General features: G+C 42.1%; 2 protein-coding genes across 4 annotated transcripts; one reads left to right on the top strand and one right to left on the bottom strand.

The window, feature by feature from the left end:
• Positions 1417-25275, top strand: NT5DC3 (5'-nucleotidase domain containing 3). The gene is made up of 14 exons (XM_021387332.1): positions 1417-1615; positions 5032-5216; positions 9034-9108; positions 9599-9654; positions 14222-14312; positions 15642-15779; positions 17217-17277; positions 17515-17617; positions 17755-17856; positions 18841-18922; positions 19278-19364; positions 21071-21211; positions 21555-21619; positions 22321-25275. The coding sequence occupies exons 1-14, from the start codon at positions 1420-1422 to the stop codon at positions 22580-22582; spliced, it is 1644 nt and encodes a 547-aa protein (XP_021243007.1). The 5' UTR covers positions 1417-1419; the 3' UTR covers positions 22583-25275.
• Positions 26504-105981, bottom strand: STAB2 (stabilin 2). Of its 3 annotated transcripts, XM_021387346.1 has the most exons (69): positions 105605-105981; positions 101406-101539; positions 100519-100634; positions 96287-96372; positions 95028-95097; positions 92274-92369; positions 91878-92003; positions 89743-89939; positions 88571-88704; positions 84155-84288; positions 82160-82242; positions 81519-81668; positions 80115-80258; positions 79302-79364; positions 79089-79208; positions 78376-78429; positions 77047-77127; positions 75918-76070; positions 73209-73271; positions 72454-72537; positions 71765-71851; positions 71248-71359; positions 69092-69272; positions 68018-68111; positions 67058-67216; positions 66598-66693; positions 65837-65932; positions 64782-64829; positions 62246-62382; positions 61762-61876; positions 60783-60860; positions 60508-60600; positions 60295-60402; positions 58537-58668; positions 57374-57499; positions 56480-56536; positions 55164-55259; positions 54411-54606; positions 53744-53839; positions 52741-52786; positions 52069-52142; positions 50452-50577; positions 49834-49907; positions 48749-48820; positions 46895-47014; positions 46326-46373; positions 45584-45667; positions 45359-45505; positions 44818-44949; positions 44410-44469; positions 43798-43974; positions 43625-43714; positions 42679-42825; positions 41441-41497; positions 40929-41052; positions 39183-39332; positions 37266-37370; positions 36761-36868; positions 36131-36324; positions 34986-35127; positions 34503-34636; positions 33539-33704; positions 33300-33406; positions 32879-32998; positions 31978-32136; positions 30765-30872; positions 29293-29421; positions 28122-28241; positions 26504-27244 (listed from the first exon to the last, which is right to left on the bottom strand). In XM_021387346.1, exons 1-69 carry the CDS (start codon positions 105686-105688, stop codon positions 27194-27196), a joined length of 7650 nt encoding a protein of 2549 aa, XP_021243021.1. In that variant the 5' UTR covers positions 105689-105981; the 3' UTR covers positions 26504-27193. The 3 variants fall into 3 exon arrangements, with proteins under 3 accessions (XP_021243021.1, XP_021243028.1, XP_021243035.1); XM_021387353.1 differs by lacking the exons at positions 89743-89939; positions 101406-101539; positions 105605-105981 and having other exon boundaries at positions 100519-100633; XM_021387360.1 differs by lacking the exons at positions 89743-89939; positions 91878-92003; positions 92274-92369; ... (3 more) ...; positions 101406-101539; positions 105605-105981 and adding an exon at positions 89084-89405.

The raw sequence follows: 144179 nt of genomic DNA on the forward strand, positions 1-144179 counted from the left end.
AAAGACCCCTGGGGAGTGCACCTCCTCCCCTCCCCCTCAGAGGGCCACACCAAAAAAGGCAGTTTACAGTAACCGGGGAATTAACCCTTTAACTGCCTGTACCTTACATGATGTAATGATGTGGAATACCGACAACAAAAAAATCACAAAACCATAACATTCCATCACCATCAGCATTATGCCAATGCAAGACAGTATCCGCGTCCTATGTTCATTGAACTACTAGCATTTGGGAAGGCTTAACTAAGCAAATGTTCTGTATAAGGAGTAGCATAAAGCCAAGTCAACGACTTCTGTGCGTCTTCAGAACAACTCTATGTCCTTCTTGTGCTGGGGGCTCCAGAAGTGGATGCGGTACTCCAGGTGGGGTCTCATGAGAGCAGAGTAGAGAGGCAGAATCAGCTCCCTCGACCTGCTGGTCACGCTTCTCCCGATGCAACCCAGGATGCGATTGGCCTTCTGGGCTGGAAGCACACACTGGTGGCTCACGTTGAATGTCTCATCAATCGACACTCTCAAATCCTTGTCCTCAGGGTTGCTCTCAACCCATTTTCCACCCAGCTTGTACCTGGGCTTGGGATTGCCCTGAAACAGGTGCAGGACCTTGCACTCGGCATTGCTGAAACTCACGAGGTTGGCGTGAGCCCACCTCTCAAACCTGTCCAGGTCCCTCTGGATAGCATCCCTTCCCTCTAGCGTGTCAACTGCAAGCCCTTTAAAGTTGCGTTGGACTGCTGCTTGGGAGAGGCATAGAGAGAAATGGCTGAGCAACTTTCAGTTGGCACTGGCAACGGACTTAATGGGCACGGAGGTGATGGTTTGACGGTTGGACTAGATGGTCTTTTCCAGAAGACTGGAGGTCTTTTCCAACTTGAATGATTCTACAATCCTGTGCGGATGTCTGTGGTAATACAGCAGCCTGCTTACGTACTGTATGGGGAAAAGGATTTATTTTATTGTTTAGGAACTTTGTGTGAAGCTGTACCCTTTCCTCTGTGGAAGAGGTCTGCTCTTTGTTCTTTATCCACGCATTACCTATTGTTTTCCTTTAGAGGTGTTAACACAGGTGATTAGAGCTGCCAGGTTATACAGCTGTCAGTGGCTGCCTCCAAGCAGCGCTGGGAGCCCGAAGGGTTTCTATGGCGTTATTCACATTACGTTCATGAAGTGCAACACATTCACGTTGCACTTCAGCACCGCTGACAGAACGGCTGCGGCGGCCGCAGAGCCACTCGCTCCCGCCACCCCGGAGCTTCTCCGCGAGGCGGTGGCGGCGACTGCCGCCCTGTGACCCGTGCAGGCGGCGTGGCCACTGCTACCTGCCGCCGACTCGGGCCCGCCTCCCGCCTTAGCACGGCCCCGGGGCGGAGCCCGAGGAAGTGACTTCAGCCGGCGGCGGCGGAGTGGCGGGTGCGGAGCATGGCAGTGGTGGCGCGGTTCTTGTTGGCGGTTGGGCGGCGGGGCCGGGGCCGGGGCCGGGCCTTGCGTTTGCCCGCGGCGGCGGCCGCTCCGTACTGCACCGTAGCCCCGCAGCGGGAGCGGCGGCAGCCGCCGCCTGCCGACATGAGGAGCTACCTGTGGTCGCGCTACAAGGAGGCCAAGCGGGTCACCAAGGGTGAGCGGGGCGCTGGGCGGGGAGCGCTTCGAGCAGAAGCTTCCGAAACCTGGAGGTTGGACAGGCTGGGAGCCGGCACCTGTCGTGCTGGGGTGTGTTCCGGGTCGGGCTGCTGCTGGCCGGGCTGTTGTGTGCAGGAAAGAGGCTGTAGAGAGCGAGTCCGGCAGCGTGAGGTGCCTGCTGCGGTGGGCTTGTTTCACAGGAAAGTTGAAACGCTGCGATGTTTTAGCTGAGTTTTCTTCCTCTGGCATTCAGCTCCGTTAAAGCACCGTGGAGTAAAATGCTAATACTGTACAGTCCGTGATGGCAGGCGGCTGTTTTGAATGTGGGGACGCGGTAAGGAAGCCCTGCCCAGCCGGGCTGAAAGCTAGGGCTGTGCAGATGCCTCACTTCCACGCAAATCCATGGAGTTCTGTGCGTGTGTGTTACTGCCCTGCCCTAGAACTCACTGTTGGGTTACTGTCTGTCAGGCTGCAGAAGTCACCATACAAAGGCAAAACTGGGTGGTGAGGCACTGCCCAGAGAAGCTGTGGTGCCCCATCCCCGGAGGTTCAAGGCCAGGTTGAATGGGGCCCTGGGCAGCCTGAGCTGGTGGGTGGCAGCTCTGCCCATGGCAGGCGTTGGAGCTGGGTGGGCTTTAAGGTTCCTTCCAACCCAAACCATTCTATGATTCTCTGAAATATAGTTTGCTCCCATCCTTGTTCTGATGCTCAGCATTACTGAGCTGCTTGGGTATTACCAGCAGAAAGAGGTAGATTGTGTTTCACTGCTGTCAAGCAGGGAAATGTGTCCTATAGTGGCAGCGCTCATCTGAATATTGCTGTAATCTTGCTTGTTCTTCCCTTTACAAAAGGGAAACAATCGAAATTTGTAACCTAAGACAACCTCAGAGTCCTGTGCCATGAGCTGGTGATGTCTTTGGTCTGGGTGCAAACAAAATGGGCAGTGTTGGACCAGTGAAATAAGATCAGTGCTACAGACAGGTGCTGTAGGTTTGGGACAGTGAAATAAGGGAAAAGAAGAGGAGACAATGCCTTTTATTTTGAGTCTTTCTTTTTTTCCTTTCCTGCTTTTGGAATTACCTTTATTCCCCAGCCCACCCCCTACAATACTTCAGAGCTGAGGTCAGAGTGTAGGGCACCATTAAGGGAAAAGGGAGACGGTGGATGTGGGTCAGTGGTGGGTGAGGCGAGCGCTTTTAGAGTCAGTCAGAGTACTTTATTACTGCCTGAATTGCCAGATGGCTTCAAGTATCTGACATTTTGTTTCATTGGGATGCTAAGATGACAAACCTGTTTTGATTTTTATTTTTTTGATCCAAGTTTTGTAGGTTCTGTCTGCAACCCAGAATTTCCAATAGCTGTTCATGATGTCTGTTTTCAGGTAGCTGCTAGTTAAGGCTTTTTTGTGTGTGTGTGAAATATCTGCTTGAAACATGTTGTCTCACCAGGGTCCACAACTGGTGTTTGAAAAAGGTACACCACCTATTCCTACATTATAGTTTAAGTAACATCACTTTAGAAGTTCACTTAAAACTCAGGTTACGACTTCAAGTAATTAAATGATCCATAACCTCTTTTGTAGAATAAGGGTGTTTGTCTTAATAGTAGTATGTCAAATTGCACCTGATTTTTTTTTTTCTCACCTCAACTGAGCGTGACAATTATCCACTGTATATTCATGAGTGATGACTGGAAGCAGGAGGAGGTCATGTTTTGCTCGAGGCTTATTTTGTTAAATCCCCCCAGTGACTGTTTATGAAGGATATAGCTTTTCATGTCAGCTTCAGCATGGCAAATTCCTGCTATCTTACTCAGGGAAAGAGATGCTGCACTTCATACGAAACTTGGAAGGAAACCTGGTGAAACTGCTGTTCTGTCTCAATGAATAGCAGTTGTGTGTGTCTGAAGCTGAATGGTTTCAAATTACTGAAATATTGACCATCTCTAAATTCCTTATAGTATCTCACTGTCAGCTGTGCAGTGAACTATCACATTGCTTTTATGAAAGAAATGCTGTTTCCCTTCCTGTGAATTGGTCAGAGTTTTCAAAATGGAGCATTATCTTTCTAAAAGATCTGCAGTACCCATGCCTACCTGTCTAATTGCTTTGGTTTCCCTTCATGGTGGAACATGTAGTCTGTGTGTCCTCAGAGCTGGAGATGTTAAATCCCTCCTTCTATGCCTATACATAGAAAATAACGCGTGTTTCCTTGCGTGTCGGCATGTTTCCTTCAAAGTCACCTTTCCAAGTGCAGCTTTATGATGAAAGCTCCCGTTTTTTCCACTAGTGGCAAAGGCTGGATTATAAAGTTAGTATACAGGAAGGAAAGGAAGGGGAGCTTGCTTTTAATAAAGTAACAACCTCCTGAAGCTGTTCTTCCAAGTTTTCTAAACAAGAAATAAATCAAGAAATACAAACATCCTTAATGATGACTTTGATGTTGGCCTTACAGTTATGGCTCAGTGTAGAGGATCTTCATTTCTCAGTATACTTTTCAAATAAACATCAAGAGAAATGTACCCTTAAAAGCTGAAGCAATTTACACACATCAGGTATGTTCAAAGAGAATAAGCAGAGTATTTTCAGTTTCTGACTTGCTGGAAGGTAAGCACGTATTGCTACGCTTATTAAGCTGTTTTTAGAAAGCATGGCAGTCACTTAAACTATACATACACAGAATCATAGAATCATTAAGGTTGGAAGATACCTCTAAGATCACCTAGTCCAACCACCATCCCATCCCCACCATGACCACTGACCATGTCTCCCAGTGCCACATCCACATGGTTCTTGAACACCTCCAGGGACAGTGACTCCACCACCTCCCTGGGCAGCCTGTGCCAGTGCAGCACCGCTCTTTCTGAGAAGAAACTGTTCCTAATATCCAACCTATATATCCGTATGGATAGAAGTTGAGTAACATGGTACCCCTGATATGGTCAAACAAAAATTTTAACAACATCAGGTTAAAACAATGGTTGTTCTGCTTTTGGGGATGAACCTGGACCAAATAATGAGAGAAGACAAAGCTCTCAGATTAACAGTGATAACAACTCTCCACTCCTCGAACTCCAACGTGAATTTTCAAAGGAATTATTAAATAAAAATGAATTAATGGAGTTACTAAAAACAATGTATGTTGATTCTGGGGTTCTGTGTTAAGCATGATCCAGAAACACATCTTCTGTTGTAATTGAACTGTATTAGGAAAGTCTTCAAATTAAAACTGTGAGTTGATGACAAAGTAGGGATAGCATTTTCAATAACATCATTTTGTGGAGGGTTAGATGATATATTAGTGTGAATCAGTTTAATAGATTCCATCTCCATTTATCTATATTTAGACATTGCTAATGGTTTTCTTACATAAACTATGAGGCTGGTATAACTTTTTTCCTCTCCTCTGTTCCCAGAATTAGTTCCTTCAATTATGAGTAACATGCTGAACCCGGATGCTATTTTTTCAAACAATGAAATGAGCCTGTCAGACATTGAAATCTATGGCTTTGATTATGACTACACATTGGTCTTTTATTCTAAACATCTGCACACACTGATCTTCAATGCTGCGCGAGATCTTCTTATTAATGAGCATAGGGTAAGTAAAATTACTGGAATTACAATAATTTTATGATTGAAGAGTATAATGGGTCATTTCTAGTTGAGGGAGATATAACTCATCTTTTCATGGCTCAGCCCTGGCTTGGCTCCTTTGTACCACATTTTGTACAACAGCTAACGTATGAACCACAGAAGTCCTGATTTATTCTCAGCTGCAGTTTTGAGCAGAGTACAATCTGGCATCAGTCAAGGAACATTTTGTTTTCTTCTTTGATTTTTTTTTTTTATTTTTCACTTGGTGGTAGCAGTAGGGTTCTTTTTTGTTTTTATCTGATTGTCAGTTATTGGAGTCACCCCAGAATGTAAGAAACTTCTAAGTTATTCTCACTGTTTTATGCCCTCCTGTGATGAATTTCCACATGGAGTATTTTCAGCCTCTCTTCTTACGAGGACTGTGATTGTGCAGTGTGCCTCTCTATGCTTTCAGCATTTCAGCCCAGTTACCTAAAGGGGCAGTGTGTGCAGTGACACTGTAATCAGAGGCTGGATACAAGAGACCCAAATAAGTGCTCAGCTCAGCATTCCCCTAAGAGGGACCATGTGTCTGCTGCCGGGCCAAGCAGTGTGTTTCTATCAGTCACCCGTCAACATCCAGGCAGCTTGGAGCTGGTTTTGGGATGGGAGATGTTACTGTATGTCAGGAAACAAGGAAGAGAGCTTGCACGGAAAAGGTCTGAAGCAAATGTGGACTCGAGGAAGCACAAATAACTGCAGCATAGGAATTACAGGAAAATAAAAGGCAGACATCTACAGACTTAACTTAATAAAACTGCTTGTATGTTTTATACAAACTAAACTTGAAAGTAGAATAACACCTCCCATTCACGTTTCAATCCAAAGGTTAGGAGCTATGTATAAACATCTATAAATATCCCTGGGAGAACAAACAAAACTTCACGGGCACTACAGGCGTACACAATTTGATCCCTCTAAAATTTTGGCATGCCTTGGTAGCAATTTCTGTAGAATGCGTATACTAAAGTGACTTGGTTCTTGAAAGGACCCTTAGAGTAGCAGTAGGAAGACAATAAAACATTACGCAGTTTTTATTATTTGAATGAATTCAGATAGTGAAGTTATTACTATTTGTTGTTTCGATAAGAATCTCTTGTGCTGTAGTGAATAAAGCTCCAGTTACCTTTTGAGACAGCTCATTGAAGTATATAATTTTTCAGAGTTTGAGGGACAACAGTTTTGGTTAATACCATCTGCTTAATGATTTTCTTGACATTATCTAGAAGTTTTTTCTAACATTAGCGTTGTCATAGCATGGAAGATGACCAATTTTGGTCATGGCAGTGTAAGGCAATTACTCAAAAATTGCAAAATACATTGTAGGAAATGAGGAATTTTGAAGTGCGCCCAAAAGAATAAACATGAATTTAATGCTCATCTCACAGTTGGCAGCAAGTGTGGAATGTAAGCTCTTGTTCTTGGGCCTGTGTCTTCCCTAATGTATGGGCCTTGTGCCACCTTATTCAGACTGCTGTTTTAGTCCATATAATATATATTACCACCACCAAAAGTGGTGGTGGAGGGAAAGCAAACACTGCTATTTTTATCATTATTTTGTTTGGCTTGTAAGGAAGCTTTGATTTGTGTGCCAGGTTAGGCTTAGTCTTTTGCTTGCATGTACTGGCACACGTGCGAAAGACAGCCTTCTGTCAGAATAAATTGATGTAGCAAAGTCAAGCATGCAGAAACTTGAAAAAGTCAAATTTCCTTGCTTATTCTTGATGTGGCCACTTTAGGCACGTGCAGTATGTTGTAGTCTCTAATTAACCACAGCCCATATCCTCAGCTGTGTTTTTTCCCCTTGTCTTGTTTTGCTTCATTTTTCCTGGCCAGTTCTGCACATCTTCACAAACAGTCTTTAGGCTTTCAGTTCTTCGTTGAAATCAGTAGCCTGCCCCATGTTCTCTGGAACCAACAGTAGGGGTGACAGTTGAGAAGCTAAGAGAAAGGCACCCGTAACTAAAGAAAACAGTCCTGTGCTTGGTATGAACACAATCTATCTGCAGCAGTTGCAGGGCAAGTGCTCTTCTGCAAAGATTAAAAACTTGTCGGAAAAATTGGGATTTTATTGCTTTTAAAAAATAGCTAGAGCCTCTATTGAGGCTGCACAGCCTGTGTTTTTTCCCCTCAGGCTTGTGAGCCAGCCATGCTATGTATGGAGGCTTTGTAGAGAAGTGGAGGATGTGCCTGAGGTGCATCAAGTTCTAAGAGCATTGTAGTGTGTGGAAAGGAAATGAACTCACCTTTGAGGTGGTTAATCAAAGAAATGAGTTTTCTTGAGCATTGGCAGAAACGACTGAAGCATTTCACCTTTTAAAAACAAAAGGACGTAACCCCTAGCCTAAGGCACTTACGTGCCTTGTAATTTTTTCATACTTATTCTACATTTAAAATATGATAAAACCATAGTCAGCTGAAAAAGGGCCAGTCTGATAGGTGGAGTGTTCTGCCTATGCTCTTTATAAACTACCTGAGGAAAGAATACATGACACAGAACCTAACTCTTTTGCATTAAGAAAATGAGTGTGTGTGAAAGTGCCCCCTCCAGGCTACTGATAATTGTTTTCCCATCTATGCTATAGATAAGGAAGAGATGAGGAATCTTACTAAAAACAGATGAGTACTGCTTATTTTTTTTATCAGTTCATAATTTTCTGGAAAAGCAAGGTTGTATCTACAGTGAAGCAATCCCCAGGAGTAGTATAGTTGGGTCACTGTGATGCTCTTCTAAAGTGACTCACTTGGATGGTGTTCAACACTCAACTTGCTTTGGGATCTGATCTGTGATGTACCCTGGGAAGTACTGGCTCCACAGATGCAGGTCTGATGTTACGCTGTAAATGTTCAGGTGTATCTGTTTTAAGGTGTAGCATGGTGAATGCTTGGAGAAGGTGATTTTAAGCCTTTGTTGAATTGCGCTGTTCTAATAAACCACTGACTGGGTGCAAAGTCTTTTTGTGCCCGGCATGTCCTGCTGATCAGCAGCCGTGTCTGGCAGTACCATACGCTGTGAGAAATTCCTGGGGTCTGCACTCTTACCAGCTTTGCTTTTTTGAAGTCCCCTGCAAGTGAAAAGGCATAACTAATTGTAGCTGTACTTTTAAAGCCTCATAGTCTTAAGAGCCAGCAGACGCTTTAGGAAGTCTGACATTATTGTACACTCCAGTCTCGTGCCTGGGAAGAATAGTGCCATAATTTGAATCACTGATCTCAAATGTCTTCAGAACTATTCATTAGGATGAGATTATGCATCTTGAATTCGTAGACTGAGCTGCCTTCAGTTTGTCCTGTCAGAGTTCCAGTAGTGCCTGGACAATGCTCTCGGACATATGGTCTGATTTTTGAGGAGTCCTGTGTGGAGCGAGGGGTTGGACTCAGTGATGCTTATGGGTCCCTTCCAACTCGAGGTATTCTATGATTCTAACCACATTTCTTGGGAAAAATTCAGAGTACGAGATAACTCAGCAATTTAAATTTTAATTTAGTTTATTTTCGTGGGTGCATATATTAACGTCTCCTCTTGATCAGGAGACTAATGTTCACAGTTAATTAAAACATGGATGTTCAAGTACTGTGCTTGACTTGGGTTTAAAATATTGGTTTGTCTCACACTGTGCATGTGTTCCTGTGAATCTCATCAACTTATATCAAAGCACCTCTAATGGCCAGCAAGAATGAGAAGCACATAAGCCATAGGCTTTTCAAATTGTACGGCAACTTCTGTTTTAGATTTTCTTTTAAAAATAATTTAAAATCAATTTTCTGTTCTCTTCTCTTAGTATCCTGCAGAAATAAGGAAGTATGATTATGATCCGAATTTTGCAATAAGAGGGCTTCATTATGATGTGCACCGGGTATGTATCTTTGTTACGAATTACATAGTGCTGAAAGCCTAGCCAAAGAAAATGAATGAGTCTTCGGAGTCTTCCGATCTCTCATTCTGTGATGTGTAAGGATTTTGTTAAGTGTTTTTCTTTCATTGTGAGCTTGATTTTTTTGTTGGGTTTTTTTTTGATCTTATGTAAGAAGTGTTCTGGGTGTTTTGTGGGAAGAAGGGGCAAGTTAGAGTGCAACAGGATGAACCTAATGTAGGCTGCTGTTATTAGAAAAAGATGCTTCTTCATGACTAAGCTCAGGTCATTGGACATTTGGTGATTTTTGCAGGCCCTAGGTTGAAATCATTGATAAAGTATTTTGGAATCTATAACGGCAGTTGAATGGAAGGTGCTCAGTTGGTCTGGAACCAGAACGGGTTATAGATAAAATTGCTCTGCTTCTTTTTTTTTAAGGGTTCAGTTTAAGATAGTTGACATGCAATTAAAGTTGCCTTTTTTTTCTTGCAAGGCGTTATTAATGAAGATCGATGCTTTTCATTATATTCAGCTAGGAACAGTTTACAGGTAGGTAAAATTATTGCCTTTATTAATAAAAAACCAAGTATAGTCTTGTTTTTTAAATCTCCTAGTTGCTTTTATTAGTGCATGTCTTGGCACATATCAGGAGCAGTGTACTGAAAAAGCACAGGCACGAATGAATACTGCAGTCTTACTGGAGGGGGCTTCTTTGCACCTCTGTGTATACACACAGATGCTAGCACACATTTACTAACTCGTACAGTACAGCTGATTTTCCCAGTCCAGAGGTGGAGAAGCTGGCAAGCTGGTTGGTCACATAGTGCTGAGTCACTTTGTTTCCGGCTGTTAAATTGTGCTGAAAGACATCTAAAAATACACTGGCTTCTCCACTGATGCTTTCTGTGTAAACAATTGCTGCAGAGTGCCCGTTAGTGTGTCTTTAGTGTGGTTGCAGATACACTTGAAAGGTCTTGCTGTATTTGCACAGAGCTTTCAAGTTTGGACACATCATTCTGCAAGCGTGATGCAGTCAAAGCACAATTACCTTTTGTCCACACAGTGTGACACTCATTGAGTGTACTAAGTTCAAGTCAGATTGGCAGTCTCTGCTGTGCTTTCTTACATGGCACAGTCTTAGTGTAGGTCATCTTTTGATAAGAGAGTCTTTAGTATGGCTGAGCTTGTGGTGATGAAGCAGGGCATGCTTGATTAATGTGAAGGCCACACTTAATGCCATACTTTAAATTATTAAACAACAAGCCTGAGTACACTTCTTAATTTCACTAGACAAAAAGTTTTCCACTGGGACAAAAAGACAAAGCAACCATGAGGTGATTTACTGTGGGAGCTAATGTGTATGGTAGCGTGAAATGATGGTGTGTTCATTACTTTGTTTTGCCAGCTGGGAAGGTACGTACACAATTCTTTCATAAAAAGAAAACAAGATGTCATGATCCAGCATTAGGCTGATATTGTCAATGTAGTGGCTATCTAAAGCTGCCAAACAGCATGTGTTCTGTATGCATCATCATCGAACTTGTAGTGCAGCTTCACACCATTTGCTTGTGTCCTATTGGTGCTGTATATTTCGATGGTCAACACCTGTTGCTGTGTCTTTTTTTCTAAGCCCTACATTAGCAGTATCAGCCTAAAGCCTGCACATAAGGATGCTGAAGAAGATTCCAAAGAGACGCTGAAATTTCCTGAAGAGTTAGTGTCTTGCCTTTCACACCCAAAGCAATTCTGGACAGACTGCTTAGCCACACATCTTGGTACCTGAGTCTGTGTGAGAGTGAGTGAAAACTATCATTTCACTCATATACTTTCTTAGTTTTAGGTAATCTTGTTTTAAGATTACCTTTCTCTTATGTACTACCATAAATAGACAGCAAACGACAGCAAAGCTCTGTAGTTCTTGAGATTTAACCTTGTATGTGCTCTGTGTATTTGTAGGCTAATTATACTGCTGAAAGTAGTAGGGCTTGCCCAAGCGTAAGACCTCACTTGCGCTGAGAGATTTTGAGCAATTCTGGTACCGATTTAACAATGCACATTTCCAAGAGCAGCAGTGGAAGCACTACTTTAGATGAAGTATGATGCTTTTAGTACTATGTTTTGAGTGGAATAAAATAAACTTAGTAGTTATGCAGCTGGACTGTGAACTTTGTCAGGACTGTGGGTCTTTTAGTAAAACTGATGTACAGCTTTACCTACAGTCTTCTCTCCTCTCTGGATTTCACAAGTGTTTATTGTCTTCTCTCTTGATTTGCACTTAAACAGTTCCTTATTCAAAATAGTGTTTTCCTTAGCAGTATTCAAGTACTATTTGGCATAGCTGCCTGCACAGTAGAACCTGAGTCAATCCTTGATTCTGGTATTATTGTTTGGTGTACATTTAACATTTTTGTTGCATTTCTTTCTGTTTCTTGATGTGGAGTAGATGACACTGAATAACTTTTCTTTTTAATATATTTTGTAATGTTAACTGCTTTACTCTTGTACAGTACTAACTTGAATGCTATAGTCTTACCAGCAGTAGCATGGAGCTATATGCAAGTCAATGTCACACTGAAAAGTGCAGTACAGGAGCTAGTTGATACAGACCTCTACTACCACAGCAGCTTATATGTCATGCCCTTCTGCAAGCCTGATATCAACTCTAATAATGGAAAGCACTAGGCTTATTCACTTGTTTAAAGCTCCTTGGGGTAAGACTACACTACACTTGATATGTACACTTGATATTCCACTTATGTACACGAAGTGGAAGCAGGTTTGTGTAGCCTGGGAGGAATATAGGGCTGTTGTCTGCATGTGTAGAGATAAGATCAGGAAAGCCAAGGCACAGATAGAGCTGAACTTGGCTAGGAATGTGAAAAATAACAAGAAGGGGTTCTACAGGTACGTAGATGGGAGGAGACAGGCCAAGGAGAGTGTTCCCCCTCTGATAAATGAGGATGGAGAAGTGGCTTCCTCAGACATTATTTAAAAAAAAAAAAAAAAAAAAAAAAGCTGAGGTGCTCAGTAAGCGCTTTGCCTCGTTCTTCACTGGTGGTTAGGCTCCCCATGTCTGCCAGGACCCTGAACCTCGAGGTGTAGGTGAGAGAAGCGGATTCTGTCCCACTGTAACAGCGGAACAAATCCAAGACCTCCTCATGAAACTGAATGTATGGAAGTCCACGGGGCCGGATGACATCCATCCTACAGTTCCGAGAGAGATGGCTGATGTGGTTTCCGAGCTGCTCTCCATCATATTTGAAAAATCATGGCTGTCCAGTGAAGTCCCCGGTGACTGGAAAAAGGGAAACATTACTCCATTTTTAAGAAAGGGAGAAAGGAAGACCTGAGGAACTACGGGCCGGTGAGCCTCACCTCTGTGCCTGGGCAGTCGATACATTAGAGGGAAAGGAAGCCATCCAGAGGGACCTGGGCAGGCTGGACAAGTGGGCCCACGTGAACCTAATGAGGTTCAACAAGGCCAAATGCAACGTGCTGCACTTGGGCTGGGGCAATCCCAGGTATTTATACAAACTGGGGGAAGAACTCCTTGAGAGCAGCCCTGCGGAGAAGGACTTGAGGTTCTGGTGGATGAGAAGCTGGACATGAGCCAGCAGTGTGCGCTGGCAGCCCGGAAGGCCAACTATGTTCTGGGCTGCATTAAAAGAGAAGTAGCCAGCAGGGAGAGGGAGGGGATTGTCCCCCTCTACTCAGCTCTTGTGAGGCCCCATCTGGAGTACTGTGTCCAGGCCTGGGGCCCCCAGCACAGGGAAGATGCAGAGCTCTTGGAATGAGTCCAGAGGAAGGCGACTAAGATGATCAGAGGGCTGGAGCACCTCTCCTATGAGGAAAGGTTGAGGGAGCTAGGCTTGTTTAGCTTGGAGAAGACAAAGGTCTGGGGAGACCTCATTGTGGCTTTCCAGTACTTAAAAGGAGCATATAAACAGGAAGGGGTACAACTTTTTTGCATGGGTGGATAGTGATAGGGCAAGGGGGAATGGTTTTAAACTGAGATTGGAGGTTTAGGTTAGATATTAGGAGGAAGTTTTTAATGCAGAGGGTGGTGACGCACTGGAACAGGTTGCCCAAGGCAGTTGTGGATGCCCCGTCCCTGGAGGTGTTCAAGGCCAGGCTGGACGTGGCCCTGGGCAGCCTGGTCTAGTGGTTGGCAACCCTGCACACAGCGGGGGGGTTGAAACTAGATGATCTTTGAGGTTCTTTTCAACCCAGGCCATTCTATGATTCTATGAAGACCAAGAAAGGGAGTCACTGAAAAAAACTGTCTTGTGTACAAGGCTGAAAAAAAAACACCACACAAACATAAACAGGCTTGGAGAAAAGGACCAAATGATCTGACTTCTGTGTTCTTCAGTCTTAAGCAAAGCCTCCCTGTTCCTCCCCCTCCACCTATGCCTCTTCTGGTGAGGATTATTGTATGTATGCAGTGTTTAAAGTGCTTCAACACAAGATTTTTGATACTATAAATAATTAAAAACAACAACAAATGAACGACCCGATCTCAAAATTTGGAGCCATTAATATTTTAGTAGTTGATAAGGGAACTCTGGTGATTTGTCTTTTTTCTCTATTTGCTGTGATTGTTTTGTATTTTAATTACTTGTCACCAATCCTTCAACTAATCTTGAATTTTGGGAAACTAAACTGTTGATACTGCTTAAACTCTTACTTAAAGGTTGTGTATGTTCTTCTTTCCTTTAAATCTTCAAGGTCATAATGCAGAATAGTCTGGTTTACATAGTATCACATCATCAGTGCTTTAAGAAACAAAAATAGAGTGTGGAATTACCTTAAGTAACTGAAAGCTCTAACTACTTTTTACAAACCCTTGAGGCAGTGTTTCAATGGAGACTAATTAGTCCTTTTTCCTCTTAAGAAAGTAAAAGACTTAAATTTGGAATGCATTTGGCATGTGTCAGCCTGTTAAATTGTTACTTGTTGTGTAATGAGAGATGCTGTTTTAACTTAGACTAATATGTTCCTATGACTTTGCTAGTATTTCAGTAAGCTCCAGATTTAAGTGCTAATCTGCTAGATTTTTATTCAGTAATTACCTCAAAATTTTAGAGTGACTTTTGAACCTTTTGTTGTTCTCCAGAGGCCTCAGTGTTGTCCCAGATGAAGAAGTCATTGCAATGTATGATGGTTCCCATGTTCCCTTGGAACAAATGAGCGACTTTTATGGAAAGGTAAAAATACTAACTGCTGTTTACAAATGGAATTATCTTTGTGGTTTCTTTTTTTTAGGGAAGTGGGTAGAGTCTGCATTTTGTTCTTGTTCCTACTGTTGTATTTTCTTCAATAACTGGTTAACTTACGGTGTTAGATGAGAAGCTTTCTCTCTGACGTGACAAATACCCTTTTTCTCCCACTTGCTGCAATTTCTTTTTACTATTCCCTTGCCCAGTCATACATGCAGAAGTAGAATATCGAAAAGTCAAGTGACTTGCTCGGTTGCGCAGCAAATCTGATAAAGGCTGGGAAGTGGACCATATCTTATGCCTTACCTTCATACTGAACTTAAAATTACCGTATAATTCTCACATGTGGTCTCTGGAGCAGCTGCAACAGTTCCGAATATCAGCCTGGAACTCCTTATGGGGTACCTTGGTCTTCAGAGCTATTCTTCTGTTGATCTTGAAAAGGAAGGTGGCAGGACAAACTTAGACACAAGTAGTTCCCTTTGAACATCAGGAAACACTTTTTCAGATGTGGGGCTTACCAAGCACTGATACAGGTTGCCCAGAGAGATAGAGTACTTTCCTTGGAGATCTTTCAGAGCCTCTTGGACGTGATCTTGGGCAACCTGCTGTAGCTGTCCCTGCTTGAGCAGAGGGTTGGACCAGGTGGCCTCCAGAGATCCATTCTAGCCTCAACTATTCTGTGGTCTTGACCAGTGTACTGTTGTGGAAAAAAAAAAAACGATACCTGGTTGTTTTAGCCTCTTAAAGTATTTAATCCTGTACAGTGAGATCCTCTACTCAAATGAAAGTTAGCTATAGTTACAACCTTTGTGGAGTGGATGTCTGTTCTTACATGAATTGTTGTAGATACAGCATTCTGTCTCCCTCCAAGAGGGCAAATTGTTTTGCAGTCCTAGTTAGCATTTAATTAAAAAAAAAAACAAAAAACAAAAAAACAACATTAACATTCCCTTCTCCCCTGCCTCATATCAGTACTACTTGCTTGTAGAACTGTAGGCATCCAACAAAGAGGTCTCTAAATGCTTCTTTTGATTTAGCTGAACACTTTCTTTTATGTATTCATGAGATAAAATGTTGCTCTTAAAGCAGTGGTTCTTCATGATAAATTTTCAGAATAAAACCAATGCTTTCATTAGAGTTACTTTCTTGAAAGTCTGTTAATTCAAAAAGAATCCTAATGCAGTGAGAAGAGTGGGAGTAAAGACTGAGTATTTGCAATTAATCTGAAATTTTTCTGCTAAGTGAATGGAAGCGTTCCAATTTGAGAATCAATGTCTGACCCTTTTTCTTTTCTTTTTTTTTTTTTATTTGTAGAGCTCACAAGGAAATACAATGAAGCAATTCATGGATATATTTTCCTTGCCAGAGATGACACTCCTTTCCTGTGTGAATGAATATTTTCTGAAAAACAACATAGACTATGAGCCTGTTCATCTGTACAAAGATGTCAAGGTACTAGCTTTGAAGATTTAGGTAAACCTATACATTTGTGCATCTTGTCTGTGAGCACCTCACAAAACGAATCCTTCTGCATTAATTCCAGTGAAATACCTCAACTTTAGGTTTTGTATAGAGTAGTTATTGCTATAAAACCATAAAAACTTAAGTAAAATGATAGTAGACCTTGGAAAAGAAGCAATAATTTCACAATTTGTTTTAAAAATCATGTTCTATGGCAGTTATTGTTTCTATAGGTTTGGGGGGGCAGGAGGAAAGTAAAGAAGCTTTCATGTCACTAAAGCTTCTTTTGCTTATTATTGAAGATACACTTTTCTTGCTAGCAGGAATTGTAAGTGGCTATGGGGAATTCCATGGAGCTTTCATCTGTGTTGCCTCTGTATCTTTCTTAGCATGTGATCATTTTTGTCTCTTGCTTTGGGAATCTCTCTTCTTGTCTGTTTACCTCTTTTCATTCTCCAAAAGTATAGTAATAATGACTAGAGTAATTTGGCTCTCTTGATTCCTTAAGGTGTATCCTACAGAGAAGCTAAAGTTGTGTTCTGGATACTTAAGAATAGAAAAGGCCACTCGCAATTTGATAATATTTGACTATGTGATCTTTCCATCCAAACCCTTCTTGTAGCCTCTTCTTGAGGCCTTTTCTGTGTAGTTAAGTGTATATGATAGGCCTGAATGTTGAACTTGTCACTTCTCCAATGGAGAAGTTCCTCCCATCTCCTCCTATTTTTTTCCTTCTGCCTGCAGTTACATAGTCAGAAAGCTAGTTTTTGTGGCTTCTGCTGAAATGTTTGTAGAAACTTCCATACATTTAACTGCTCAGTGTTACCAGTTTTTTTTGAAGCTGCATAAGTGACTTCTTGAAGAATTTATGGGCTATATGTAGTGTAAGTGCCAATATGGCAGTATCACTGTCCTAAACAAGGCATTCTGGTGCAGAGCCAGCTCGGAAGAGATGCCAAATGCCCTCAGAGCTCCTTATGGGTCCTTTGGTTAACAGTTTAGCTTCTTTTGTCAGTTCAGTTTTCTTAAAATAATCAAGGCATTAGGGAGTGATGATAATTTAAAATCTGGTTTACAGCTTCCCCTTGCCCAAGGAAAGGAATGTATTTTGCTCCAAAGGACATCAGAAACCTGTGATGACTTGGCTTCTGCATAGGGCTTTCACCCCCGTCCCTTTACCCTTCTGAGCTCTCTGTCACAGTTGTTACAAGCCCATTTCATGCTTCCCAAACATATGAAGGAGTGTTCTTGAAGAACAAGCCTACTTTGTCTAGTGATGGTGTGTGCACAATGAATAACCACGTGGCATTTCTGTAAAGTTGAAAATGTAATTCAGAGAATGCAATTGTTATAACTTATTACTATGCGTTTTTTTTTATACTTGAAAAGATCTTTCAGTTCTTTGGTGCTCTGTTGATTTCCTGACAGGATTCAATCAGGGATGTGCACATCAAAGGAATAATGTATAGAGCAATTGAAGCAGATATTGGTAAGTACTAATGACATCATCTGTCAAGGCTTTTTTTCCCCCCGATAAGGAAGCCAGAATGATCAATACATTATTTAAGATTGCAATGTCTAAATTTTAAACCTTGAAAGGCATGTTACCTTTTATGTAAAGTGCCTCTGTTGAGTATAGCCTCATGCTCGGATCCCTTGGTTGAACACAGGAAACTGTTCTCTTGGGAAACATGAGAATGACATTTCTTTTCCCTAATCCTCACAGAGAAATACATCTGTTACGCTGAACAAACTCGTGCAGTGTTAGCTAAGCTGGCTGATCATGGCAAGAAGATGTTTCTTATCACGAACAGTCCCAGCAGCTTCGTGTAAGTGAAGTCATTTTCTGTTCGACTCTCAATTTATAAAGAGTGGGGAGGATGAGATGGAGTGTAATTCATTACACTGCACTAATAACAGCTGCGCTTCTGTTATACTTGGCTGTTAATAATTCTGCCTTTTTTAGGGACAAAGGCATGAGGTTCATAGTTGGCAAGGACTGGAGGGATCTCTTTGATGTGGTCATTGTACAGGCTGATAAGCCAAACTTCTTCAATGATAAACGAAGGTGGGTATTTAGTAAAGACAAGTTCAAGCAGCTTATTCAATATAAGGCTATAAAGCATGTTATGAAGTATTTTGACTTGGGTATGATGTAAAATGAAATTGTATTTCATGAAGTCCTGTTCTAAGGTCATTACAAAATACACAAACACCCCTTTTTGAAGTCCAGATATTACCATGTCTTACCTGAGAAAGTTCTAGTAGCTAATAGTGGTCTAATCTCCTGGACTGAGTTAGTCACAGAGGCTGTTTTTTAACACCTTAGCGTGTAGTTTAGTTAGATGTTCCTCTAAACCTGGGAGTTGTTGGTACATTTCAGAAGTTACACTTCATCTGGAAATGTTTTTATTGCTTGTGGTTTTGTTTAGTCACATGTAATACTTAAAGGGTGGACTGGCTGACAGGCTGTAATATTTGGACTGCTTGTTCAGTTAAGTAAACACATTTGTAATGTGTAAGCACTTCTGACAGTTGAAAAAGGTTTATTCCTTTATATGTACTTGGAAAATGAGATAGAAGTGGGATTTTTTTCTCCTTTGCTCTATTTTCCATTTAATTTCAAATCCATTATTTCTGTCCTTCCAGCCCTCAGTTCAGTGCTGCCTTCCTCAGTCATTCAGTTGCACAAAATGAGATATTGGGCAAGATTTTAAATATTTTCATTCTTTTATGCTTTCTTTCCTTAATGATAGATTACTGACATTTTCCCCCCTCTGTGTGGGGAGGCTGATTCCGTGCCTTAGTTCAACAGTTGCTCTTAAACTCTGCTATAGATGTGATCAGTATATTACATAAAAATATTGCATTTACCTGGCTAAAGCTGAAGTTTTAGAACTTTGCTTTTTCTCTCACAAAATATTCAGTTGCTATAAAGCACATTTTCTTTTTGAAAGATGAGCGTTTTTCATACCAAAATACGTGTAGAAATCTTGTAGAAATCCTATCACACTTTACAGCAGTGTAACAGTTGTGTATAATTCTATTCTAGACCTTTTCGGAAGGTGAATGAAAGGGGAGTGTTGCTTTGGGACAAAATCCACAAACTGCAGAAAGGCCAGATCTACAAACAGGTACAGTTTCAGTAGCTTCCAGCACTTTCAGTTCAGATTTAATACCAATTTCCTAGAGTCCTAAACTGCTTCAGCTACCATAAAGACTTGGAAATGGTTTTTAAGGTTATTTTAATAATTTAAGTAGTTCAAGTTGATTGTTGGTATTGTATCCCTGCTGTTTACTCGCCTCTTAAAGTGCGTATTAAAAGTAATAGTATTACTGAAATGGCTTGTGAAACTTGGGATTCATAATACATAAACTGAGGGCAAGACTCTTGATATAGAAATACTTTAAAATGTGTACTAAATTCCTTTCTCATGCCTGTGGTAGTGCAAGTTGCATGCTGTCACAACTTATGTGTTGTTTCTGCAGGGCAACTTGTACGAATTTCTGAAGCTGACTGGTTGGAGGGGCTCTAAGGTGCTCTACTTCGGTGATCACATCTACAGTGACTTGGCAGTAAGTAGCTTACTCTCATGAAACAGGATGAAAACGGAATCTCTTTGTGCCCCTCTCCCGCAATTATTCAGTAGAACACTCTTCAGTGAGAAGTTTCTGAATACAACAAAATCTGAGTTGGTAGTAAGCCATGTTGGTTTTCTTGCATTAAAGCAAAGTGGTGCCACGGAAGGCTGGTCGTATTTTCCACCTGACTTCATAGGAATCATAGGATTGTTCAGGCTGGAAAAGATCTTCAAGATCATCAAGTCCAACCTCAACCTAACCATACTACCCTAATTCTAACAACCCACCCCCTAAATCATGTCCCTGAGCACCACATCCAAATGGATTTTAAACATGTTCAGGGATGGTGACTCAACCACTCCCCTGGGGAGCCTGTTCCAGTGCTTAACAATCCTTTCTGTAAAGAAGTTTTTCCTGATATCCAACTTAAGCCTACCCTGGTGCAACTTGAGGCCATTTCCCCTTGTCCTGTCACCTGTCACCAGTGAAAAGAGACCAACCTTGCTCTCACTGCAGTCACCTTTCAGGTATTTGAAGAGAGCAATAAGGTCTCCCCTCAGCCTCCTCTTCCCCAGACTAAACAGCCCCAGTTCCTTTAGTCTCTCCTCATAGGCCATATTCTCCAGGCCCTTCACCAGCCTTGTTGCCCTTCTTCGGACCTGCTCCAGCACTTCAATGACTCGTATCATTTAACTCGCTTACAGCCTGAGCCCACGGATTCATAGAATCATAGAATGGCTTGGATTGGAAGGGACCCCAAGGTTCATCGAGTTCCAACCCCCTTGCCACAGGCAGGGCCACCAACCTCCATATCTAATTCTAGACCAGGTTGCCCAGGGCACCATCCAACCAAGTCTTCAGCACCTCCAGGGATGGGGCATCCACAGCCTCTCTGGGCAGCCTGTTCCAGCACCTCACTGCACTCTCTGTGAAGAACTCCCTCTGACATCTGATCTAAACTTTTCCTCCTTGAGCTTAAAACCATTCCTCCTTGTCGTATCGCTAAGGGGATGGGAGTTTGTACTCCTGATCCAGATACTGATTGTGTCAGATGTAGCAGAAAGTAAACATAGATATCTCAGTGTACAGAATGTAGCTGATTTGGATTATGTTTGCTACCAAGTGTAGTAAGAACAGAATGAACATCTGTTTTCAATGACAGGTGGCTGTTTCAGCAGCAGATGTTAATATTTTTGCCCCAGTCTGCTTTTAAAAAGAAAAGTAAGCCTGGGTATTTTCAGAGGGCTGAGACTCAAAGGAAGGAGAAGACTGCTCTGCTCTTTGTGCTCATTCTTCCATTGTGCCAGGCAGCAGGAGAAACTTGAGTAGCTGGAAACACAGTTTCCCCAGCTTCCCCTAGGTGCTTCTGACAGCAGCATAGATCTCATCAGCAAGAGGAATTTCCTACTGTCTCCTTTAAACCTAATGAATTAGTGTTTATATGCAGCTACTCATGTGTTCTTTCTCTCTGAAAATGTAGGATTTGGAACATACTCTAAAATTAAAACCTATTGCATATTGGCACTATTAGGTCCTGCAGTTTAATGTCTGCTTATGCAGAAGAAGCAATTAATTTAATTTAATACCCTCTGGAATAAAGAATGCTCAAATTCTTCAGTTTTTAAGTAGGTGTGAGTGTTTGTTTCCTTCTCTTTTTTTTTATTTTACTAATTGCATTTTTAATTCTTCTTGGTAAATAGGATTTGACCCTGAAGCACGGTTGGCGCACTGGTGCGATTATCCCAGAGTTACGATCAGAGATTAAAATCATGAACACAGAGAAGTACATTCAAACCATGACCTGGCTACAAACTCTAACGGGATTACTGGAACACATGCAGGTTTGTTCTGTGTGTGGGTAATCAGCTCTGCGTAGCTGAAGGGATCCAGCCAAGTTTCTAAATGCTGGATGTTGATGTTACAAGTGGTTTCTGTCTCACTGAAGTTCCCCAGTTCAACTGCAAATAAATGCAGTTATTTGCAATTATAAGAGTTTTCTCAAAATCTTGACACCTTTCTCCACTGGTTGCTCTGGATTGATTCCTGCTTTCAGTTGATTAAAACATGTTAACTTCTGTATAGTGATCTTGGAAGCGTTGCTCTTGTCCTGTTAGCTGATAAGGGTGCATTAATGGAAAGGTTCGTTGATGAGGGTATCCTTTGTTACCTGTCATTACATTCCAGGTTCACCGTGATCCTGATTCACAAATGATTTTAGAAGAGTGGAAGAAGGAAAGAAAGGAGATGAGGTAAGAAATGGGAGTTAAACTATTTGCAGTACTCTTCACGGTAGCAAGGAGTTTGATGTGATGTTTCCCACAGGTTTCTCTAGAATTTGAAAGTAAACAAAATAGGAGTAAAGCTTGGTGGAGACTAATAAACTCATCTTCAAATTAACCCCTGTTAAGTTTTTTGTGTATGTTAAGCTAAACTTTATTTAGTCTTTTATCTCTGGGACAAATAGATGCCATTAGGATTTAGATAAAGGCTGAAGTCTTATTTCACAGCCTCTGGAAGTGAAAGCTTGATGTGGCATCTTTCTGAAGTAACAAGCCACTTCCCACTGCTGTTAGTGGGAAAAATATGAATCATAGAACATCCTGAGTTGGGAGGTGCCCACAAGGATAGAGTCCAATTCCTGGCTCCACACAGAACCGCCCAAAAATCAGACCATGTGTCTGAGAGCACTGTCTAAACGCTTCTTGAACTCCAGCAAGCGTGGTGCAAGAGCTTTTCTATTCACTGATGACTGTGATGACTACTTCTGGGCCATGTATATGCAAGAGATGCAAACGCTTCGCATTTAAATGTCTCGAAGCAAAATGGCAAGAGAATAACATAGAGGACAGATTATAGGAGCTGCTTGCTTCATGGTCTGGAAACTAGCTGGGGTAAAGAGATGTGTGCAGGTGTGTTCCCTTCATTCTTTGTTTTCTCTTTTGGGGATCAGGGAAATGAACAGGAATTTCTTCAACGCACAATTTGGAAGCTTATTCAGAACGGATGAGAATCCCACTTACTTCCTCAGACGTCTCTCTAGATTTGCAGATATCTACATGGCATCCCTGAGTTGTCTCTTGAACTATGAGCCCGATTACACGTTTTATCCAAGAAGGACTCCTTTGCAGCATGAACTTCCTGGCTGGTCAGACCAGCTGTGCACCGGTACATTCAGAATACCCTTCCTGCAAGAAACAGTTCAGGTCAAATAAGCACTTGCCTTGTTCTCTCTAAAATGAGCTAATTTGTCTTTTTTTTTTTTTTGGAATATAGATGCATTTTAAGTCGCTTAAATCAATTACCTTGATTTAGATGTAATTCATACTTGTTCTCATAAGCGTAGTACTTATTTTCTCCCCTCCTGCTCAGAGATGTGAAACCTGTTCTTACACACAGAGGATATGCTGGACTGCTGAAATAGTTGTGGGTTGGGAGGGAGGAAAGGCTGACATTCAAGGGCGGTTGCCTGTGTTTATTGATCTGAAACTTGGATTTACAGCCACGTGATTCACAGAGAGAGCTGTGCTGTCCCTTCAGAACTCTAGCTGCAGCCTGCAATAGCTCTTGGCACTCAGAAGCTTGAAGCCAGTATTAGTGATGCAGTGATATGCAGCCGGTTTACGGTGACATTTAGAGAGATGGTGTAAGCTTTTTAACTTTGTGTTGCAGTAGCTGGCATGTTATCTGTACTGAAGTAACTGGTATAGTATGTGTGTGCGTCTCTGCTGCATTGTGATGGCTGCCATACAGGCGTGCTCAGGCAGATAAGCTCTTTTCCTGCCTGTATGTCTGTGCTTGGCTGTATGTGGACCTGAGCCTAAACCTGACAGTGACAGGAAGCTTGGGCTGCTTCAGCTTCCTTCTGTTTGCTTTTAGACATGTTTCTTAGTTTTTAAACAAACGAAATATCCACTCTCTGATAATAAAGCCATTTCAGGAGGTCTCGCAGAGTGCATTTCAAAGTGAAAGCGGAATTCCATCAGACTTCAGATCGATCCTAAATGCTGCTTTTTACATTTCTAAGTGTCTTACAGTGGCATGCAATGCAGTTTTGGAGCTCCCTTGGAGAGAATGTATTTCATGTAGCCTTCGTAACGGGCTTCTGCATTCAGAGTACATACGCACAATGGGCAAATGAGCTGGGGGGGTGGGGAAGTTTATAAAGAAAGAAAATGAAAACCAGAGTTAACTGATGACTTTTTTTTAGCTGAAACCCCCAGAGCTGAACTGGGGGAGTGATGGACAATTTGTATCAAGCAAAACAATTTTGACTGTGCAGGTGAGAAGTTTTAGTGAATTACAACAATTGCAAGTAAGGCATGAACACAAACTTTGGGTGGCATATATGTTCCAAAGATTTGAGCTGAAAATCTCTATTTTGCACAAGGAAAACATCTGTTGATGTGTTTCCTCAAACAGGCACTTTATAGAACTGCTATATGGTTGGTTTTAAACTGAGATGCTTTCTTTTCTCTGCATCCGAAGGAAAGCTTTCTTTTTTTTGTGTTTTGTTTTCTTAAGTGGTGCTTCCTGCTCCAGCCATCTTAGAGGGCATATAAATGATTGAATGGCTTTCAAATTTTAGTTAAGGGTTCTTTTGTTAAAAGCATAGCAATTAACAAAATACATGTAGAGTTCGGTATCTTTCATTTTAGGACATCACTTGGTTCCTGCCATGATTGTCAGGTAGACAAGCTTTTGGTGACCAAAAGTTTTCCTGTTTGTTTTTAACCTGTCTTATTTGTACGGCTCTGTACTGAATTCAAGGTGCAGAATCTTTAATGTTTTTAAAAGCATATTTGCAAAGCAATGAATGTATTTTAATCTAGCCTGCACAATTTCATATGCAGTTTTCCTGTATGCTTGAAATCAGTCTGAAAGCCCGGTGATGTGCTTATGGATTTTCTGTTCATGGTTTTCTTGTGCCCCTGTTTCAAACCTGACACGCAACACTCCTAAAGTGCACGTTTAAACAGATGAGCGTACCTGCAATGAGTGAGCAAGCTGTTCTGTAAGCTGAGCTTTGGGGATGGAAGTATCTCCAGTTTGCCTTGGATTCCTCATCATCGCGCTCATCTAGAACTGAACTCGGTGTTACTGTATATGACACCTTTCTTGTTCTAGAGATCTCAATGCACTGTTTAAAATAAAACAAAAAACGTATGTTCTTCATCTTACTACCAGCAATTAGTGGTACTGTTACTCAGTTCTGCATTACTGAATTTAACAATGCTTTGCTTATAGCTCTGATGTCAATTCCTTGAAATCTGGCTGGGAGTCGGTTTGTTTGCCGTGTGTTCCCATGATACCCAGGAATGGTCGGATGATGTTAGCCACGCACTGCCCATCTTGTTTCAAGATAATTGTCTCCTCTTACCTTAGAAATCCATCCAATGTCTGCACAAAGCTACCTGACAACAGCTAGCTGAAATAAACCTTGTTTATATTGCATGACTTCTTGAAATAAACAGCACTGCATGACAAAAATTAATTATGGGAGTTATGTTCTTTTAAAACTATATACAATATGAGTTTAAGTGGGGCTTTTAAAGTGTAGTATTTATTTTTCAGTGCTAGAATGTTAGTCTTTTAAAAATGTCTTGCATTTTTATAATGATTTCAAAGAACTGGAGCTGTATACCTCTGTGTTCTCTGCATTATTTATTTGAACCCTTTGTTACTGACTTCAGAGATTTTTGAGTGCATTGAAAGGCCGATGTCTGTTTCTATTCATTTTGGCAGTATAGTTCATTTGAACACTGAAGTAAGAATATTTTTTTTTGTGTTCTATCAAAAACTCAGAAGAGAATCAATAGTCTGGTTTAAAAAAAAAAAGTTTAATGAACTGCAGAAACATTTTGTGATAAAAATAATGATTATTACAAAAATAAATGCTTGGACTTTATCTTCTGGTCCGTGTGAGTGTTAATTTTTTTGGTAACTTGGGAAAAGGAAGGAACAGGAAGTGTATTGTTGCAAATCTGGCTAAGGAGTATTCCCTTAAATGTGTATATGTATGGGTTTCTTCTAAGTTTTTTTTTTTAAGTATTTCCAGGGAAAATCAAGAAGGCATGTCTATAGGAGCAAGAGGAAGTCCTAGGGAAATCAGTCTGTGGCCTTCATTCAGTCATGTGTTTACACATGAGGTTCCCTTGGCTGTCCTTGATAGTTGTCATCAGCCCTGGGTTTGCCTTATTCCGACAGGAGGGGGCATGTTCTCAGAAGGAATGAATGTGTCCCTGCAGTGCTGTCTTTCCTCTTGTCCCCCCCACGCGTAGGAAGTATGCTGCAGGTGAGCACTGCTGCTGAGCAATAGCATCCTTCTTTCCTTGTTGTGTTGTGGTTTCTGCCAATCAAACTTGGGGTTGATTCACTTTTAATAGTAAGGTGAAAATGGCAGCGTTGGCTGAAAGGCAGCATTAATGTGCTTGGCACAGATACTGCGTGTGAAGAAGCAGATGGCTTCTGTCAGACCTGAAGATCTGAATGTGGTTCCGGAGTAGGAAGGTAGAATCATAGAATCATAGAATGGCCTGGGTTGAAAAGGACCTCAAAGATCATCAAGTCTCAACCCCCCTGCCAAGTGCAGGGTCGCCAACCACTAGACCAGGCTGCCCAGAGCCACGTCCAGTCTGGCCTTGAACACCTCCAGGGATGGGGCGTCCACAACCTCCCTGGGCAACCTGTTCCAGTGCGTCACCACCCTCTGAGTGAAAAACTTCCTCCTAACATCTAACCTAAATCTCCCCTGTCTCAGCTTAAAACCATTCCCCCTTGTCTTATCGCTATCTACCCTCACAAACAATCGATCCCCCTCCTGTTTATACGCTCCCTTCAAGTACTGGAAGGCCACAATGAGGTCTCCCCGGAGCCTTCTCTTCTCCAAACTAAACAAGCCCAGTTCCCTCTACCTTTCCTCATAAGAGAGGTGCTCCAGCCCTCTGATCATCTTAGTCGCCCTCCTCTGAACTCTTTCCAAGAGCTCCACATCTTTCTTGTGCTGGGGGCCCCAGGCCTGGACACAGTACTCCAGATGGGGCCTCACAAGAGCCGAGTAGAGGGGGACAACCACCTCCCTCTCCAAGGTACATCCATCTTCATTGTCTGCTTTATCACAAAAATGGCTCAAGTGAAAATGTGTTACTATTTTAATACTCTTACATAGCAACTTTACCAAGAAGTATGACTGTGCTTAATATTGCCCTTCGTAGAGTGATATGAGATACAAACGAAACTCAGGAAAGCTGGAAATGCTGGAGCAGGCAACGGGGGCAGGATGCTGCAGTCCTTACAGGAGAGGACACTGGCACAAAATAATCCAACCCAAAACTATGGTTTTTGGTTTAAAACTATGGATTTAACACATATTGTTTCACTGCAGCTGGTTGTAGTTGCAGCTGAGCCAAAACAAAGGCACAGCTGGAGTAGTAGCGATTGTAGGATATTTGCCAAGTTATCAGCTCTATGTGGTGTTTGAGGTAATTCAAAATCCTGTATGGAAGAATAAAAGCAGTGAGATAGGAGGCCAGCGAAAGTCCCGTGCTTTTCATAGCCTCTTTCCTCCTGCACAGGTGAAGAGTTGAGCCTCGCTTCGGCATTTAGCACTCAGACTTGATATTTCTCAGGCAACGCTGCTGAGGGTGGGTAACTTTGCAAACCCTACAGACTGCATGTTCAACAAGGCTATACTCCTTTGCTTTGGTTTTTAATTTATAATGAGATTTTATTCCCTGACAGTTGTAGGTGCTATGTTTTTTCTTTTTCCCCCACAGTAAATGTAAATAGAAGTGTATTTTATAACTGACTGATGCCAAACTGAGTCTTTAATTCTGATCGTAAGGACCACTCATCACAAGCTGCTGGTCATCTGAATCCTATAAAACAGAAGGAAAAACAAATCAGACTAACATCGTGCATGTGAAATTCACATTTTTTGGCAAATTTATCCAGAGATGGAAGTTTGCACCTGCCATTTTTGCACTGAATAAGTCTTTTTTTTTTACTGCATGCAAAAGGATTACTCTGCTCTTTAGTTGCTGTGTGTACATGAGAGTTGTTAAATCGGAGCACTGAGGCTATCCAGATGCTTCAGTCTTATCCAGATTTTCCTTCTCTTGTTTCCTAACCCCCTCCCACTGCATTTCAGACACTGTACAGAGTACTAGCATGACACTCAGCTGCAAAGAGAAGGAAAGACAAAACTGAAAGGCTTTTAAGTTTGTGCAGACATGTCATAGCAGCATTTGAAGTCCAGCTTCATTTGGCTCTCTTTGAAAGCAGCTGCAGCCTCACTAGACATTACTTAGAATTGTAGAATCACCAGGGTTGGAAAAGACCTTCAAGATCATTTTGACTCAACCCCACCATGCCCACTGACCACATCCCTCAGTGCCACATGCACACGGTTCTGGAACACCTCCAGGGAGGGTGACTCCACCACCTCCCTGGGCAGCCTGTGCCAGTGCAGCACCGCTCTTTCGGAGAAGAAATGTTTCCTAATAGCCAACCTGAACCTCCTCTCAAGCAGCTTGAGGCTATTACCTCTTGTCCTCCTTGAGACAGAGCTATAGACCATAGCCTCATTTTAGCTCCAAGTGAGGCTACCCCATTCCTAACATGGCTAAGATAGAAAAGCCAGGAATTTGAATGATGTTTTTCCAAATACTTTTCTCAAGTGGATATTTTTCCTTTACAAGGTCACACCCTCTTACTGTGATCTTAGTTGTGTCCCAAATAAAATTTAACACTTACTGAGAAAAGATCGTAAGTAGGTTCTGATGGAGGCAGTGCAGAAGAACTTTCATAGGAGGGGTTGGTGATGTTTGAAGGCTGGGGCTTGTCCAGTGATGTTATGTCAGTGTCATCTTTTGACTACATAAAATAACACAAATGTTCTTAAAATCCATCCTCCTCCTACAGTGCATTAAGTGGGTCGCTTAACCTTCCCTACTGTCTAGTGCAGTGCTGTGAATGATCTGGCTTTATCGTCTAAGTCTGTGTCTCCGGGCATGAACTCTGCTCTGGGTGTTGTATTATATTAGGTTACTTAACAGAAACATTCTGTTCTCCCTTCTTATTTTTAAGCCACAGCAATGAATGGGAGAGGAAGTACTGTACTGGCATTGTGCCTAGCATGAAAAGTACGTGCTTGTTCTTAAGTGTGTTCACTGCTGTGATATAAAAATACAAGCATTTCCCTTGGTTCATGGCTCCTTTTTATTTCTAGAAGACTATACGCATACAGAAGATAGAATAGGAGGGAGTTTCTGGTTGCTTCTAGGTAGACTTTCTTTGAGATTGATTTTGTAATGCTTTTTTGTCACACTTCCTTGTCTCTGGGTAGCTTGGCTGCTGCTGGCTGGTTTTGCATCATCGTGACTCTCAGTGAGGCTAACAAAGTTAGAGAAAGCAAGCATGAGAGCGCATCAGTGTAAGAATTTATACTTCTCAATCTGCTCCAATTTGCTTGTCTTTTAATCCAGCCTTTTGTCCCTATCAAACGTCTCGACCTCCAGAGCTGTAAAACTATTAGCAGTGCCATGGAAGGGAGGGGAAGAAAGTTCACTGGTAAGTGATTCAATTTATCTGTTTCCCTGAAGCTGAAGTTTCTGGTGGGACAAAGCCTTGTGCATTGGTGCAGTTCAGCTGTAAGCTTTTGGCCAGGCCTTGCTGGTGGAAGTGTCAGCGAGAGCGGGAGCCCTGGTAGTGCCCCCCAGCGCGGTGCAGCAGGCAAAGTAACTGAGGGCCCAAGCCAAATGTGGGAGCCTTCGTCATGTGTCAGTGTGAGCAGTTCAAGCGTAAAGTGATCTGGAATGTTTCTAGCTTAGTAAAATGTAAGGATAAATTGGAGCCTATGAGATCTGGAAAGCACAGCGGGTCTGGGAAGTGCCGGCCGCTTGATTTGCACTCCTCTGCCTCTTACCTTGAAGTGCTGGAAGCCTGTGCTTTTCTTCCTGAATCGGAGGTACGAGTATCCGATGAAGGCCACCACTCCAATAACCAGGCAGATGCCAAAGAATATCCCTGTCCCTGTACCGGTGTGGAGATGAGCCTGGAAGCATGGACAGGGTGAGCTACGGGGTGCACGCTGATGGCCTGCCAGCACCCTAGCAGCGTGATGTCTCCCTCAGCTCTGCCTGAACTCCTCAGCTGCTTCTGTGCTGGAGTTCCCTGCTATGTGATCCCCAGAGACCTTTGAATACGACCTTCTGATAATCATTGCAGACTAGAACTTGGGTACGGCACGCTGGACAATGGTTGCGGTGCAACTTCAGCTTTTTTGTATTTTGAAATATCCAGAATAGACCATGTTATGCATATGCATAACTTCTTAATAAATTCATAGGCAAAGAGCTGAAAGAAATTTACACGTAGCCTGGATTTAATCTATATGGGAAGAATGTTCCCAAACTGGGTTTTTGGTTTGCCTTCTGCAGCCCTGTGGCCTGATACAGACTGCAGTCCTGAAGGGAACTGCCAGTTCTGTGGTGGTGATAATTTTGACTTGAGGGATCTAGGGTGCTCAGGATGTAGTTTCCCATGCACTGCGCTCTTTGCTGGTAAGCCTGGGAGTGAAGAGGGGCCTCCAATGGGGAAGAGTCCTATGCAGTTACTCTTGCTTTTCCATATGATGCCTCTGTGGTCTCCTGCTTTGAAAAAGGGTTCCTACATGTACCCTGGCAAAAGTAATCCCTTTATTGTCCTGACTAATACACACTGTTTTTTAGAAAATGAAGTATAGTGCAGTTGTGTAGCAAAATATTAGAAAACCTTTAGTTGCCCTCCAGTATGTGAGTTATGAAGAAAATAATATGTACAGTATTAACATCACAGTGCTATAGACTGACCAAAATGGTGTATTATTTTGAATTGGGTGAAAGGGCCCAAAGGAACTAAGAGCAGCCCTTTCTGCACTGTGCTACTTTGCCATGCACTGTTGGGTTTGGCTTGGCTGGTCTTCCCAATGAATGGGATAACTGCAACCATGGCAGGAATTTATGTATGCAATAATAATAATAATAATAATAATAATAATAATATTAATCTGAGTTTTCAAAACACCTTGTTTTGGAAAGGAATGAGTGCAAAACCCGACAATCAAAAGTTTTCCTTAGAAGCTTGAAAGATATTTTTCGAAAAATTCAAAGGGATGTTTATAAAAGCTTAGATGAGTGCAAAACAGCTGAAGAGATTGAATTGAATTGAAAAAAAAAATATGGGAAGAACAACCTTCACTAACACTTTGTTCTCACCCTCTGAATTTCTTTCAATATAACCTTTTAAACTGAAACTGTATATATGGGAGGGAAACTGGGAATATATCAATGTCAGCGATTAATTTGGGATATAAGCCACAGCCACCTCCCTCTATCCCAGAAGTGCCTATGTACTTACAGGTGCTGGCGGAGCCTTCAGAGGTTCTGAAATGACGTGGATTATCCCATTGGAAGCGACTATATCCCACTCAACAATAGCACTTCCATCCACATATCTGGTCTCAGTCTACCAGGAGAGAGAACAATGAGATCTGAGCTGTGACCCTCCTGCCTTTGGAGCTTATTGCCCCAGCTACTGTGTCAGATACTGACACACTGAAATAAATCACTGGTGGGCTTACACCACTGCCCCACTGGACATGTGCTTAGGATGGTCCCAGCCTTGTCATGGCTCTTCCGCGGGTGGAGTAGCCATCATCCTTACCTTTATACTGCGTGCAGGCTTTTCTTTCTTTCTTTTTTTTCTCCTCCATCTACTGGATAGTTACCAGCAAACTTTACAAATGGCAATGTCTTTCTTTACTGATAAGCTGCAATTCTTATCTCTCCTGCCCTCACTCCATTCTCTCCTGTAACCCTGCCTGCCTTGAGAGAAGGGTTGACCCAAGGCTGTATCCCCATGCTGCTATTCCTTCAGGCTGCCTGAGCTGCACCCTTTGAGGTGTGCATGTTGGAGTGTGGCTGCTTGCAGATGTCTACATTCGCAGTTTGCCAGCTGCCATCATAATCATGGAATAATACAATCATTAAGATTGGAAAAGATCCCTAAGATCACCTAGTCCAACCGCCAGCCAATCCTCACCATGCCCACTGACCACATCCCTCAGTGCCACATCCACACGGTTCTGGAACACCTCCAGGGTCGGTGACTCCACCACCTCCCTGGGCAGCCTGTGCCAGTGCAGCACTGCTCTTTCAGAGAAGAAATGTTTCCTAATATCCAACCTGAACCTCCCCTGGAGCAACTTGAGGGCATTACCTCTTGTCCTATCAGTGTTACTTGGGAGAAGAGGCCAACCTCCACCTTGCTAGAACCTCCTTTCAGGTCCTTGTATGGAGCTGACTCCCCGAGCCTCCTCTTCTCCAAACTGAACTACCCCAGTTCCCTCATCTGCTTCCCATCAGACTTGTGCTCCAGATTCTTCACAACTCTGTTGCCCTTCCTTGGACATGCTCAGTTCCAGCTCTGCGTACCCCAGGAGCAAGAGGCTTCTCAGTTCAGCCTCTTATTTCTACTGGCTGCAACCAGTGTTGCTCTCCAGATAAGTACATCAACTGATTAGAGGGTACAGAATGAGAGGGAAAATATTGGGGATTTATTACAAAGGTACCTGTTCAGTGGTAGGAGCTTGGTATTCTTTTCCTCTGTTGTCTGTAATTAGGAGTTTTTCCCCAAGGCGAGTCAGGAGAGTGGTTCCATTGGTCAAGTCTTCATAAAACATGATACTGGCATTAGATAAATGATACTCAATGTCTCGACCGGAAAGTGTCTAAAAATCAGAAAGAGATACGAGGAATGTTAATCCATCTCTTTAATCCACTGGATTTACTCCCTGCCTTTGGCTGCTGCAGGCTACATCTTGGCTATGTTGGCACAAAGGGTCACTCTCTTGTGACCTGAAGTGATGAGCCTCAGAGATACTCAAAATAGCTTGATGCAAGGCAGAGTGTAAACTCATAGGAATTGAAATCTCTTGTGCGCTGCTTTTAATAAGTGCACAGCCTTCTACCTGACTGGCTTGTCACTCTGGGACAGGTGGAGAAGTCCTGACCTCATCTCTGTGGCTGGGGTTGCACCTCTGCTGTTGGAGGCAACATTTTATTGAAGGAAGGAAAAAAGGATGGGTGTGGAAATGAAGCTGGGAACAGCCTTCTTTAAAGTATTTGGAAGAAATATCAAAAGTACTGCTTTCTTCAAATAACCAAGCATAATGAAGCTGAGGGAGATTTCATGTCAGACAGACACCTTTACAGCTGGGTGACTAAAATGATGGAAAATTCTCTGGGATGACTCAGACTTTCAGTAACTTGGTATTCCTGACTGTGGAAGGAAAGCAGAGAGTGTGAATTCATCTCTTCCAGAAGCACAGTTCAAACTGTAAGGGATTACAAGGAAATTGTGTCATACAAAGACTTTTTTAAAATTGAGATTGCATCTAGATACAGAAACCCATGAGGGGCTGTTTAGAAAGTGTTATTAAAATGAAGAAAGAAAAAGGAAAGCGCCCTTGCCTGATTTTCCCTTAGTCCGCTATCATTTGGAGCAAAGAGTGTGGCATGCACCGACAGGTCCGTGAGGTACCGCAGGAACGCTCTCCCTTTCCGAGAACTGTTGGAATAAGCCATGATTTTCTGGGCAGAAACAAAATTCAGCTTTAGTAGAAGTCAGTTGTGAGCAGACAGATGAAAAGAAGTCACATGAGTAACAGCAAAGAGGCTTCTCTTTCTGTCCCCTGCACTGGCTGTGCACAACAGCCAGTACTAAGGTCTTAGGACATGGTTCAGTGGGGAAATATTGGTGGTAGGTGGACAGCTGGACTGGATGATCTTGGAGGTTGTTTTCAACCTTGGTGATTCCATGATTCTATGAAGCTGTGACAGTGTTTGAATGCTGGGACAGCCCAGTTACCCCTGTGCCCGCGGTAGGCCATACCTCCAGGAAGTTTGTGAGCGTGGGGAAGGACATCAGCACTTGCAGCAGGTTCCCGCTGCAGGAGGAGCCGTCCCCCACGTAGCCTGGCCTGCAGGTGCAGTTCACCTCTGGAAGGCACAAACACAGACAGCTGTGTGGGCCAGCACCCTTTTCTAGGCGGTTTTGCGTCGCCTTGTGCTTGACTGCCAAAACAGGGCTGCTGCTCCCCTTTGCAGAGAGGCTGAGATGTCCACTCTCACCTTTTTCCCTGTAGCAGAAGACATCCCATGTTTCACTCAGGTTGACCCTTCTCCCGTAGTCCACGATGCCGACGTACCCGGCGCCGCAGTTTGGCGAGGAGAAGGCAGTAGGATAGCCCACCCTTTGGCCATCCAGCCAGCCGGCCGCACACAGGTGGTACCGTGCCTGCAAGGCCGTGAGGGAGAGAACATGGGGAGAGCTGAGTGGCGGGGCCAGAGCTGCTGATGGACAGGGACAGCATCCGACACCCCCCAGCCCACTTTTTGGGAATCTGAATGAGCTCCCTGCCCTGCAGCCTGCCCTGCTTTTGCTGCTCCCTGCCCTTCCAGCTTTCTGTTGCTGCTGAAGGAGGCTGGCTGTGGTCCAGCTTCATATTCTCTGAAAAATCTCCCAAAACCTCGAGCATCTTCCTTCCTTCCTTCCTTCCTTCTGCAGATGGGAAGGAGCCAGAATGGCACAGTCTATCTGTCTCACCCTACTGAAAACAAGTTTTACAAACCCGAAGTGTGATGATGCTCATCCCGCTGACATCAACGATGTGTTGTCTACAGGACACTCAAGGAAAAGAACATGGAAATGGCTCTGCTAAATTAACAGTAATCCCAGAACATTACATTAATAAAAATAATAGAATCCAAGCGTAGATCTAACTTGTACATTTCTTATAGAAGATCTAATGATTAAAATTATCGTGAAAACACTTAGTAAGTCTGACTTTATCATCTGGAAAACTGGAAACAAGAATTTGGTAATCAAATTGTTTTTGGTGCTGCATCAGCAGGCATGAGCTTCATAACCAGTCTGAAAACTGTTCTCACCCAGACAATACCCTGGGGTGGCAGAGGGGAAGAAAGGTGAGAACGCAAAGTTTATTAGTACTGAGCAGCCCCTTGCTCCTCCCTCTCCATTTACACCGTGGTGATATCCACACCAGGGACTCCTCCTGCAGCAAGCCTACGTCACCTTCTGTGCATACAGCAGCTGGTTGTATGTGGCAACGGTAGCTGACTCGTTGGCACAGGCCTCCTTTGCTTTCTCGTAAGTCATTTTGTACTGCCCGTGGGGGGACCGTAAGTGGAAAACTCCAACTGTTGTGTCTGCAAAGAGAGACAGGAATCAGCTCTTCCTGATCTGGCTTCCATTTCTGGATTAAAAATCAGCTGTGCAATAGGGGATATCTGTGACTTTTATGAAATATAGTTAGGACAGATATGGAATCATGGGTAATATTTCTACCTGGAATGCCTTCATCTGTTGCTTCATAAATCCAGTATTGCAAAGTATTTAATGTTCTAAGCTGAGTTGTACTTACATCTCATTGTTTCCAGTGGACATAGGTACAGGACTGAGGATCTTACAGACACAAGGATCCCGGCCAGACCTACTGACATCCGTGCAGTGGCACAGGGACAAAGACTTTCCTGTTCCATGGTGTGCCATCCTCACCTTGAAAGTGGAGATCGGTGCAGTCCGCATCAGGGTGGCACTGCCCGTTGTCCTGCAAGCAGCGGTCGAGAGGAAGCTGCATCACCGAGCAGTTCAGCCCATCACCAATGTAGTTGTTTTTGCAGTTACACTTGCGTTTGTCCTGGTTTGGGGGAAAATCAAAAAGGCCAAGCCAAGTATTTCACTGACATAAAAGTGGTATTTCACACAACGCACTGAACTGTTGGAAAAATGTCACTTGATATAGCCAGGAATGGGCAAACAGAAAAGTTGCCACTAACAACCGTGATTCAACAGACTGCAAACGGTCACACTGATGTTTCTTCTTTTAGGCAAAACATTTATGCACGTACTTTGGTGTTTTGCTAAATGAATACCAAGGCATAATTCCATCCACAAAGCTAATAACATGCATTGGAGAATTATATGACATGTAATTAAGACAAATGGATGACACACTAATCAAAATTATATTTAAATGACATTATAGAAGCATGAAAGGAATTTAGCAGTCCACTGATCGTAATAAATTGAGAACTATAAACCAAGTAAGTTGACACAATCAGGGATTGTGATGGTTAGCAGCTGGAACGGATTAGCAGCAAGCCTTTTCTAGATAGTTCCTGGAAGGCCCATCAAGCAAACCACCAAAATGGAACAGACAGATGATCCCAAAAGCACCATGACAAATGCTGGATCAGATCACTGCCACAAGTCTTCCTCAATCGTGTTGACCTTTCATGCCAAGAATCATGTGGCTGTAGGAGCTATCCAAGGGTCCGATCAACTAAGAAGTGATGTTATTCTCGCAGCTGTCCCTAGGTTTAGCCACCAATATATATACAGTTTCATGCTGCTAAACTTCTATTGCAAACAGGGATAGCCTACAAAGGAGAGCCTAAAAAGAGGACGGGAAAACTGGACATGCAAAACATTCTATCTGCTGTAGCACCCCTTTCCTAAGCCCTCATCTGAAAGGATGCCAAAGGGACATGGAAAGTAGGCTGGAGTCAGATAATGATTGTTATGGAAAACAGGGGGCTCTGAGAGGCACAAAGCGTGATCCAGCTGGGAAGAAGACTTCTGTTGGCACCAGGAAGAAGTGTCTTGGACTTCCCTATAAAGACCCAAATCATTCAACTTACAGGCCCTATGACAGTGCAAATAGCATGTTCATGGCAGCCTCCATTGAACCCATCGGCACAAGGGTTTACAGGAAGGCATGTGAAGCCATCTCCTTTGTATCCCTTCTGACAGTTGCAGAAGATCTTCACCCCGAGCTGTGTGCAGTTGGCTGCCTTGTGGCACCCGCCATTGTTTTGTTTGCAAAGGTCTGCAGCTGTACAAGGAAAAGAAAATGCATGAGTAAAATTTGCTTTTAAAGGGTTTGTTCCTCTCAAAGGCAAACCACCTCCAGTTTTTTTTTTTTTTAAAGCACATTAAAATACTAGAACATCTCTTTGGGTAAAAACACTATTTGAGTTTCCTGAGGCATTCCTGCAGTTGCACAACGGCTATCCCTTAGGGCTCTGAAGCCCTTGGCAGATGTCCTTGCTTTAAGAGACATAGCACCAACACCCAGAGATTCTGCTTTGCCCCTTGGCAGCCCAGGAGAGCTGCCTTTTAGGGACTCTGCTCCATCCAAGGTGAATTTGGAGGATGTGAGAAACCTGGCTTGAAAGTGACTGTTACTGCAGCAGTGCTACTGGGGAGCTCCCTTGCCTAAAGCCAGTGAAGGTGATCCTACAAATGCAATACTGTGAGAGGGAGCTCACCTGTGCACGTGATCCCATCCCCGTTGTAAAGTGGCTTGCACTGGCATGTGTTGTTCTCCATGCAGACAGCATTGGCAGAGCAGCTTGGAGAACACACTGGCGGCAAGGCTGTGGGGAAGGCAAAACAGCTGGGATGTAGATGGTTTTTGCGTTGCAATACTCTTGATTCATATAGATAGGAACACCCTCATACAAGTCTTGCTAACCAGGAAACTGGTAAAATTTTTTTATGACTGATTACTCTTGGGTAGTACCTTCCAGGGAGGCAAGCACTCGTATTCCCATCTCATGGAGGGGAGACAGGGAGGTGATGGGATTTGTTCAGTCTGGAGCAGCGTTAGGGATGCCGCACCTATCTCCAAATCTGTGCTCTTGGGACTCCCTTAGTCTCCAGTGAGAGCTTCTGACATTATCAGCACTTTTTCTCTCTCATCTATGCAGCCCCTCTGTTGAACTGCGAATGCTGTCAACCCCTATCTCCAAGTAAGGGAGCAGAGGCAGATACCTAGCTTGTTTTCACACAGCCGGCCAGTCCATCCTGTTGCACAGAAACATCGTCCTGTTCCTGAATATCCTTCCTCACACTGCCCATTGTTCTTGCATTCGCAGGCTGCGAAAGAAATGCACAAAGATCATTTACAGAGTTGCCACTGGGAAGGCAGAAGATGTTTCCCTAGAGAAGCCTTCCTTAGACTCTCAGTTTAGACGCAGTATTACCTAGAAATAATTTAGCTAAGTCTGACCTCACAGTTTTTCACCATGAGTTGAGTCAAGCAGAGGACCTGGCTGCCCAGGGTGGTTGGACAGCCTCCATGCTCAGAGATTCTCAAGCCCTTTCAATTCCACTCTGAACTTCATGATCTGAGCTCAGAACTGACCCTGCTTTGGGCACAGGTTGGACTGCAGACCTCTTGACATCCCTTGCAACATGAATTATCCCGTGGTCTTATGGCTGTAGATCTGGCATTAGTTCAACATGCCTCTGAAAATGAAAATGAGTATTGACCTGCGTAGTGATAGGAGTAGGAAACTTCCCAAAGAACTGCAGCAGGAAGGAGCTAATGGCTGAGGTGAAGACTCAGCCTGATCCTGTCCTAATACACAACAGCTGCAAGTTGTAGGGAAGCCCTCAGCCAGAGAGGACTGTAGCCTGGGAAAGAGAGAGTTTGGTTGCTGCACAGGAGAACGGTGGTCTGATTAAGGAAGTCAAGTATGAGGTTAGTAAGCTTTGCTGTAAAATAGAGGTAAGTTACATGTAATGTGTTCTTTAGGTTTTATGTATTTTTGCTTTTGGTTTCCTTTTATTTATGGGGTGTTACCCCTTGTGCCCTAGAGGTTCCTTTAATCTATAGGTGATGTTTTTCTCCACTCTTTTGGTGCTATAATTACTTATATACCGGGTCCCTCTTAAAAAAGTTATTGACAGCTCTCTGTTTTATAACATAACAAAGAACCATCCTTTCTTGCCCCATCTTTTTGCCTCAAATATTTTTATTTAAAGAGGATAATGACGTGAGATTTTTTCAAACTTTGTTTCTATGAAAACCTGTTCCTGCTGTAAAGGAGTTTTGCTCTCTGGCTTTCTTGCATTTAGTTTGGTTACCTGCTTCTTGGCTAACATAAATAAGTACTGAAAGGAAGAGGCTATAAGACATTTTTTTCCTGTTTGATACCACAGTCTGAGTTTCAGAAAAGCAGTTCTCATAGAGTTTGTGCTACAATGTGCTGTAAGATGGATAAGCTGGTGATACGAGTATTCCTGAGCACTAGTATACAAGCAAGCTGTTGCTTTAATCCTAAAGATATCCAGCTTCTAACTTCCCATCCTACATGTCTTGTGAGTGCTACAGGTGTACACAGAGTGGAAGAGTTAACACTGAATCTTCTAATCTGAAGGCTTTATGATGGGAAAATATTTAAGTTTAAAGGATGGTGCTTTCACCTAAGTTACATTTAAAACCACAGCCAAGCAGATACATGAGCAGTTTCTTGGCTGCCATCCCTCTTCATAGACTGATTTCAACCCAGTGTCCTTTTTCTTCTCTTTTGCAAAAGCAGTGCATGGCCTTGGCCTCCTGTGATTCTTGAGGAACCTTTTTGCTGACTAAAATACTGACCTGTCCTGTATGAGGATGAGTGGGAAAGCAGTGCTGGAGTTGAAGGCTCTGGCTCCGTTCCATGTTACTTATATACCATGCAAAAATAGGAGGAGCTCTGCATGGAAAGCTAAAATCACCTCTGACCCCACTGCCTTTTCCTCCCTTTTGAGACCTTGTGTCATCCCTCTGTATGAGGACATGCTCAAGAGAAATGCTAGTGTTGAAAGGAGGAAGCATTTTTTTTGTTTACTCAAAACCACATCATAGACAAAATGGTTTAGGCTTGAGGTAGGCAGTAGTATGGAAAGGAAACATAGACATACGCCTGCAGCTGGAGCCATATCTGCCTGGCAAGCACAGCTCACATGAAGTCCCGTTGAAGCCACTATAGCAGTGGCACTCTCCTGTCCCAGTGTAGCCATCATCACAGTAGCCATGGCTATTGCACGGTGTCTCTGGACCCCCTGGGCAAGCTGAAAGTTTAAAAAAGAGGAGTGAGAGAATAATAAAAAAAAAAAAAGTGGATGTTGAGGTCAAGTGCATGTTCATTCATTACAACTGTTCATTATTAATTGTTCTGTAAAACCATGAACAAAAATAATGCTTATAAATGCATCTCTGCTAGGGTTTGTAAAAGCAGCTATGATAGCTCTGACAGCAAGCTTCATGCTCAAGCACCCCGAGGTGCTTTTACAAATCCTGTCAGAAAGGCGTTGTGCACCCTTCCAGCCCCAGATGCTGTTAGCTACAGCCTGCTCATTCAGGATATGCTTGTGCCAGCAGTGAGCAGCACTTCCCAGCCCTTGCCCAAGTCCAGGCTGATCCTGTGGGCACTGGTGGGAGCCTTTGTACTGCTTCCCCATGGTGCTCGCATGTGAAAGAGCACACAGATCATTAGTGTTGTCATGGGTTTATGATTTTCGGTTATTGGTACTCCAATATAATGTTACTCCACATCATATCATCATGTAATGAATGTACCTAGTTCTCAGAGGAGAAGGACTACTACAGTCCCCACGGTACTTTGCTCCTCTGTTACCATTTTCCAGCCGGAGGGAAAAGATAAAAGCTCGCAGTATAAAAACTTGCAGATCACGAGACCTCGTCCCTTTTTCCGCCGTCTCTCGTCTTGGCAGCACCTCGCTCTCCAGCCGTCTTATCGTCGGTAGTAGAGTAAGGCCTACCTTGATTTTGGTACATTCTCTCTCTCTGTATTGGATTTATCAGCTTAAATTGTAATTATTGTGTGTTGTACTATAGTGTGTTGTTTTGCATTCTACTATCTTATTTAGTAAATTAGTTTGTTTCTCCTCAGATTGCTGCCACTGTTCTTTGCTCTCAGGGCCATCTCCCTACCCTTTTCCCCTTTTCCCGGGAAATGGGCCCTTGGGTCCCCCATCCCCTTTGTCACGGAATCGGGCCTAACGCCCGTAAACCGTTGACAAGTGTATGCTAACAAAGAGCAGGAGGACAACATCTCCCCTGTGAGGACAGGCTGAGAGAGCTGGGGCTGCTCAGCCTGGAGAAGGGAAGGCTCCGAGGAGACCTGAGAGAGGCCTTTCAGTATCTAAAGGGGGACTGCAAGAAGGAAGGGGACGTGCTCTTTATCAGTCTGTTGGGATAAGACAAGGGGAAACTGTTTCAAACTTAAAGAGGGAAGATTTAGGCTGCATATAAAGAAGAAGTTTTTTACGATAAGGGTAGTGAGGCACTGGCACAGGTTGCCCAGAGAGGTGCTGGATGCTCTGTCCTTGGAGACATCCAAGCTCAGGCTGGAGGGGCTCTAAGCACCCTGAGCTAGCTGTGGGTTTGCCTGTTCACTGCAGGGGAGCTGGGCTACATGGCCTTTAAGGGTCTCTTCCAACTCAAACAATCCTATGATCTTAACTCACTCAGTTCACATTTCTATAGCTGTTAAGCCACAGGTGCCCATTCCTCCAGAGCACAGCATGTTCCTCATGGAAAACACTGCAGCTACTGCTACAGGGATGCTTTTGTTCCCTTCTCCTTCCAAATGTTCCCCAGAGAAGCACTGGCCTTCCCGTCCTTCTCACTGGGTGCTGCCCTACCTTGGCAGTCAGGCCCGAAGTACCCCTTGCAGCACTTGGCAGTGTGGATGACCATGGAGCAGTTCCTGCGGCAGCCAGCCCTCTGTAGCCCATAGGAATCATACGTGCACCGGTAGATCCCTTCCTGGACATCATGCATGGCAGTGCAGAGAGGTAGAAAACATAGGAAGATGAGTGCCATGTGGAGGTTTGGTTGTTATTTAATCACTGTTTCTGATATGCATTGAATTAAAATGGGATGTAAGAAGCCACCATTTTTCCCACACAGCTTGTTAAGCTCTGCCAATGAGGTCAGGGACTGCTCTGAAGCACTCGCTACAAGAGAAGCCGTGTGAGACCAACAACCATCCCATGCCCAGCATGCCTTGGGACAGCTTTATGTTATCACTTAGGAGTATGGCTTCACTGTTGAGTTTTCCCGCTTTTTGCCAAGCAACTTATTCTAGTTTGTGTATGTGAAGTACAGAAGTGAGGAAGTTAGGCTGCTTAGATGCAAGATTTTAATGTGTTACCTTTGGTTTTGTCCCTGGAGGGCATTTGGCACCGCTGAAACAGCTAGCACAGTAACCCTGTTGTACAAAATAGAAAGAAAAATAAGCATATGGCAACAAAAGGCTATTTTGAGTGAACAGAAAGTGTCTGTTTTGTGTGAGCAGTAAATATGAGCAGAAAAGAATGTGGGTTTATCATGCTTGAAATAGAATGTAGCTTTGGAGAATGGAGAGGAGAATGACAACAAAATACTTGCACTGATTTATTGCCATGAAATGCAAAAAATGAATGTTTGTACCAGAAGAAATTTACTCCCGATCTAAACAAGTAAGAAAATGAGACGATGGATGTTCTTCAAATGAATATTCATACGAGGTGCATCAGATCTGAGTATCTAATTTAAAGTACTGGTAACCGGTTACTTCTTGGGAAGCACTGACCTGGTCTAGGGGAATTATATTCATTTGAATTAACAGAATAATGAAACAAGAGGTAACTGAAGCAGATGGACTATGCAAAGTTGTTGGTTTCATGACTGAAATATGAATTCCAAGAAGATATTTTTAGAATGATTATATGAAGGTTTATTTACTTCTAAGTGATTTTTAAATATGTTTTGAATTAAGCTAAAGTAAATTTGGTCTTTAAACTGTATGAACATGTTTTGGTTTGGAAATAATGAAATTAACAGGAGTTTCAGAAACAAAACCACAATCTGGGGAGCAAAGGTGGATGCAAAGGTGCCCAAGCCTAACAGGAAATCCCTGTTTTATCACAATCACTTTGTCTTCTTCTAGCACCAAATGCCCACCCTCTGAAAATGCCATCAGTAGGGTATTTTAGGCCAGTGATGAATCTCATAGAACTTCCTTCTCCACCTGGAAGCTAACGTGGCCCTTTCTGGCAGTGCAAGTGTGCTCTGTGTGTGCTGGGAACATCTGAAGATTTGTGGGTTTCAAAACTTCCTGATTCTAGGACGCGTTGAAGTTCATGGAAGAAATCTCCTCTGTGCTACCCTGCCTGTTTAGGTGTGTTGTGTGTTATTTCTGTGAAAACAAGAAATGTGAGAGATCAAGAGCCCGTCTCCAACAAGTGTGGTGGAAACAAAGCACAGATGAAGGTGACCTGAAGTGATGGGGCCTAACCTTGCTAGAGCCAAAGCTGCTGTGAGCAGCACAGCAGTCCTTCTGCAGACAGGGTTTGGCCCATGGGCTGTGTCTTTGGTGAGTGAGAGTATGACAGAAAGAGATGGACTGACCATGATATCCACGGTGAAGAAGCTGTCGCAGCGGCCCCCCAGGCTGGGGTCCATCAGCAGGCAGTCTATGCCATAGGCAATGCCCCCGTCAAACTCCAGCTGCCGCTGCACAATCTTGCACTGTCTGTCATTCAGGAAAAGAGTGCCCTGAGAGAGGAGATGGGGAGAGGGTGTGACAAATGGTGAGGCAGTTTTCTGTGGGGCCAGACTGGATCCAGATCCCGAATGGGAATGGGGGACAATCCTCCCCCTGTAGGAATGCTCCTGATGTGCAGTGGTGTGTCAAGCTATCCTGTAGCTAATGCTGATGGCTGCAGGATCATGAAACCAATTTAGGGATTTCTTTTCCTACGGTTCACAGTGCTAAAACCTCACTGATGGGAAGATCCTTTTCCTTTCCTCTAGCGGACAGGCCTACCTCAAGTGCATTTTGGCTTGGCCACATTTTCAGAGGCAGATGCTTGTCAGAGAACATGTGGGTATGATCTGATATGTTTGCAGAGAAAGAATGCTGCTATTTTGATTGGATGGGTTGCATACGTACCTACAATCTTAGCCTGTAAGTGATTACAAACCAGAGTTTGCATTCAGGTGCTGTACTTATGAGGCTTCTGCCAAAGTTCATCCTAATAGTTTGTATTTCATTTTAGGAGAAGCCCATGCTCTAGTATTTATCTTCTCAGGTAACTGAAAGCTGTTTTGAAGAAATAGCATCTTACAGGAGAGAAAATGACAGCTTCAAAAACTCTTGCAAACCATCTAGCCTACAGAAAAGGGAAGGGTGGATGCCCCAGTTTTGTGGCTGTTGACATGGACTGACAAGAAACAATTGGGTTTTGGTGTCACCGATTCTTTCTAGGGAGCGTACACAGGCACAGCAGAGTCTGTATGAGCTGATCTTATGGCAGAGGTGAGGGGTGAAGGTGCTGGCATGGAAAATACTTACAATCTCTTTGTTATCCCCACAGCTAATGCTGAGGTTGGAGCCTTGCAGAGTCTTCAGCAAGGTGGAGTGGGGAAGTTGGTAGGCTAATACCTGGGAAGGAAGCAAAGAGATGTGTGTGTTCAGGCTCACTTGTCTCAACCTTGGCAATGCTCGTAAAAAAGCATAGGTCTCACCTCAGCATTGCGGACAATGTGGAATTTGAGATACTGCACCAGTTTGTCCGTGTTGGACTTCTTGAAGAGGAAGTCCTGCTGCTCCTGCGGCAGCCCGCGGATAGCTGTGTCCGTGGGCCAGAAGAGTGTGACAGGTTTGTGAATGGGATCGTTGATCAGCCCAAGCAATTTGTTTTTCTGCAACATGCAAAATACTTCTCTGTGTGCGTGTAATTAATGTTCTCTCTAAAATGACATTGACCCTATAAGGTGAATACTGGTATAACTGGAATGCAATGGTTACCAGCTTGCAAATGTCATGACTTTGAAATCCACTGTTGAGTTGTTCAAGTTGAGTTACATGGCCCAAATTCTGAAGTGTTTCAGCTTTCCACCAAAAGTCAGGCTGTGGGCCCAGCTTTGGGCGCAAAGGCATATTTGGTTCCAACACTGGTCAAATTATTTAAATTATTGTAGGACAGAGCTGAGCTGGGAGGTGAAAGCTGGCTGCAAGTTTTTGGCTTCATTGAGCACCATCCTGTCAGTGATGTTGTGTGCCATGTCTGTGCCTTTTTTTTTTTTTTAAATCATTTTCAACATGTGTATAATGGCTACTGACTCTTGTGCGCTTACCTCTAGCAAATTGCTGAACAGGACATATCCATGTTTGGCTGCAACCATTTCAAGGCTTTCCTACAAAGAAAGGAATAGCCAGTACATTAATCTAATAAATACGTTATGTATGTATTTAAAACACAGATAATGTCTTGATTTCCCCTTTAAGTATTATTGTTGGTTTTTTTTTGTTATGAGATCCATTGTAGAAGCCTTGTGCAAAAGCCCTCTGACACTATTCTTAGCATTAATGTACTTCTTGAATGAATTTTAAATATAGCATTTAACTTCTTTGGTAGTGTCAAACTATTTTTATACAAGGTCTTCTTAGCATCACTACTTTAGGTAAGACTTGCATAGTAGCAAAAGTTACTGTTAGATAATATAAAAGTCCCGTAGTTGAGAATGACCATGAGCTGCACTTACCCTCTTAGAGCCTGGGGGAAAATCCTGAATATGTGATGGGACCAGGATTTGGTTTATGACATGAATCACGCCATTCGTGCCAATGGTGTCACTGGATATAATTTCAGCTTTATTGTTCAAATACAGAGAGTTCTGAAAAGGCAATCAAAAATGTTTTCTGTGGACTCTAGCTGGATGGTGAGGCTGCTGCCAAGTTTCTTTGATATGGTGACCCATCTTTATGTGCAACAAGTAGTGGCTTCAGTTTTAATAAATTACTCCTTGACACTGTAAGCATGATAAGCATGGAAGACAATGGAACCAAACCCCAGAGTTGGAAGGTAAAGGAACTCTCAAAGCAAGGTTGGTACAACTCCAGTCTTAGCATGGCTGGTAAGTACTGCACATTTTGGTTAAATGGACAATTTTTTTAATTATTATTTTTTTTAATACTATATTTATTTTTATGCATCAGAGGAGGAAGGGAAACGTTCAATTTTTGAAAAAGGCTAAATGAGTCTTTCAGGCTGTTCAGACCCCTACCTCTTCTTTGCTGTGTTACCTGAGCATAGCTGATCTGTATGGGGTCCCCGTGCAGAGAGGTGACGTTTGCGACTGTTGTCAGGTCACTGTGCAGCAGGCTGGCACAGCCCACCATGTGGTACCTGAGGATTTGAGCCATCACCCCTTTGTCAATCCACCCCCTCACCTGCAACAGAAAGCAGAGGAATTGAGAAGCAGCTGAGCAAGGTGCCTCCGTCTGAAAACTCACAGCCTTCTTACTTACTCGCTGGTCACTGTTTAATACATTTGTGTGAGGTATGAACACGGTGAAAGGGCCCGGGCCAGCAAGATCTCTGACGGACAAGGCCTGCCAGATTGGATGGGATAAAAGCAGTACAGAGTCATTAGTTTGCAGTGATCACTGGTAATCTAAAATAAGCAGAGAGCTCTGCTAAAGTGGGATGAATTCACCCATCTACCATGGCAGAGGAACTGAAGCTAGAATATAAGTCTTTGGCTAGTAAGCCAATATACATAGAACTGTGCTTTCCTGTGCGCGTGGGTAAAAAATTGCTCCTGCCATTTGCTGAAAAGCAGTGACAACTGGTAATGCACATCAGCAACACACATCAGCATCCTATGATGTTTCAGACATTTGGAGATGGTGTAGCAAAAATGAAAACGCACCAGTGGTGGTAAAAGATTGATATTCACTCACACCAGAATTTGTGAGAAAAGTGCTAGAAAGTCTTACACTGAACTGATGGAAGTTTCAGATTTATGCCTAGTTAGGAGGCCTTACATTTCCCTGGCATCCTAGGAATTCATAATTCTTTTGAGGTTTTTAATAGCAGTTCATCTTTTAAATCAAAGCATCTCTGATATTAATGGCTTGTGGTCCAAACCCAGTACCAATTATACCCAGGGATTTTGGCCAAGGATTTTGGTACGTACCAGATCCCTGCCTGTTCCCCCTGCACACCCCAAGGTAAAACAAACAGAAAAAAAGCTAGGATTTTTCTTACCTCTAAGTGAAAATAAAACGTAGATGTGTTGGAATTCCTGAGAAGTTCCTGCAATGAAGAACACAACTTCGTAATCTGGAGCAACATATGTGGAGTGCAACTGATTGCAGCACTTGAAAAAGAGGGAACTTACCATTGCCCCTCTTCTATTCTTGCCTTGATCTATAAAATAACAGGCTTCTTTGAAACTTAAAAGTATCAGTAGTAATGTGCTAGTGCTGCACTCGTAACAATCATCCATCAGTGTAGTGGTTTTCTCTTGAAGCTCTGTTATCATCAAAGAGATCCCATAGGACAAACTTCTTACTGCCTTGTCAGTACTGGAAGGCTGCACTGCTGTGAATGTACTATCTATTATACCCATTTTTTTTCTTTGTTGTTGTTATCTAGCAAAAATCAGTTCCTATTCCTGGATTCTTAGATTAGGTTAATTGCAAATTCTGGGCTAGGGTTGCCAACTTATGAAAAAAAAAATGAAAATAATAAAGGCATGTTTTTAAGAGATAAATTTTGTATTCAGTAACTATATGAAGAGCAAGAAGGGACAGCAAACATATGCAATACTTTACCCGGTGAATGTTGCCTCGGCATTTAAATCCATCTCCAATGTAGTTTGGTTTGCAGGTGCAGGTCCGTTCTGTTAGCTCAGTATCTTTACAGATGGCAAATTCACTGCAGCCTCCATTATTCTTGTAAGATCAAAATTTTAAATATTCCTTTGTTTCCAGGTGTTACAAAACAATTCTAGTTCATCATTTTTATTCCCGTGCATGTAGGTTAGGAGAATTTAACCCAAAGCAGCTTTTTGAAATCAGATCTTACTGACACTTAGAACTGTATACATTTGTTCTTGCTTCTTCAGGAGCTCCCAATGGGGGCTGGCCATAAGAAGTGAGTTTAGACAAGCTCGCTCTTTTTATTTTGCTAGCTGTAGGTAGGCTGTTGGCAATCTTGGGTTTGTCATAGCTTCTCATGAAGCTTTGCTGCACAGAGGTTTGGCCATATTGGAGCCAGGTTAGTCTCTGGTCTGACAGTAACACATCTCAAGGCTATTTTTTTTTTTTAAACGGCGTGATTAGCAATGTGGAAATTGCTAGAACATGGTGTAGAAAAAAGCATAGGACACAATGACTCATAATTTTAAGCTGTCCTTCCTGTAGCTTCTGTCTTTGCCCTTGTTCTTTCATCTCAGCAACCCTTCAAGGTTAGAGAAAGCCTGCTGACATGCCAGGCAGGGAGCATAAGAATTATTGTCGCTGTGCTCAGAGCACAAAGAATTAATGTGTATAGGAGAGTGGGTATGTCCTTGCTGCAGACTGCCAAGAGGCAGTGCAATGCAGCTGGTGCAGAGCACCGTGTTGCTTGCAAATACATGGCTTGCAGTGGCTGCGTGAAATAAAAGTGGTGAATTCACAGGTGAAGGACGGGGGGGGAATGCTGGGGGAAGGCCTGGGTTGCATGTTGTGTGAGCTAGGAAGGAAAGTAGTTTGCCCTGAGAATACGTTTTCCTTTATTTTTATTTAGTTTTATTTTTAAGCCTGTGGGACCCTGGTCTTTGCTCTGTGGGAGTTTTACCCCGGCTGAGCATGTAGGCTGGGACCTTCACTGGGAAGTTCTACTCCAGTCAGCTCTCCAAGCAACTGTTTGCCCCAACATGGATTTCACTGGTAATGACCCAGCAATGGTGAGGACTTAACACTGATTTGGCTATAGAAACTTCAGCCTGAGAAGGGTATGTGTTTGTTGTCATTTGATTGTTCCTCTCAATTAGGCTGCCCAGGTGTGGTCCCATATAACACCAGAGGGTTTAGTGACTGGAGAGTATTGAAAATAAATGGTGGTTTTGACCTACCATAGGTTCCTTTTGCTCCTCAAACACCAGGCTCCTGGAACAGCTATAACCTACCCCCTGAGCATCTCCATTATATATATATATATATTTTCATTCTAGGTAACTTCTAATAGTTCACAATGTGTTTTTCCTCATAATCGATAAAATGTTGGTTAGACCTTTGGGACATGAACTCAAATTTAGGTCATGGCTTTTTATAGGAATTCCATCAGTGGCAAAAAATCTGCTAAGAAGACATGATTTACACATTACCAGTATAGTCTAGGATCTCTGTCTCTAGATCTGATTTGAAGTTGTTTTTAAGACTTAGTGATGAGTCCAGGCACTTGTATTGTGTCCAGGCTGTGGTCCAGGAAAAACCTTTACTGCATACTTAGTTTCCGAAATAGTGACAGTATGAAAGCAAGTAGTGAAGTGAGCACGTTTAAAAATTAAATAAGTTAATGTAAGTGGTTTGTAGGACTGAAAGGGCTGGTTTACCTATCTGACTTAGTTCTGACTGCATAGCAAACCTCAAAGCATAATGCTTATAGCAAGATCTTAAATACTCTCTCCTTCAAGTGTTACTTACTTGTGAACATAGGTTGATATATGTGCATCTTTTACCATCTCCAGAGTATCCCTTCAAGCAATTGCAGACTGCCTACAGAGTTAAAATAGGAAACACACGTACTTGGGAATGTGTTTAATTTTTTTTCAGCATGTTTACATTTCTTTCCTTTTTTTTTTTTTTGTTTGCCATGTTAACATTTACGCTAAATGGGAATAACTCAGAATCTCATTTCCTAGTGAGGTGGTTTACAACTCAAAGTACTTCACCTCTCCTGCAGCAGTTCCTTAGGCAGTCTGACCAGCCACAGACTGAGGTTGAGGAAAAGCAATTTCTGACAGGATCTCTCTATGTATCCGAATGGCTGAAACTCCTGCAAAAGCATTTCTGCTCCTGAAGAAATCTTGCTGTGACTGCCTGCTGCAGGATTACAGTCCTGCCAATACCCAATATGAAACAATAGAGGGATGACAAGAAGTGCTGCAGTCAGAGAGTTTAGCTTCTCCTGGATCTGGTATAAAAATAGAAATGCTAATCTGTGCCACTTGATTGCCTGGGCAATTTGTTCCTCATTTTTTCCCTTAGCCCTTTCACACTTCTTTCTTTGCAGAGCATGCTGTACTTCTGCATGGGAGTCACAGAACACCCATGGGAGGAGATGCTGCTATTCTGTAACTGTTGTATGAGAATTATGATTCTGCCTCTTCTGTTTCTTTGTCAATATACTGGAGCTGGGAGAAGACCTAGTCTGAAACAGAATTTTTCCATAGGTAGTTTTTATAACAGTAACAAAAGTAGTCGGTCAATACTTTGAAAATAACAGGTTTTCACAGGAAAAACTCCCAAGAGAGAAAACCAACTATTCAAAACAACAAAATATTGCTTTCCTCTGCAGTTCTGGATTTCTTTCAGTGAAATCCAAGTTTTCATGTTTGTGCAGACTCCCCTTCAAATGTATTTTTGAAGGAAGCATACTCTTTTCAGAGTCTTTGTTATGAAACTCAGTTTTCCATTTAAAAACAAAATTGAGATGGGGAAATCTTTTTTTTTCCCCAACTGTAAAGTGTTGGCAGACAGCTACTTATCGTCACTGACAAAGTACTCACTTGATTGGGTCCCGTCTGAGTGCATTCTGCATTTTTATCACATCCACCATTGTTCTCCAGACAAGGGTTGATTTCTTTATAAAACAAACAGAAGCAGTTAGGAGTCAATGAAACTCATTTGATTAGTTGTTTGATATCTCAGTCTGGGTCTTACAGTTGCCTTGGTAAAAGCTAAAACACTGCCATCAGCATTTTGAAAACCATACCTGGGGGACAGTATGGCACACTCTCTTCAAGTCTTTAAGTCTGCTATGGTCAGAGGAACAGGAGTGTATCAACTATTCAATGTCAGGCTGAAGGGGCTCTGAGCACCCTAATCTAGTTGTAGGTCTCCCTGTTCATTGCAGAGGAGTTGGACTAGGTGGCTTTTAGGGGTTCTTTCCAACACAAACCATTCTATGATTCTAACCTGCTAATGCTTGGGCTATCTATTTGTCTAGTAGTACCAACCACATGGTGCTGCAGACAAGCCTGTTGAGATGCCTTTGGCACCACGGTCTCTAGTGCCAGGAAACTGCACTTCTGGATCATCGCAGAAGACAGATCTTCCTCCATGTACAGGAAAGCTCACTCCTGTAATTTTCCTGCTGTGATACATGAGACATTTGGAATGCTTACCCAAGCAGACAACACCATCTCCAGTGTACCCAGCTTTGCAGACGCACACTCTGTTTCCGGGTGTTGTTTTTCTGCAGTCTGCATTGGCAGAACAGCCTCCATTGCTGGTCTCGCAAGCGTCAATAGCTGAACAGTGATGACAACCCAGATTAAACCAATATGCTTACATGACTCTTGTCTTGTCAGATGAAGTGGTCTTAAACTTCTAAAGGGATTTGTTGACATCTTCTTAATGTTTCTCATTTAAGAGGTTATAGATGTTATTAGTACCAAATATTAGCTCTTTTTTATTCCTTTTTATTACCTCTAACTATAAGAGGGAAAGCTGAGGAGATGTGTCTAGTCTACAGGATAAGAATTCATCCAGATTTGGCGTTTGGTAAATTTCCAATTTCTGATTCTGCACATTCTAACCAACCAATGAAAAAAGGGCCCTCTGTACTCTTCTCCAGATTAAACAGAGTCTGAAGGTTTTCCTTAGGTTGCCCTTTTCTGCACACAGGTCAAATGGCCATCTCTTGTGGGCTCTAATACCACCCAGCCCTCCTGTGACAAAAAGTACTGATTGTTACTCAGATTGGTGCTTGTGCTGTTCCTGCGGCTCTGGATGGGTTGGAGGTCACAAATTGACCCTTCTTGGGCTACCCAGAATGCAAGGAAGGGGACTTTTTCTGAACTCCAGTGTGGATCAAATCAGCTCAAACACTGCTTTAGCATCATCTGCCTCAGATGACCTCAAATTGCTGTTTCAGGAGCTCTAACAGCCAGACTGAGGAGATTATTTTCCTGTAGTTGTTTTTACCCAGGAATCCTGTGCAGGTGCGTAAGGGTGAGCTCAGAGCAACTATGGGTGACCTGCATCCCCCAGCTCTTCCCGCACTTGGGAATTTCCTACCAGGAGATTAAAATGGTTTTTGGTTGATTTGGTTTTGGGCTAGCAGCAGTTAAGAGTGCTAAGATATCGGATTAAGGTCTTGCCAGCCATTGTCAGTAGACAGATATGTTTCTGTTCCCAAGAACATTAGTATCTTAATCAGCTAGGGATTAGGTAAAGAAACTGTAAAATTACAGTAACTGCAGCCGGAAACAGTCTATCCCATAAATCTGGATCTCCAGGCTCTTTTAGGCGCACACAGGATAAGCTGCTATTGCCCTTTTCTGAGGGTCTCTCAGGTCTGTATGCCATAAATAAGTTGATTTTACCACCCCAGATATCTGTACAAGTTCAGAAGGCTGAGGAAATGGCAGGTCTATACAGCTCCCAACAGCTGAAAGTGCTATTGTGCCCTGAGTTGATCTCTGTTTGCTGAGCTTTGTCGGATAAGGAGTAAAAGTTATAATCCAGGTTTCATTGCCCTGCAAACAATGGGGCCTGGATTGTGCACAGGATGTTCCCTCTCCTCTGGTCTCCCTTAGCACAATGTCCCACAACTTGCAGGCTTTGAGCCCTTTGCTACAGATCTGCACCTGTTGCACTTTCACTCATTTCCAGCAAACTGGCAGCAATTCCTGTTTTTAACTGGAGCACAGGGGAGTGCTCCTTTCTCAGCAGCTCCTCTGTGACCACAGAGCATTTCAGGCACTCTTTTTAACAGGGAGGAGATGAGGTTCACTTGCCTGTGCAGAATGTCCCATTCCCTGTGAATCCAGCCGCACACTTGCAATAGGCGGTGTCATTCGATAGAAGGCAGCTAGAGATGTGAAAGGAGATAGATGACATTAAAATAAATAAATAAATAAAACATCCAGCTCTTTCATACAACCCCTATTGCGTAGAAAGAAATGCTTAACCATACATTTTGATGTAGTTGCAACCATAAAAACAAACTCAGACAGACCAAGCTTTCAGAATGTATTTTAGATGTGTCATTTTAAGTATTAAAATTGAGTGCTTTGGCCATCAGATGTCCTGTCTTCTCATGCAGAACTCCAGAAATTCGTGCCTGCCCACACAAAAGCTGTGCACAAATTTTTGTTTGTGAGCGTACGGTATCACCTTCTGTATGCAAGTGTGGGTTTAAATTTCTTGTCTGTTACATGAAGACGTGTCTCACCTCCCCCTCTTCCCAAATCCCATTTCCTTCCCCTTTTAACCTGTGCATTCTGAAAATTTCAGTCTCGTCACTGAATTTATTATTAACACTGTCCTTTAGCTCTGGAGTAGAAAACTTGGGTGTTATCTGTACTGTTGAGAAACCTTCAAATAGAGCAAGATAGGCCATGCTTTTTGCTTTGCAAGAGATCCCCATTTTCTCCTCCCTCTTCCAAAAAAGTAGATTTCGTACATACTTGGCACTGGTATGGCATGTGTTGTTACACGCATCATCTTTGATTTCTGCAAGGGAAAAAAGTGAAGCAGGGATCAGAGCCTTTCAGGTCGATAACCTTCCAGTTTCCCACTTTTATGTGACCCTCATGCAGAGCTGGAGTCTCTGGCTCCTGCGCCAGACAACCAGCTGCTCACAGGGAATCCAGCCTTCCCTTTGGCTCAGTGACTCTGTACGGATCAGTGAGTACCACTTGAATTCAGCTGTGAAGAAACTGCTTGTTAGTATATTGCAGCGAAAATGCTTTGCCTGCTGTCATTTATCTTTATTCTGGCAAGTTTTGCACATGATTAGTTTAGTTATGTAAGTTTTCCGAAGGAAATGTGAGTTGCCCAAATTTCATGGAAATCCTGTTAACATTAGCTATTAAGTTTCTCTCGTTACTGCTTTCCCCTGAAATTTAAAATAGATATTGAATGCTATTATTAATGTATTTACACAAATCTTTATTTTATGCTATTATGCAGAGTTCTGAAATAGTTATTTAATACATTCCTATTATGTCTGACTAAATATAATTTAATTTGATAGAGGAGCTGTATTAAATCAAGGCAAACTGATTTATTTGCTAGTCAATTTTTATTGCATTAGTGAGACCATAATTTAATATCCAGTGTTGTATAGCTGAATCAACTTATTGAAACCCCTGAGAGTAGTATCTAAGGACCAAAATGTGCTTGCTAACCTTGCTTTGCAAAATATACAGCCTTAACAAACAGGATGTTCTTCTAGGACAGATATAGGGTGAGAAGACTAGAGAATTAGCTAAGTATGGCATTTAAGTCTCATGAGCAGCTGAGTCTCTATTAGTACAGTGATTAAATCCCTGAGCACAGGCACAGTGGGAAGCTGCTGGATATCTGGTAGTGCACTTGGATGCCTGACACTAGTCTCTTTTCACTTCTGCAATTCTGACCTTTCCTAAAATGCTAACTTCTTTCCCAGAAAACAAGGAGGGCACTCACCGCTCTCACATGTCACTCCCCTCCAGCCGATGTCGCATTCACAGGATCCATCCCCACTGATCCCACTGCTGCATTTCCCATGGACACATGCACATGCTGTGGGGAGAGATGGGAGGAAACCAGCGTGTACAATAAATCCAAACTCAAACCTTGCTCTGATCTTGCTCAAATCTTCCCTCTGATCCCAATTACAAGATTTGAAACTGTATTTAATGGGAAATGTTGGTGAAAAATCAGTGTTCAGGATGACTATTTGTGGTGGATGCTGCTTGAAGCCCACAGAACTCCAGAGTAGGGGTAGCGTCTCTATGTAGGGGCTTCTCTGAAGAAGGAGATAGTGAGAAAATTCAATTACAGGGAAAGATAAAGTTATGAAAGAAAAGGCTGGGAGGGCTGGCCAATTAATCCATAAGCAATGTAGCTTTCAAGAGCATAGAATGGACGCAGATAGAACTAAGGAGATATTACCTTTCCCTTGGAGACATAACATGAGACTTCCCTCAATCAGCTAGAAACCTCATGGAAAACACCCTACTTTTAAAACCAGTTATGTAGTTTGTTAATCACAGTGACTTTGCGTCATGCAATCCTTGAAATTTTCCTTCCATCCTCCACCCCTGCATCCCCTGACAAGGCCATTAAAGGTGCAGCTCAGGCCACTCAGTACCTTGATCGCAGTTGCGGCCGTACTTGCCCTCGACACAGCTCTCACAGGCCGTGCCGGCAAACCCAGTTCCGCACTGGCAGATGCCGCTGCCATTGATGCCATCCAGGCAGATGCCGTTGCCGAAGCAGGCATTGCCCGCCTTGCCAGGGCAGGGCTGGCACTGCTGTCCAAAGAAGCCGGCACAACACTCCCTGGTCTGCAGAGTGAGAAACTGGATCAGGATCAGAGCAGCGGGGACCCTCAAGCATGGCAGCAAGGAGGATGCCACTGGGGATTGTCTCTTGGGTCTTATGCTGGGTGGAGGGAGCTAGAGGCCTGAAGTTTAGCAGTGCTTTAGCTCTGCTGTTGCTCCTTACTGTGCTCCCCCAAGTCCCTGCTGGGACATAGAACCATAGTACCCTAGAATCATTAAGGCTGGAAAAGACCTTTAATATCACCAAGTCTAAACGTCAACCCATCCCCACTGTGCCCACTCATAGAGTCAACATAGGTCACCATGGGAAAGGTGGAAGGACAAGCACATTGTGACCCTTTCCAAAGTGCTACTGCATCCCACCCCTTCCTCTGTTCAAGCCATCGGCAGCCTTTATCCCATCTCTGCTGCATCTAGACCCTAGATGGATACAAGATACAAGAAGGAATGCTGTCAGAGACCGCACAGACATGCTCTGTGTGTTTAGTGACAATTACAAGGAAGGTGAAGAACATGGATGGGGGTTCCTGGCTTCCCTGTGACAGGAATGGTGTACTCACAATGATGGTTTTTGCACACTTTGGCTGGCACCCAATCTGGATGGTGTATAATCTCATGTTGTTTTCTGAGAAGACGCAGTATTTCTTCTCCCCTGCCTGAGAGAACGTTGGAGAAACAGCTGCACTTCTGAGCAGTATTGATCAGCTGCTTTCCAATGTTTTTTAAAAAATAGGCATTAACTTTCTATGTGCTGTGCACTGACTCACACATTTGTAACGAAAGCTAAGGAAATATTTATAACAATAACAATGTATTAGATAAAATGACTTTTGCTAAAGAATATGCAGCCAAAGTAATTCAGCTCCCTGTTGCATTTAAAAAATGTATCTAATATTGTCTCTGCTCAGAACTGAAGAAAAACTTTTTCTGAGGCTTGACAAGATTTTTTCTTTCTGCAACATTTTGCGTTCTTTCTAATTCTTCTTGGAAAACCAAGCATCAAAGTATGGCAAAAACAGCCATTGGTACATTATCTCCCAGGTCTGGACATAGTTGGGAAAGTTTGCTTTCAGGAGTAAAAAGGCCAGTCTTGTACACTAGTTAGGAGGCTGAGATAAGCATTCAGCTGCTTGTTGTAAATGAAATGTTAATGGTTTTGAGTTTTAACCATGAGTGTTTTAGTTGGGCTTTGCCGACCAATTATTTTAATGGAGTGGATGGGACTTGATCTCTTTTGGATCCTATTAGTGACACAATTAGTCTAATTAAAAATGAAAATTCTCAAGGAAAAAATAATTATATGATGCCAACAGAGGGTCTTTCCCAGAAAAATTCAGACATCAAGAGACTTTAGATCTCCTTACGGTTGATAGGGTTCTCCTAAATATCCGCAGTTCCCATATATGGGAACCAGGCACCCACAGTCTTTACAGTCTCAAAGTCTGTGTGACCGTAACTCACAGCACAGAGCCAGGCTGATTTTGCCCTCCTGTTCTTTGACCTGACAGGTGAGAAAGCTGCTTGGGTAGCAAATGTACTCTGGATTGTTCTCAACTCCTTCATAGTAGGGAGTTTTGCTTGGTAGAGGTAACTATTGCAGTTGGAGGATTCTTCGTGTGACAAAGTGCTAACTAAAAACTGATCTTTCAAGACAAAGCTATCTTTAAAATGCTCTTGATTCTGCTCCCTTGCTCCCAGAGTGGCTTAGATCAAGAGTGGATTTATGCTATTGGCTGTGAGAAATGAATGTAGCATACTAAAGTAACTATGATGACTTTTGTTAAAATTGAGGCTATTATATATGTGAAAGGGGATTGAATGTGTCTATGCTAAGTTTTGATATATATATTTTAAGTATGTACAATAAAAGACTTACGATTTCTTTTGTTCCAGGGGGGCAACTTGTTGGTTGAGAGCAAATTCTGCACTTTTCCTTAAGCAAAATGAAAGGAGAAGGAAAACACATTTAGATACTTTGCAGTACTCTTGTAAAGTGATGCTTCCCGAACACCTCCCCACTCAAGCACAATATGAAGCAAACCCTGACCTTGGGTACAGTTTGCTTGTGCCACAAAGATAATTAGGCTACAAAAATTCATGCCTGTTCGATTTGCTTTGGCCAAAGCACCAGTTTCACTTTGTCTGCCTTGTCTAGCTGGTTGCGGGCTCCATCAGAAGGGAAGTAAACTGCTGGTTTGCTGTCCTATGTCCATCACTCAGGAGAAAAGCCAAAGGAACTTTTCTCTGCCAGTCTGAGGAAGCTACATCTCTTCTTTAGAGGGATGTAGAACCATTTGGATTTCATGTACAAAAAGAACAGAAGGGGTAGAGTGCTTTACTTGGAGGGCACAAGGAGTTCATGTGCAAAGGCAGAGGCAATCTGTTTATGGAATGAAAAGAAATCTTTTTTCTTACTAAAAGTATTTTGTTTTCCTCTTTCTCCCCACTTCCTGCTTTACTTGACAAACATGTCATCTGGTAGAACAGATGTATTAAAATAGTGCATAATTATTTTCCGAAAATTAAAGCTTAGAAACTAGCTTACTCCTGGGGTATTCTAATATTGTCTTATCCAGGTTGCCAGTACACTGATTGCAGGATCAAATCAAACTTAATTGATACAAAAAACTTTGGTGGGAATATCCTTTTGTAGATAATGCGGGCATTCTGTACTGGAATGTAGTGTCATGCATCCTGTATGTTTTAGCCATGTTTTGCTACGGATATCTCTGATGGGCCTTTAGGAATCTGTATGAAGAGAGCCACTTACAGTGATAACAGTATGATTAATATCACATCTGTTCTTCTGGATTTCCAGGACTTTTCCCAATCCATGAATAATTCCTTTGTCGGTAGCAACATTTGCATAGCTTATAGGTGCGTCATTTACAAATAGCTGCAAAAGAAATGCAATTAGTCAAAAAGCAGCAGCAGAGCTCTTAACTCATTGGTAACTGAAGAGTAGTGAGTGAAGGAAGGAGTGATGCACATGGCTCGCTTCTGGAAAACTGAAGGGTGCAGTCGATTTGAAGCACTTTCTTGCATTTCAGTTGATGCTTTTAAGAGCTTTACTGAACTGGAGGGCATGGGATGGATGCAGCTTGTTGAAGTTACTTAGCAACAGGATCTGTCAGAGCTGCTTTTTCTACCATGGGATGCAAAATGTAAATGCTTTGAAGAAGAAGCCTGAAGCAAGCCAAGGGCTGTGTTTGCTGCCTTGTTGGGGGGCAAGGGTGTTTCAGGGAAGAGCTCCTCGCAGCTGGTCCTTCAAGGAGGGCTTTCAGCATCACACTGCTACCCCATGCTCCCTTCACGCCCCCCTCCACCACAAAAGCAGTTGTTTTTCGAAGAGTCTGCATGACAAGAAGCAGGGCTGAAACTGTTTTGGTGAGGAGCTTTCTGTCCTCCCTTGCTTATGCCCAGAGGGAGCTCTGGGGTAGAGAAGAACAAGGGCTAAATTCCCTTCTTGTCTGTGCCACAGAATGGGGTGGGTTCCTTAATCTTTCTGTGGTTGACTTTCTCACGGGTGCTGTTGAAAACCAATTGATATACGTTGCCAAGTTCTTAAAGCTCTTAGGTCTGAAAGGGGAATAAATCTGCAGAAAATAGAATTGATGTGTTATAATTGAAGGTAGGTTTTAATAGCTCTTTGGAGGTCAGATTAATGACTGTTTTACAATGCAAGCTTGTGACTGCTAGAGACGCACATCTACCACAGTGGTTTTTAAAATGCAGTGCTGAATGTAAAAAGTATAATTGAAATCAAATCCAATTGAAGATCCCTTTAAGGGTGACTTTGAATTTTAGATCTGAGAGCAGCATTCCATCTGAGTGGCATATTTTGTGCTGTTAAGCCCAGAAGTTATCGTGGGCTGCACAGCTCTTTTTGGCTGCTTGTAAGGCATGAAATTGAAGAACTGTGGACAGCAGTACCTGGCTGTTATGGAGGAAGAATCCAACATGGTAGGAGTACCCAAGCATGGTCTCCCTGTGCATGCCATTGTGCAGGTCATTCTTCAGGAGCTTTTCATCTATCAAAATGTGATAACGGATTTGGTCCTCATCCTGCAAACACACAATTAAATTCAGTTATGTAACAAAGCACGAAAAGTTATTTGGGATAGCTTTTCTCAGAGTGTAAACAAGACTTATGGGAAATCCCATTGCCTATTGTCCCTGTGTTCTGAACATTCACACTGTTCTTTGTTCTTCTGCTCCTTCGAAAGTGTGTGAAAACATGATGTAACCCCAGGCTGCAAGATCTGCGATGTCTCCTGGCTTTGCCCACAGGGTGAAGTACTGGTCTTTATGTCTCATGTCTTAGTCAACAGAAGCATGAGAAGTCACTCTTAACAAAACCTCGCTACCTGAGAGGCCATGAAATGGGATCTCTTCATTGTGCTGATCTCTTCCCTCTGAGACAAAGTTCTCTGGAGGTGTTTGGTAAAGAGTATAAGACTTAGGCAGAATTCACCTTACAGCTTTCTTTGTCAAATCACCATGCCAGACAGATTTGGGAGTATGGAAAGAAGATGGAAGAAGCATACTGGTGAACAGTGAAAATGAAGAGGACTTCTGCTTGTGTGTAACACGAATCTAATAGGATTGATGTTTTAAAGCTACATACGTGTTTCTCAGAGATTTATTATAGATGCTTCTTATAATGATGTGGAAATGATGACATTGAAACTAACTAAAATAGTATTCAAAAGTCATTTGAGAAGATTTATGTTGATAATGCATGGTTTCTTCTGGTGAGATAGCAATCAGGACTTCTGTTATGGGACAACTGGTCAGTGGTTAATGTCTTGGGATGAGTCATTCGAATGTTGCGCCGCTCAGCTTCCAGGCCGTAAATGGAGACTATAGAAGTAGAGACAGAATGTGGCAGGGTAAGTATGTTTCAGTTAAAGCATGATGCTGGCATAAGAATAAAGGGATATGAGCTGGCCAGAAGTATGCTGTCAAAATAGTGTAAACTGGCTCTGGGAGTAAGGCCTGAAGCTGGCAGAGGAGGTGGGATGACCACATCCACACTGGTGTGAGGAGCCGGTGGCTGTGTTGGGCCTGGGCCTGGGCCTAGCACGGGGCTGCTCTGGGAGGGCAGTGGCAATGGGGTTTGCTAGAGGAAATTTTTCTAGCCAGGAAACCTTCAGGTATTTTTCTGAACTGTGGGACTGGCCAGAGGTGCTTGAATGCTGATGCTAGGAACAGTTTGCAGGAAGTGGTGTGGGATGGTGTTCCAGCAGGAGTGATGGGGACAATGTCTGGATAGTTATAAGAAAGATTTACAATATTTTGTGGTGCTATTAATGATGAGGTTGCTAGTGATGACAGGGGATTGTACTTGTTCACCTAGGAAATTCATTTCAGTGTTATCCCTGGTCATTCCTGTACTGATCTCCTTTTGGGGGATGTAAGAGGGGAAAGCCTAGTCCAATGCCTTGAATATTCTTAGAGTTGTTTTAATCCAGAGAAGGCCAAAACCCAGAACAAGTAGCCATGTTCTTCTAACAAGTCAGGAAAATACATGGATCCACCCCTCCTCATCTCTGCTGGTGGTAATAACGAACTTAGTAGTTTCTTGGAAAATGAAAACCTCTTCCTATTTCTGTATCCTTTCAAATCCATCCACTTCAAACTGAAATGAGATGCTCAGTTGTTAAGACATATCTTGTGAGTAATACGTACCAGAGTAACAACCTTTTTATCCCTCAGGTAATTTTCTATGGCATCATTATTTGGGGCAAACACTGTGTATGTGTTTGCAGCTTCTATTTCATTTGCCAGGCCGTATTGCTGTTGCAAAACACATTAAAAAAAAAAAACAAAACAGAATGATCACTGATATTCTGATACCAGTTCAAATTCAAGCTTCTATCCTTAAAAGATGTGAAAGCTTACAATAATATAGCCTCTGAAAATGGAGTAATCGGGCATTTGCTCCAGGCGGGCCAGCAGACTTGGCATGATGGTGCTTCTCAGAGGGGTCAGAACCTGGAAAGAGAACAGTTGCATCCCACATCAATACAAATGTGTATCCCGCCTGTACAAATGCTATGGTTGCAGATGGAGGAGAAAATGTTCTTCTGCACAGATAATCTGTTTGCAAGAGCTACTGACTATGTTCCATTGCACTGTGGCGCAGAGGAACAAACCCTCTCTGCTTGGCCATATACCTTATCAATAACGTGTATGATCCCATTTGTGGATGCGATGTCACCAGTCACGATGTGAGCACCCTCGACAGTGAGGTTCTGAAAGGACAAGAAGAGAGAAGGAAGGGTTTGGCACCATGGTGGCCATGGTTTCCTGGTGGCTTGTGCTGTGGGTTTTCACAGCTTCATAGACTCTGGCCTGAGGTTCTGCCATGGCTCTGCTTTGCACCAGTCTGGCGCAGATGTTAGGTTCTCTTCTGGAAACCATAACCTGGGGGCTGTGTGCTGTACCCACCTGCAGACCAGCAAAGCCACATGGTTACACTGGGTTGGTTGTTTGGGGCAGGTGGGCTCACCCCATCTGAGTCAGGGTGAGCTCCTTTCTGTACCTCCACTGTCACATGCTGCTGTGTCTTTGTGTCCTTCAGGGACCACATGCTTTTTTCCTCAATGGAGAGAATTCTTCCCTCCTGTAACAGGACTGATGTGCTTAAATGTGCCACAGGTATGTCTAGAAAATCCTCCTCCTCCTCAGAACATAGAGTACTATATAAAAAGACTGAGGATGAAGGGCTGCCAGTGGTAGCTATTTACCTTTAAAAATACCTTTGTGTGGTTTGAGACTCTTGAGTTGCACATGCAGATATTTGCATGTTATCACTTCTTCCTCCTATCTTTCCAGTTTCCTAAGATAAGTTATTGGGTTTCCCTGGTGTGTTTTGTCTTAGATTAGTTCACAGACTGTTCTGGGCCTGGGTTGCACTTCTGTTTTACTACAAGACATTAGGAATAAATCATATTGCTGATGAATTGAGGAAAATCAAGTTAATCTTTTCCCAAGAGGGCCCCATATAATTGATCTATTCCTTTAATTTTATGGCATAGTCTTTCTAAAAATACAGATGCATAATATCTATATGGTTTTGTAACAGGAGCATGCTGTCAGCAGTGATGTCAGGGTCTTACGTACTGTACCACAGTGGTTTACAGGTCATCTCACCCCATTTTCTTTAGATAAGTGTAGGAAGTTGCTCTGTAGAGATGTTGGCAGCATATCAGAAGATGATAAATTCTGGAAATCAGCAAAGCTGTAAGCTCCTGTCAATAGATGATACCTAAAGGAAATTAACTGGATTTTAAGGTTTTGTATTTTCTCAGTTTTTTTTGTTTCCTGTTCCCCCCCCCCCCAATGAATACATTTATCACGTCTAAAACTGTGGTTTAAAACAGCAGAGGTTTGTACAATGCCCAGTTCACTATGTTCTGATCTTAGCTTGGCCTTTAAACATTTCTGGCGTGACACAAATAATGTCTTTGTTTTCAGAGCAGCTGCTACAGAGATTTATAGCACTGTAACTAGAAGTAAAGTACTATATCCCTTCCTTAAAAATATCAGAGCTGTCTTGCTGTGGGGGCTTCATATCAAAGGCTTGTTTGGAATGAAAAGCAATTCATTGAAAAAACAAACAAAACCATTAACATACTTCAGTAGAGTTGGGATATTACTCTTCGACATCCAAAAATCTTTCTCATCTTCATCCATGTTTTCAATTGCTTGAAGAGAAGGCACGAGGACAGTTAGATTTGATGTGGTGGACAACACTGAGTTTAACTCAGCATCCTGCACAATAATAAGGAAAGTAAAATAATTAATCCTAATTATGACCTATAAATAGAAGCCATTGACTTACTAGCAAGGTGGGGTATGTGACGTGCTTTGTGACTAGCCTGAAGAGGAAAAACTATTATACTGAGCAATGACTTGAACAGAAATACTTAGAGCTGTACAAAAATGGAAAATGAGTATCTATATTTCACAGAATAGATTGCCAGCGTTTAAAGGGCAATAGGAATGTTTAGGTCAGAATTGATTTTTTTTATCATGAAACATGTGAGGGAAGTCACCTCCCACCAAAGCTACCCCATCTCCTGGATTCTATTTTATGTTCCTAAATGTTAAAGAAGAAAATCAGTGGGCTAAGTTCTGCTAGTCACCAATAACTTCAGTAACCTGCATTTGCAGAACACTCCTCCCTACTTAATAGATGGGAAGATTATGATCCATAAAACAAGAAATCCATGTAACACAACGTTCATATTTGGAGCAAGACTATTTGACATGGCTGGGATTTTTCAAGATGTATACCAGTGCCCACCAGCACTTCCATGGGTTTTGCTGCTCTGACAGCCATGATTTTAGCTGGGAGATGTAGGCTTTGTAGTATGCATCATCTCCCATATGTCCATGTCTACCTCAAAGATAAAGAGAATCTTCACTGGTGAGGATTTTCCCACTTGTGTGGACTGATTCATTGGTTGGTTGGTTGGTTGGTTGATTGATTTTTGTGGGGTAGAAAAAGGAGAGCTGAAGACTTGAATGGAATGTGATCTTGCTGAATATGTGGTTCTCCAAACTTTTCACTGGCTTCAGAACTTGCCATTTTTGATACTGCAAAACTTGAGGGAGCCATATGAACTTGTATTCTACACTTCTGTGGCTGGTATGCTGCCTGGCTTATCTTGGATAGTCCTTCAATATCCATACCAGTTTTTAAGTCAAGAAGGGACTCAGTTCCTTAAGGCAACTTTAAAATAGCTGGGAATTTTGTCTCTGCTAAGATAATCTCTCTTTCTAGCCATCACCACTGTCCCCTTCCAAATATTTAAGTATAAAAATAGCAACAGGCTTCCTTTTCTCATCCTTCCTGATCAGCAAGAGAGATCTTTGGTTATGAAATGTGGTAAACATCACATTCCTGTTCAAGTATGAAGTTAAAAACCACACAGATGGATGTACCTCCCTATCTTGGTCATGTTTTTAGCTACTGTTATTTAAGGAATGCTGTCTCTTTGAAGTGTAGCAGAAATTTCCACAGTTCTGTTTCAGTAAAAAATACAGAATCTTCTCCCAAGAAAGAAATTCATTTTTTTTTTCCTGCTTCATTATCTAAAGAGCACATTAGCAGGTGAGCAGCCTTTCCTATCATGCTCATTTCTTTAATTTCATTAGTTTCACTCTCTTTAGAGCTGCTGGTGCTGCAGTCTGAGCCCAGGGCGAGACAGATAACAGATTTAAGTCAGCCACACCGACGTTGCTTTCAAGTAGCTCCCTGAGCTTCCTTTTGCAATTGCACATTTTAATGGTCCCCAAACTGTCGAACTTTGAAAAGCATGAAAGCAGCTAATGTGCCGTGTCTGATGCCTCTTGTGCCATTCATTAACACATCACTGCTCCTTTCATGTGTCCATATACTTGCTGCACACTTCTTACATTTATGTTTTAAACTCTGTAGAAGAACTGTTTTTGATCTTATTCATACCAATGCCCATCTCAGTGGGGTGGGATCTCTAATATTACTGTTGCTCTAGTAATAGGCAATACACATCAAAATAAGAAGTTGTCAGTGTTAATCAGACTATCTAGGACTTCTTTTTAATAAAATCTAAGTTGGTGTTCCTTCCCTGATCTAAAGCCAAACAAGTTAATCCACTTCATTTCCTGCACCGAAGTCAAGCCTGGATGGAGAATTTGTTTATCCTAATTGCTTGATGTAGCAGCAATACAATGATCAGCCATATAGTCGTTTTCCTGGCACTGGGCTCAGTGAGAATGGGAGCAGTAAGGCATTGCGTGTACTCTCTACCTGCTTGTAGTTTAAGTGATGAGAGGATCTGCTTGGGGCATACTCAGGCTCTGCTTGTACCCTGCTGCTACAGAGAGAGTCATGGCCTAGGTAGACCCTGCTTTAGAAAGCAGGCTTGTAGCTAACTCTTCTACATGTGGAACTTTCTTGCCCACTTGAATTTGGATCCAGGAACTGGTTTTCAGGGAGAAACCAAGAATCAGATGATCAGTATGGCTGGTGACTAGTGGGAGCGATACTCCAATTTCTGTCCAGAGCTTAGGTCTCTGCAGTGTGACAGAATATTGTCTTGGGGTTCTCATTTCTAAAGGTTGAAAGACTTATGGTTTTCTGTAGACTTGAACATACTAAAGTATCAACCATAAAGTGTACTTACATTAACCCACTGGTTAAATGCTGTTGCCTCTGATAGAGTAGATAACTCCTGATTGGAAACAGAAAGAGAGAACAATGACTATGTAAGCTCTAACAAGCTGTACTAAATACTCTTGCTGTAGCCTGTGGTGTAACCCACTGTGCGTGGCCTGGCTGATGTGACATGAGGGGCAGGTTTTCAGTATGCATGGAAAGGGAGAGCCTTCATATTTTTCCAGTGCTAGTACTTTCTGGGAATGGGAATGGTGAGTTAACAATGCTTTTTGATAACTGAACCATCCATTGCTTTGGTGTAATTAGATGCACCTGACCTCAGGGCATAACATGTACTGAGCTCAGGCTGAGGATTTATTTTCTGGGAACATAAACCTAAGTCTTTTCTTAACTTAATGCAAAATTAATTGAAGGAAGATATTTGTTTTGATTGCTATTTTTACAACATCTCGCATGCAATTCTGTTTTTATTCTGCCACAGTTCTTGGAACAGAGATAGATGATGGTATAAGCAATGATGGCAGATAGTGCCAAGAGGCATGTAAGATTATTGCCAACGGCTCGGACAGCTGACACTTTCATTTTTCCTACACTGTTAAATGCATATTTATTTCCCCAATTTACTTGTTTGGATTTTATTTGTCTGTCAGTCTGCATGGTTTGAGTAACGTGATAAATTGACCATCTCAAATGAGATAGCACAAGGCAGAATTTTGATAGAGCTGAGAGCTTGCCAATCCCAGCTGGGACATGAGTGCCTAGCATATATGAAATTAGGACTTCTTAGAATATATGAAGTTAGGATTCTGAAGCTGGCGCTTTATAATTTGTCTTAAAGAAATACACTTATATCCGTTAGGCCTCTTTCCAAGATAAGTTTTTGAATACAACAGATAATTTCTGTATCAGACGTGAATCTCCAGTGGAAACACTGTCTGCAGACAGCACTGTTGGGCATCATATTTTTCTAACTGTTTATAATGACTTTGTTATCTGGTTAAGATCCCGTATAAGAAATGTGCACTAGGTCCCGCGCTTGGAGATGATGAACATCTTACTCACATCTGCAGCATTTCCATAACATATTCTGCCGTCTCCTTCATAGCCCTTTGGGCACACGCACTCCCAGCCATGAGAAGGCTCAAGCTGACAATTTGCCTTTGAACCAGAAAGAGAGAGAGAGAGAAAGACTGTCAAATACTCAGGAGGCTACTCCAGAGCAAGTATGGCCTGTAAACACTTCCCAATATACATTCATATACAGACATTACCTCAGCAAATATTTCTGTTCCATCTTCTGTGGACCTCCTTACCCTCCTATAGGATAAACTCCACCAACTGAGCACACTAATTCCCTTGCCTTTTCCATCGTGTTGGTCTTTTCGATTGCTACAGCTCCTCTCTGCTTTTTAATTTAGCTCTGTCCCATTGTTTTCCTTGCTGAGCCTGTAGGTCCATTGAACATATGCAGCTACTGGTAAAACTGACAAATGTCAAGCTGGAGATGTGTGACTCAAGGAAGTATCTCAAAACACTATTGCATTCAGATTGTAGTTGCTGATAGAGAAGCAGTAGGCATTCACTCCAGGCTTGAGATAGCCCTTCTGTGAAGGTGGAATCGCAAGCAGCCCAATGCACATACCATATTGACGTAACTTGTGTAGTGTTTTTGGTGGCTGTATCACTGCTTGGATTGGAAAGCTTTGTTTCATCTTGAGCAAAAATTGCAGGCTTGAAATGGCAAGGAAATTCTATGGTGTGTGCAGAAGGTGAGGTGTGATACGTATCTGAACACTTTGTTCAGAGAATGACTTATTACTCACCAGATGATGGCATTTTCCATTTTGTTCCAGGCATGGGTTTATGGGTGTGCATTCAATTCCATTCCCCCTAAATCCATCTTTACACTTGCAGTCATTCTGTTGTTTCAAAAAAACACAGCAATATATTATAATGATTAAAACCGTGTACATATTCTAGACGTGGCAGATAAGTCTTTTGGTGTTTCTGCATAGCTCCAGTGACTTCAGTGGAATGTGACTGACTAATACCTCCAGTAGCCCTTAATACTAGACACCTAATGTACTTACTTTACAATATTTTCTCCTGGAGAAATAACACATAGCAAAAACTGGAATGGGAGCTGTGGGAGGTTGCTTTGTGTGGAAATGGGCTTGTGGCCTGGAGGGAGGGAAAGCCTGGGGATGAACAAGGGCAGGAAGTGCCAGCCCAACAAAATAGGTGAGAATTGATGAAGAAGGCAAGAAGAATGTGAGGCCTTACCTGACCAGGCCCAATGTATATGCAAGTGGCATTTTCATGGCACCCAGCCATGGAGGGCAGTAGGCAGTTGTTGATGGCTGAGCAGTCCCGTCCATCACCTGTCCATCCTGCCTGGCAAGCGCACACATGCCCTCCTGGGCCTGTTTGAATGCATTCAGCCTGGGGAGGGGGCAGAGGACATAAAAAATCACCTCTGTTTGTACAGGCAAGGGCATGTAAACCTGGCAGAGAGCAGCTGGACCATGGGGGCTTGCCCACCTCTGCTGGCAGAAGGACCAGGCTGAAATCTTTTGGGTAAAATCAGCACTTGGTGCAAAGAAGTAGGCTTTTGCCTATGGCAGTAGAAACTATGGAGCATCAAATCCTCTTTAATCCACAAAACTGTTGACAGGGACCAAAAAGCAAAGCTCCTACTAACATTCAAACAACTTTTGATCCCGGACCAGCAAGGGAAATAAAATCCCCCATGTGTTAATGTCTCCGCGGTCAGACCTTAGGCCTGCATACTGGGATTGGCAAATGCCAGCTGTGGTGGATGTCCCATGCACACAGACTTCTGAGTAGCTCCTGTGAGAGAGGCTAATGATTAAAGGTTTTTACTTCCTTACTTGGGCATGTACTACCTTACAACTTTCTTGTAGCTACTTCTGAATGGATGGAAAGTTCCTTTTTATCCTAGCTTTGTTTTCACTATGGGGTAAACCAGAGCTGTGTTGCTGCTGCTTGGCTGGAACATGTCATGGATTACCTTGGCAATGCCATGACACTGTTCAGGACAGTTAAGTGGCATCCGCCTTTAAGTCTAAGCAATAGCAATGTCCCTGTCAGAGAAAGACCTTGAAACTGCAGTGAAAATTGTGATGCTTCCTTTTGGAAATGTTTCAGCCAAACCTTGCTTACTACTTTGCTTGTTGCCTGCTTTTCTGTAGTGCCAGGCTCTGGGGGAAAGCCCATACTTACATGTATATTGCAGCCTCCTGAATTTAAACTAGCACAGGGATCAACTTTGCTGCAGGTCATGCCATCTCCCTCATAGCCAGACTTGCAAACACAGCTATAGAGACAAGAGGAGAGGAAAATCACTAAATGTGTTAGGGTAGCTGTAAAATTAAGGAAATATTTTCCACTGTAATGTGCTATTTATAGGCAACTTAAAATTGGTAACCTTGGATTCATGATGCAAATAGTGCATACATTTTTTTAGCTCCCTCCCTAAAGTATGTGACTGTTTTAAGTCAAACCAGGGATCTGTTCTCTGTGTATGAGATTAGGAGTGAAATTAATTCAGCACTTATGTGACCTTTGCAAAGTGGAAGTAATACCTCTAAATTGTTGGTCTTTCTTCCACTGATGGCTTTCTCCTTGAAATGCATGCAAGACCAAGATCTCCTTTATTTTCCCTGGTCCCTCTTTCTCCAAGAAGGGGGAATTTCTGAAGCACAGTTATGCAGCATCCAGCATTCTGCTTACTGCAATGATTCATTACTAGTGCAATGCAGCAAGAAGCAAACTTGCTGCATGTGATGGCCAAGGTGAGCATAAGCAAGTGCAAGACAGCTGTTGTAGGAACAGAGTTTCGTGGGCGGTTCTGTCAGGGCTGGATAGCTTGTGCTGAAACTCATAGTGCTGCAGCATCTGAATTGTACCTGGGCTGACTGGATCCATTTATTTATCCCCAGACTGCAGTAGGAGTTTAACTGTTTTTCAGTAAGGCTCAAACTGCTAGTTCTTTAAGGGAAGGTCAGAAACATAACCCTTGTAGATGTTAGAAGGAAGGCAGCCTTCTAACAATGATCAGATCCATATGCATCTATCTGATCAGTCTTTAAGGTAATGTATGGGATAGGGCACTGACAGCTCTTAATTCCTACCAGGAAATGAAAGTGTATGTGCTGTGTTCTTTTGCTTATTTGCTGCATAGCAGCAGTTCAGAGGCTGATATTTGTGTACTGCTACAAGGTGTGGTTTTGATCAAGAAAGTAGGAAAGTGCTGCATTGTATTTAATATTAATTAGATGGAAATTGCTGACTTACCTCACTGCACCATCAATAAGCTGACAGTCTGCATGCTCATGGCAGAGTTGCAGAGAGGGCTCACAGGGAACAACTGCCTTATCGCAGAATATCCCAGTGTATCCATTTCTGCATGATCCAGGAAGACAGATTCCATCACTGTCTATTCGGTTATCACACTTCCCATAAATGCAGAGGCACTCTACCAGAGATAGAACACAATGTGCAATTCCATAGTGGGAAAAGACATCTATCCTTGCATAGCATTTCTTATGAATTGATTCCTCTTTTATTCTGGTATCTAATCTTCTGTATTTTTTCTCTTTTTATTGGAGGAAGTCATTGTTTATTTATCATATCCATGTCTTTTCAGGCATCTTTCACAGATAACTATTTTACATCTATTGTAGGGCACTTATCTATCAATGAAATTTAAAGTATATCAGAGAGGGCGGCAAAGTACTGTATCCTAGGCTATTAAGGAAAAGTTTTTAATTGCTCAACTTCTGATACAGTTTCAATGATGTACGAAGCCTTCAAATACTGTGTCTGCAATCCTAAAAATTTCACAGCGTAGAGCCACCTGGGCCAGTGCCCAAATCAGCAGCACAGACCTTCCCACACTGATATGGCTGCACTGATCAGTGCTGATGGGAGGCACAGCAGTGTGCCCAATGAGTGTGATAGGTAAAGCTTCTGCACTCACAAGAAGTGCCAGTAGTGATTAGTGAAGCAAAACCACACTGCTTGGCCAGGGCTGGAGCTTAGGCAATATCACCTTTTCTTATAGAATTTGTCTTTCAGTTTTTGTCCATGTGCCTCCGAATCTTAATGAGCATAATTGATGAATTGCAGGCTGTTTCACAGCAAAAAAAAAAAAAAAACAAACGAAAAAGGATTATAAAGTTGGGGAATATATTTATATTTCATGTCACCTATTCTATGGACTTTCAAACAAGTTGTACCAGGGGAGGTTTAGATTGGTTATCAGGAACAATTTCTTCTCAGAAAGAGTGGTGCTGCACTGCACAGCCTGCCCAGGGAGGTGGTGGAGTCACCATCCCTGGAGGTGTTCAAGTAACATGTGAATGTGGCACTGAGGACATGGTCAGTGGGCATGGTGGGGATGGGCTGGTGGTTGGACTAGATGATCTTAGAGGATTTTTCCAACCTTAATGATTCTATTAAATTCAGTAGGGTTTGACATAGCAAGATTAAATCTTTCAGTGTACAGAAGATGCATGCTAGAACTATAAACCATTCAATAGATCAGAAATTATTCAGTAGGGATAGTTAATAGGCAGCCCTAAGCACAATCTCTTTATAGATTTAGTTGTTCTTAGATTGCATATGTTTCTCATTGTAGGCAGATTCTCTTCTAAGTGTGGGCAACAGCAGAACAGCAATGAATAGAAAAGATTTTCATTTCAATTACTCATGTGAAGGAGACAGAAAAGAAAGAAACAATAAATTAATAACAAGTGAGATATGAGCCTTACAGAAAGCCCAGTTAAGCCAGTGAGAAGACTTCCTCTAAGTCTAGGCTTAAATTTATTCCTTTGAAATAAGAAATGAACCTGCCTCAGAGGCACCCAGCTCATCTGCCATGCAGTTTCTTTATGTAGCAGTTAACACCTGCCTTAGTGTTATTAGAGTATAAAGGAAAAAATCCCATTCTCTCCCGGTACAGGAGAGACATGGAACTGCTGGAGTGCATACAGGGGGTCACAGTAATGGTCAAAGGGATGGAACATCTCCCCTGTGAGGACAGGCTGAGAGAGCTGGGGCTACTCAGCCTGGAGAAGAGAAGGCTCCTGGGAGATCTGAGAGCGGCCTTTCAGTATCTAAAAAGGGGGCTGTAAGAAGGAAGGGGACAGACTCTTTATCAGGGTTTGTTGGGATAGGACAAGGGAAAATGGTTTCAAACTAAAAGAGGGGAGATTTAAACTGGATATAAGGAAGAAGTCTTTCATGATAAGTGTGGTGAGATACTGGAACATGTTGCCCAGAGAGGTGGTGAATGTCCCAAGGTCAGGCTGGAGGGGCTCTGAGCACCCTGATCTAGCTGTGGGTGTCCCAGTTTGTTGCAGGGGAGCTGGACTAGATGGCCTTTAAGGGTTCCTTCCAACTCAAACAAGTCTATGATTCTTGGGCATAGGAAGTGTGGCTGTACTTACTTTTGTCACACTGAGGTCCATATTTGCCAGGGTCTGAGCAGAACTGGCAGAGAGAGCCTTGATATGCCTCAGCACAAATGCAGGTGCCATTTCCATCCAGGCCATCCATGCACTGCAATATGGAAGAAAGTTGATTTCTATGTATAAATGGAAATAAATCATTATCTCTCCCCTGAAAAAAGGTAATAGATCTGTTCATGCTGTGGTTATGAGAAGCAACTAGAAAAAGCCTCATCTTTAATGAAAAACATCTTCTAATGCAAAAGCTTTCCCTGTGCTTATTGTTACACTGCTGCTTCTATGTTGGGACCAGGCAAACCTGCAATTCAAGTGCTTAAGAGGAGACCAATTCATTTTCCCTTCTCTTTTTAATGGAACCCTCAATTCACGGCCATCACTGGACTGTACACCTCTTGTAATAATCCTGTAATGCAGAAATGATCCAGGGGCTTTCGGGACACACTCCATCCTTCCCAAAACTGAGAGAGAGCAGGATGGGGTAGGAGGCTCTGCTTACCTGTCCATTTCCTGAGCAAGGTTTGGAGAAACCTCCTGGGCATGGACTGCAGTCGGGGCCAAAGAAACCTCTGCAACACCTTGGCTCCTGCAAAATTAAGCAAATAGTGCTGTCTGCCATCTGACTGAATGGTTAGACCTGAGTGAGACAGATGGAGGGACAGGGATCTGGATAGGGGAGGGCACCAATCCCTTGCACCAGGACCTAACTAAGAGCCCTGGGAGCCAGGAAATGTGTAAGTGCCCCCCAAAAGGCCAAAGACTTCATCGAGGACTACAGCAGAGCAAGTGGGCTGTGGCTTTGGGATTGTTTGTTATTCATTATTACTGAATACTGCATGAAGTCTGGTGGCAGGGACAGCTGGGAGAAAGGATTCCACACTGTGCTGTTCTTCATGGGTGCAGCTGAAAGCGGCCATCACAGTGTTTGGGCTACGAACCCAGTTAGTGCATGATCGTTGTTGTCAATAACATATGGCAGCTGAAAAGCCTTGCTGGAAGTACTGGTGTATGCGTGTGTTGTAGAGAGGAATTACTGCAGGTAGGATACTGGCAAAAATTTGACATGGATAGTGCGTGACCATCTATCTGCATGTGTATCTCAGCCCTGAAGGATGGGTCACAATGCACAAGACAACCCTTTCGAAAACTTCTGTGTACCTTTCATCTTAAGGAACTGTAACTGTGTACCTTGACTGTTATTTTGCAGTATCTCGTACAACCAGTTTTTGGAAAGGCTGGGCCTTCAATAATGCATGTCCGCTTTGAGAAAGGCTGAAAACCATACAGAATGGAAACATTAGTATTTATAAACAATGCACAGTGCTGTGGTACAGTCTTAATACTGGAACATAATTTAATTGGATAACGAAGCATCTTGTCGTAGTGTCACATATTCTCAATTTTTTAAAATTTGTTGAATTATGCATCGTGATTTTTCTTAATTTTACCTGTGATTCATACTGAATATGGGATATAGGACTAACTACCAGTGAATTTTTACAACATGGGGAAGAAAATTCCTGCAAACAGTTACTTCTGGGATGCTTAATCAAAAGGAAATTTTTAACAGATCTGTGGTCTAATTCAAATGCGTCCTTCCTCTATTTTTCATTTACGAACTCCCAAAGCATAACCACAGTAATTCTAATTCCTCACCTCAGCCTCCTGCCAAACTCTATTCTAAGTAGATCTTTGCCTGAGAAAAGTGTCTTAACTGCTATGAACTCTGGGGGATCTTGCTACAGGAAATAAAGCAATGTTAAAATTACCTGATACTTAAATTGTTGCCAAGAATAGACTAATCTACTGCCTACATTTATATTTTTATGCAGTATTCTGTAATACTATCTGTTTTTTTTCTCACTGTATTGGAAGAGCAGCAAACAACACACAGATGTATACATTTTGTATTGTGGGGGAATCTGTCAGGAAATGTCACTTACGATTGGCTTGGAATCTGGTGGACAGGGAGGCAATGCATGAGAGAAACAACTTGTGCAGATACCCTAGATGGAGACAGTAAGGATTACCATTTGGCAAGGCATTATACTAACTACCAAGACACAAAATTCTGGATGATAGGCACTGTAAAATTGGCTCTGATATTTGTTCCCTCCTCCTTTTCATCTTCAATTTTCAGTCCTCCACTCCCTTCTAAAGACCTGGCAGCTTCCTAAACAGAAGGAAACCATGGGCAAAAACTTTCTGGTGTCCTTTGCTTGACCTCATATAACGCATTGATGAAGATTGTCTGAGGGTCTGGTGGAGTCTATACTTACATAAGAATTTTTATTTCTTCTTAGGAAGACCACAGGTTAGTTGAGTCTTGTATGCGGATAATGTGTTTTCTTAATAGGCAGTGAAGGGAAATATATTCTCTGCTTCCATGTGCCAGACCTGTCACCCTGCTATGATCCTTCCAAATGTAGCTGCTTTTGTTTTCAACTCTTAGTTGTCTTTCCCCAACAGCTAAGCCAACCACCAGATGGTGGTGACAGAGACTGGCAATTACAGCACTGAAGAGATATAAACTGCAGTGGCAGTTTTAAAGGTAAGTCCTCAGACAAGCTCAGCGTGCAATAACCTCAGAGAGGATGAGCCTTTCAGTGGATGGATATCGAGTTTGTCAAAGCCATGAGGCTCATGACTGCTAATCTAGAATAAATCCTAGAGCAGGCATCCAGTGTGTTACTTTGCTGTGTTTCATAATGATTAGACAAGTGAACATGAACCTGAATTATGGCATTTCCCCCACACACTTATCACTGGAGCTAGTGGAGGCAGAATCAAGTACTGATTTGGATTTAGTCGTCCTTCCTGTCATACAACATGTTAAGGAATAAAGGACTAGATGTATGAAAGCATTTGTGCATCACATAGCTGTGCATCACAGGTGCCACTACTATGTTCTAAAGGTTTGTGGTTCAAAGGTATTTTCACAAGCATGTTGTTAAAATTCTGTGATAAGCTGTGTAATCATGATGGAAACATCCTAGGCTTCTACTATTGTTTAGGTTTCTGAAAATCCCTTCAAGTGCCTCTTTTCTCCTTTGGAACTCAGAAACTTGCCTGATAACTGTGGAAAACCTCTCCTCTGATGGCACTGCTCTCCTTGCTGCTCAGTGCCACTCAGCATCACCTATTGCTCCCTTTCTCCACCTAGGATGTGACACTGAGGGACATGGTTTGTGGGCATAATGAGGATGGGCTGGTGGTTGGACTAGGTGATCTTAGAGGTCTTTTCCAACCTTATGATTCTATGATTCTAACTTTTTTGTACTGTTTCAGTCTTCATCTCTTTTCAGCGTACTTTGAGCCTTGTAGTTATGACCAGCATTCAAGTACAGCTACACGAGTATGTGTATGTTAGTGTAATAGTTCTATATTTAGCAAAGTAGAGTTGTTGTAGATGCCTGTAACCTCCAGTTCTGACAAACCTTGCCTTTTCAGTGATACCACAAGCTGGGTTTACAAGATGATATTGTTCTTGTTTTCTGAGAGTAATGAAGACACAAAATGTCTGCTAAGAACAGCAAAGCCATTGCTCCATTCTGGTATTCTCCTTGGCATCAGTGCTTTGCTACAAAGCCTTGAACATTAAATTGTATTTTATGCATGGAGATTTCAAAGCTGACAAAGTGCCTAACTTCAGTTTGAGGAAGCATTTTTGTGCCAGACACTATCTTTTTTTTCTTTCAATCACTTTTTTTTCATAGATTATGAGTAGGATTCTGATAAGGAATTCAAAGTACTATAGTGTCCTAGGTGTGCTCTGCCTGATTTATGGACTCACTATGCAGCTGGCACTTTGGAGTCACTGCCAGAGGTAATAGCTCCTTGCTGCCAACTCTTGTGTTTTCTTCATTAAATTTTGATGCTGTTCAGCTCTGCTGAGAATCTGTTTCAAGGCAGTGGTTTTGGACTCTTGTAAGAGCTCAGCTGGTAATTGTTCTTCATCATTGTACCGGAACTGTTTACTGGCCCTAATATGTGCTTGAACACGATCCAACTATAGCTCACAGGAGCCACTCTTACTGCAAACTGAAGGATCAGCCTGATGCTCAGGCTTCTTACCAGAAAAAGCACCTGAGTGTTACCAAGTGTAAAGGCCTGCACTCTGTTGCCAAACTGAACAGGATGTATCAAATTCCACTCATTGAAACACAGAACAGGTTTATAAATGCTGATTTGAAGAAGACTGGGAAAAGTAGGAGAAGTCTTGGCTTCTGAAAGCAACACTTTCTCATGCAGTAATTTTCAGTTCCCTATTATGTTGATATTGTAACTAGATAGATAGTTCCTTTTCCTGCATAGTCAGTGGAAATGAAAATACTGATCTGAACTACCTTTCCCAGGAACTTGTCACAGCTGAAGGTGTACCTGTATGCAAAGTGGGATGCAGGAATTCAAGGAGAAAACTTGACTGAAATGATAATATATTTAAAAGGACTAGTGCAGAAACTAAATGAGTCTTAATGTGGTATAGGATGTGCTCAAATGAGTGCCTTGTTTGCAAATCATCTGTGTTGCACTGCTAACCAGGTGACTGTATTTCACTGTTACATTGATTTCTCTTTTTTTTATGTGTGTTTCATGGAGTAGGTGCAGCTATTGTATTTTATATCTTACCATTTGTGTTACATATATCTTACCATTGCAATTTGACTTTTTGTCTCATCACACCGATGTGGCAGAATTGGAACAATGGTGGGTGGGATAAGAACTCCTGCAAGAGTAAAAATGCGACCATTTTTTGCAACAATATCGGTTTCTTCCATTCCTTCTCCACTCACCAAGACTTGTCCCTGTGAAACAATAAATTTTTATTAATAATAGTAAAACTCTCATAACTTCCCAATTTTGGATCCTTCCATTTTAAAAAATTCTAGTCATGCTTCTCATTTCTAATTGGCTATTTCGATTTTCTTACACTTATTTATGGAAGAAGCAAGCACATGTTGCCCATTTTCTTTATAATATTTGACAACAGAGACATCTGATGTTTTCCCCTTAGTCTGTACCATTATCCTGTAGAAGTGGTGACTAAAAACTTGGCCAGAATAAGAAGACCGCTAATGGCTCCAGGACCCTGGTTTCAAAAGACATAGGCGTGGGTTCTGCGGTGCCCTCTCTGACAAAGGAGTAGAGAGGGGAGAAAATGGGAGACAATTTATGAGCCATCCCAGTTCACAGGAAAAAAAGTAATTATTCTTTCTGCACTTACTCATGCAACTGCTCTGCCTTTACAGTAATTTTCATATATGAATCTTTTCTCCAGAACATTTACATTTGATTACAGTACACAAAGAACAGAGGAACTTCAATATATTGATAAGTCTGGTTTATCAAAAGCACTATTAGACAAATTAACACCTTTAAAAAAGTATTCACTAGGTTCATCAGGATCAGAGAATATAGTATCAAAAGGGAATTAAAAAATACTTATATATGCACTGAGAAATTTTTAACTAAAATATTTGAAATATAATTCTCCCTCCCCTCACCTCAAACTACTCAGAGAATAAATGAGGACCACTCCTGGACTGGGGCTAATCATAAGAAAAAAGAGACTGCAGGCTGTCTTCACACAGAAGCCATTTGTCCTGCATCTTTTACAGTACTAATTTCTAACAGTCGCTGGAAGTAGTGGGCTGAGTTATTTTGCCTCATCTTAATGAGAAATTCCTCTGCTGATGTCCACTCCATTTCCCCCTCTCGATATGCAAACAGCTGCCTAGCTCAGAGGGAGCTGGCCACAAGTGAAAGTTGCCTTGGACTTACAGCACTGGTCGTGTTAAAGTAAAGGAACTGCTTCGCCATGCTTCGGATGTGCCCTATTGAGATGAGACTGGCAATCTCTAGCTGAAATGAATATAAATGAATTGAAATAAATGTAATATCATTATTCTTTTCAAATAGTTTTCACAAAAAAGACCACCTCTGTTTCTGGGATGAGCAAAGGACCCTATCAGTTTTCTCTAGCTCCATGGGCAGCCTTGCACTGTCTCACCTGTTAGCATAATGAAGTTAGGGATGTTATTTTAAACTTCAGCAGAGCTAGTTGCTTGCTGCATCTGAACAGCTTAATGGGCTAAGGTGAATGGGATGAAGTTCAACAAGACCAGGTGCCAGGTCCTGCACTTTGGCTACAACTATCCGAGGCAATGCTACAGGCATGGGGCAGAGTAGTTAGAAGAGCCTGGGGATGGACCTGGGGATGTTGGTTGACTCTCGGCTGAAGATGAGCCAGCGGTGTGCCCAGGTAGCCAAGAAGGCCAATGGCATCCTAGCTCCAGTGTAGCCAGCAGGATCAGGGATGTGATTGTCCCTCTGTACTCAGCTCTGGTGAGGCTGCATCTACAGTACTGTGCTCAGTTCTGGGCCCCTCACTACAAGAAAGACAATGAGGCCCAGGAGCGTGTCCAGAGAAGAGCAAAGAAGTTGGTGAGCACAAGTCTTATGAGGAGAGGCTGAGGGAACTGGGGTTGTTTAGTCTGGAGAAAAGGAGACCTTATAACTCTTTACAATGACCTGAAAGGAGGTAGTAGCGAGGTGGGGGTCAGCCTGTTCTCCCATGTAACAGCAACAGGATGAAAGGGAATGCCCTCAAGTTGCTCCAGGGGAAGTTCAGGTTGGATAATAGGAAACATTTCTTCTCTGAAAGAGTGATCAGGCTCTGGAATGGACTGCACAGGGCGGTGGTGGAGTCATTGTCTCTGGAGATGTTCAATAAACAGTTAGATGTGGTACAGAGGGATATGGTTTAGTAGGGAAATATTGGTGGTGGGTGGGCGGTTGGACTGGTGGATAATCTTGGAGGTCTTTTTCAACCTTGGTGATTCTATTGTTCTATGATTCAAAGGACATTAATTTATACTCTTCTCTGTAGAATCCAGTTTAAGCAAAGTTATCACTTTTTCTAAATATTGCTGCACTTGCATCCTTAGACAGTTGTAGAAATGACTGTCCTCAGAAAAGGCAGAGGCATTGCCATCCTGCTTTAAAGCCTTGCTGTGGGGTGCACTGAAAGGAGGTTGTTCTCGGAAAACCCCTGCCGTGAGAGGGGAAAATTTCTCTTGAGCTCCCAAGCTATGGTGAATCCACACTCACCTCAGCATTGGAAACAGTGTGGTATCGGACCAGCTCCAGCAGCTTCAATGAGCCCTGCAAGAGCAAGAAAGAGAACTTTTTAGCCCAGTGTGAGTAATGCAAACCCAGCCTGGTCCATGTGAGAGTGTGGGGGTGAGAACTGCATTACCACTGAAGCTGGAAACTTATGCATCAGTGGTAATGCTTAACTTGTGGCTTTGTGCCCAGTTGATCCTTGCCTTTGCTCCTAAATCACCTAAGTGTTGTGAACCATCCCTGGTATACCCAGAGGTACACCCACCTCTCAGCCCCCAAAGACTTGTGAGTCCATCAGCAGTGGCAAGGAGGTACCATGGGGACATGACAGAACCCCACAGGAACCCACAAGTGGTAATCCCCAGTTTGTAGTGCCTCTGTGGCACCCACTTCCATGAGTCATCCCCAACAGAGGTAACACTTCCTAGGTGGGTGTTGGACTTTGCCATGTGGCAGTCAGGGCAAGAGCAAGGGAGTGGGGACCTGGCATGGAGCCTCAGAATCACTTCATATGTGATCCCAAATCCTATTCCCCTGTAGGTGTCGTCTTGACCTTTTTTCAAAATGGCTTAAGCCTTGCTTATAGGAACTTAACGTAAGTGAATACTAAAGATGGAATTATATGTATTTATGAATCTACTATACATTCCACATATTTCTATTCTCTAAGAACAATTTGTGCTATAGAAAGATTGTACCTCTTCAGAAAGCAGGTAATCCAGATCCTCAGCCTTCATATTACTCAGAGCATCATTACTTGGAACAAAGACTGTGTAAGGTCTGTTCTCCTGCTGTAAATCCATTCCCAGGCTAGTTTTCTGTTTTGATTTAAAAATAAAAGTGAAATTTGCATATTATTTTTGGAAATCATTGTAAAATAGCTTTATGGAACTGCTTATCTTGTTCCTTACCTCTATCAAAGATGCAAATTGGCTGTATCTTCCATTGTATTGAAGCACTGACATTATGGTTTCCTGAAATAGAACAAATATAAGATATACTTTGGATAGAATACGTAGAATGAATGCCAATTTTTATAAGTTACTTTCTGAATTAGTCTGAGTTTCAGTTATTACAGATCTGAATATATTTGGGTTTCTTTAACTTTTGAGCAACTGTGGTGTCTGTAAGCAACTGAAATGACAGGGTCTTCTTGTCCTCGTTGTTATGCCAGCTTATTAGAATTCGTCATTGTTCTGAAAATGGTCTGGTCACAGAACATATAAACAGCGCGTGTGTGTGTGACAGGGTATTATTTCTGTATTTCCAATGGAAAAGGACACAGAGAGAAAACATTCGCACTGAGAATTGAACGCTATGCAGAGCACCAAAAAACCCAAAGCGTTCAAAGTGACAGGTTTTTGAATCTTAGCCCTTGGGGTGCTGCTGATTTGAATACAAGTTTTGCCAGGAATCTGTGCAAACATTCCTTGTTTTAGTTAGTTTAGTTTAGTTATTCTGCTCAGTTGAATGCACAGAGTCTGAATGAACAGCTCAGATGCACTGAGTACAACCATGTCCATGAACCAGCTTGGCAGAAGAAGTCTGCCTGGTGTAGAAATGACATTGCTACTTTTCACCTTGTATGTTGTCTCTCTGACTTGGTGCATGCTGGCATAACAGAGTTTCTCCAGCTGCTGTCAGTCATCTTCCTTTGCATTAAATGAATGAGAAACTGTTGTAAAAGAAAGTCCAACATCATGTGTATATAGCATACTCCTTACCTCTTTGTTGCTTTCAAATGTTGGCTCCATGTTATCCATGGCTTTGTCAACAATGTGCAAAATCCCATTGGAAGCAATAATATTGCCCTGCAAAAGTTTCCCTTTCCTTCTTCCTCCCTGGATTCTAATTCTTAGTTGATTATCCTGAAAAAACCCAGGCAATGTGTAGTGAGCTTTTATTATGGAACAGAAGGAGTATGCACGTTCAAAAATATCTAACGACCCCTTCCATTGCCAACACCTGGGCCGTTTAAATCTGGGGAGGCTAAAGTTTGCTTCCAACACCTATCAAGGAAATGGAAAAAATTCGTTTGACTTTGGACCGGGACTGTGTTATTTTGTTTCAAAACAGCAAAGTTCATAGGAGAAGCAAGGACAAGGGAACAAACTGGGAGCAGTATACCTGAAAGATCTCTGATGACTGCTACTAATAAAAGTCTGTCAGGAAATGATTTAGAATGTGGTTGTAGTGAATTGGTCAAGTCCTGTAACCTTAAGGGACTACAACCCATTTCCTTATATTATATGTATGTTTAAAACAACAAAATGTTGCTGATGGTGCACTGTACTGAAGCCTGCAGGAAGCTGATGGGCCTCAGACAGCAATGATATTTTCCTGTTACAGATGGAATGCATACCCATTAAAGAAATAAAATAGATCTCTTTTCTTAGATGTCACTGGTTTACTAGAAAAACATGATAAAGGCTTGATTTCACCCTTCACATAGGCTCAAGCTATTAAAAGACAGTGGACTAAGAACAATTGTTCTAGAGCATAAAATCTGTTATATCAGCTGCAGAGATAAACTGTGGCATCAGACTGCCCTAGTTTTTGCTGATGTTGGATAAAGTGGGTTGTGATGAACTTTACTTGGTATTTTTCATGATAAACTGCCATGTGAATTTTATGTGTGTTGAATGCTGCTGTTCCTGCATAATTCAAAGGATGTCTGGGCTGATGCTCAGAGGAAGGTAGGCTTTGCAATGCAGTTGGTGCTTGCTCTGTGTGAGCAGTATGCGCAGGTTTCTAGCATAAACAGTGGGATTTGAGAGATTACAGGCATGGGTTGATGGTTGGACTAGATGGTCTTATTAGTCATTCCAAACTTATTGATTCTACGATTTTCCTTTCCATGACACCTCCGAGTTTACTTGGGCTCTTTGAATGCCCCCTGGCTCTGTTGGTTGTACCTGCAGATTTAAGATCACTTAATTTTAGAGCTCTCTGCCGTGGTGCAATTCCAAAAGTAACTTCTGTGTTCACTGATATTAGTGGCAACTTTGCCAGTGAGATTTCAAGTTTCTGCAACCTGGTATCTCAGTGAGGACAAACATTTTATACTCTTTGTTGAATTAAAAACATGAACTAGTATCCTTGCTGATGTAGGCTGGAAGTTCACCTACCTTTTCTCCCCTTGTTATCTCTCCTGACTTGCCAGTCAAAGTATATATTATATCAGTATTATTCAAGCTAGTGGTATCCAATTGACCAGCAATTACATGGAGTTTCACAAAGTACTGTGCTTTCAGTTTGTTATTCAGAAGTTCCTTTATCTATATAAACAGAAGAACAAAGATTATTTCAATACAGTCTTCTTCCAAAAAAGAGTCTCAGAGTGAATGTTTTTTTTCCTCCAGCTGTTGAATTCTGAAATGACACGTTTTCTTCTGAAGTGAAATGATTGGGTCTGAACCAAGCAGAGGTCTCTTGGTTTCAGTTCAGATCCTACCTATACACCCCTGCATAAGCAGTAAGTGCCTCCAGAGTTGTCCTGACCTTCAGTGGGAGGTACTGGATGTTAAGCATTTTGAAAATCAGACCATTTTTTTCTTACTCAAAACATGTTTGCATTCTACTTTGAATGACCAAACTGTTTTGCTTTTCCTTCAAGTAGGAAAAAGATAGTCTCTGGTCTCTAGACTTGAATGGTAAGCCAGAAGCATACTAGATCAAAAATTTCATTTGAATCTGTTGAATCAAGAAAGTTATATTCCTGAAGGAGCGTAATCCCTCTCCTTAAAAACCCTCACTGTGTTTTACTTACATTGGTACCTTTGAGTCCCCTGTTTGTTGGTACAAACATGGTAAAGGGTCCCAGGCTGCTCAGTGGCCATTCATAGACATTTTCTGATTAGAAAAGAAGAACAAAAGATGATTGAATATGGGGTATGCAAGGATACAATAAGCAAGAATTTTATCTACGATTATTAAATGTTAGTTTAAGATTCTAAAATTTGAGTTGTTAAAAGATGAGAAGTAGTTTGCATGTGAAGTCCAGCTGCTACTGTGTTTGTGACCCAGGATGAAGCAAAATGCTCAGAATGTTTTTGGTACCCTAGAACTCATGGTATTCAAACCAGGGTGATGGCCATGAGAACAGTGCATTTTAGAGTTGTGTTTTTGCAGGGAAACAGCTTCCTGCCTTGTATCAGTTCAGGCTTCATGGAGTGAGGGATCTGCTCCTGACAGCCTGCTGTGGATGTGAGCAACTGCAAACACATAGCTGGTAGTAAAAGTCAATGCACTGTGAGTTAATTAGAGTTTGTTTGCTACCCAGATGGTATTTCCATTTCCAAGACAGCCTTATGAGACTAGTGAGTCTGTAGCTGAAGCCATTACCTATTTCTAATAAAGACATTTTTTTCCAGAGGATTAAAATTAGAAGTGAAGAAAATATTCATAGACATTATGGGTATGGTGTAACAGAGAATATATCTTAAAATTTTTACTCTGTCTTACAACACAAAGTGGACTGTTCTGTTCAGTATTCTTAGGTTATGAAAGACAATAATGTGGAGAGAATGTACTGTAAAATAACCTGTATGCTTAATGTGTCTTTAGCTGCTGGTTTGTAAATCATATGGCATATTCATGCTCAGAATTTAACCAAAGAACATAAAATTTGGATTGTTGTTGTTGAAAAATGGCAACATCCAGAATGCCAGGCATTATTCTTACATGAACTGCAATGTACAGAAAAAATGCAACCCAGTTCTCAGTGCTGAGGCAATGGATTTCTGTTTTCAGTGCTGAATATGAAGGCAATCGCCAAGTTTTTCCCTTGGCCAGCTATGTAGAATTCTTGGTCTAATTCAAAGATCCATCTTTATGCTAGTAGTATTTGCTCAAGTCTTAAATTTTTGACATTGCAGCAGAAGATAGTGAATAGTTATGTTCTCTTCACATTGATTTTTTTTATATTGTGACACAAATACAAACAGACGCCAAAATCTTTGGCTAGGTGAGTGACTCAGCCAAATAAAAGAACCCTTTATTTTTTTTTTCTCAATATTTTTTACCCTTCTATTTTAGAGTTCACAAATAATTTGCTTTTCATCTCCCAAGAAAAGCTCTGTGCACAAATGCACAGCCATCTGGCCTGATTTCCAAAATGGTTGTCTTGCTATCAGCAGTTTTTTTCCACTGCCATCGTCCTTCCTGTTTACTGCTTTCTGGACTGTTTCCTCCTCTTACTCTCCTGGTATATTCCCAAACCTCCTACATTACCAGGGATTTGCAGCTCATCTGATTGTAGGATTGTGTTTGTCCTGAATAATAAATTCAACTGCAGGAATTACTTGGACCTGCATTTGGACCTTGATTGTACATCTACAATCTAACTGAAGTAGATTTTTTTCCCCCATCTCTTGAATTTCACTATTTTTGTCTGATATCTTAGAAGTGATCTTTACAATTAGATAAAATGCAGTGTGATGACAATGGCCTTAGTGGGTTTGGGTCTTATGGCATGATGAATGTAAATTCATTATTAGATAGTGTTTGATAATATGGGTTAGTGACTGAAGTTATATACCTAAAAGTGTCAATGAGTGGCTGAAGAATCAGCTTCTCCCATGCCTTAATATGTTACTAAAATACTTTCCTAAGACAACGATAATGGAACAAGTCAAATTTATGCTGGAAAATATAAATGCACTGAGTTTGAAATACTCATTTTGAGGGATCATGGAGCATGGCTTTTTGTTGAATACAAGCAAAACCACCCAACAGGAGGTGACTGCTGCGTGTGGTCACTTACCCATGAGTGCTAGGGCAGATGTCAGCTTGCCTTGCCACCGTCCTCCTACTTCTGTGTTCAGGTCTTGGAGGCGCTCCATGATGTTTCCATAGCACACAAACCCATTCCCCACAGAGCCCCTCTGGCACGTACACCTGGGAAGGGATTGCCATTTCAGCTGTGTGTTGATTCACTGTAGAGTCACTGGGGCTCTAGCTAAGCATGCTAAGCATGTTTACTTCTCTGAAGGCATACTCAGGAACCACCGTTTTAGTTTCACATCTTTGCTTCAGCATAATGTAAGGTACCATTTGGTGATAGGATGCTGCATGTGTCTTGTCACTTATTGGATAACTATATTAATTTGTTATTTCATCACTCGCCAGCTGCAAACTCCCCTTGTTCTTGTAGACTCTTCCATGGATTTTAATAAGTCTCAGCTGCGCAGCGTGAGGAATGTGAAACAGCATCCCTTTGCAACAAAGATACCCTTAAACCCCTCCTGATTAAACAATTTTGGCTGTATGATCTCAGTGTGTTATGCTTGCAGATGTGTAGGAAAGTGTGGTGGCCACCTGCCTGTTAGGATGTCCTTTAGTCAGGGGACCAGGAAGCAGCAGTATGTTCATGGTGTCCATCTTTCAGAGTCACTATCAGTTGGGGTTTTTTCTGTGTGGCACCCTTGGCTGAGTGGAGGACCCTTTGGGGTTTCTGGACATGGTGGTTACAAGAGTCCAGCAGGCTACTCTGCCCACCTGCCCATGGGCAAGGAAAGGTTATGACCGTGTGGACTGTCACCCTCACAGTGGCAAGGAGGTCATGTAAAGCCTCCAGTCTCTATTTGAGCTTTCCAGGATAATGGTAGTTACACATAAAGGGGATGTTAATGTAGCACAATGATCCTTGTGATATATGTTTGTGCCTCTCTGGTAGAAAAAGCAGCCGAGGTTGTCAGTTCTACGCATTTTCAGATGTATACTTTGTGCTGCTGCTATCTCTGCACTGGCAAGATCATGCCAACTCAGAAATCCCGGTGTCCCTTGGGGACTTCAGTCTCTGAGAGGTGCCAGTGCTATACAACAGAATTCTGGGGCAGCATCAGTGGTGGTGCCCATGAGAGTGATCAGCAATGCCTTGAGATGGGCTCAGCAGCCTTGCTGTCTGGGCATGGTCTGTGTTTAAGGTAACATGTTGCGGCCAAGACAAAATCTAAAGGAAGTTTATGGAAGAACAACCCCAAATGTCAACCTGACATTTTCTATCTCACGAGTGGAGGAAAACTGTCTCATGAGAATTGGACTTTAAGATCAAGAAAGTCTCTGTGTCACAAGAGAGGTGGGGAAGAAGTTGCTGATTGTCAACGTGCTCTTAAGTGATGACGGGTACAAATGGTTTTGATTTTCAGCAAGCAGCTCAGACTTGCTTGTGCCTTGATCTTGTGTCTGTCTCGACATCTACAGTTTTACACCAATCTCAGCAATTTCTATTACGCTCTTCAGAAATGCTGAGCCTATGGACTGGCTGGAGGTGTCAGCTCTGTGATCTACTCATCTTCAGTGCTAAAATTAAAGCAGGCACTTGTCAACATGTAGCATGCACAGAGAGAAATTCTAACTATATTTAGGAGGCTAAACACTATATGTTATGTGTTGCCAAACACTAGCTTTTAATAGTGCCTTTCCTAATCAAGTCTCCAGCATGTTCAGCATTCATACAAGCCCTATCAGTAATGATTCACCTTTCTAGACTTTTTTTTCCTAAAGGCATCATTAGAGAAGGAACATTAATCCATGCAACAGGAAGAACTTCTTTATATAAATAATGACCTAATCATTTCCAAGTGCTAACTGCTACATACACAGTTTGCCAATCACACCCCACAGTAGTATCAACCCGACGCCACTTCCTATTTGCTGTCTAGGTATCTTACATCTGGATAGAAAGGGTGTTTACCATAGTTATATTCTTGATGATAAGCAATCTTATTCTAAAATCTCCACAGTCCCTGCAGTCTGGTAGGGTTGCATTTAGATTCAGAGGAATTTTAGATGGGATTTTGGCCAAGAGGTTCAAGCTTTGGTTCCTTCTGGTCCTCTTTAAAAATACTAGTCTAAAAGCATTGTTAATATAGGTGACTGACTAGATGAGTTTTATCTTGGTTTGTCTGGAGGGTCTGGTTTGCAAGTGACGCTTCATATGACTGGGTATGTTTTGCTTTGAATGCACTGTGTACTATAAAATTGTTTCATGCTCTCATGATAAAATGCGTGGACAGTACAGCAAAAATCTGATGTGACAATTCCCCAGTCTAATTAGGGCAGGAAGCAGAATTGTAACCCTTCTGAAGAAGGGAAACTCAGCTTTCTATATAAGATATTACTTTTAGAAGCTACTAATTTCTACATTGAAGACAGAGTTAGAGATAAAATAACAGTGGAATTAGAATAGAAAATAATGGAAGCTGGCTGAGGGAAAGCCAGTTCTGCATGGAAACCAGAGATGTTACGGTCTCACATGCAGTGTAATTCTGTACCAGCCAAAGCTTCATAGCTTCTGGGCAAGTCTGTGCATAATTGCATGCTGAAGCAGTGCTGTAGAAAGTGTCAGCACTCACTCAGAAAAGATCTATTTGGGAACAGAAGTAGACAGTCTTGATTATTTTCCATTAGGTTGCTATGTTCACAAACCGTAGATGCTTGTCTTTTCTACATCTTTGTGTATGAGATTTATACCTGTACAGATCATTTGATTCTGAAGAAAGCAGAAGTAATTATATGTGGGAAGCTAATAGTGCAACTGAGTCTGTAATGAAAAAAAAAAAAGGTGGAAAGGAAGAAACACAGGTTTGTGGACTTCGTTACAGCCCTGTGTTTCAGGAGAAATTAAAAAACAAACAAACAAACAAGAAATAAAAAAAGCCAACAAAAAACCCACAAAAAAAGGAAATCCATACAAGGCCGATCCCTAGTCCTAAGTCCCAAATATATTTAAAATCTGGGGCTGCAACAAAAATGCTGTCACATGTATCAGAGACAGTTTACTGTGCCCACATTTACCAATCAATACTTTTCTTTGCAAAGTTTCTCTTTCATAAATGGATTACCTTAATTGGAAACTATTCAGGACAGTTTCAATTTTTGCCCAGTAGATAGGAGTGGAATAAAAATCAAATTATTTTTGCTGTTAAAGGTCATGAAATGAATGACATGAGAGGCATTTGGATTGTTTTTTTCCTCCTTATCATCATAAATTTTTAATTTTCCTATTCTGGAATTGTAAACATGTAGCTGTTAAAAACTGAGTGGCAGCAGTAAACTGGTGATAAAATAGGAAGGAAATGCGCTGATTTGTGTGATGCAGAATTTTGTTTTAAATTTTTAACTCAAGAAAATTTGCATTTTGGTCTTGATTTCAGATAGAAATACTCTTCAATCTTCGAAGTTTTACACCTGGCACTGCTGGTGTGCTGCAGCAGTAAAGTGCATTTTGAGTAGTACAACGTGTTCCAGAAACAAAACTTGTTGGAAATGCACAATAGCATTTCCATCCACAATTACACAAAAGCAATTTTAATTTTTTACTGTAAGAATAAGCTGGGTGATGAGGCAAGAACTGGCAATGAGCATACTCTCTCATGCAAACACTTTCTATCTGTAAATCTATAAAATGATTTGTTTGCCTACTTACAACTAGGTAGTCTGTGTTGTTTTTTACATTCGAATTCTCAGCTCCCAAAAGCCAGCACTTTTGGAGCCCTTGGATTCATATAGCATTGTTAAGTCTAGTGTTAAAACTGACTTTCCTCCTAATATCTGCAAAACAAATTTATGTACTGGAAAACAGATTCTGCTGTAAGTTGTGCAGTTTCCCACGTGCTTCGAGGAATCTGCTGAGGCGAGTGTGGCTTTCACAGCATGGGAGACAGATGCCCTGGTTAGTAAGCTAAAAAGGGCCCGGGCTCCGGCACAGTCATATGATAATTAATGCTGATTAATTTTTAGCATGCTGCCTGGCATGGTTCTGGCCCACACAGCACTTTCCCAGGCAATGCCCAGGCACAGCTGAAGGGATAACGTGTGCCAGGGACCTGTGCCAAGAGGCAGTTACTGTGATTTGGAAGAGGAAGAGTCTTCAGCTGTGAACCAGACCATGCCGCTTGTCCTGAGGAACAGAAAACAGGTCTTGATCCTTTTTTAAAACTGGTGTAGAAATGACCTCAGAGAGATAATAAAATTAAACTTAGTAGGCATTAACTATTGGGCTGATGAAATCTAAGCATGTGCTATCTTGTTGACCCTAACCCCATTAAATGTTGTCCTTTGTCCTTGATAACAAAACTATTAATAATAACTTTGGAAGGCGCTCATCATTTAAGTCTGCTTATGATGAGAAGGAGGGAGAAGCTAGGTGAAAGCTTTAATAATAAGAGATACTTACGTAATCTGTCCCGGAGCAACCATTGAGCATTTAGCTTTTTTGTGGCATGTGTTGTTTGTTTCACAGATGTCTGTCATGCTACATCCTTTCCCAGGGACAAAGTTTGTATAATGCTCCTTGCACTCACAGTGGGACTGCATCAAGGGGATGGGAGAGGGTAGAGAGAAATTAGACATGCACAAAATAGAGATTTCAGCATAATTTCTGCTCCTAGGATTTAAAGACAGAGAAATTTCAAAGCTTTAGTTAATCACCTGGTGAGTTCAGATGCAAGTATAAAGCTCATCCATATTTATACAACTTCCTTCAAGGCTTTATCCACTCCAGAAAATTAGTGACTCCCAGATAAATTTCCTTTAGATAAAGCCTTTAAATTCACTTCCGTGACAGAGAACATTTAAAGTCAATGTAGATAGGTTAGGCTTTTTTTCCTCTGTTCCCACAGCCCTCATCCTCTCAAAAAGAAAGGCCAAAGCATGTTATTAACTGGTGAGACATATCAGCAGTACATACTAGCCTGCGCATGCTGGTCACGTGTAACTTGCTGAGAAACTTCTGGGTGAAGAAAATTGGTTGACCATGATCTTCAGGACAGCCCTGGATGACTGACTCCCTTTTCTGCTCTATAGGGTGTCCAGGCAAAACAGTCATGGCCTTCTGAAGTCTTGCTTTTTCAGTGGCGTAAATACAACACAGAAATCTGAGCCAGTTCCCAACAGCATGAATAATGTGAAGTCTATACATTGGTGCCTTTCATCAGTAGTCCTCAAAGACACAGATTACACTAACTTTAGGTATATTTGTCTATGGTACCTATGTAAGGACCTTACTGGCCCTACAAGCCCCTTACAGTCACAGAGAAAAAATTTATCCGTGAGAAGATTCATTTCAGTGCCTCCACTAATGTGAGACAAATTTGAGCCAAAATGTTCTACAATAAAGACTACTATTTTCATCCCCACCTTCAGAGGGTGACACACACTTCTGTATATAGAGGGAGAGGGAAGGAGATACCTCCTCGCCACCCGCAGAGCTTATGCCAAAGCTAGGAATAGGCGTTGGCCTCCCTGAGGTCTGTGCCGGTACACCTGTGGCTCCTTTTTGGAGGTGAAACATTATTTGTTCCTAGGCAGTTGACACAGGAAAAACTGGGGCACCAGTTCAGCACTAACCTTTCCTGGGCCATCATATATGCAAATGGTAGACTGTGCAGGGCAATTTCCGTATAATGCTTGGCAAGGATCTATAGGTAAGCAGACTTGACCATCCCCTCTGTAACCTTCTCGACAGGTACATTTGTGATGATTTGGTCCAAGGTAAGTGCAGTTGGCATTAGGATCACAGACCTTTTTAAAGCATGGATTGATAGCTTGAGGGAAAAAAAAATGGTAAAAGAATTAAGGCCCACATTCTAAAAATTGAATACAAAGATTTACTGGAACACCCCATGCCAAACAAAGCCCGGGTAGACTAAACTTCTCATGACAACTTCTCATAACATCCGAGTCCAAAGTATTGTGGCATCATGAAGACAGAAGGGAGGAATGTGTTTATACTAACATAGCAACCAACTGTTGTTGCTTTTGTGCAGAAATGATCTCTTAACTTGGCAAAGTGAGTTATAAACAGATATAATCACGTAATGTGCTCATTAAAATATCACAACTATTTCCCTGTTCTCTGGTGGATTTTAACCAAAGGAGGCCAGATAGGCAATACAAGGTCAGTAAAAGCTTGAAGCACGTATTAGATCAGTTGGAAACTATTTCTCAATATAATAGAGCTTCACTGTTTTCTTTCCGGTAATTAAACAATATAATGTCAACCATTCAGCTGTATGGAAAACTGGCCAGCAAATTCTTTAGTTGTGTCTCCCACACTACTGTAGATTCAGGACTGGACTAGAAGCTCACTTTGCTTCCAGAAGCCAGTTTTGTAAAGGCAATGGCATTATTTGTTCTTGTTCATAATTTAGCAATGCTTCTTCACACACCTTTGTGTCCAGTTTAGCACACATTGGACCTGGAAGGTGGTAGGCCCCTGAGTCAACAAAAAGGTGTTGATACTCATTGTCTTCCCCTCTTGTCCTCCTCTTCATTCCCCTCAAATGGAACTGAGAGAATTGGCAATTCTCAGCTTCATTCTGTCAAGCCTTCTCTTCTGTTCCAGAGCAAAATCACATGCATAGACATTCATACCCTCAAACTGACCATGAACAATACCACCTCCAAGCTGAGTCTGAAGCAGCTACTGCTGTCCTCCTTTACATGCTTAGTTGTGCTAGAGCTGCTTGTCCTCTGTTTACCAGCTAGTCATATGTAAGACACTGACTTAAACCACAGATGACCCCAGTAGCTAAAGGCATTAGGGCAGAGGAACAACATTGTCATGGGCTGCATCGCTACAAAGCTTGAGAGGTAAGGATTCTAACAACATTCTCTTCTGGTTGCTTGTCTATGCTGCCTATGGGTAGAACTTTGCATTCTCTGAGGAGTCACTTTATGATGTCATGCTCTTAGGTGATATTCTAGAGTGCTCAGAGAGGATGGTACACATTTAAGACCAAGAGGATGGAATTACATGCTGTAAATAATCCCGGATAGAATAAGAGGGATTTCTGGTTTGTTCCAAGCAAACATTTACTAAATAGTGTTTCCATTTTCAGATACAACCTTTTTTCTTCATTGCAATTAGTCTAGAAGAAGGAATTGATGCTTCAAGATATACTGTAAGCAGAAGAAATAAAATTTGAGTTCTTGCAATACGGTTAATTTGAGTATTCAATTGCAAGCTGAGGAATCTATGAAAAAAACGTTATGGCAGATTTTTTATTCTAGTTGAGATGCCATTATCTTGGTTTCATGAAAAACAGGAAAGCTAAACTGAGCTTTTTTGTGGACTTTATGCTTAATGATAAAACTGAGCCAACATATGATGGATAGTCAATCAATATAGGCCCTTGCTTGCTGTTGTTGACTTTTATGGAAGAAAACTGAAGTCAGAATTTAGCAAGTGATGTGGTAGGAGTGGATTTGCAATCACTAATGACCTAGTATCCATACTATGCATTTCAAAGCACTGTGCACTACTAGCTTTGGTCTGATTGTTGGACTGACGTGCCTCTGGAGTGTACTTTAGTTTGATTCCGAAGGAATCTGGTTTGTGTACCTGAAATTGCTTTGGGAAATGCACTGAAGAACAGTTAAGTCATGATGGTGAGATTTGTTTCAAAAGTGTACTCAGCATGTAAACTAAAATATTAATGTTGTTGTTTCCAAAGAACTTAATGTAGATGAAAATTACTCACGTTCACATTGTGTACCGTCTCCATGGTAGTTGGGTAGACATGTGCATTGCAGCCTTCTGCCATCCTCATCTGAGGTAGTGCATCTTGAGTTTGGAGGGCACCGCAAGGCCTCACATTCAGGTATTGCTGAGGGATGGAGGGTGACAGATTAAGCTGTGTCTGCATATTGTGCCAGGAGACACTCCATCTTCCAGTTTACTAGCTGAAAATTCTCCTAATCTGCAGACCATCAAACCCATTGCTATTTTCATTACTATGGTGATTGAAGGGGTGATGATGGTTATGGCAGCTCACAGGCAGGATTTGAATTTATTGTATGATTGATTGCTTGTCCTTACCAATTCTAAATGTATCAGAGCAGTTGGAAATATCTTACATTGAACACAGCCTACTTACGTTGATCACAGCTGAGCCCTTGGTATCCAGAGAAGCAAGTGCATCTTCCATCTCCTGTAATTCCACCGTTGCATACTCCATGAACACAGTTGCAAACTAGATGGAGAGATGGATTGGCTTTACTGAATAAGGATGATGCTTGGAAAGATACATTTAGTGGCTACCCATAGCAAATAGTGTCCTGGCCAACAACTGTTAAGTATTACAAAGTGCAATTTTCAAAACCAAGCTTTGACTTGAGTTCTTAAATTTATAGTTTCCTGGCAATGAGAAAATCAGTACTTACAGCTGCATACATCAGCAAGTAACAGATTATGATGTTTGCAGTCTGATAATAGCCTGAGGGCCTGAAACACGAAACTGACCTGTTACTAATACAATAAGACTTGGAAAATTTAACATACAGTCTTGAGCCCAAATTAAATATAACATGTAACACAAATCATTTTTATTACTGTTATCAAGCGGATAGCAAATAGCTAATTTTTGCTTTAATTCTGTTTGCCTGCCTTTCAAACGCCTCTAGAAGAGTTATGTGACATTTTTTTCACAAAGAGAATTAATCTAGTTAAAAGGATAACTGGTCACTGCATGGGACTAGCTCTGAAGCATTCAGTTTGGTCCTGTTTGTTCCTGTATTCTGCTATTTCTGGTTTCAAATCTTGTAGAAATATGCACACATAACTCTGCATTCAGAGTCCAGTCCACTGTGACATCCTTTTACAAGTTGTTTTTGAAAACTTAATGTATTCTTTAAGCCTTATAACTGTTTCAATTACCATAGAATCATAGAATGGCCTGGGTTGAAAAGGACCATAATGATCATCTAGTTTCAACCCCCATTCTGTAGGCAGGGTTGCCAGCCACTAGACCAGGCTGCCCAGAGCCATATCCAGCCTGTCCTTGAATGCCTCCAGGGATGGGGGATCCACAACCCCCTTGGGCAACCTGTTCCAGCACGTCACCACCCTCTGTGTGAAAAACTTCTTCCTAATCTCTAACCTAAACATCCCCTGTCTCAGTTTAAAACCATTCCCCCTTGTCCTATCACTATCCACCCATGTAAACAGTCGTTCCCCCTCCTGTTTATAGGCTCCCTTCAAGTATCGGAAAGCCACAGTGGGATCTCCCTGGAGCTTTCTCTTCTCCAAGCTAAACAAACACAGTTCCCTCAACCTTTCTTCATAGGAGATAACTGTAATGATGTTTTGTTTTTTGTAAAAAAAGCCCTGTGCAGTTAACACTGAAAAAGACTAAGAAGTACAAAGTTGTATTGGTGACTTTGTTTAAGCTGCAGTGATAGTTTACCCCCTTCCTCTACAAACATATGCTGGGCTCTTGCAAATCACCTACCTTACTTAATTAGTAATACTTTACTCATTTTACCATTCCTGCTATAATAATTAGCAACATCTAAGGTATTGCGCAAAAGCAGTTAGTCACAAATGTACAGTATTTATAAGTACTTAGAAAACTTGGAAGAGCTCAAATATCTGAAAGTTGAAGTGTAAAATGATCCTTAAATTAATAAACCATTGAATCCTCCAGTAACTGCTCAGAAAATAATTACATTTCAAATACTGAATTCATTCAAGTACCCTATTTTTATGAAAACATTGGCTCGGTTGCATTTCTGTGTATCAACACTGGCATCCAGTGGACAAAAGTGCCTTTGAGTCAGTTGAGGTGTAGGATTAGTGTAGAAAGGCCAACACAGATTTGAAGTGAGTCTGTTCATGACTCTTTTTAGGAGTAATTAATGCAAATCTTAAGAAACTTTTACTTAGAGTTAAATAAGTATTACCACTTGGGAAAGGGACCTTTCTTAGTATTTTTTTTTTCTTCAGGCAATTTTCTGAATGTCTAATGCTCAGCAAGGGTGAGAAAGGTAAATAAAACTTAAGAAACAGGCAAAATAGGAGAACACTATGTGTATAAACTGGAGGTCTATTTTCATACTAAATAGTCCACATAGCTGTGATCCTTCACTCAGTGTTCCACTACTTCTAGGGAGAAATATGGCCAACTAGTGAAACAATCAATAAACCAAAAAAACACTCCAAAAATAGATAAACCCATGCTTTTTCTCACTTTTGAAATAATTATGGAGCTCTGTGGCACAGAATATTGTGGAGACCAAAAGCACAACTGGATCCAGTGACAAGGTAATTAATTTTTGGAGAGAGAGGTCCTTCAGGAACCATTAAATTCGGTACCACATGGGTGTTTCATGCCTTGACACAGAAGTTCTAGTTAGTAGATATATTTAAAAGTCATACTAAAACTCTGTAAGCCACTGTAAATTATACATTTGATATATTCTCACCCAATATTTTAAGTGCCACAACAACCTCCTGTATTTGGATCAAATAAATGCAAATTCATCATTTAGGATGAAAACTTGGTAACATGACTGGACAACAGGAAGGCCTACTGCACAAAAATGATTTTAACTCCTAATTTTTTTGGGAATATTGGCTAAAACAAAGATATTAAAGAAAATATTAAGGTATTGTTGTAGTGCTACACTGACAGCACTGTCAGCAGAGCTCTGAGTTGAATCCAGACCCTTTCTGAATGAGGGATTCAGTAGCTGTCCCTTTTCTTTCCCTGTTGTGCTTCCTGAAGCAAAGAGCAGCTCTTGATGGGAAACCTTGGGCTCCCTGCCCATTTCACTGTGTTTTTTTTTAGTGTCTGAATACAGCTTGTGCTCACCCGCTTATCCCCATTTTAACAGAGAAAGCTCAAACTCACCTGATGTGCACTGAGGGCCAAATAAATTTTCTTCAGCACATTTTTCACAGGCTGTCCCAGCAAATCCTTTCTGGAATTACAGAATGGAAATTAAAACTTAAATCTGTCATCTATATACAGATAGATATATGGTTAGCAGCCTGATAGCAACATCTTTAACCACACAAAAAAAACAACAAAAATCAATGATGAAACCACACCCACAACTCTAAAAAGGAAAAAGAAAATAAATCAGTCAGCAAGTCAGAACTGACTACAGTGTTTGAGCAAATGTTGTCTTTTGAATAATTTTTCTCTCTACTTTTTTTGTTTTCTCAAGTTAACAATAGAGAAGAATAACTAAGCCTAGTGCCCATATCATTCTTGTAATTATTAGATTGTATTTCCTGACTGTTTTCCACTCTACTTTTCATATGTCCCCAAAATATATTTTTTTTTCAAATAGCTTTTCATGTAAGGGAAAAATTAATCAGTATTGGATGATGTAGAAAAGATTGAAGTGTGTTTCTCTTTTAGAATATTTTTGGCCAAAGTTATTAAGCACTGCACATTATACTCTCAACAAAGAAACAATACTGAGAGTATAGTCCCAAAAACATATTCTTTTTAACTAGGGCCAAAAGTCATAAGTAGTTGCTCACCATAAAGAAGAGAAGAACTCAAACCACATGCTTCAAGAATCACAGAATCATAGAATCATTAAGGTTAGAAAAGACCTCTAAGATCACCCAGTCTAACCACCATGCCCATTAACCATGTCCCTCAGTGCCACATCCACATGGTTCTGGAACACCTCCAGGGGACAGTGACTCCACCACCTCCCTGGGCAGCTTGTTTTGGTGCATCACCACTCTTTCTGAGAGGAAATGTTTCCTAATATCCATCCTGAACCTCCCGTGGTGCAACTTAAAGACGTACCCTCTTGTCCTATTGTTGTTACCTGGGAGAAGAGGTCAACCCCCACCTCTGTACAACCTGCTTTCAGATCACTGTAGAGAGTGATAAGTCTCCCTGAGCCTAAATGTGGAAGAGTTCTTTCATACTTTCTCCTGAACCTGTCTAGGCCTATAGTAATAATGCTATCAAGTTTAGTGCAAACTAAGCAAAACGAACTCCATGTGGTCTACCTCTGCTATTTCTGAAATACTTTACAATACAATGTAGTTTGTATTCCTTTTTATAATAGTACTTATTGTTATTCCTTAGCAGTGTACTTGTATGCTGCTGTTACGTTTTTTACTCTAAGACAAAGGCTTTACCTGACAAGTGCATGTTCCGTTTCCATTTAAGCCCTGGGAGCAGTGTCCTCTCTCATTGCATGGTGATGCAGCTCCTCCTGGACATGCTGGAAATGACAATGAGGAATAAGTCACCTTGCTCTGCCCTTCTGCTCCCCTTGCATATTAGAGACGAGGACCTCGAAGGCTGCAGGGCTTTGGGCCAGGCAGAGACTTCAGATGATGGCTGCTGTTTTGCATCCACCCAAATCTACTCACTAGAAACTCAGCTTCAGCAGAAACCAGCACCCCTCCTTAGTATGGAAACTTAAACTTATCTCTGTAATGAAAGGACTGCACAAAATTGGTTTTCTTTTTCCAAAATACAGCATTATTTTTGTCTCCCCAAATTATAAATGAAAAAACTTATAAAAGAAAGTACTTCCCCGGTACCTCCCATAAGACCGTGATATTTGATTCAAATCCTCTTGGAAATTGAGATTTGGGTATCTCATGATCTGCTTCACTCCTAATGGGCTGTGGCCACTGTAAAACTTGAGTGCCAAAGATGTGCTATATTTTTCAGATCCCTAGATGCTAAAACCATGGTTACAGGTGTTGGTATGCCAAGTGAGATGATGTTTGACCACAAAACCCAGCCAGACAGAAAGGATGAGAAAGAGCGACTACATATCTAAATTCAAGTAGTTTATTTTTTGGCTGAGATTTTTCAATATTCACATTTTTTTTAATGAGCAATTACCTATAGAAAATGCATATAATAATTATTTTTAGTCAGATTGTTCTGTCAGGTTTTCCTCCCTGTAGGAATATCTTTATTTTTAAGTCGTGATGCCTCTCTGTGGACACTGTTTATTAACTTCTTTACATAAGACCTTCCTTCCTGTAAGCTGTCAGCCTAGCTGGAGTTCCCATTCAGTACCATAATCATGATACAGATGGTGTCTAAGTGTAGCAAACTCCCATTGCCCTTGAAGTTGCTCTGCTGTACCTTTCTGGTAGATTTATTGGTTATGAAGAGCCTTGGTTAGCTCTGTGTGGGCTGAAGTGGGCAGCACTGGATTTATGCTGCCAATGAGGAACTTAATCCTGATTTAGAGTGGTTAAATGATGTGGAAGTTCACATGAAAATGAATCTGATTTCGGTGGAGTGATGAAAAATTAAGTGAATGTGCGTATATATACAAGAAATTTTAGTGAGGACTTTGGCTTTGTATCAATCTGTTAATCTTTGTCTGTTTGTTTCTTGATGATGAATCTCTATGATCTGTTGGATCTCAAGATCCAGGAAAAACCCTAAGCTTCTCAGGAATAATCAGTACACTTAAAGCTGAAAGTTTGAGTTTGGTTTATTTTATACTTGCTGAAATGGAAGTGCACATTAAGAGCTGAGATGAAATAACCAGAAATGAGTTAAACCTACATGTAAGTACAGTAAGTACATGTACTTTAATCTGTAAAGTGGCTTTTAGTGAATCTTGTTTTGTGGGTACTGTGTGACAGGCATATCAATCTTTATGGCTCACATGGATACAAACTCTTTAATGTTTGCTATGAATGAAAACAATTTTAACTGCTCTGATGCTTCTATTAAGTGTGCAAAGATAGAGAAAATGCAGCGTTTATGGAACAAATTCCAGGAAACTATACTTCAAAACTGCTGACAGTACAGTGCTTTACTGTTTGTATTCATTCCACTTCCCCTTGTCTTCACTACATCTTGTCTCCTGTTTTGCTGCCACCACCAAGCGACGGCTTTATCAGAAGCTTAGCAAATGACCACATTGTTCAACAAGTTTGGTCAGGCAGATAAAGCACTTCCTCTCCCCTTGCTCCCAGGGCTGCAGGAGGCAGCACTAGGACTCTGACATGGGACACAGATGGGACACAGAGCGATGCTGATGCTGTCACTTGGCCCAACCCCAGTGTTTGGGTGAACTGAGAGCTTAATTCAGCTTTCCTAACTGTTTTCAAATGCAGCCTCCTCTTGGATTACTTATTTTCATTGGTTCCACACAGACAGCAGGGCTGAGACATGCAAATACATGTCCCGAGTGGAAACCCGAGCTGGGGTAAGGGTACGTCACACTGAGGCCCATCACTAACTGGTGTTGGATACAGAAACTCCACCAGCTTTGGCTTCTGTGGCTGGATGAGGTGGAGAGGACCTCTCCCTGGAAACAACTCTCTGTACAAAGCCATGTTCTTGTGGCCTGGTGGTGTCACTTTAGTTTCTGACAGGTCAGGTGCAAGATGGTAGTGCTAAAAGGCTGTGCTCTTTTCCCCTGTGCTTTTCCCTTTTTTTCCTGATGCCTATTAACAAAGAGGTGGCTAATTTCTCAGTGGGGTTCTCAGTAGGAAGAGAGGCAGACAAAATGTCTTTCATTCATGCCACGTGTAGCAGTAAGGGCTATTGTTTAAGGAAGTCAGAGCACTATTTAAGATCTAATTTTGTCATTGCCATCTGATGTTAAAGGTGAAGTAAACTCCTAGTCAGGAGTTTTTCTTCAGCCTCAGGAAGGACCTACTTTCCTCCAAACATTTCAAGGCATGCTCTACATTCTTAGAAAGACTGTGATAACGCAGAGAGCTGTTTTCTTCCTCCAAATGACAGCAGAAACAATACTGTGACCTTAATTTTCAGAGGCATTGCTTTTTTGGGCTAGGAAGTTTGCCTGAAGGAAGAGGAAGCCTCCTTGTTCCTGCAGCCTCTATCTGCAGCAGAGCAGAAGTTGCTGTCCACTCTGAAAGCACCCGTATGCTTCACATGGCCTCATGCAACACCCTAAAGTACAGGATAATCAAATGTTCTCCTTCTAGGCACCTAGGCTGCATAGGTACCATTGGGAAAATGATAAATCACTGCACAAGTGATTATCTTCAGAGGAAGGCTGCATCAGTCGCTACATTCCTATTTATTTTTATAGAAGTAGCTATAAATAGGATTTAATTTTTTTATATTTATTTATTATTTTGCTAAATGTCTGATATTTAAACCATAGCGTGGGCCATGCTAAGATTTTTATCAATTTTGTGGACAAAAGGATTTCACAGATATTGAGCTGGACGTTGACTCCTTTTTCTAAAGGAGGAAATGCTCTCTGTGGGCAGGGAAACATCCTCTGCAGGTCTTGGTGCCTGTTTTAGTAGCCTGAAATTTAAAGTACTTTTGGAGATGCTGAAAGATTTTTCCTGAGGAAGGGACTGCTGCAGGAGAGGCACTCCTCATTGTTGCTACTTGAGTAATGGCCTTGAACTTTTGCTGGTTTAAAAAAAAAAAAAAAAGAAAGACAAGACCCTTCTAGATCAGGAAGTGAAGAGTTAAATATATTGAGAAATACTTCAGATTCAGAAAAGGGTATTTCTGACCTAACATTAAAACTTGAAAATCGCTGTTTGAAAACTTCAGTTTTCAAAATCTATTATGGGGATTCTCCCTGTTGAAGGGGATCAACATTGGCAAAGCCCCACCTGGGGTGTTGGGTCCAGTTCTGGGTCCCTCAGTACAAGAGAGGCATGGGCATGCTGGAAGGAGTCCAATGGAGGGCCACCAAGGTGATGAAGGGATGTGAGCACCTCTTATGAGAGGAGAGGCTGAGAAGGCTGGGGCTGTTCAGCCTGAGAAAAGGAGGTTCAGGAGGATCTCATCAATGTCCTTAAGTACCCCAAGGAAGGATGTAAAGAGGACAAGGGTGGGCTATTTTCATTGATGCCCAGTGCCTGGACAAGAGTCAGTGGGCACAGGCTAGAACACAGAAGTTTCCCTCTGAAGATCAGGAAAGGCTTCAGTACTCTATGGGTGTAGGAGCACTGGCACAGGTTGTCAGGAAAGGTTGTAGAGTCTCCTCCTTGGACATCTTCAAAAGCCATCTGGACATGGTCCTGAGCACCCTGCTCTGGCTGGCTCTGTTTGAGCAGGGGTTGGACCAGATACCTCTAGACATCCCTGCCAACTTCAGCCATTGTGTGATATGCAAAAAGCCATTCTGCAGCCATTGACTGAAATTATTTGTTTTGAAGATCTCAAAATCCATGGAGCTCCCTGAATTTTTGGAATGTTCCATTAATTCTTTCTAAATGAATCTCTGGATATGTGTGTTGTCTTTTTCTCAAAAACCTCCTATTTTTGGATAAATAGTGCTGTTTATTTCTGATCCTGTAGTAAACTCTGAGAAGCAATTTCTTCAGAAACTATTTCCACAAGGAAAACCAACTCTTTATTTCTATTCAAATTCTGTCAGAAAAGAGCTTACCCATGCAGTCTGGGCCCCAGTATCCCTGGCAGCACTCAGGTTGTTGAATTTCCTTCATACAAGAATGCCGGCATCCAGATAAAGAAAGACTGTGTGATCTGATTTCGAGATAATACCTGAGGAAAAGAAATTGGAGCAATGCTAAAGCACTTAAAAGTCTTCCATGGGGAAAAATGAAATTCCTAATCTCCTCCTTCTCTTTAAATGTCAGAGAAGAGCCCTTCAAATTTAGTTGTATTAATGTAATGTTTTTTTCTTCAGTAAAATGTACATGCATATCAAGGGCTAAAAACATCCTTGCAGCCATGTCTTTTGCATTGTGTATTTATCTTTTATTCACTTCTACAACCTTAACACAGACATTTCATCTGTTTGGGTTTGAAGGAGCATTTAGTTTTTTTTTTTTTTTTTTTTTTTTTTTTAATGTCAAGGTTCTTTTAAATGCTATGTAAGTTCAAAATAGATATTTAATTTTCCCTAAATGATGCTTTTTTTTTCCAGGCAATATTCCAGATTTCTTTTGAGATACTTTGTCCTCCTCTGTTTACTCTTCCACATGATATCTGTCCATTTAGAAAATCTATCATATGCTATCATTAATCTCAAGTATGCAGAATAAATAAGGAAGCAATTTTACGATAGCACTCAAAGCAAAATCTCATAGGCATTGATATCAGTGTTTATCTTCCTCTGATATCATTAGTTGATTAACTTTAGACATAGATGCTTGAATTCTTGAGCTGGTGAAGCCAGTGAATTCTGTCTGTAAATAAACTTCAATGTTCCTTAAGAAAATTGCATGGAACAGATTGTTCATAATACAAATAAATATATTCTAATCCATAGAGAACAATATTCATGGTAAAAACCTCTGACAGAAGAAATACCTGCAGTCTGGTATCCCAGTCCCATTGGTAATTTTGATGTAGCCATCAGGGCACTGAGTTTCAAGGTTTAGAGAGCAAGATGTACATTCAGTTTTCATTTGAACAAGCAGCTTTTGATCACATCGCTTCTTCATCTGTGTTGGGAAAAGATTAATTAAAAAGAAGGAAAGGATCTCTCAGTTGATCTAACTCTGCCCCCAGTGGCTTTGCTGACAAATGACCAGTTTAGTTCAGCTTTATACTCAGCCACAAGCTCTCCTTAGTGGGCAGATGTAAACCCCAGCTCTGGGGCTGAACTAGGCAGCGTACCACTTACCAGGGCTTTCCAGTAGCCTTCTCTTCATGAAATACATTCAATGTATTCATGCGGGATAAACCCCATTTCTGTTAATAACACTTTATCCAAGAAATGCTAAGTCGAGTAGTCTTAAAAGAGAGATTACCAAGAGAGCAACAGCCTATGGGTTATTAATTCCAAAACTGCCTAACAATCCCAAAGCAGGATGGAGAAAGACATGTGTGGCAAGTGTTTCCTGTATCAGTGGTGAAACCAGATATGAGGTGTGGAGGAAAATGCTTATGCTTCTGTGCGCGCTGAACATGGCATGAGTCTTCGGTCTTTTTAAAAGGCAGATGTCTTGTTATCAGCACTCCTGTATTGAACTGGAGGATAAGGGAGGACGGTATTTTCAAATTGGCCCCACTGGAGCACACTGAGAAATGCAACCTCGTCTTCTTTTTCCCTACCTGGAGAAAACTATGAACAGCCCAGCTTAGGAATCCTGACCATAGACTTCTAGCTTAAATGCCAAATGCTCGTGCTCCTTGCCTTGGAGTTTCAGGAAAGCAAAACCTTACAAATGAATTGAGGTGATGTCAAAAAGGAGAAAAGGCTTAGCACAATGTCGCAGTGCTGGTACTGTGTCTCGTAGCTGTAGAAATGAAAGTTTTGAAAGCATCTGTATACTAAAAACAGTCTCTGCTTCTTGCTACTAAAACAGTCAGTCTGTTTTAAAGCAAAAAGACTTTGCTGAGCCCCACTTAATGCTGGCTTCCTCTGCTGTCTTCCTGTTGAGTATTTCTAGAAGTGAGTTCATAATTCACAGTGAAGAGAAGTAAGGTAATACAAAATACAGTTTTTAAGAGCCAACAAAAAGTAATAAATGAAACTATCATTACAGGAGAGGAAGTATTGTAAAGTGCTCTATTTTCTTGTTCAAGACACCAAGTGGTCTTAACTCACTGAAGCAGTACTGACCGTGACAGACTTCCTGTCTGATCCAGGATGATTGAAGCGAACTCTCTGAATGCGATTTCAATTAACTAGTCACTTAGTCAATTAAGACAATGTCTGAACCATTGCCAGATCAACCCAAGGAAATGCTTAATGTTCATCTTGAAAAACTGTACCTGCCCACTGCACGTGTTCATGCTTATGCGTATGTGTGCATGTAGGGGCCAGTTATAGCAGCATTCATTCTGAAATATTTTTGTAAGTTAATAATAGTCTGTTAAGGTTATAAAGTAGCTTCACAGATTATAAAGCCAGAAGAACAATTATACTTGAGGAGTATAATTAATACAGGACACCAGGGGTTCTAGCATGAAATTTAGCTCAAGCAAGATCTCTTAGAAAGCACTTGTTTGATTTGGGAATAGTCAGTTGTGGAGAAACAAAGTGTGGTATGTTGTGCTTATCGTAATTTGTCTGTGAATGCTTTGCTTGTCTCCAGTCATTGCTTCTCTGTAGGTTGCATGACAGGTAGGAAGCTGCTCTGTTACCAATTTACTTCTTGCTCCCCTCCTATGAATATGTACAGCTTGAGATCAAATTACATGTTCTTTGTGCACCTAAGTAAATAACATTTATTGAATTTGTTATTATGACACTGGTTTCTAAGTTCCTGAGTCATTCCCCAGCTTTCCTCCAGACCCTGCCCTGTTTGATGGTAGCCCTCCAGCATCAGACCCAGCCTGGCTGGACGATGCCAGTGCATGTGAATTGGGCCTGTGCTCTCCCCTGACAGGTTTTCTCTGTCCCCCACCTCACCAGACTGACCATTAACCCTTAGTGCAGCACCATCTCAGCAAGAGCTTCAGTTGTTTTCTATCCAGGATCCATTGCAAGTCATTGCTTCCAAGGGCAGAACCCACTGCTTAGTGGATAGTCTCTAGTATTTCTGTCAAGGGATTTCCAAATACCAGATGTGCACATTCAAGCCTACTCTGTCTCTGTCCAGGTCCAGATGTGGGGACCTCCTGTGCACATGTGGGATTCCGCAGAAGCTTGCAGTTGGCCTTGGTGGATACGCTGGCCCACAGGGTAGGGTTTCTGTGTGTGCTGCACCTCGGTATTCTGACATGAAGCCCTCACTCCACAGACTTCCCCTCTTAGTTTGTTATCCTTCCTATCCTTGTGATAGCAGCACATTTAGGTAATGAAGATTGTGAGGATGCGTCTCAGATAAGGAGATTTAGTTACACAAGCTTTGAGGAACTCTCTTTGATTCTGATCACCCAGTTATAAGTACATTTCAAGCTATTCAGTTGTCAGTTTTCAGTCTTTATAAGTGTACTGTTGAAATCTGATTTGGGCAGCTTTCAGGTGGAATTGTACTTGGGTGGTGAAACCTCTTACTGCAGTGCAGAGGCATTTCAGGCACCTTTGAGTTAAAAAGGAGACCCTTCTCCAGCTTTTTGAGATGTAACGCAGATACAGCTTGATGAGACACTTGGCCAAGCAGCAGTAAGCTTTTCCGTGCTGGATTAACTGAGCAGAAGTGTTTCAACGCCCTGATTCTCACAAGACATTAGTTGGCCCAGTCTCACCGAGAGACTCCTTATGCATCAGAGGAAGGACCAATGCCACATGAAAACACAATCCAGACACCTCAACTCTTTTCCACTGAGTCAAACCTGTATCATTAATGTAGAAGAATCATCATAAAATAAGAGCACTGGCTGATTTTCCCAAGTCTTTAACCACATACTACTTAAGCCTGGCTCCTCACAGGTATCTGGGGGAAGCCATCAAGACTTTGAGGCTATGTGAGCTGTTGGGCTTGTAAGATAATAAAGTTTAGACTCGAAAATCCATTGGTAGGACTACCTGCAATCTTACTGCATCAGTTTTCATCAAAACAGGATCCCCCCCAAATTTTGTTTTTGGAACAAGAAAATTGAAAGAGACATTATAGAAGATAAAAGCTAAATAAAAGTAGGTTATACTCTCCCTACCACCAGCTATAAAAGCTATTTTAAAGTAGAGTTATTTCCACTTTCTCCCATTTACTCCTTTTCTCTTTTTTGCCATTAGGGAAAATGAAAAAAAGTGATGTGTCAGTTCTCAGAGAAAGAACAACACAGTCCCACATACTTGTTTGTATTTAACAAAGTACTTTTCCATTAAAAAAAAAAGAACAAAACTGAATGGCTTCCTTTATTTTTGTCCACAGTTTCTCCCTGTCCTCTTGTTTCCAGTTCTACGTGTAGTTTTTTCTCCAGAATGCAGTAATGTAGAGTGTCACATTTTGAGACAGTTTAAATGAGTGCATATTTATCTGAATTATCTGCCAGACTCTTGGGTCAGCTTTGTAAAACAACTCTTTCTGCCTCACTATAAGGGTGGTGAAAACAGATTTTGTGAAATTCCACAGATCTATGTGGAACATGTGAAATATACACCAGTTCCCCAAAAGCATACAGACCCTTTATTTAGATTTGTAACATTATACAATTATTTTCAGTGGCTGAATTCCGTAACACCTATCCGAAACAGCATTTCCTCCCTGTATTTGGTAGACCATCTAATATTCACTCTAGCAAAAGTTCTGCTTTCATCTTCTGACTTATAAATTCAATTGGTTTTCTTTTGTTGCTTGTGTTGAATGCCAGCAACAATCTTTTGCAAGGTTTGTTATTTTTAGAGACTTTCTCAGCATACTTGACACATCCTTTGAGACAAACTCTCAGCCAGACCAAACAGATACATTTCTCTTATTTCAGAAGGATGAACTGCATAGCTATTGGTTTGTAATTCTGAGCTTTATGGCATCAGTGACTGCTGAAGTGGTAGTTTTTCTTCTATAAGATACAGTACCTGGTATCTGTTCTCTCTATATCAGTGAAAAGAGCAGCCACTCCCACAGTGTAATAACGACACAAACAATTCATTATTTGAACAAAGAGCTGCTTCTTACCTGATCTGGGACTTGTGATGTCAAATGTAGCTTCATTGTGACCGAAAAAGCCAAGAAATATAAAATTAATAGATTGTTTTCCATTCTGAGGAATTTGAATTGTTTTTCTTCAGATCCCTTTAGACATGAGTATTAAAATTAGGATCTAAAGCGACTGCTATTTCTTTGAGACTCTTAGGCAAATAACATAAAAGGACACTTGTCTTCCTGATGGAAAATAAGTGAAAGATAGAGCCTGTGAAGCTTGCCTGAAGACAGGAAAAATTCCAAAACGCGGGGTCTTTGTTGAAAGTATTCACTGCAAAGCTGGAAAACCCTTCCTAACTGAATGACAGGATATCCTGACAGGGCTCAGTTCATTTATCCCTCTCTCTGAAGCTGTTGACAGTACAAAATCAAGGACACTGAACTGTTACGACAGAAGATGTTTTCTTCTTTTAGGTGGGCATGAACAGGAGATTGGAGCAACTGCTGTGCTTGTTATCATTCCATTTGCTTAGCTGTTCTTAGGCAGAGCAAAGCTCTCTGGAGGTTGGCTTATCATCCCTAATAATACAAGGGTGGGTCCCTAACTGTAGTTGGGGAAGAAATGCTGACTTTATCTCGGAAGGCCAAAGGAACATCTTCCAGCTTTGGTTTGCTGGATAAAAAAGGGGAAATTTTCTTGTTGCCTTATTTGTTGTATTACTTTGACTTTTTTTCTGGAACTAATCAGATGAAAATTAACTTAACTGTGTTGCTTGCACATGATTAAGAGGATCAATAGACACACATTTTACAGTGCCAAAAGTGCCTTCTTTGGATGTTTTCTAGTGCTGCTCTTTTCTGCTGCTCTGGTTGGTCTTTTAGGGGCAGACTTTCTCATTTCTCAAGCTCTTGATGATTTGGCTGACTCTTGTTTGCCAGTTTTGCATTTGTTTTTCAATCATTTGAAGTCAGTTTGGAAATGTGTCTTCATACAAAGCTGTGTTTTAAGGTTACGTTATGTTTCTGACAGAAGTAAAGTGGCAGTAAGCACAGCACTTTCTCCTGCCTTTCTGTGAGATTTCTCCTTGTAGTCATGGCTAGATGCTGCATTCACCTTCAGGCCACAAATGTAGTGCCTGATGCAACTGTAACCTATTATTTGAACAATAGGATTTTTTTTTTTTCTAAAGAACTCAGTGATGGTACATACATTATACAGAAATTTATCTACTCTTGTTACATGCTCTGAGTGATTACTGCAAAATTGCTGGTAGGAGATGGCAGGGCAAGATGTTTCCTGCATGCTCAGCAGATTCTGTTCCTTTCTTCTATATGGTAAAGAAAATGAATCATTTCTTGTTTGTGCAGACAAGATAGCAGCCAGCAGTTGCGACGTGTATGTTGACAGTACGTATGGCCCTGAGAATTACCCCTCCTTTTTTCTGAGGTTAAGGCTTTTAACCTTACTTCAGTTTTGCATGCAGTGTATGATCTGGCCTGATGGAAAGATTCGCTCAGGTTTTTCTCCAAAAGAGCAGAACTTTGGAGGATCCCCTCTCCTGAGTGGTGACAACCCACAGCTCCACTCCGTGGGCAGTGAGATGCACTGCTCCCTGACATTTCCAACACTCGGCACTGGAATGAAGATGCCTTATATCATACACTGAAAATACCCAGAGACTGGCCTTTCCTCTCTGCAGGAGGATCCCAGCTCCCTTGTTTACCTGGAAAACTGTAGGAGAGGGAATGCAACCTGCTTTTCCTCCTGCTCTTGAACTGATACTAGAACCTGTTTTTCAAGGAAATACACGTGAGGTTGGAGCTAAAAGCTATTTTGCCTCAGCCAGGGCAGGCTGCACCAGCCTGGGCAGGGTGACGACCTGGGCAAAGCACATTTGCCTGATTGTGGTGTGTGTCACATCAGGAGCCGAATTCTGTAGCAGCTGGAGGGCTGCAGGGCTTCTTGCCTGTTGCCACTTCAGACAGCGCAGTGGTGAAAGGAACTGTAAATCAAGCATGTCCCTTTCCTGTGCTGTAGCTCAAGATAAAAACCAACACAAATCAGCACTCTGTTATCTGCTGTTACCTCCCATATAGGCACTTTTGTGAAGCAACCCCTTTTTCTCTTTCCTTCCTCTCTATTCACATTGAGCATGGTTTCTGCTAGCCCTGATGGTGACAGCTTGCCCTGCTGCAGAGGGACTGGCCACCATTTTCTGCTTTTGGTGATGGGAATCTTCCTCATTTGCAGGGGTTAGACTGTGCCAGGTTCTGGACATAACTGTGTGGCTGCTATTGTCCCACTCTGGGCAAAATATACAGGCTAATATGTCTCCTGACAACACAAGGCCTGAAGCAGCCTGTGCAGTGTGGCATTGCTGCAGATGATAGCCTGGTGGTGGACTGACTGGTGATGTGACGTTGACATGGGCAACTGCCAGCTGTCTCACCCCTTGCTTTTAGAAGCAGTGGTCTGCTGGTGGTCTCTGCAGGCTGGAGCCCACATTCTCCTCTTTCACTGCAGATGCTTGGGCTTCAGAGTGCTGAGGGGTCCGGGCACCTCTTGGAAGCAGCGTCTACCTGCACACTGCTGTTGTCCTCATCATCCTCCAGCTCCTGCCCTTGGTGTGTTCCTGTGCTGCCCTGGTGGCCCAAGCCCATGCTCCTGATGTTGTTCTCTTCCAGGGTCACAGAAGCAAACTGTAGCATTCTCATTTTCCTGTGGCTCTTATAGCTCTGCTGAAGCCTTCATGCTCTTGCAGTTCCTACTCTTCAATCCTCCTGGCTTTAGCAGGATTTTTTTATTTTAGTTTTGTGCTTTGCCTCTTTCTCCGTCCAGTTGGAGTGGCGAAGAGGGCTTGGATCTCTTCGGTTGCTAGAGGAAAGTGAAGATTTTGGAGGCCTCAGGCTACAGATGTCAAAATAAGAGTGAGTTTGTGGAGTTGGCTCCCTTGGCTTTTTTATTTAGATAATGCTATACTGGTGAGGGAAACGAGCAAGTATGTGGAGTGACAGTGACTGTGGGCACAAATGCACCTGAAAGCTGGGACCAACCTGACCTGGAGGAGCACAGACCTGCAGATATTGGGGCAGCTCAAATGCTCCCTCTCAGCTGCTCATCAGCCTTGTACCTCTGAAAGCCTTCAGGTTGCAAGAGCCTGGTGGAAAAGATCAGTAAGACTGTTTGTATGTGCTGTAATGCCTGGTATTGTGGCATATATTTGTGTGTAACACAGGCCATCACAGCCTTCCTCCGCTATGCTGTATGTTCCTATTTCAAGAAGATATGTTGCCTTTTTTACTTTCTGCATCCATCTACTGTCTCTCTCCAAGTAGCTCCTTCTATTTCTGGTATGAAAATGTCAACCAACCAGAGAAAATGCAGTGGCCCATTTGTGTAGGTGGCTTTGAAAATAATATTTCAGCATATCACAATGAGGTGTTTTCTCAGAGCCAGGCATATGGTGTGTGAGGTCAGCTTAAAAGTGAATAGAAAGTAATGGAGATACAGGCACGAAGGTTGCAGCACTCACCTAGCTCTCTGCTGTTTTGATAACTCCATCATACCTTGCACATTTTTTTTTAAATTGAATAGTAACTACATGACTTGTGTTGTATATCACTCTTTGAACTTTCTGAATGTGAAGCAGAAGGTGGCTGAATCACACATGGTGAGTTCTCAGAGTTTCACACAAAACTCAGCCCTTTTGGAATAAAAACAAAGTATCGTTATGAGAAAGAGATAAAAAAGCAATATGACCTTTTTGAAGCAGAACAGTCACTACAGCCTGAACACTCATGAGCTGTGTGTGACAAAATCTGGCCCCGTGTTCCAGGTACATCCCACCCTACCTACAGGAATAGCTTCTGCTGGGGAAGTCACCATGTGTTCCAACTCCTCTCCCTGGGGAACATCTTCACTGTGAGGTCTTGGAGGGTGAATTGATGAGCCAGTGCCAAGGGTGAGAGCAATTTTGAGCTAAAATTAATTTGTAAGTGAACACCAGAAAATAAACAAATTACCATTATTTGCAATATGTAACCTTAGTTTTAGACTGGTCACAGCAAAACTGTCCATGGGGTGCTTGAATAGTTGTGATTTGAGGCTGCACATGTCCGAGGGAAGTCATTTTTCTCTTTGTTTGGAAACTGACAAAGCACCTTGCAGAGGGTAGGAAAAGATAAAGCATGCTCAGAGGAAGAAAGCTTCCTCGGGGGAGGGAGGCCCAGAGGAACGTCTGAATGCTAATTGTAGGTGGGAGGAAGGGGGGCACAAGCCACCAAGTTGCCTAGGAGGAGGCTTGGGGAAAGAGGAGGGGGAAATATTTGGAAAATACTGCTTTGATTAACACAGCCTTAATTGGAATGTAACAAAGAGGTTTAAAAGAAAAAAAAGTTTGGCAAGTTAAATCCCTTCAGTGCCGTACATCTGAGAAAGTCAACGATGGCCTATGGAGAGTCTGAATGGGCAATATGGAGAATTTTAGGGGTGTGTAATTTTATCTGCGGGGTTATGACAGGCATCATTTTGAAACATGGTGACTATCAGAACTAATTAATTCTCCAAGCCCGTATGATGCATTAAGATAGAACTGCAGCTGGTATGCTGAGGAATGCCGTGCGGCCGGCAGAGGCCATCGCTTTTATCAGTGTTAATGAGGGAGAAGGCAGAGACAGCTGATCTAAACCCAAATGCGTTCCCAATGCATACAGCTGATGGCAATGCAGACTGCCAGTCAAGTCTTAGCCATAGATTAGATCCTCATAGTGGCCTCTTCAGCTTTCTTTCTCTCTCCTCTTTTTTTTTTTTTTCTTTTTGGTTTCAAAAGAGTCTTTCAGCTGGTGAAATTGTAAACAAAAGGCATTCTAGCTGAGGCCATGGCAGAGAGGGCTTTGCTAGGGAGACGCTAAGAGAGCAGCATACGTGGCACAAACCTAGACAATGTTATTTACTGTGAATTTTAAGGTGGTGTTAGGTGGGTGAGCTGTTAGGCTGAACATATAACCAGCGCTCTTCAGGGACTGACCATGAAATCCCATTCTACTCAGGGCTACCTCTGCTACACTTTTGTGCCTGAGTAGCATGTTGCTTAAAAAAAATGAAAGTACATCTCTAGCCATAGGTAAAACTCTGTGCCCTGTAGAATGTGCAAACAACTCCCAGAGATGTAGAAAGCATTGCTCATGTTTGGCTGTGTGACATACGGCCAAGATGTACATGGGACTAAGTCTGCAGGATTCCTGGGTTGCAATGCCATGGGCATGAAGGGAAGGACTTAGTAACCCAGACCTGATGGTACTGGTGGTGCAAAGAACTACTGAAGCTAGCTTTGTGTTCCTGTGTCTGCTCAGCATCATTTTCTGCCCTGTGGTTCTTGAGAGACCACACAGACTATGGTCCCACGTTGCTGCCAGCTAACAGCATGGCAAATGAGGAAGATATTGCCTTGGAGAAGTATCTTGAGTTTTTGAACACCATGGCTCTTTCTGGCAACACAGTACACTTCAGAATCATTAAATCTGGTATTTAATGAACTACAAATATAACATGTGCTCTTCACAAAAACTTGGAATGAAGTGAATCACAGTTCTGAGATGGTGGATAAATATACCAAAATAAACTTGTGGGCTGAATTGACATCTGACTGTTTGCATAACATCAGCACATAAGAGGTTTTAAGATGTGATCAGTAACTCTATGTCTAGGAGGAGTCTGGGTATGAGTAGTGTTCCCCAGGGGTCTGTCTTGAGACTAGTGCTCTTTAACATCTTTATCAATGACATAAACAGTGGAATTGCATGTACCCTCAGCAGGTTTGCTGATGACACCAAGCTGAGTGGTGCAGTTGATATAACAGAAGAAAGGGATGCCATCCAAAGAGACCTTGACAGGCTTGAGGAGTGGGCCCATGTACACCTAGTGAGATACACCAAGGCCGAGTGCAAGGTGTTGCACTTGGGGTGGGACAATCCCAGTTACATGTACAGACTGGGAAAAGAACTCATCAAGAGCAGCTCTGTGGAGAAGGACTTGCGGGTCTGGGTGGTTGAAAAGCCTGACATGAGCTAGCAGTCTGAGCTTGCAACCCTGAAGGCCAAGAGTATCCTGGGCTGCATCCAAAAGAGAGGTGGCCAGCATGGAGAGGGAAGTGATTGTCCCCCTATGCTCTGCCCTCATGAGTACAGCGTCCAGGCGTGGAGCCCCCAACACAGGAAGGAAGTGGAACTGTTGGAGCAAGTTCAGAGGAGGGCCATGAAGATGATCAGGGTTGGAGCACCATGGAGCACAGTGAAGAATGACTGAGTGAGCTGGGCTTATTTAGCTTGGAGAAGGCTCTAGGGAGATCTCACTGCAGCCTTCCAATATTTGAAGGGAGCATATAAGCAGGAGGGAGACTGACTTTACATGGTCTGATAGTGATAGTACAAAGGGAAATGGCTTTAAACTAAAGTAGGGGAGATTTAGGTTAGATATTAGGGAGAAATTCTTTACTCAGAGGGTGATGAGGCACGGACACAGGCTGCCCAGAGAAACTGTGGATGTCCCATCCCTGGAGGTGTTCAAGGCCAGGTTGGGTGGACTCCTGATTTAGTGGGTAGCAACTTTGCCCATGGCAGGAGGTTGGAACTGCATCTTCTTTAAGGTTTCTTCCAACCCAAACCATTTTATGATTCTATGAAACTGGAAACTGGGAAACATGTACTGAACTTAAACAACATGAGAAGGTGGCTCAAACAGGTCTCAGTGGCAAATCTCAGTAAAACCTATTTCGCAATTTCTAAACATTCAGACAGGAGAGAGATGAGGGCTGTTTCTACATGAATCTTATATTTCTGTGACACTGCTAGAGCTGCTGAGTGAAAGGCCAAAATACCAGGAAAACCCTGAGATTCCAGAATTTGGGGTGGACAGAGATGCGTGAAGCATGGGTGTGTTGTGAGGCAAATGCTACACTAGTTTTTCCAGCCCACAAAAGACGAGCAGGACAGAGCACAGCTTGTAACTTTTAGACCTTAGCAGTTGGCTGTGTTAGATCTAGGGGTGTTTGGAAATCCCAAGCACTGTAGCGTGAGGGAATTCATGCTGTTGGGGGAAGCAGCAGAGGCTGTGTTATTACTGTGGTTTTATTACCTGCTGACTTCCTTCCTTGCTCCAGACAATGCAGAGAGTTCACTATTATTTTGGCCTACATCTAGCTTGTATACTTTCATAGTAATGCCTTTGTTTTGAACTGTCAGATAAAGTTAGCTTAATATAGTTAATAATTTACTAGTAATAGAATTGAATTGCAGATAACGATAAGAAACAATCAACCTTTGCTCAGTCTTTTTTTTTCTTCCTTTTAAATGCAGCCTTTATAGCATTATCCAAATGTGTGTAGTTTATGGCTAGAATGAATTGATTTCAGCCCGTTATCTTGTCTGGGGAAAGACATATTAAGATTTGTTTGAGAAAGAAAACCACACAGAAAACAAGCCAGCGTGATTTCCACAAATGGGGATAACACTGTGTTATTTTTCCTCGCCTTCGCGCCGCGATATGTAAACTCGCGGTGGTTTACCTCAGGCCAAGGGGATCTGATATGCTCTCTGTGGGTGAGAAAAACGGAGTTCCTACGGCAGCCCCTCAGCCTGACTTGCGGGCAACACGGGGTCGTGTGATGGCGGAAGAGTGCCCGCGGTGCCACCAGGGGGCAGCAGAGCCCAGGCCACGGCGCCGGCTCCGGGCGCGCTGCCGGCCGGCGGGGGGGGCCTGCAGGCGCGGGGAACCAATAAATTCCCTGGCTGAGGTACTAGGAGCAGTCCCAGGGCTCGAGGATGAAAACACGACGAAGAGCAGCATTAAATGGACGTGGTTTGTATAGAATGGAGAGGCTGGGAGGGATTCGTTTAGTTGCAGAGTGGAGAGGATGCATCCAAGCACCTGCACAGAGAGCCTGGGTGGCTGTTCCCTTCCTGTGGCTCCCACCCAGTGTGTAGGTGCTGTGCGTGGTAATTTTATCTGTACAGTAGCATCGACTGAAGTCCCATCTAAAAGCATCTGCTTTACACCTTGCATGCTAAGCCACGCCAGAAAAGTTGCTATTTTCTTACTGTGTTGAAACAAAATACAGAAATCCTTTCGGTTCACTCTTAGGTTATGAGTAGGCACCTCGCCTCATCCTCATCTTCAAATATGTTTGAAGTTTAGCATGTGTCCAGTGTACAAAAAGAAGGAGAGACCACATTGTGGAGTCTCAGTACTTAGTGGGAGCGTATGAGCAGGAGGGAAATCAACTTCTTACACAGGGAGAGAGTGATAGGACAAGGGGGAATGGTTTAAAGCTAAAAGAGAGGAGATTTAGATTAGACGTCATAGGGAATTTTTCACTGAGAGGGTGGTGAGGTGCTGGCACTGGCTGCCCAGAGAAGCTGTGGATGCCCCATCTGTGGAGATGTTCAAGGCCAGGCTGATCTGGTGCCTGTTTTAGTGGTTGGCAACCATGCACATGGCAGGAGGCTGGAACTAGATGATCTTTGAGGTCCCTACCAACCCAAGACATTCCATGATTCTATGATATATATTAAAATCTCCCTTGTCTCATTTATACTTTCCTTAGCATATCCTCTTGTGCATCAACAGTGATGTTAAACTACCAGAATCTAGATGTAACACCTGTAACACTGATGAGTTGCACCATGTCTGTGTAATTGTATGTGACAAATGGTGACTCGTAGTATGTAGTCATGCAATGTCAGGTAATAGTATTGTAGGACAAAGCTTCAGTTTTTTTGTTTACATATTTATTTTTAAATTTTAGCCTGCTTATGTGAAACTGCATTAAAACTTCAGGCCTCAGGTGGGGAAATGACATTATTATAGATAAGCACTGTGATGTCACCTCATGAACTTCCCTTTGTTTGATAGCATTGATATGTTAAGGTTAACAAAACATTAGATTCTGGCTTAACCTCTTGTGGGGAAGGACCTCTTCTTAACAGAAGATCAAAAAGGTAATTCAAGATGTGACCTGGATATTTTAGTGACAGAAATTCTCAATTTGCTTTGCTGTGATATGCATCAGTGGAATATTCTTTGGACTATGGTTTTCAGTTCTGATCTCCCATCCCACGAAGGAAATAGAAGGATTTGAAAGTATCTGGAGAATGAAATTGGCAATGATTAAATCACGATAGAAGCAAAAACATGTACAGCACTTAGCTAGAAGTAGCAACCTTTTCTTTCTTGTAGGAAATAATTAGATTTTGAATAAGTTTTTTGTGCTTGAACTCCAAATGTAAGTCTCCACAGGTCAAGCTGAAGAAATTGCACTGCAGAAAAAATATTCTTTTTTTTCACCTTTGTGTCTTGCTTACTGGATAGAGCATCTGCATGGTACCCTGTACTGCTCTGAGAAGTAGCAGCTTGTCTCAAAATCTGCTGGTTTTGAGCAGTTCAGGTGCCTAAACACGTACATCTAGTGCCTCTTAGGTGTCCTCAGATTTTCAAGATTGGTGAGTGCTGTGGCCCACTGGAGCAGCAGCTGGCAGCCACATGGGATGTCAGGAGGAATTTAGAGTGGTCTTGGACAGCTGAAACACAACCCAAGGGTGTTAGGACCCCAATGAAAACAGAAAGCATGAAGAAATGCAGAGTTTATGGGACTACTAAGGGCTGGGCATAGGATGACCACATGTCTCCTTCCCAAGTTCCCACTAGACAAAATTCTACAAATGCATGATTTTTAAGACATGGTGGTTTCTGTGGATCCACAAGCTGAGAAGTACAGGCTGCCTGGACATCCTGGTGGCTGCAGAGCATGGAAATTATATTCTGAGGGAAAATCAAACTGATGCTTTAAAATCAACATCTTCCCTCAGAAAAGGATTTTTTGGAACAAAAGATTCCTGTTGTGAAATCATTGTAATGGGAAAATCACAACAGGTTTTTCATCTGATGCAGACAGTCTAGATAGTCGTCCACTCCCATCAGCCACCGCTGAGTATTTCAAGAGATGTTATGATGCAAGTTTCCTGTCTGAAATCCAGCCCTCACTGGTTTGGCACTCTCAGCTGTGAGTAGTTTTTCAAAAGAGCTCAGTTCCCATTGTGGCTATTATGACCAGGTTTTCAAAAGATTTCAGTACACTGAGCACTGAGCTCCTTTGAAAACCTCCCAATAATTGTTTAGGTGAGTAAATAGCATCTTAGTCTAGTCATAAAAGCTGACTCCTTCTGGAAATTCTTACCACAAAGCATTGTGTATTATCAACCTTAAGTTTTCATGTTTCATGTATGTGGTTTGCCTTTATATTTACTCAGCATTTGAGCTCCTTTAAATACAACTTTTGCAAAAAACAGAGTAGCAGCTATAGTTTGCACTTAAGTGTACTGTTGTTAATTCAGGATCGATACAATGCAGCCCTTTTCATATGGTGATGGATGCGCCATATGAAAACTTACAATGAATGCTATTATTGAGAAAAGTTTCTGGTTTGCTGATAAGTAGAGGGGATATGATTGAAAAGCGAGGATGAATTCTTTAAGGTATGTTCTTCATGTTATCATACTTTAAGAAAAACACAGAAGAAGGAGATTGTGCTGATGATGGTCCTGCACCCACAGACGGCAGCACTAAGCACGGCAGTACAAGTTTTAAGCACTGTGTCCCTTACAAAGTCGGATTTAACTAATACCTGTCACAGTGCTTAGGAGACAAAATGCCCAAATCCTTGTTCTTGGCAAAACTGAGCGAAAACAGAGTTCTGCATTTAACCCTTAATGTATGTGAAAATGTGGGAGCAAAGCAATAACCACACCAAGTACAGTCAAAGACTCATGTAGTCTGATACCCTCTTTCTGACAGTGCCTAGTGCTGGATGTCTAAAAGAAAAGTACAAAAAAACCAAGCAAAATATAGAATAATATTTCTAAAATATTTCCATTGGCTTCCACTTGTAACTAGCTATTTTTGCCTGTTTTGTGTTCTTACTTTTGTCTCCATAGTGTCTTGTGGCAATGACTTCCACAATGTAGTTGTGTGCTGTGTAAAGAAACCCACCTCTTTTATTTCTAAGTTGCTGTCACATACCATTGTTGGGTGTCCCTACTTGTTGGGGTTTGGGAAACAGCTAACAGACTCTTGTGACTTTTTGAAGTCGTATCATATCCCTTTGCCTCTGTTACCTCTATTTGAGGTGCAAGCTTTACAGTTTATTAGTTTCTCCTCATGTGGGAGATATTCTGGACCTCTGGCCTGAGTTTTTGCCTTCTTTGACTGAAACCTTTTTGAGACCTCCATCCCTCGCTCTGGAAATGGGCTGCAGCAAGCTGCGTACAACATTCATGATGACTGTGCTTTGTCGATTTGTATGTCTACATAACAGATTTTTTTTTCTGTTTTGTTCTCAATTCTCCTTAAAATTCTTATGATTGAACATGCTTTTCAGCTTGCTCTTGAACACTGAGCTGATGTTTCAAAGAAGGAAACACAAGCTTCTGGGTCTTTTCAAGAAGAAGAAATACTGATCTAAAATCCATCCCTGCAATCAGATTTATTCACTTTGTCAACAGTATTTTCTCCTAAAGATGAGAATTGGCAAAATCTGTTCCTTTCATTTATTTCCTGTGCTTTATTCAGTTAATAATTCACTGGAAGAACTATTCCATAACCACTGGGCTTCTTTCAGAGGCATTTGTATAGGGCTCTGCACCGCAGTTGTCTGGATCTCATAAGTGGGTATAGGTCTGAGTTGGGGAGCTACGCTCCTTGGAAGAGCTGTCAGTGTCTATCTTAAAGAATGCAGAAATCCTTAATCATCTCTTCCTACTCTTGCAATTGATGCATAAGAAAATCTTTTACATATCTTGATAGCAATATATATCCTATATATCCTGATTTTATATATCCTGATAGCAGCCTTTCATAATCTAAAGGGGAGCTACAGGAAAGAAGGGGACAGACTCTTTAGCAGGGTTTGTGGTGATAGAACAAGAGGAAATGGTTTCAAGCTCAAAGAGGGGAGATTTAAGTTAGATGTAAGGAAGAAGTCTTTTACAGTGAGGGAAGAGAGGCACAGGAGCAGGTTGCCCAGAGATGTGATGGATGCCTCATCCCTGGAGACTTTCAAGGTGAGGCTGAATCAGGCCCTGGGCAACCTGATCTAGCTGTGGTATCCCTGTTAATTGCAGGGGAGTTGGACTAGATGGCCTTTAAAGGTCCCTTCCAACTCTAAGGATTCTATGATTCTACGATCTATGATATCAGTTTCTTGGCCAAGCTTCTCAGATATGTCATTATCTTGCCATAAAATACTTTATATTTCATCAGTAATTTCTTTACTAGAAGTAAAATGTTTGTGCAGACTTAGGCTGCTGCTTATTTTTTGCCCTTTGAAGTAAGGAATTTAGAAGTATCTAGTTATTTGGGACTGCAGAATTAAGAACAATACGATAGTGATATAATAAGGTAAAGCACATATTTTTCTTTAGAGTTGAACAAGGCTATAGAAACTGGTGTGGTTTTTTTTTTTTTTTTTTTTTTTTTTTTAAAGTCTGTCCAGAGAGCAGCATATTAGTCTATCCTTAGAAAGCAAGGATTGCACAGTATATAGAATTACAGCATTATTTTGAGCAGTCTTTGAATAATTTGTTTTTTGACTGGCTTGTTGCTATAACCTCATGCTACCCCCAGTGTAATGTTTTAGATTGGATGGAAATTAGATACCTGCACAGAGGTGCAAATATCAGCTGCAGAACATGAAGCAGAAAATCTCAGATGTATTTGGAGTGAGACTGCTCTTTATATTACATGCAAGGAAGTTTACTTTGAGACATAACATTGTGGAAGTTGTATTTTATTCTCTCTATTATTTCAGCCACTTGAGCTTGTCTTTCAAACTTAATAACACCATGAAAATCCCTTGGTGAAACTACAGTTTATGATACCAGGTAGGATGTATTTTATTCCCCATTTCTTAAATTATTATTTGTCAGCAAGTGCTACAGATTGCTTGTCTATAATTGCCTTTCATGTGACAGATGCACTGAGATGTTTTGTCTCTTAATCTCTTGGTCATGCAGAGTCCTTTGCAGAGATGTTCAGAATATTCTGTGATTTTGGTTATTGCTGACTTTGGGAGGGGGTTGGATTTCGTTTTCTTTAACTCGTTAAAGCTGAGGACATATCATTGTATCACTAAAAACTCAACTGTGAGTGAAGCAGGAGGCATGCATACACAGGATCACAAAATGTTTGGGTGCCCTTCATGCAACAGAAATTGTGAGAACCACAGAAAAACCATGCATGCATGGGCATCTGCATTCTTGCAGGCACCTGCTTTTTGTTCCAAAGCTTGAGGAGACCCTTGCTTGTTGCTGGCCCTGGAAGCTTCCTGCATCCTAGCGCTCACCCCATTGCCACCCTGGGGGATGTGTCCCCACCCAGCTCACCTCTGCTGCTGCGCGTGCGCCCTGTGGAGCCCCGGCTGCCTGAGCCAGGCAGGCCAGGGAAATGCAGGTGATGGCTGTAGGGACGGGCACTGAGAGCCGCTGCCAGCAGTGCCCAAAGCACAGCCCAGCACCCAAGACAAATGCTTACTCCACCTCCAGGCCTCGCACACATGCACTCAGCAGGAGTCCAGGCATGAGATGGACTGGGCCAGGCTCTGCCTGCGCCCAAAGATGAGCAGTGAGGGTGCTGCGGTCACAGTGCATCAGTCGCTGACATCACAGCCTGTTGCTCGGTGACGTCACCGCAGTCCTTCTGCCCCCACAGAAGTTGGCCCAGCAGCACTTTGCATCTGTGTGTCTGCATGTGTGTGGGGGGCAACTGCAGTGCCACTTCCAGCCACTGCCACTCCCTCCACTTCCCTTTCCCCTTTCCCCTTTCCCCTTCTCCTGGTACCGCTGTTTTTCAGCAGCTCCAAGTTGTCGGAGGTGCCTTCTCAGAGGCCCATCAGTTGTCCTTGTCTCTTCCTTTGTTGTGTCCAAAATACCAGGTGAGCTCATCTAAAAATAGTTTCCAAAGTTTTGAGAATACTAGACGTTTCTTCTCCCTTTTTTTTTCATTTTTCATTTAGAACATGTAAGATGCTTGTCTTCTAAATTTTGCTTTTTTTTACCCTTGCTCTTGTATAGGTGAGTGTTCGTCATTAATGAATTTAGCACCTCTCCTCAACAACCTCATCCCACTGGAGTGCTTTATGATCCTTAAAGGCAAAATATATGGCATAGACATATGGTTTGGTAGTGATAGATTGGTGTCGGGGGAGAAAGTGGAGCTGTGCATGTGGCAGCCCCAGCTCTGTTTAGTAGATAGGTGTAGGAAAATGACAAATATATCAGAAGTTGGTTATAAAACAGTGGTTTTGTGTCCAGTTGGCTTAGAGATGTCATAGGTGAGAGTACAAAAGTAATTAGTGTTGGGTCTATGCCCCTTAAATCAGTTGTAAAACACAGAAAGCTGTACAGTGCTGTGATGCAGTTTTGGAAGGGTGTTTAAAGTCTTAGTAGTGTCAGGAAAGTAAGCTTGGGATGGATCTGAGAAGAAATCCTATTGCAAAGTTTCAAGCTTATATCCCCTTATGGCCCTCTTGTGGAAAGACTTTTGAAAGTTGGCAGTTCCACTGTTGGAGCCACCTTAGCTCAATGAAAGCTTGAAGAAGTCTAGGACCTGGTATGGTTACATTTCAGCTGTGGCTAAATCTTCTCTATTAAATGGGTAGTTATTCTTATGTAGAGATATAAAAATAGGGCAATATTGCAATTAATGAATTTGAAAATTCAACAATAATTATAGGCTTAGAACTCAGACTAAGCAACATGAACTCATAAAAAAAATGCTGAATGTGAGTTCCATTGGTACCGCTACTTCCTCTCAAGTGACAGAGGTATGTGTTTTGGTGTTGAAGACATCAGATTCATACTCTGGCTACCTGTGTGATATGGACCACTGTAAATCTCTCTCAAAACTTTCATTTAAAAAGTAGTGGAGTCTGTCACTAAAAGCTAACATTCTGTTTTTCCCAGAGATCGCTTGATAACATTTGATAAACACAGTATGCTGAAAGAGGGTATATCAGCCACTTTTATCAGAAGTTAACTTTCTAGTCTAAATATTCAGGTGGACTGTTAGACATATTAAATACTGTGTCAGAATTTAAAGGAGCTGACTGAGCCTGAGTGCTAGGAGGAGTCTGAAAAGAATCATATCCTGTCAAGTTAAATGATTGAACTATTCAATGAACTCTTTGACTGGCATTGGTTCCAGTCATGCCAACTGAAGCTCAATTCCTCTTTGTATGTGTGGTCTTGTTTTCACCTTGCCTGTGGGGTGAGAGCAGTTTGATGTGACCTCCTCGCAGGCTGAAGCATGAGTCTAACCTCTATTTACACCCTGTCATAATAGGGAGCTGGCAAATGCCACGGCTTGCTGCAGCTCTCCTAATTTTCTGTGCTATTTTTGTCAAATAGTGAGAAGTTACACATTCTAATAATAATCTAATTAGCATAGTGGGTTTATAACATCTTGTTTATGTTGTCTGCTCTATTTTGAACAAAAAGCATTGGAGAAAATATGCTCCTTTGTATGTCTTAAGTATGCCTTAGGAACTTCATATGATGCAGAGCAATAATGCAACTGAATGACGTATACACAGGCTTTGTTTTGTTTGTTTGTTTTGAAATTAAAATTTGAAATGTAAACTAATTGCATTGTGTACAAAGCCTGGAGCTTGGAGTTAAGTGTGAGACAGCACCCAGTAACTGGTGTGTTTTTTGCCACTCAGCTAACCTTCTCCTAACAAGCTGTGTTTTTTGCTAGGTCTGAATGTTTGCACCAACTTGCAACACATTCATTTTCTGTAACTGTAAAACTGTTGTTCAGCCCTTGTTCTTCAGGGTCAGATTTTCTATGTCCCCTACTACCTCACTACCCCTTTCTGTCTCTTCACTGAGCATTTCTTGGGTCAGACCTAGGATGGCAAAGAGTGATGTCCCTGAAAATCTTCACACGCAGTGTTCTGGCAGTGGCTGGCCTGGAGCACTAGGGCTGCTATAGACGACCACAGGAGATACGTATCTCCTCTGGGTAATGTGAAGGACGAAAGACTTACTGGGGACTCTTCTGGAAAATAACTATGCATTTTAGAATTTTCAGGTGAAGTGGGGTGTTTCAGATCCTTTTGTAGGTGTTACTGCATTAGTATGGATAGAGTCCTTTTTAGTGATACAGTTTCTGCCTTCTGACAGTGATGTATCACCTCTGTGCATATCAAGTTTGTGACCTACAGCAGTGACTGATGCCTCCCCTAGACTTCACAAGAAGGGGAAAAAAAAGAAGCCGTATTCATAACGACAAAGGAAAGAGGTGATTTTAAAGTGAAAGATAAAAGACCTTGATGAATCTCCTTAGAGTTTTGAGGGATCATTTCTATGCATACCAGGAGATAGGCATGCATATTGTGGTTCTGTTTAAAACTTTGCTTTTGTTGCTGCATTAAAAGGAAAAAAAAATGCATATAAAATTGTGTAGTGCGGGGAGACACCTAGAAACTGACCAGAGAATACATGCAGATGTAATTTTAGAAAATAAGAAAAGATCCTTTGTAAATAACAACAACAACAGAACACCTTTCTTTAAACTATTCAGCTTTTCATTCGGATAAATAAATTGTTTTAAAAGAAAATCCTGACATGAGAAAAAAGCAAGAAGGACCAACTATGTTCACTGGATGTCCCTTGAGAAATTACACACGAGTACATTCCAAATGGGAGATCTGGTGGCAATTGTGTTGAAGTGTTGCTATAACTGTGCAGCACGTTGAAGAAAGTCCCTATAATTGAGGATGCGGGGAATGCACTAAATTAGGTTGCTGCAAACGGTAAAATCCACTGCCTACCCCAAGATGTTCCTCAACATTGAGGAGGTGGGTAGATGAAATCATTGGTAGTGCCGGGAGGGAGCCCTGGCAGCTCCTTCTCCCAGCTTGCCTGAAGTCTCTGCCCTGCAGGAGATGCTTAGTGGTTTAGGTGGTTGTATATCTGATGACTGATTTCAACAGAAGGGCTCCCTTTCTACTTCTATATCATAACACCTCAACGGGGAAAACTTCCACTTTTGCCCCTTTTTTGTTGTCATGCATTAAACCCAGAAGGAAAAGTTGTTGAAATCAGGTAATGAATTTTAATCTGATTTTATACCTGTTGCCATTTAAGCTAGTAATTCCATACTGATTCCTTTTGTTTTTGTTTCAACTGGGACTAGATGATCACAAGTGATCCTTTCCAACCTCAACCATTCTGTGATTCTGTGACTCTGCTATCATTGGTCATTAGTGATGTAAGCTGTGGGAAAGAAGCATTTCTGCTATGTCAGTGTTGTACTATGATATTTGTCTTGTGTGACTTCGGATGCGAACTAGTGCTGGCTGAAATATCTGAAGTCAATTGTAGATAGTTGTGCTTACTATTGGGCTAGTTAGAAACTTCCATAATGTGTTGTTTTTTTTTTTTCCCTTTCCTGGATTTAATCCCAGCAAAGACTCTTTTCAGGAAAAGGCAAGTTCTTGGAACTGCCCAGTTCAACATTCTCTAATTTTTTTTTTTTTGCTTTGGAGTACTTGAGCTCATCAAAAGAAAATACTTCAGTTGATCTTTTCCTTCACAAAAATGAAGACACAGCTTTGCTAATCATTTGCAAACCTTTTTGGGCTTTTGGCTTTTCCTTCTACTGGGAAGGAAAATATTTTGAATCTTCACAACTGCAAAGGAGAGGAAAGCTCCTCAGGACGGGCCTCACACCTAGTCATGCTGTTGCAGGCCTTGACTGACATAGAAGAGATGAAGACTGGCAGTACATTGCCTTGTCTGTCTCCGATCAATCAAGGCACAGCACAATGAGTCAGCCAAAGCAGCTCGTGGAAAAGTGGCCACTTGCTAAAGCTCCTGCCTCCAGCAGCCTTGCACACAGCAAAGCCTTTTTCCTTGTGCTTTCCTCCATGGCTCAGGGTTTGTCCTTACACTGTGATCAGCTTCCAGTGTTTCATGCTTCTAGGGGCTACTTGGTTTTGGGGTAAGCTGCGAACTTACAGCACTGATTGTATTAATTGTTTTCATGCCAGCATATTTCCATTGTGGCTGTTATTATTGCTGTGTAATGTTTCTTCTCTCTCCTCTTTCATGGCTTTCTTTGCCTTGACAGGCTCAGTCAGATACCCTCATTCACATCTGCTAATGTGAGTGCTGAATAGAATAAATCTATGCAATGACAGCCTCAAAAAAGAGGGGAGGAGGTTGAGGGCAGAGGGATCTGTCTCAAAAAATAATTTCTACTTAACAGGTGGGATTTCAATAGATAATTTCAGTTAGTTTCTCCAAAGCAAGATGCTTATGGTATGAATGGTAACAGGGCTCCAAATCCAGAAGTCTTTTGCCCCCCAGCCCCTTTTCTTCCAAACTTAAAAGTCACCCAAGCGAAGGAATAGACAACGTACAGATTACTTTATTTGACTTCATCAGATCTGCGAGGCCAGGAGTGCTCTGCCAAGCTCTTCAAGACAAGCTACGCTGTGTGCTTGCCCTTGTGCCAGTGTGAAGACAAAAAAAAATCAGGAGCCTTGAAAAGAAGCTGGTGCAGCACATGGCTCTTTCCCACTCCTCACAAATGATGGCTGTCGTGCTCGTTAACCTCTGCTAGGGCTCAGTCAGCTCACGCTGTGCGGCAGCAGAGCGCTGAATGAAATAAAAGGCTCACAGGACCCATAGAAACGCCATCGCTCCTTCATTCCCCACACACAGGCGAATGCCATCTTCCACACAGAATACCAAGAGCCCCTCCTCAGCCTCCTATAGGCCAGCCCAGGCGCCATGTGGCAGTGACAGCTCAGATGCCACCACAGGCAGGACCAGACTGGCTGTTGCTCAGCCACACGGCTCTGGCAGCTTTTCCCCCGACTCGTGCTCAGCTTGGCACTGTGCAGTGCTCGGGTGGCGTGTTTTCCAGCTGCGCCTTCTGCAGGCCATGGTTCAGCTTGGTTGGAGCAGGCCAGTTGCTGCGTGTAGGCCAGCCCTGCTCCATGCCTCAGCAGGGGTCTCGGAGGAGGTACATAATGAGCCTATAAGATCATTAAATAACTGTAACGCCCTAACACCGCGTATAAAAATTTTCTTTTTTACATGAGTGGTTATGGTTCTGATAAATGAAAGGGAATCTCTTCTTTGTGGTTATAAATGAACAAAGGGGGCTGTACAGGCTCATCCAAGGCTCACAGAAATAAAAGGAAAACCAAAGACTTCAAATGTACGTGCTTCTAACTAGCAGCCTTTGATTTTAAGGATTTTTATCTCAAACTGAAGAGGACAAAGCTACAATTTAAAATGAACTACGAGCAGGTGAAGGACGTGATAAACTCTCATCTCAGGCTGCAGAAGTAATCTGTGTGATATGAGCTATAGTATTTGAAAGGGAAAAGAATAGTAAAACAAAATATAAAGCTAATTAGAAAAAATCAGAAAATGTAACCAGGATAAAATATAAATAATGTTCTCCATGATAGTTCAAATGAAACAGGGAAACATTTGACCACAACAGAATGTTTTCCGTTAGCATTTTTCTCCTGAATTGAAACATCAAAAGGAAAAATATTCAGACAATAGCTACAAAATTCACTGCAGAAAAACATATGTTAAAACATGAGAAACACATTAATTATGTACTATTTAATGAATTGCCTTGTAACCTCAAAAGATAGCATTACCCAGAGCTTCAGAGGTCTTTTCCAACCCAAACCATTCTATGATTCTGTGATATGATTCTTAGATCTCAGTGAGTACAGAACAGGGAGCTGCTTATGTCGTCTTCTGAATCTGTTGTTTTTCTGGATGATGGGTTATTCCTTACATTATTCTTTTCCTTTTTCACTTGCCCCAGGTCCAAACGACCTCTATATCCTTGAGGTCTACAAGTTTTCAAAGAGTATCCCTTCTAGTTAGTCAATGACTATGTCATTTGGCTACCGTTGGCTGAAGGAACTGTTCTCCTGAGGTATTGGTCAAACTGAGAGAGCTCTTTCAGCTTACTATGTAGCGACAAAAGAACCAGATCAGGAATTTCTATAATGGTAGTTTGCAATTAGTAACCTACATCAAAACTACAATTTTAGTAACTGTATATTCTTGAAGAAAATGGCATCGGAGTGCTCATAACTTGTCTGACGTACTCTTGGATAGAACCATTTATATGGTTAGTTTTGTTTCATTCCAGCTTAAATTCATGAATCTCTGTGTGTTAGTCTTATGCTAGAATGTGAAAAACAGTAAGGGAAGCCTAGTTAGATAAAACAACAGCAAAATGGTATGAATGTTTCTGAAGGATGATAAGTGTGTGGTCTTCATTCAGATTTCAAACACGTTTGACCCCATGTCATCCTATTGGCTATAGTTATTGTCCTGATTTAGCTCAGACAAGAGTGGGATTAGATCTAAGTGTGGTAGTCCATTGTTTAGAAGAAATTTACTTCTTTACCTTATTCTCATCCAGAAGAACGGTTTAGAACTAAGTTATGTCAGGTAGCAAGTTTACTTCTAAGAAAGTTTATAGAACCGTCTCCATGCCCATTTAATGCAAAATTTAGAAGTAGAGATTGAAACATGAATGAAAAGAACCTTAATTCTTGGTTATTAGCAAAACATTGTTAGATAAATTTCTTTTCTCTTTATTTCAGTAACTAACATAGATGTAAACATGAATTTTGCAAGTGAACTACATAACTTATCAACTGCAAACCCAATAAAATCATCCTTTTGACAAGTTGGACCCCATTCACTGAAAAATGCTTAAAAAAAATGCTCTATACCTTTTCAAACATAGCTAATCTACCAGAAAGTTGCACAGTTACTTAAACCCACCTGTGTATACTTAGTCTTGTGAACTTTTCGAAAAGGGAATCCTTTATTGCTTACAAGGTAGAGCATGTCGGCTTTAGTTTTGCTGATACAAAAAAAAATTACTACAGTTAGAGAAAAGCTGTGTCCTCACTTCTATCCTCACTTGTGTACAACCCTATGAGCAAATGGACTGTCTGAAAGCTACTGAGTGTAGAATATGGCTGTTACCATAGAGTCTTATTTGACTTAAAATTGGAAAGCAATGTAAATAATATTATTCACATTTGTATTCATAACCTTTGAGCTGATTAAACTAGACATACAAGCAGCAGTGAACTGAGTACATTTAGGTGTATGCTGCACAGACTAACATCAAGAGTCCAAGGAAATGTGTGTCAGTAACATGGTAGAACATGAAGACTGGCATGAAGTCTGCAGGGAAAAGTCCTAGTTAAAAGGCAAACTGGCAGAAAATTGTTGTGCATATCATGGAATTATTTATGTTAATTGAATGTGCTAGAGCCTTATGTGGTAGCCACCAGTGTCAGTTGGTTTAATCCTGACTTTAGTGGGAGCAAAATGGGGCCAAGATCTTCTAGACTAGAAGTTGTGTCCTTCATCTTCTTGCTGCCTTCTCCATTTCCTGCTGGGTGACATTTCTGCAAGGTCTCTTCCAAAGGTGCCGCGATGCTGGGTCAGGCCAACCTGCTCTGATACTCATTCTCAGTCCCAGAGACATAGAGGAGAAGAGACAGGGCAGGAGAGCAGTCAGACAAGATGTAAGGAGAGGAGAGAATAAAGAGGAAAATGGGGAAGAGGAACTGTGTATCTGGGTTGGGGCTAGATTTTGTGACTTCAAAGGATGATGTTGTCCCTGTGAACAAAGCTTTGTGGATTCCTACTGTCAGACTGATAAGAGACAGCGATGAAATGAAATTTACTGTTCTATGTTATCTCACATTCAACACTTTGCCCATAAAGTTTTATTGGAGAAGTTGTGTATGATACAGTCTTAAAGATATGGCTCCCCAGATAATTGTACCTCTGCCTCTGGGGTTTACACTTCTGTTCCTAATTTCACGTAAGCTGTTTTAAAATGCCACATCAAATTATGCTGAGAACATTAACATTGTGAAAAATATGTTAAGAGTCAAGAAATGCTGAAATTGAATCACCTTCAGCAATCTCCTGCTGAAATATATGTGTTATCACAGAGCTTTTATTTCAAGAATGACAATCTGGTTTGCAGCAGAATCCCACTGGAAAGTCAATGGGGCATTTTAAAAAGCTTTTTAAAAATACATTTAGGATTTTCTTTCTGAAAGATTGGAAATAGAGATTTAATAAATAGGTGGCTGAGAAGTCTTGCTAATATGATGTTTAGTATGGCTAAACTGCAATGAAATGGTATGAATGCTGAGATGCCTCTCAGCTAATTGCAGCGATTACTACTGCTGTGTAGCTGTAGCAAGCATATAGTTGTAGCAACATGGTTGCAGCATGAGAGAAGAAATAATTGCTTATCCTGCTTCTGAGAGAGCTTTGTGGCTTGCATTCTATTTTGTTCTGCTGAAGAGCAGTGTGTTTCAGTGCCTGAATTAGCAGAGTTAGCTGCAAAGTCCATGGTGACCTGCAACCACTGACTGTAGAGTAGAGATAGCCTCGCTGTCAGACACTGAATTTGAACTTGATTATCCCTCTCTGCTTTAAGAATTTTACATAGGGGAAGGTGGCCTCTGCCTCACTGCATGCACTATGGTAAGAGTGGACAACATATTCTAGTACTTTAGAGTCCTTTGAGGATGCTTCTTGGACAAAAATATGGCTGCTATGAAGCTCATGTCCCTGAATGTTAGGAGGTAGACTGAATAGAGCAGATTCCTGCAAGAAGAGTGATTTCCCCAACCAACATTGTACCAGGAATAAAAACAATTGAGAAAATAGCAAAGAAATGTTCCATCATTAACTAAATTCTCCAGAAACATGGGAGACCTTAAATATGCATCATTTCACACTTTCAAGCAGTCTATGCCTCTAGAGGAGTAGGGCTGTAAAAATGCCTCGTTATTTCTGTAGGCAGCAGTAAGCTCTGTATTCTAGTTTCAGTTAAATCTTGGTAGAGTGTACTAGGTGTGAACTCTCGCTGAGGAGTATGGCATTAGATCTATAAGAGAAACCAAAGTGAATGATGATGCATTTTTGAGTGAGTTGAAGGTAAATCTTTCATCCTCGTGGGAGATAATTTATTTTCAGGGAGTCGAGTCCTGACTACAGCACAAATTTGAACACCTCAGATCATTAAGCAGTTCAGAAACAATCCCGAATAGCACTAGACTCTGTGTAGGAGCCAGGGGAGAGGAGGCTGGTGTAGATGCCCAGTTATGCTGCTCCTGTGAAAGTTATGGCCAGCACTTCCCAGTGGGTACCATGCTACTCACTGGTGTGCAAGAGGACAGTAGAGCAAAGCCCAGAGTGCTGCCAGAAACAGAGCTCTGGCCAGCAAAGCTAAAGGCATTAGAAGTACAGAAGAAATTAGAGCTCCCTCTGAACTCATCTTTGCTCAGAGAGGATTTGAACCAGACACACGGGTAGTCTGGGAAAGAAGAAACTCTCTGCTGATGCTAAGGGAAAATGGCTGTTGGTTTAAAACAGTATTGAGCCTTGTGGTTGAGATCAGAAGGGTATAACAGAATTGGAAGCTACGCAGGGATATGGGGAAGCTCTCTGTTCTTGCTTCTCTCAGTTCTGATCCTCAAAGCCTCCCTGTAAGAGCCCCCCAACCCAGAAGAGAGCTAAGAAGCACATTGGAAATATCCATTCAGACTCCTTGCTACATGATTCCCAAAACAAAATAGCAAGCAGCTTCTCTTGTAAAGACAGAATTGCTGGGTTATGTATGCTAATTAGGGCTGTGATAGACACTGTCTATTGATTTGTCTATAAGCCTTCTGATTAACATTCATATTTCTAAATGAAGGAAAACACTGAAAACAGGGCTGAGTCTTTTTTTCTTGCTGTCAGTTGGCTGAAAAAAAGAGGAAATCATTCTATGGGTGCTTGCCTGGCTCCTGGGTGTTTCTGCATGTGACTTTCCTGCTCTCTAACTACTCATGACAGCTTAATGCGATTTTTTTTTCTCTGTCATGTTTAAAAACATATCCATCAGGTGATGAATCTAGAACAGTACTTATCTTAGCCTGCTTGTGAAGGATTATTAATCATGGGGTACCCTGACAGAAAGTTGCTCAAGGTGTTTTGGTGGGCAGGAAAATAAGAAAGAGGATTCTACAACCCTCAGCAAATGCTCAATTTAAATGCAAAGCAATTGTTTAGGAAGTGCAGCATTGCTAAGTCACAGCTGGATTTTGTTAGACAAACACTAGGCTATACCTACTGCCAGCTTTGTTTTGATCTTTGATTCTGAGTCCTTGATCTCTCCAGCAACAGGGTTTAAGAAAGTTTATTTCTGGTGGCACTAAGGAAATAGGAGGAATGGAAAAAGATGACCTTTTTTGTTTGTTTGTTTGTTTCCTTTTTGGCAGTGCTACTGTAGAGGAAGCCCCCCTCCCTCCCCCTCTTAAATAAAGCATTCCCTTTCTGTCAGCTTATTTTTCTACATGGTTTTAAAGCTCTCCTATAGCAAATATGAGTTTTAAAACTTCCATACAAGCTTTTGCTAGTTCTATGACAACTGAAGGGAGAAACAGGGGAGAAAAAAAAGCCCATACAATGAGCAGGTGAAGGATAGGTGCAGGAAACCACAGAGCAGAGTGAGGTACAAAGGAAGAGTAAAACAGTAGGAAAAACAAATTAATGGAAGAGAGAAAGACTCTATCTAAAATTAAACACTAGATAAACTGGGCCAAAAGACAAATCCTGCAAGTGCAAATACATTAATTGACTTGGATTTGTGAAAGATGAGCTGCCTGAAGTCATTTTTTCCGTTTTTATTCTTTCCTGAAAAGGCCATAGTTATTCTTCCCACTGATATTGATGAATGTTATGGAAAGCTTGTTTTTAAATAAGATCATTTATTACAGGATTAAAAATGAAAGTTAGTTAAGCTTTAGCACTGTTATTGAGTCAATGACCACAAGAGGCAGGAGAACATAAAAACAAAAGCAATCCTAGTAGACTGCAGTAGTAAGATTACATATACTTAGCTGTCTAGAAGCAGCTTTTAACAAAATGCATCATAAAGGTAAAAAAAACCAAACCTTATTGCTAAAGATTAGTGGTCATCTGCTATCCCACTTTTGCACTTTCCCTGTGATGAAAGAAGCATCATTCTGCTGGAGCTGGGTGCCGGATGCAATGCATGACAGCCCTTGCTCTTGACTGTGCCAAGCTCTTTACTGAAGCACTGTGATTTGAGGGGATCCAAAAAAGAACTCCTGTTTTCCTCCACAGTTATGTCCATGCAGCTTTTCAGAAATTGCCTCAAAAGCTAGGTGTCTAGTTGTAATTTCACCTATGTGCTCACCTGCATTTACACTCCTCTATGAGATGGAGGGTGGGTGGTTGTTGATGCTTGCTTAGAAGGAAGGAGATCTCATCCTCTTCTCACATCCACTGCATCCACAGCACCTCTAGCTCTTGTTTCCCCCTAGTGGGTGAAATTTTTAAAGCAGATTATAAATGTAGGCTTCAAAATCTGAGAAATTACTAAAATTTGCATTTGTTGAATGCTTCACTTGTTTTTTGAAATAGGGCATAAGACATAAATGATATGCTTCCATCAGCTCTGCACCTACATCTCTAGAGATAACTTTTGCAGGCATTGTGGATTGGCAGTGCCCCATCACTACCTCTTTTCTCTCAGGAAAAGATAGAAGACACTAATGCATCCACAGCAGCACTCTGACTTTTATGTTACTATTATTTTTTTTAAGAACTCAAAACTTTGGTGCTGCACACCCTTGCCATTCACACGCATGCACCCACTCAAAACCCAGTAGTGAATTGGGCTCACCTGTTCTGATAAAAAATGTCAGAGTTAAGGTATGTTAATCATAGTATCATAGAATTGCTTGAGTTGGAAGGGAAGCCTACCCTGTCCAGTTTACATGCCTAGGTATTCCTTTTAATTGCATTGAGAATATCACCATCACCTTTGTGTCATTTCTGCAACTTTCCCCTTATTTTCACCTTGTCCCCTGAAACATCCCTATTTGTTGGCCTATTTAAAACCCTATGTCCCCTTCATTTTATTTAGTGATGCTGATTGTGACAAATGGGTTTTGTGTCCCCAGCTATGCTTTCTCTGCTGCTGCTTATTGCTTCCCACCACCAGGTCTCCCCCTACTTTTCTTTGTTGAAATCCTAGCTGAGAGCAAATGATTATTAAAATAAATACAGATGCATGACAGCCTGTGTGCAGCTGGCCTGGGCAACTAGGATACCTTACTGATGTTACCTGCATCTGTTTCCCTTTCTTGTTTGTGTTTGTTCTTTTTTAAGGTACATTGACTTAAATTGTTGTATTATAAACTTGTTTGCACCAGAAATTGTCCTTTTTTTCTTCAGAGAGAAAGGTACCCAAGGGAGACTTGGTGTTAAATGAGCCCCAATTTAAACAGTAAAACTCCTGATAAATATGGATGAGCAAATCTATACATTTCTAGAGGAAGTAAGGGAAAATTCCTGTTTGATAGTGCTATCAGCAGGATATCCTGCTGATCCTGGTGACGGGACAAGAAGCAATGGGCACAAACTGGAACACATGATATTTTTTCTGAGCACAAGAAAGCACTTATTTTATGATGAGGGCTGCCCAGAGAGTTTGTGATGTCTCCTATTTGTGGAGATCTTCAAAATCTGACTGGACACAGTACCAGGAATCCTGCTCTGTATGCACTGCTTGAGGAAGAGTATGGTCTGGGGATCTCAAACAGTCCCTTCCAGCTTCCATTCTGTAACCCTGAGATACCTCATGACTGAAAAACTGAATTAGGAAATTGATTACGAGAACAGCCAGGAACTTTCTGTCAAAATGGTTTCTCAAGCTAACAGTTAGGTTCCACAAATCGAGTTATCCTTTGCATAAATTTTACATTTATTAAAATTGTTCAGTATTGCAAGAGGAAAAATTAAAGACATTATTTCACTTTGGATTTTTAATCTAAAAAGTGATCTACAGATTTCCAAACTAATGCCTATGCTTAATTTGAAGTATGTTTAAAGAAAATAGTACTCCAATGGCCCTAGGTGCAGTGCCTTGAAAGAGATGCCATTTCAGCCCTCACATGCCAGCTCACATCTTTGGGAACATGTGTCCCCCACCATGCAGCATTTAGGAGCTCCTCAGTGCCTGTCTGGCCTCTCCATCTGGAATCAGGACTTGCTTTTAGCAGGATTTTGAAACTTGTTTTCCAAGTTTAGGTGAAATAGTATGGTTTGCATAGGACAGAGCTGTAGCTTTGCATTCCAGGAAACTTGATTTTCTCTTTTCTCCAGTGCATCACTGCAGTGCCTGTTGGTTGTTGTTAACATCTCATCTGCACAAGGCAGCAGATTTGCTCTTTCAAAACTGCAATTCTGAATGCAGAATGACTTTATGTTAGAAATCTGTTGTTTTCTAGCTACTAAATCATTACACAAATCTAATTCTCACTTTGAAATGCAGACACATCTGCAATTAAATTTGCATAGGTCATTCTTAGGGTAAAAGCAGTACTTATTCTTCAGTTGTGCTTTTACCTGGGAGCCTCACATCACTTGCAGAAAGCTTCCTGCACTTCCAGTTTGGTCCACAGTCACAAAAATATTATTTTGAAGGCCATTTTTCTTTCTGTATCACTTGTCCCAGTTCTGTAGTTTTCCATCTCAAGGATAATATACATGAATATTTAAACATGATTTGTCTAACACTATTTTCCTTAGATAAGATAGGAATCATCATAGAATCATTTGAGTTGGAAGAGACCTTTAAAAGTAATCTAGTTCAACTCCCCTGCAGTGAACAGCAATATCTACAGCTAGATCAGGTTGCTCAGAGCCCCTCCAGCCTGACCTTGGATGTCTTCAAGGATGGCGATTCCACCACCTCTCTGGGCAACCTGTTCCAGTGCTTCACCACTCTTACTGTAAAAAATTTCTTAATTATATTCAGTCTAAATCTTCCCTCTTAGTTTGAAACCATTTCTCCTTGTCCTATCCCAACAGACCCTGATAAAGAGTCTGCTCCTTTCTTTCTAACAGCCTCCCTTTAAATACTGAAAGGTCATTCTCAGGTCTCCCTGGAGCCTTCTCTTCTCCTGACTGTACATACACAGCTTACTCAGCCTGTCCTTGTAAGGGGAGGTTTTTCATCTCTTGGATCATTTTTGTGGTCCTTCTCTGGATGCATTCCAACAGGTCCCTCTCTGCTGTACTGAGGAATCCTCATTTGGATACAGTACTGCTGGTGAGGTCTCACTGGTGCAGAGCAGAGGGGCAGGATCACATCCCTTACCCTGCTGGCCACACTTCTTTTGATGCAGCCCAGGATACGGTTGGCTTTCTGATCTGTGAAGGTATATTGATATCTTGTGTCCATCTTGCCATCCTCCAGTACCCATAAGTCCTTTTTGGCAGAGCTGTGCTCTGTCCTTACATCCTCCAGATTGTACTGATAGGAGGGGTTGCCACAAACCAGGTGCAAGACCTTGTGCTTGGATTTATTGAACCTCATGAGGTTCACCTGTGACCACTGCTCAAGCTTATCTAGGTCTCACTGAATAGCTTCTTGTTCCTTGGCCGTGTCAACTGCACCACACAGCTCAGAGTCATCCACATGCTGAGGGTGTACTCCCTGTCAATGTCATTGATGAAGACATTAAAGAATGCTGGTCCCAGTACTGACACCTCAAGGACATCACTTGTCACCAGTCTCCATCTGGACATTGAGCCACTGACCATCACTATCTCGGTATGATCTCACTACCACTTCCTTGTCCATTGAACAGTCCATCCACCAAATCCATATCTTTCCAATTTGGAGACAAGGATGTTATAAGGACCCTGTCAAAGGCCTTACTGAAGTCCAAATAGATGTCATCAGTGCTCTCTCCTTGTTCATTGACACAGTTACTCCATCATAAAAAGCAACAAGGTTGGTCAGACAGGACCTGCCCTTGGTAAAGCCATGCTGGTTATCCCACATCACCTTCGTCTCTTCCGTATGCCTTCGTGTAGTTTCCAGAAGGATCTCCCCTGGCACTGAGGTGAGGTTAACTAGTTGGTAGTTCCCTGGGTCATCCTTTCTACTCTTCTTAAAAATGAGTGTTATATTGCCTTTTTTCCAGTCACCAGGAGCTTCACCTGACTGCCACGACTTTTCAAATATCAAGTGTAGCTTGGTGACTACAGCAGCCAATTCCCTCAGGACTCTGGGATGCATCTCTTTGGGACCCATAGACTTATGGGTGTTCAGGTTCCTCAGGTGGTTGTGAACCTGGTCTTTGCTTACACTGGGAGTGGCAATGCTCCCTCAGTTCCCAGCTTCTGAACAAAGGAAGGTGAGAATAATGATACAGTTTTGCCTGTCCAGGGGATCTTTCAGGACCTAGCTGCAGAGATGAAAATCGACATTATATGGAAATTCTCAAATAGAATGTAGTGCCCATATTGGTCAAAATAAATCGGCTTTATCCATGCAAGGATGTTTGGTACTTGTACAGAGCCTCTGATTGGAAGATGGATGGTAGGAAATTCCCAGTTCAGTCTCCTGCACACTGTTTTTTCAAGATTGGTCCAAATACTTTCAGATTGTCCAGACCTGTTACCTCAGCAGGTCTATCATTGCTTTGACAAAACATCTCATCACTGGCAACTCTGGTTTGAGAAATCATTTCATTAATCACCATTTACGTTATCTAATGCATGCCATGTTCCTTTCATACTATGCTGCTTTTCCTCAGGATGTTATAGTTTGCTAAGATAGATTCTTGTATGCATTCAAATGCACTGTATCCCCACAGTCTATGCAATAAAAATGGCCGAGGAACTCTAGCAAACAGCATATTCTGTTATGATAGTCATTGACTTGAATGGGTTATATTCTCAAATGCACAGAAATGTTAACTCTGCTCCCCTTGTGCAGGGTAGGTCTGGTTGTTTGGATTTCCAAGGCTTGGACTGGGAAATGGGGTCAGTATTTCATGTCCTAGTGGATGTAGTCTTCTAAGTGCCTTTGTGCAGAAATAATAGAAACAGTTTCTACGTGTAAACCAGGACAGTTCTTTAGCTTTCGTTCCCAGTGATTTTCATCTTGAATTGTAAGTGATGAATTCGCTGAATTATTCTTTCTGGAAAAAAAAAAAACAACAGGGAAACAAACTAGAGATATAAACTACTTTCCCAGACAAGTTGTTAGAGGAGATTGCAGAAGCTGCACTTTACACATTGCCATGGGACATGTGCTTTATCTTTGTTTCTCCATATTAGTTGTCTACCTATTGATTTCAGATTTCCTAGAAGTGATTCTTGCTATTCCTTCCACATTTACCTTATAATTGATGCAGTAACATTTTGTTGGCTTGGAAATATGTATTTAAAATACAAGGTGAAACCAGAGCGTAAATATTCCATGTTCCTCCTGTGGGGATAGCTCTGATCTATGAGTTAAATAATAAAGGAATAATATTCTGGGTAACAAAATTTCCATCTTTAACAGCCTGGTTTGTCCTTATTGATTCATGCAAACAGTGAGGACTATTAACTGTGACACTTAAAAGCATGTATTTACTGTTGTGTTCAGTGTGTCAATAGAAAACTCAATTAACATTTCTGAAATACAAGTGTGGCATTACATGAAAAACTACTTCAATGGTGATTTCAAACTAACAAGAAAACACCCTTCTCCATCTTGCTAGGTTGTATGTCTTCAAGCTTTGATTTCATTGTTTGGAAAAATTTTCTGCGGTGCTTCAACAAACTTCACTAAGATACAACAGTACCTAACTGTATTGTTAGGTACACTAAGTAGCCATTTTCAGTGAAAATATATGTAGCATCTTATATCTTTAGAAGTGTTAGGTTGGTAGGTTTGTCTTAGAAGGATGAGTTAAGCACTATCCTATTGACTTATGGTCACTGATACTGTGGTAGAGGGAGAGTTACCATCAGCTGTGACCTCAGAGCCTCTCTGTGCTTATGCCCCTTGACTGCACTGGCAGGAGATATTTCTAAAACTGGAAATAGTTGCCTGGCTCTGCTTAGTTATAGCTTTGCAATGCATAACAATACCCAAATACAGTTGTTTGTATTGAATGAAGCCGATAGCTTTTCATCCGAGGAATTTTCTCTCTGATGAGTGATGTCTAAAGAGGAAAGTTCTTTGCAAGAGTTGAAATCTAACTCAGCTTCTCATGCACTCCTATTTACACAACCCCTTCTCCTTGCCTAGATCTTTTATTTGGAGTTAGAAAAATTCCACAGACTTGCTAGTGAGAAACTCAGTGACCAGCAAGATTTGCCAAGGAGTTTTCTTCATTTTCTCATTATCAGGAGAGTGTGATGTTGTCCCAAGATTCTGGTGGCGCTGACTTAGAAGTCTAACCCCACATGGGTCCTTTCACTCCAAAGGATGAGGAGCAAGGCCCTGCACCTGAGTCGGGGCAATCCCAAGCACAAATACAGGTTGGGCAGAAAATGGCTTGAGTGCAGCCCTGAGGAGGATTTGGGGGTTTTGGTTGATGAGCTGGCAATGTGTGCTTGCAGCCCGGAAGGCCAACCGTATGCTGGGTTGCATCAGGAGAAGCGTGATTAGCATGACGAGGGAGGTGATTCTGCCCTTCTACTCTGCTTTTGTGAGACCCCACCTGGAGTACTGCATCCAGTTCTGGGGCTCCCAACACAAGAAGGACACTGAGCTGTAGGAAGAGGTCCAGAGGAGGGCCATGAAGATGACCAGAGGGCTGGAGCACCTCCCCTACAAGGACAAGCTGAGAGAGCTGAGGCTCTTTTAGCCTGGTGAAGAGAAGGCTCTGTGGGGACCTTGTAGTGACCCTTCCAGTACCTGAAGGGGGCCTACAGGAAAGCCGGGGAGGGACTTTTTATAAGGACAGGTAGTGACAGGATGAGGGGAAATGGTTTTAAACTGGAAGAGGGTAGATTTAGATTAGATATTAGGAAGAAATTCTTTACTCTGAGGATGGCGAGACACTGGAACAGGTTGCCCAGTGAGGTTGTGGATGCCCCCTCCCTGGAAGCATTCAAGGCCAGGCTGGATGGGGCTTTGAGCAACCTGGTCTAGAGGGAGGTGTCCCTGCCTATAGCAGGGGGTTGGAACTAGATGATCTTAAAGGTCTTTTCCAACTCAAACCATTCTATGATCTCAGCCCACTTTTGGGAGAATATGCTTCAAAGACACTGTCTGTAATCAGATGCCCTAGCACTGTTACTCTGAACGTTTGGGATGGCTTTATCACAGCTGTAACACAGGAGAGCATCAGATCCTGATACAGGAACTGGGCTGTGGAAAAGTGTGCAAGGTGTCTTGAGAGGATGATGTTTGTGACACTGTGTATGTGTATGCAAACGTGCAAATATATGTATATAAAACCCTGTACAGAAACAAGACCTCCTCTCTAGTCAGTGAAGTTATATTGCACAGAACAGTGCAGGAGCAGGCACTTAAAATGTTAAATATATTCAAAACTATCCAAAAATCAAACCAGGGCTGGTGCAGCTGATGCTGTTGCATAGTGGGAGGCCTTGCATTCAGCCTATGGAAATGCAGTGATTTTGTGGTGGCATTAGCATTACTTAGCAATATTCTTGCACTCTTTCAATGTATTCCTCTGCACTGAACTTCCCTTCTGGGGGGATGTGCGAGCACTGTGCCTTGCTTTCCTTTGGTGGCTCTGGCGGTGACGTGTCTGGCTTTGCGGGGACCCCTCTGCTGCCCTTTCTTCCCTGAGCGGCTATTGTGGCAGGCTCATTCATGCATCCCTAAATCCAGCGCGTGCAGCAAAATGCTGACTTCCAGGAGCAGGAAGCGCCTTCCTGAAATCACTGTGCTGTCTCGAAGCACCCTGGTGGTTTTCTGCCCTCCTCTGCCCCTCCGCTGGAAGCTGCCGTGCCCCAAGGAGTGCCTGGCCTCCCACCCAGACTGGCCAACCTCCCCCTGCCCTGCAGCATTGGGACAGCCCCCCGGTGGGCCCCTGGCCCCCATAATCTCCCCGCCTGCGCGTTGCCCAGCCAACAGCCCAGACAAGCAGGTGATGCATTGACAGGGAGCAGATGGTCTCCCGCCGAGGTAAGCGGGGCTCAACAATGAAACCATATTGATCATATTGCTCCTTTTCTCTTCTTCAGCTTCAACTTCGGTCTTGAGGTTTTGCTGCTAATAACATCCCCCTCTGCCCTCCCCACTTCCCCTGCCGCCATCACAGCCTGTCTCAACCTGCCCACGAGCTCCAGTTCTGTTAGGAGGCCTCCTCTGCTGAAAGGCCTCAGCCTGCAATGAGAGTCAAAGGGTGCCCATGATTTGCCTTCTCTAGGGGCATCCACTTGCCATTCCACCCAGCCCTCAAGACCTTTTAACACTGCTCCTTGGACCACCATTTGCCCTCTGACTCAGCACAGAGACTGAGGAGATGGGGAGGCCCCTTCAGCTCCCAGCTTGACCCACTCAAGGCATGGCAGCCTTCTCCAGCTCATTGAGCACCTCGGTTCCTCTTTGCCCTGCCCCTTAACCTTGCTTGTGTACATGCATGTAAGGAAACAGGCTGAGGAAAGGACAAATTTACTCCCACCTGTCCTGAGGGGACAGCTAAAGGGTCCCCTCTGACCCTGTTTCCTTGCATGTCTGTCCACTCTTCTGCTTTCCTTTGGCCAGAACACCTGCAGTCTGCTCAAACACAAGTTTAAGTGAAATCAAAAGCAGAGGCCGCCTTCTCTCAAATTCCTTCCTGGTTTACACTCTCTTCTCAAAGTGGGAAAAATTGTCCCTTTGCTCTTTTCTCTCCCCTTTTCCCTAACCATGCACTGACAAATGCACAGGGAGCCCTGGTATTTCCATTCTACTGTTTCCATTTCACTGTTTCCATCATGTCCTGTCTTTCTCTCCTTCTCTCTACTCCTCCCCCCCCCATCAGATGCTTGTGTACAGATAAATAAGAGAAAACCCCAGCCGTCAGCCTTCCTGCCCCCCTTGCTCCCCCCACTCAGCAGGCTCAGCCCTGCATTCACAGCTGTGCGAGGATGCTAACACTAAGGGCATGAGCACTGTCAGCCACTATTCACAATTTTAATACTAGCGTCATAGCTGTCACATAAATTCATTGGCAACTTTGAGCTTAGAATGGCAAGAGAGAACTTAGAAAATGAAGTCGCATGTGAGGAAAAAGAAAAAAGAAATAAAGAAATTGTAAGGGCAGTTTGCTATGGTATCTGCACTTGTTTGCAGGTGTTTTTTGAAACTATAACTACTGTAACTCCATGCAATGTTCTCTAAAGTAGCTGTCACACTGTAGATTTTTTTTTTTAAATCTATTACTCCAGCAGACATGCTTTTTTTTTTTTTTTACAGTAGATAAAAATGCCTATAACAGCTTCACCCCTCCCTTTTTTTTCCTGAGAGAGTTGAAAAAAGAAGGAAAGTAGAGAAAAGAAGGCTTGTGAGTGAATGGAAAACAATGCAGGGTCACAAAGCTGTCGCAACCAATGTCATAGTAGCGCTGCTGGGCAGGCTTACAGAGGACTTCTTGTTCCTTGATTTTTATGGTGATCGGTAGAATGCATGTAGCACTTTGCGAACAGGTTTAGGACAAGTGGCAAAGAAAAGGCTCTTCACAATAAACTCTTTTCTACAGCATCGGGAGCATTATGCCTGCAAACACCTGTGGTTTGCAAAGAGGGAGCTGTAAAGGGGACACACAAGAAATATATATAAATAGAGGGGCGAGACATTGTTTTCGAGTTACACTGCATGTCACAATTGTGCACAATAGTGTTCTTTTTTTAACTCATCTGAGACTATGGAGCTTAGAAAAGCCTCCGAAATATTACGGAATACAAATGCCAGCATTTAGAGGATGCTGAGCTTGGGGGAGAGAGAAATTAGATGAAAAGAGAAATGGAAAGATCAGCCTAGTAATCTGGCAGGATATCAGTGCTGTTCTGAGGCAATGTGGCAAAAGCTAAGACTCTATTATTCCTCCTGAAGTGTGTCTCTGAAGCAACTTCCACATCCCCATGCCTTGCAAAGCAATGACCTGTATTGAAAGTGGAGGAGTAGGCTGGTTTATACCAGCTAACCCAAGGGCGCCAGTTCCTTAGGTCTGGGCTTTTTTGAGACGTACTGGTGGGAATGTTCAGCCTCTGCTGCCATAACACCAACTTCTGCCTCTGAAGTCATGGATCAGCATCATAAAATAGGAGACATTACTTTCAGGGCAGCCCTCATGTAATTAAGAGATCCTATAAAAATGCTCCTTGGTTTCACCAGCTGCAGGCTGGCGAAGTACACATCACTGCTCCCTGAGATTTCTCCTGCCCATTGGTGTGCTGTGGATAAGCCCCCACAACCTTCTGGAAGTACTTGGTGTCTTCCATGTCAGAATAGGCAGCTGTTTTCCTTTCAAATCTGCCATGATAGTACTCGCATCCAAGAGAGCTCTGCCTGGGGAGAAGCTTCATTCCCAGAACAGAAAAAGTTAGTTATTTCCTAAAATTAAATATTGCATAAAACACACTTTCTGGCCATTAGAAAGCATTAATATAACTCTTAATCTCTAGATCCTTGTGCCATTCCCCTTCTCTGTGCCCAGCTTTAATTTTTCTTTTTGAATGAAATTCCTTAAGACTTGATGTTTCTGTTCAGAACTTTGTTTTTAAAGAAAAGGAAAAAGACTCCTCAATAGCCCTCAGCTTCAGTGTACCTTCTTTTCTACCCATGTAATCACATATACTACTTCAGTATTGGTGCACACAAAGATGGGGAAATCAGAGTGCTGTTACCCATTTGTTGCATGACTTTTCTTGGTACTTGGAACTATTAAATGTTGAGTCATTTGGGAACCTCTGGATCCAAGCAAGACGTTTTGAACTGATGTACAATACATAAGGAAAGCAGGCCTTCAGGTCACTTGAAACAGTGGCATAATCTTGGTGTTTCTCCTTTTGTGGTCTGCGGATCGTTTCTGAGGGGCTCATATAGTAAATGAACACTCAGTGCTTTAAGATTGCTGTATTGAGGCCTATGTCTCCTCCAGATGATTACAGATAGGAATGAGTTGGAAACATTGTGATTAATGAGTAATTTATATAATATGATATGTTTTGTTCCTAACAGTTACAATAAATGAAATCTTCTTCTCTGTTCCCTAAACAATTTGAATGTACTTTACTAAAAAGGAACCTTTATTCTTTCTTTTTCTTCTAAGGTATGTCAGAGCTTTTCAATTTTCTATGAGCACTCTGGATACTTGCACAAGAGTTTCAACAAAGGGAGAAGAATTTAGCACTGGAAACCTAATGTTGCTATCAAACCTTGCAGGGGACTGGCTTTCCCTCTTAAACCTGTAGCTCAAACTTGTTTTTTTTTTTTTCCCAGTGGAACTCAGTGGACTTTGGCTCATATAATACTTCAGTGAAATTGCTGAGCAAGGGCATGCTACTCCAATTCTGTGAATTTTCAGCAAGTCTAATTGTCCCTGTTAAGTGTGATGCATTTAGGTCTGGAGGATGTTCAGAAACAAAGGTTGCACCTCAGCCTTTGACAACAAGATATGGGGATGCCTTTCTGTGAGTTTCAAATCAAATATAAATAAATGTCTTCCTCTCCCATTCTGAGTGCTAAGGGTTAGACATGCTTTTCTTAGAAATGGCATCACCATTAATTACCTTGAATTAAATGGCAAACTGATATTTTTATCTAAAGCACAGGCAAAAAATATCAGTTTGTACAAGCTGTAGCATTTTTCTTCTGAAAACCCAATGGTGACTGTGTGCACAGGCAATAACACTATCACTCATATGCTTCAGTATGCAGCATCAGTTGGGGTGGGGGAACTACTGCTGTCTCTAGTATTTGTGGGTTTTACCAGAACAGGGTTGTGAATAAATGGTGTTTTCTCGTATGTTTGAAGAAATAGTACCTCACCACATCTCATCTCACCACTTCTCTCTAAATTGGAGAGGTATGGATTTGAAGGATGGACTGTTCGGTGGATTAAGAACTGGCTGGCTGGACGCAGCCAAAGGGTTGTGATTGATGGTTCTGTGTCAGGGTGGAGGGCGGTCACGAGCGGTGTCCCCCAAGGCTCAGTCTTGGGACCGGTGCTCTTCAACATCTTTATCAATGACATAGACAATGGAATCGAGTTCACCCTCAGCAAGTTTGCAGATGACACCAAGCTGAGTGGTGCAGTCGATACATTGGAAGGAAGGGAAGCCATCCAGAGGGACCTGGACAGGCTGGAGAAGTGGGCCCATGTGAACCTAATGAGGTTCAACAAGGCCAAGTGCAAGGTGCGGCACTTGGACTGGGGCAATCCCAGGTATTTATACAGACTGAGGGAAGAACTCCTCGAGAGCAGCCCTGCGGAGAAGGACTTGGGTGTCCTGGTGGATGAGAAGCTGGACATGAGCCAGCAGTGTGCGCTGGCAGCCTGGAAGGCCAACTATGTTCTGGGCTGCATTAAAAGAGGAGTGGTCAGCAGGGAGAGGGAGGTGGTGGTCCCCCTCTACTCGGCTCTCATGAGGCCCTATCTGGAGTACTGCGTCCAGGCCTGAAGCCCCCAGTACAAGAAAGATGCAGAGTTCTTGGAATAAGTCCAGAGGAGGGCCACCAAGATGATCAGAGGGCTGGAGCACCTCTCCTATGAAGAAAGGTTGAAGGAACTGGGCTTGTTTAGCTTGGAGAAGAGAAGGCTCCAGGGAGACCTCATTGTGGCCTTCCAGTACTTGAAGGGAGCATATAAACAGGAGGAGTTACGACTGTTTACATGAGTGGATAGTGATAGGGCAAGGGGGAGTGGCTTTAAACTGAGACAGGAAGTTTAGTTTAGATATTAGGAGGAAGTTTTTAATGCAGAGGGTGGTGATGCACTGGAACAGGTTGCCCAAGGAGGCTGTGGATGCCCTGTCCCTGGAGGTGTTCGAGGCCAGGCTGGACGTGGCTCTGGGCAGCCTGGTCTAGTGGGTGGTGACCCTGCCTACAGCAAGGGGGTTGGAACTAGATTTATTTTGAGGTCCTTTTCAACCCAGGCCATTCTATGATTCTATTAAATGGCAATGTCATGTCAGGGACATTAGCACCTTATTTACATTACCAATGAAACCATGGTTCACTTATTCTTGAAATGCTACAGCTCTTACCTGTCCTTTTTGATAATGAAGTTAAATAAGTATAGCAGAACCATCAGGGCGCTACTAAAAGAGCGACATTTTGCCTGAAAGCCCTTGAGACTGATAGTTCAATCATGCGGGATGGATCTGCTTTCCGTTTACTTCACTAGTTGTCGCTAGAGTGTGGGCTGAGATTAATGTATTCTTTGCCTTTGGATTGGTTACAGGAACTTTTTTGGATATCCCTGGACCACTCATCTTTCAGAAGTCCAAAGAGATGTATACAGTGGCCTATTTTGGTCACCTTGAAGTAGATCAGACAGTGAACTTCAAGTTCAAATGGATGTTGGCTAGTACAATTACAACATAATTAATTAATGCAATTTATCACTTTGTAAATTACTAGTTTGCAGCCTGATCCAGGAATTCTTTGTGTAGTTCTATTAATACAATCATGTGAGACATC

Source organism: Numida meleagris, chromosome 1 (genome assembly GCF_002078875.1).
Source record: "Numida meleagris isolate 19003 breed g44 Domestic line chromosome 1, NumMel1.0, whole genome shotgun sequence".
In the NCBI taxonomy this organism is placed as follows: domain Eukaryota; kingdom Metazoa; phylum Chordata; class Aves; order Galliformes; family Numididae; genus Numida; species Numida meleagris.

What these genes read in the sequence shown, in the direction of transcription:
- NT5DC3 (XM_021387332.1), top strand. Translation starts at nt 1,420, where the DNA reads ATGGCAGTGGTGGCGCGGTTCTTGTTGGCGGTTGGGCGGCGGGGCCGG. An exon ending in GGCCAAGCGGGTCACCAAGG is followed by an intron (nt 1,616 to 5,031) that starts GTGAGCGGGGCG and finishes CTCTGTTCCCAG; the next exon opens with AATTAGTTCCTTCAATTATG. An exon ending in GATTACTGGAACACATGCAG is followed by an intron (nt 21,212 to 21,554) that starts GTTTGTTCTGTG and finishes ATTACATTCCAG; the next exon opens with GTTCACCGTGATCCTGATTC.
- STAB2 (XM_021387346.1), bottom strand. Translation starts at nt 105,688, where the DNA reads ATGGAAAACAATCTATTAATTTTATATTTCTTGGCTTTTTCGGTCACA. An exon ending in ACATGCCATACCAGTGCCAA is followed by an intron (nt 52,143 to 52,740) that starts GTATGTACGAAA and finishes TCACATCTCTAG; the next exon opens with CTGCCTTCTATCGAATGACA. An exon ending in CTCAGACGGGACCCAATCAA is followed by an intron (nt 48,821 to 49,833) that starts GTGAGTACTTTG and finishes TTAACTCTGTAG; the next exon opens with GCAGTCTGCAATTGCTTGAA.